General features: G+C 39.9%; 1 protein-coding gene across 1 annotated transcript; it reads left to right on the forward strand.

Annotated features, from left to right (window-relative positions):
- The first annotated feature begins 11,292 nt into the window (after nucleotides 1-11,292).
- On the forward strand, nucleotides 11,293-83,501 carry TRPC6 (transient receptor potential cation channel subfamily C member 6). Its single transcript, XM_070943986.1, has 12 exons — nucleotides 11,293-11,435; nucleotides 51,670-52,444; nucleotides 56,570-56,749; nucleotides 58,483-58,647; nucleotides 63,962-64,178; nucleotides 69,467-69,682; nucleotides 70,804-71,068; nucleotides 73,670-73,865; nucleotides 75,275-75,478; nucleotides 77,796-77,879; nucleotides 79,771-79,846; nucleotides 83,350-83,501. Exons 1-12 carry the CDS (start codon nucleotides 11,293-11,295, stop codon nucleotides 83,499-83,501), a joined length of 2,673 nt encoding a protein of 890 aa, XP_070800087.1.
- Nucleotides 83,502-144,179: the final 60,678 nt, after the last annotated feature.

The following is a 144,179-nucleotide window of genomic DNA, read 5'->3' on the forward strand; positions in this document are numbered from 1 at the left end:
TTGAGAGTTCCTAGGCTGTAAGTCTTGAGATACTTCAACAGTCATGATAAGGCCTAATTCTCAGTAATGGCTGAGGAGTTCATGGCTTTCATAATTTCCACAGGCAGGTTGTGATTGATATGTGTCCCCATTTATCAGCATGACATACAATGGACTAACACTCAGGACAGTCTTCCATAGATGGGGGGGGATCAGAAATTACTCTTTTGTTACGGACAGATTGCTATCAAACTACTGTTGCCTTTCTCCCTGAGGAATCTGGGGTATTTGGGGGTGGCTAAAATTGCCTCTGGATTTATTGGAACTTTAGTTTGACACAATATTCTAACCTTAATCCTTCAGTCAAGAACTTGGTGAAGGCTTGAAATGACCAGCTGTTTAGTATTTAAGCATTCTCTAAGATTGTAGAAGTCCCTAGATTTTTGGGGAGATGCAGACAATTAAATGGACAGGCAGACAGAGTGCAGGCGATAGTAACTCACAAATGAATATGAATGAGCCACGTAACTGTCAGTGACATATAAATGGCAAAACAAACAAACAAAATAAACTTAAGAGTGCATTTAAATGACAGGAAGTCTATGGGGCAGGGGTCAGCAATCTGTGGCTCTGGAGCCGCATGTGGCTCTTTCACCCCTCTGCTGCGGCTCCGTCACTCAAAATATGCATCACAACCGCCAATGTGCGACACCCACCAGCACACCATTTATTGAACTTTTCAACCCCTGGTAGGCCAACCATGGATAAATCCAAGAAAAGAAGTTTCAGAAGAAAACAGAATGTTTAATTCAACTACATATGCTAGTTTTGTGGCCACTCAAGAAATAGTCAGGTACAGGAAGGGTTTTGTGGCTCCCGGTGTTTTCTTTTCTGTGGGAAATGGGTCCAAATGGCTCTTTGAGTGTTTAAGGTTGCAGACCCGTGCTATGGGGGAAGGAAAAGCCTTTCTTCTCCATAGTACAGAATATTATTTAATGGAACTTTCTGGGTGGTGTTAAATGCTGACAACGCTTATAAATGTTGTTGGTTTCCTTGTAACTTTGGCAGTATACTGTGAGGTGTATTAATTAATTTTATTATATATTTTTCAACTAAATTGGCTCATAATTGTGGGGAGATTGAAGTAAACATAAGAGGGAAGAGGTCAATCCTTTGGTTTGTCCAATTTTATTGGATCAATTTATGCTTAATTAACTTGAACATGTAGATGGGATGCTTAGATGAGCCCAAGGTTGACTCACCCTTCCATCCTTTCAAGGTCAGTAAAACGAGGACCCAGATTGTTGGGGGAATAGAATAACAGAGTTGGAAGGGACATTGGAGGTCTTCTAGTCCAATCCCCTGCTTAGGCAGGAAACCCTACACCACTTCAGACAAATGATTATCCAACTTCTTAAAAATTTCCAATGTTGGAGCATTCACAACTTCTGGAGACAAGTTGTTCCACTGATTAATTGTTCTAACTGTCAGGAAATTTCTCCTTAGTTCTAAGTTGCTTCTCTCCTTGATTAGTTTCCACCCATTGCTTCTTGTCCTGCCCTCAGGTGCTTTGGAGAATAGCTTGACTCCCTCTTCTTTGTGGCAGCCCCTGAGATATTGGAACACTGCTATCATGTCTCCCCTAGTCCTTCTTTTCATTAAACTAGACATACCCAGTTCCTGCAACTGTTCTTCATATGTTTTAGCCTCCAGTCCCCTTATCATCTTTGTGGCTCTTCTCTGCACTCTTTCTAGAGTCTCCACATCTTTTTTACATCGTGGCAACCAAAACTGAACGCAGTATTACCAAGGCAATATATGCCGACTCTGTAAAACTGCTTAGAGAGGGCTGTAAAGCACTGTGAAGCGACATATAAGTCCAAGTGCTATTGCTATTTGTTAGAACCTGTCTTGGTTAGTACTGTGCAGAGAGAGATTTGCTGAAGGAGATATTAAGTTTTATTAGTAATATCTCTCCTACATGGAGACTGATGCAGCCTGCTTGAAGAATCATGGTACCCCGCCCACCCACCCCCCATTGATTCCTGCCTCTCTGTTGAGAACTATAGACTAGTCTCTACTTCAAAGGACTGTGAGAACATAGTCTAATAATATCCCGCAGATCCTCCGATTCAGAGGAAATTGGGCTGTTCTGAGTTGTTCTATACAAGAGCACATTTTAAGATGCTTTTGTTCTTATGGTTTCTTTTAATCCCAAATCTTCATACCAAGCAATTACACACACACACACACACACACGCACACGGCATCATCTTTGCTGACCCTCTAAAAGACATGCTGCCAAACTCAAAATCATATTGAGGAACTAATAATGACTAATAATTCTAATGACCAAATGAGCAATAGTAACCATTAATTTATAAAAAACAGCAAATTGTTTTCTCAGACAGAAAGAATACCAAATTAACACAGGAGAAATAAAGAATGGGGAAAGAATAGGAGCTTTTCTTCAACAATTTACAAAGGGGGAAAAAACTTGCTGAATTAAATGTACCTTAGAGAACTTAGTGCAGTACAGAATGATTTTTGATTATGTCAGTGTAGAAATGAGAGAGAGAAAGAGAGAGAGAGAGAGAAATAAGATAGATAATATAGAGATAGACGATAGATGTGTGTGTGTGTGTGTGTGAGGGAGAGAGATTGAGATGATAGATATAGAAACAGATGAGAGAGAGGGGGGAGCAGTGGTGGGTTGCTACCGGTTCGCCCTGGATTGGGCGAACTGTAGCGGCAGCGACGGGAGGCCCGGTAGCTACAGGTTTTGAAACCCATTACTGGGGGGGAGGTGATAGAAAGATAGGTAGAGATAGATAGATGATAGAGGTAAAGGTAAAGGTTCCCCTTGCACATATGTGCTAGTCGTTCCGACTCTAGGGGGTGGTGCTCATCTCTGTTTCAAAGCCGAAGAGCCAGCGCTGTCCGAAGACGTCTCCATGGTCATGTGGCCTGCATGACTAAACGCCAAAGGTGCACAGAACACTGTTAACTTCCCACCAAAGGTGGTCCCTATTTTTCTACTTGCATTTTTTACATGCTTTCGAACTGCTAGGTTGGCAGAAGCTGGGACAAGTAACGGGAGCTCACCCCATTACGCGGCACTAGGGATTCGAACCGCTGAATTGCTGATCTTTCAATCGATAAGCTCAGCATCTTAGCCACTGAGCCACCATGTCCCTAATAGATGATAGATGATAGAGATAGATAAATACAGTGACAGACAGGTATAGGGATTGAGAGATGATAGACATTGAATTATATTTAAAGAGTAAACAGCAGCTGGTAATATTGCCAGACAGAAGTGCCAGCAGTCAAGAGAGGATATAGACATTTGTTGCTCTCTCTGGTATTTTGAAAAGCATTTTCCCACTCTCCCAAAAAACTTCTGCTTGATCTATTCCGTAATTACTCTTTATATTAAAATAAATAAATAAACCAATACTCATTGCACTCACACAGTAAGGATCATTCCCTGTTTAGTAATACTATTTTAGCAATCTTCACCAATGTTGTGCCCTCTATATCTGTTGAGATTTAAAAAAAACCAAACAGAATTCCCCACTGTTATGGTCAACAGCTAAGCTAATTTATGGTCCTCCAACATCTAGACAACACCAAATTAGGGAATCTGTGTAACAATTCCACACCAAACTTTGAGTTTGACAGATCTTGGACCATGAATTGTAGTTTAATCCAGAGTTGGAGTTACAATAGTAACAATAGGCAGCAATTTTTTAAAAAAGCATATATCCATGGAAATATATTACTAAATAAAGGAAATACCCTTATATTAAAAATCCAAAAGTGATTCATGCAATGATGATGTCATTTTGTATTTATGTAAGATGTTGGAGGTTTTGAAACACATGTACAAGTTCAATATAAATAGAGGCTTTGCAGTAACAGTACATAATCATAGCTGTTAGTTATCACAACATGCATCAATAGCTTGGGCAGAGGTGATCTTACAGAAAGACTATTAGGAGGAAGTACAGACCAAGCCAAAAAAAAAAAAAAAGTACAAGCTTCTTCAAGATTTATTTATAAAAAGGGTTTTAAAATGTTAATCTTTAGTAGAAGGTCATGTTGACAAAAAGAACTTCTCTGAAGAAGATTCTGAAGGACTTGAATAAACTACTTCCCACCTTATTCTGTTGCTAACCTACTTAGTCATCTTCTTCATCTCTCTCTTGAAAAACATCCATCACAGATTCTGTTGTCACCAGCCTTGACTTTCACATGTTTGTATGTAGGTGCAGGTACAAATCTAAAGAATAGATATGAACTTTATCTTGAATTTTCTTCCTTTTTCCAGAAGAAGAAAAGTTCATTTGCAATAACATTAATCAAATTGAATAGATTTTTCTCCTGGGGAGAAACTTAGAATCTCAATATAATATGAATCTGTATGTCTTTTTCTGTATGTATATACTGTATAAGCTGTTGATTGAAGTTGTTTTTATTTTCTTTACTCAAGGTGAGGTTATAATGACATGGAATCTGATATTTTATATATAATCTCTAGGCTGAAGTAATTAAATAAAAACCTATTGAATTATTTTTGATAAATCAATTTGGTATGCACATTTTAAACAGTGAATGAAATCAGGAATTTGTGATCCTCATTTTTTTTTTTAAACAATAGAAAGATGTCTTAATGTTTCTTATAAAAACCTTAAATAGTTCTTAGACTACATCTTATTCAATGAAAAATAACACTTGGGACATTGCATTTATATAGAAAGGGAATGAATGAATTATTTTGTTACTGGAGATATGAAGTGGGAAGAAATCTTCATTGAAACTTCTTTGATGTCTTATGTTTACACATATCAATTTAATTTTGAAACCAGTTTTAGTATCTTCAGACATCTATATTATTTTGAACTGCTGTACACATCTATCACATGGAAATTGATGGCTGGACAATGAAAATAGATTCTCTGTGAGCTTCATATTTTTGCCAAACATTGAACATTGCAAAGATAAATTTATAGCTCAAAATACTCAATTAATTGAAGATCTTATGTTACTAGTGCTTTAAGAATGCTTGTAGAAATAGACTATATAAGGGCAATTGCAATAAAATATTTATTTATTTGTCATGTTTAAGAACTGCCCGTTTCCCTCACAGAGAATGGCCATCCTCTATTAAAAATATTATGTAAAACTATATTTATATCTTTAGCAATCTTTCTCTATCTTTACCTCTATATCCATATCTATATTTAGCATATAGTATATGTGTATGTTGTTTTGTGACTTTGTGTCTTTTTTCTGTTTCTTTTTTTCTGTTCTGCTCAATTAATAAGAGAAAAATTTACTAATTAAAAAAGCAGTTAACTTAGCATCTTATTTCTCAGCCACTGTCATGTAATGATAATAATAATAATAATAATAATAATAATAATAATAATAATAATAATAAAAAACATAAAGACTATTTCTCCAAAGTCAAAGAAAATCTTCACTTCATGTGCTTGGATTTCACTTCAATTAGATATTGCCCCCATGCAAAGGGCATCTTGCATCTGGCAATGCTATAAGGTTTAATACTGAACATTTGATTTAGAACATTTGAACTTTTCAATTTAGAAAGTCTTTATTATACATTTGCTCATTATACAATTTACGCATAATTTTTACACAGGATAATTAATGAAACTTCATGGTCATAGTCAAATTACAGTAAAACCTGTATCTAAATATCTCACTTTGCTTGCACTATTTAGAAGATTTGATAGTGCCTTGAAAAGTCAGCAAATATCACATTGATGATATTTCCACATTTTCACTGTAAAAAATATCATCATGTTTTATTTAGGGAGCTTGGAACAAGATACCATCTTCATCATACAACTTAGGCTGAATGAGGTTGCCATTTTCACTACAGTCCTTCTAATACTATTGCAATTTTCTTCTAAACGTCTGTATGTTAATTGTAGTATGCAACCTTCCAAGTCATAATTTCTTGTCATTGCAAATAAAAGTATAGAAAAATCAATATTTAAATTGCAATTAAGTATACTGTAAGATGCTTGCATATTTAATGTCCTATTTCTGAATACAAAGTACACATGTACATACATTCTAACAGATACAATGAGGAAATCTTGAGTATTATTCAGGGAAAACTAGCAAGTGACATTTCTTGATGGATATGATTCTTCTGAACATTCCATATTAATATAGCCTCAGCTTTTAATTGGTAACTGTATCTATTTTTAGTTCTCATGCCAGAAAAATGTTATTAACAATCTTCCCGTTTTCTTCAGAATACAGAATAATTTCTCATAATGACCAAATATTTATAAGTTATGATGATGAACATTGACTACATTCCAAAAGACTAACATGCAAAAAAGCTTGTAAGAATAATGTTCAAGTGTGTTTATACAAATCTAACTAATTATAACTGAAGCTACAGAAGCATATCATTTTAATAAACCAAGATCCTTCCAAAACAAAGTTATAAATAGTATTTACCTTACTAGATCTTACTGTCAAGATTGCAAGTAATGAATCCAACCAATCCAGCAACTCTGAGACTTTTAGCTTTCTCAAAGAACTGCTTTATTGAGTACATCATTTCAGCACAGTAGAAAAACAAAACCAGCTCTGGCTAATTCCCGCGCTTTCAGTATAATTAAAGAATAGACAGCTCCCTCCTTCCTTGTCACAGGTCACATTGTCCAATTAGGTGTTCTGGCGTCTTCTTGGTAACCTCTTCCAGTCTCTGGCCAGCACCTGTTGGGATGACCTTGGTTCCCACAATATAGTAAGTTGTTGATGTCTGGTGACTGGTCTGAATTCCAAGCTCCTCCCTCCCCCCCCCAAAGTGTGTCAAACTGAGAAACGGAGAAAATGGCTGTGACAAGCCCGATCCATTTAGAAGTTGACACTTACATTATGAATCTCAATGGAAAATTCAAATTCCATTCAAGAAATCAGATTTCACTAAACATCCTAGTAGCTCCAACCAGCCCCAACCTCAAAACCAGCGAGCGAACTAATGTGCTGAAGCTGACCAGGCTAAGGACTAGCCAGATGAACATCTGGTAGGCAGATTTCCCCCCCCTATTTTCCTCCCCAAAAACTAAGATGCATCTTAAACTCCGGTGCGTCTTATACTCCAAAAAATACGGTAATTTCCATTTTCTCAGCCATATTATGCCAATTATTTTTGCTGCCTTATGAACAGCCACATTTGAATACAAACAAATGGAACCTGGAACTAGATCTCTGCAATGGCTCAAACTGTGGACTAAAATGTTGGTCAGGATCCAAGAATTGGATCTCATAATAGTCCAGCTGCATCTCAAATCCTCCTTGCTCTCCACAACTTTCTTCCAACTGCATAAGGAGAGAAAAAAAATATGAAAATGAAACTGTTAATTGAAAAGGAGAATAAAAGTTTGATATTGTTTACAACAAAACATAGTAATAATGGATACATATAATGGATATTGTTTGCTACAATAATGGATTAGTAGTTGACTACAAACTGAGTATGAGTTAGTAGCGTGATGTTGCTACAAGAAAGGCATATGCAATTTTAGGTTGCATCCATAGTATAGTTCTGAGCACCATACTGTAAGAAGAATTCAGAGAAACTAGAATAGGTTTAGCAAAGTGTGACCTAGGAAGAAAGAAATCAAGTCCTATAAATGGAGATAGAAAGAACTAAGTAGGTAGTATTGAGAAGACTGAGCAGTATTATGATAGCCTTTTCCAAATACCAAAAAAGATGTCACACCAAAGGTCAAGGCCCTTTAACCATCATTCCAGAGGGCAGGATGTGAAATAATGGCTATGATAAGGCGGATTCCAATTAAACATTAGGAGAATACTTTCTAACACATCTAGCAGTGAACTCAATATTGAATTAAAATAATTGGGCTTCCATCACTGGATATGGTCAAATGGAGGTTAGAAAACCCTCTGTCTTTGATGCTATAACTTGGATTTTTGCACTGAACAAAGGACTTGGTGGCCTAGATCAAGGGTGTCAAACTCACATCGTCATGGCGTCATCATGTGACATATTGTGACTCCCCCCCCTTCACTAAACCGGTTGTGGGTGTGGCCAGCATGTGACGCATCCGGCCTGGTTTATTCTAACTCTATGAGTCTGATTATTATCATTATTTTTCTTGTAATTATGATATGTAATTATCATTCTTCCAATTGCATGGCTATCTTTTTCTGAACAATTGGTCTCACAATGTTTCAAGTGAACAGGTGTAGAAAGTTTGAGAAGTTCTGCCTTAGAACCTGGGTGCTTAGTTCTGCTGTGTTGGCAAATATAGTGGTAGTAGAAGTCACTTGTGGCAATGGAATTACATCTGCATGGAGAACAGCTTACAGCTGGTTACTCAAGGTTCTGTTTTGGGCCACAGCTCTTCAATATCTTCATAAATGATCTAGATGAGAGGATGGAAGGAGTGCTCATCAAATTTGGGGGACTTTCAATACTTTGGAGAATAAACTCAAGATTCAGACTCTAGCAGGATATACAACAACTAGGGAGAAATTTACAACTTTACCAAGAGCCTTGGTGGTGCAGCAGACTAAAGTGCTGTTAAGTAGCACCAGCTGCCTGCAATTACTGCAAGTTCAAATCTCACCAGGCTCAAGGTTGACTCAGCCTTCCATCCTTTCGAGGTAGGTAAAATGAGGACCCAGATTGTGGGGGCAATAAGCTGACTTTGTATAAAAAAGAACACGGCTGGGGGGGCGGGGAAGCCCTACTAAGCAGGTATATACAAAAGTATGAAGGCTATTGCTTAATGCATTGTAAGCTGCCCTGAGTCTCCGGAGAAGGGCGGCATATAAATCGAACCAATAAATAAATAAATAAATAAATAAATAAATACTCTGAACGGTGGGGAAATTAAAAGCAACATCACACATATACACAATACATATAGTCCTCGATTTACGACCACAATTGAGCCCAACTTTTTTGTTGCTAAGTGAGACATTTGTTAAGTGAGTTTTTCCCCATTCTACAACCTTTCTTGCTACAGTTTTTAAGTGAACCACTGCAGTTAATTTAGTAGCAAAGCTGTTAAATGAATCTGGCTTCCCAATGGACTTGCTTGTCACATGACCCTGGGAGACTGCAACCATCATAAATATGGGTCAGTTGCCAAGCCTCTGAATTTTGATCACGTGACCATGGGGATAATGCAATGGTTGTAAGTGTGAAAAACAGTCATAAGTCACTTTTTTCAGTGCTGTTGTAACTTTGGTCACTAAACAAACTTTGTAAGTCCAGGACTACCTGTACATTACAGTACCTACAGCTGCTAGAAATTATGCAGATACAATCAGTCACAATCACTCAAGGTAAAAAAAAACAAACAGAATGTTTGATTTGAAAGTTTAAATTCTGTTTCTTTTTCTTGCATCAGTATCACAGTATACAGTGCCTTGAAACGCAACTGCACTTTATACCAGTTTAGAAGTTCTAATTCTTTATTATAATACCCCAGTCAAAAGAATAGAAAATCCTTTTAACATTTTCAGAAAAGATTATATGAAATAATGGAATATAAAAATAAGGAAGACAACTATAAATGTGCAAAAATCTTTCTAAAAACCATTGCTTTTGGAACAGATCTGAGGATAGGGTCATTTTAATTCTTGTAAATTGCAGATACCTTTAAATGGAGAGCAGTACTGAACAAGAAGCAGAAATCATTATTTTTCTAGCCTCACCTAATGGCATCACGTTTAGCCTGAAACAGCTGGTCTCTTACAATAATATTTTTCTTCCATCTTATGGACATTTAGGATGTCCTGACCCTCTGCAAACTTTCCACGTTGCAAGGCTTTAAAATAATCGTGGAGCCAACTATGTTTGCACTTTGCAGGTAAAAGTATATCTGTGGGTGAGAAGTATTGCCAGAATAGACAATCGCCAGATGCTAATTGCAGAACACAACAAACAACCCCAATTCTAAAGAGTGCTGTATCCAGTCAAATGCCATTTCCAATTTGCCCATCTTCAGGAGATGGTAATAAATTTTCATTACAGAAGTTGTCCATTCTGTTCACAGTAACCAATCCCTGTTGCATCCCCTTTTCTTTTCAACCAAGCAACATGAAGATTTCCCTAAGCGTTGAATGCCAATGAAGCAGATTTCATCAAATGGCATTGCATAACTAGGTACCCAGCCCTGAGAGAACCTGCCTCCAGGGCAAATGAACCGAGGGAGGCAGGCGACAAGGTACTTCCTCTGAATTCTCCAGCCTTCGTTATTCAAAGCTTTTAAGAGATCGTTGGCAGCGTCGGATTGCGCTTGACTTTAGAAGGCTCGGTGGATGGCAAGAGCTTTTCATTCACAATGAAAAACCGAGCCAAAAAAGCAGCACGGGACTTGGCCGGCGAAGTTACACCTACTGAAGGATCGTCGTCAAACAAGTAGTAGGAAGACTTCGGAATCCCTTCATTCACGTGATCGCCCAAGATGATGTAAAGGATCCGAAGGGGCAGATGAAAAACGTGGGAAGGGCCGGACGGTTATTAAAGCCGAGGCTGGTTTATCCGGCGTTTTTCGCCACTGGATCTTGTGGCCCTCCCGCGCCCACGCTTTGCTTTCTGGCCGGCGGCGGTCGCGTAAACTTTTTAAGCCCCTCTTCCCCGCCTTTCCTTTCCTTTCCTTTTTTTTAAATTTCCCCTTGTTGCGGCTTTGCAAAAGCTGGTTGAGCCTCTCCGGGCACGGATGGCTTTCAGAGAGAGAGGGGATAGGGCTGGTTGACATAGTAACTCCGTCCTTTTTATTTTTTTTATTCCCCCCCCTCTCTCCCTCAGTGGCTATCCGGAGGCTCGGCGCGGCGGAGAAAACCGCCTGCTTGGACTGAGGTGGGGGCTGGAAAGCGACGACCCTGGCGAGGGAGAGATCTGCTGGGGCTCGCTCGCCCTTTGGTCTCCCCCTCCACGCAGAAACGACCATCTCCAGCCCTCTTTTTTAAAAATGGGGACGCTGCGCCACAGGTAGCCGGAGGAACAGAAGGCGAGCGCTTCGAGCCATTTTTTAAATAATAATAATAATAATATTGCTTTTAAACAACGCCGGCCGAGCGCGCGCGCGCGCGCGCGTCTCTCTTCTCTCTCTGGGCGGCGCGCGCGCCCCTATATTTTTATTTATTTAATTTTTTTGCGGGAAAGAGAGGAGGGGGGGTTTCCCCGAGGGTGCCCCTTTTGGGGACCGGGGCTGGGAGCCTCCTGAAGAAGAGGGTTGTTTTTTTTTTCTCGGGACCCCCCAACTTCTCCCCAGAGGAAGCGCCATGAGTCACAACCAGCTCTACGCGCCGCGGGGGAACGGCTCGCCGGTCGGCGGAGCCCCCAGGAACGACAGCCAGGACTATTTGCTGATGGATTCCGAAACGTGTGAGGAGAACTGCCTGGCGCCTTACGCTTACTACCCCATGTGAGTGGGTTTCCCGCTTTAAAAAAAAAACAAAAAAAGAGCCTCGCGGGGGGGGGGGGGCGTCGGCTGAGCTGGATCAGGTGTTGAGGGGACGGTTCGGGTTCAGGCTGTGTTGGCGCCACGTGCTTAACTTGCCTACTAAATTACCCCGTTTTCTACATTTCTACTTTTCCCACGACTCCTCGAAACGGCGTGGATTCACACTGCACACTAAACCCTGCCAACCAAGAACTAAACAAGCCTGTTGCACGAATGCAGCGGCTAGAGACCCAGCTGCCCGTGGGAACGCACTCACAATCACACATGCGTGTTGGCCACCCCAGCCCACGCTGCTAAAGCGTCACGGGGGAAAAAAAGCGAGGTGTGTGTGTGGGGAGAGCGCTGAGTGGGGTGCAATAATATAGGACCTGACTTGCTTTTCCTTCGCTCCTCAAAGTGGCTCTGACAACTGCATAGTGGGCAGAAGTGGCCGGTGAAGCTCATTTCCGAGAGGCACCTGTTGCATTTCCACCTCTCTTTTTTTAATTTAAAAAAAAAAAAAAGGCTTTGTCAGCAGTTGGAGAAATTGTAGAAAACTTCCAGGCGAGGAGGAGCGTTTGCTGCAAAGAAACACGGGGAATGCGAAAGGATGGGTTTATGATTGCTAACTGAACTGAACGTGTGGCAGAAAAATGTGTGGGTGGTAAAAAGGAGTTTGTGTGTGTGTTTGTGAATGTATATGTGTGCTGTCCAAGCCTTTTAAAGAGATTTGAAGGGCCCTGGTGGGATGCAGAATGCTCATTGGCCACCCCTTCCAATTTTCTTCTCTCTCCATCCCATCTCTGCATTTTTCTCTCTGTTATTATTGTTGTCCATTAAAGTCAATGGTGCAGGAAATAGGAGCATATGGGAAAACCCAAGAGAGTACTGAAATAACTCTTGCGATTATGTTTGGACTGATTAGTTTTATTGCCTGTCGAGGCATAAAAGGCTGAGGCATATTATGGATGGTCCTTCGGTGATAATCGCTCAGCAATAGGCCATGCGTAATGAGGCAGAGAAGTGGTCCTACTCTCCATAAAAATGTTTATTTGTGATAAGGATTGGTGGTGAAGGTGGCCTTTGGTGGCTTGTGGGGCAGAAGGGGCCCTTTGCACAGGGATGTGCAAATCTCTAAGGATGTGGAGAGAGTGGGGTCATCGTAGAATAAAAATTGCCAATCTCTTGTATTCATGGTACTAATGTGACATAATGCCTACCTCCCCATGGCAAGGATGAAATTAGAGCTGGACTTGGGGGCAAATAGAAAACCAGCGTGAACTGTTAACAGTTGCTGATGCCATCCGATATGACATTTTTCTCCTTAAGGCCCACTGTGCTTATTCTGAGGTAGGACATATCATCAACTAAATGCCACTGCAAATAAGAACATTAAATCCAGGCTCCAAAAGTATTGTAGCAAAAGACCAAATGATTTTGAAAATAAATAAAGGTGTTGATCAGCTTGCTTCTATTGCTGTAGTGATGGCAAAGCCACCCCACAATGCTGGAAGTTTGTTTTGATTATACTAATGTTAGGGCAGCATGGTTGATGTACCCATTTCTGCCCCTGTTGGCATACCTACGTTTTGGGTGAATCTGTTGTAAGATGCTTTATCTGTGATAGGCAATATTTGTTTGTGTGTCAGTGGAACAACAAGATGTGAAGTAGAAAAGTAAAGAACGTCTGTGCCTTAACTGTAGATCAGGGACATACTAAAGGTGAATGACCTGTTGGACAAAACCCGTGTTTATGTGCCTGCTGACAAAACTGCAGCATGTTGTTGACAGAGAATAAGTGCAACGTAGGGGACAAATACAAGACAAGAGATAGTATTTGTTGTCAGGAAATGACAGCCAGGGAAGCTGCAAGTGTTGATCTACATAGTATAATACCAAATCTCTTAACTTTTGCATCTTAAAAACAGTGCCATGGATATTATATGTGCAGTAATTTACCTCTTAATGGACATAGTTAAAGTAGAAAGGAAAAAGCATATATATATATATATACCCTGTTGGCCCCCAAGTAAGACATCCCCTGATAATAAACTCAATCGGGCTTTTGAGGTTATTTTGGGGTTCAAAAAATTATAAGACAGGGTCTTATTTTCAGGGAAACATCCTATCTATCCACAAGGATAGTTCCAGTGGTGGGATTCAGCCAGTTCGCACCACTTCGGGAGAACCGGTTGTTAACTTTCTGAGCAGTTTGGTGAACTGGTTGTTGGAAGAAATCATTAGGGCAGAGAACCGGTTGTTAAATTATTTGAATCCCACCACTGGATAGTCCCCCCCCATGCCATCACTCTGCTAAACAACTAATTCCCACAACACTGTCAAAGTATTTAGTAAGGCTGTATTACTGTTATTCTTATCTTTACTATTACCTATCTCCTTTTCTACTTATGACTATAACTTTGTTGCTTGTATCTTTATGATTTATATTGTTTTATTTAGTTTCCTAGTATGATTTATGCTGATTGCTTATTTAGTATCCTATGACTATCACTAAGTGTTGTAACTTATGATTTATGATGAATGTATTTTTATGATGACTATGATCATTATTTATCACTTACAGCTTTTATGTTCACTGAGAGCTTATGCACCAAAGACAAATTCCTTGTGTGTCCAATCACATTTGGCCAATAAAAAATGTGTCCAATCACATTTGGCCAATAAAAAATTCTATTCTATTCTATTCTATTCTATTCTATTCTATGCTATGCTATGCTATGCTATGCTATGCTATGCTATGCTATGCTATGCTATGCTATGCTGTTCCTATTCCTATTCCTATTCCTATTCCTATTCATTTAGACACCACTCATCACCATGTCCAACCTGGAAGATTTGGGGCAAGACCTGGAAGTATGGTATAGGATATGGCACAGGAGTGTCTTTCTGCTAACTTAATGCTGAAAAACCATTCTAATTATGCTACTAGAAGCATGCCTCCTTTCTGACTGAAGACATCATGTGACAGAAAATCTGGATCAGCATTGTTTTGATTCAAACTCATTCAAATGCCTTTCCCCACCTTAAAATGTCTTTCATCCAATACATCATCACATTTGCTGATCAGGATACAGAGATCCCTTTTTTTAGGTCAATATTAACAGCACTATTCACCGTCTTCCATTACTCTATATAGAGGTCCTCATTTAGTACCCACAATTAGTACCCACAACTCAGTCGTTAAGCAAAGCAGTTGCTAAGTGAAACCATGACTGTGCTTATCACCTTATTTCAGCTTCCCTTTCCTTTACAGACCTGCAAAGGTTATAAATACAAGGATTGGTTGTAAAGTTATTTTTTCATGACCTTTGTAACTGCAAATGGTGGCTAAACAAGGCAGCCACAAAACAAGGACTACACATACTTGCTACATTTTGATTTCCCAAATTATCCAAGATGAGGAAAAGAAAAATAAGGATGTGGAAGAAAGAGGAAGAGAGGATTCTTCTTGATACACAAGGATTCTCATGGAGCTCAGTTCTGGAAAAAAAATCTATAATGGGGCAAAATGAACTTGAGTGAAGAATGGCTAAAGTATATATTAAATGGATGCAAAGTTTGTTTAATTCTAAGGTGTCAGCATCTGGCCAACCTTGTCTAAACTCAGAAGCTAAACAGGTTTGGTGTTGGTTGGTAGAATAGGAACAGAACAGGAACAGGAATAGAATAGAATAGCTGGAAGGGACCTTGGAGGTCTTCTAGTCCAGCCCATGCTCAAGCAGGAGAACCTATACTATTTCAGATATCTGATTGTCCAGTCTCTTCTTAAAAACCTCCAGTGATGGAGTGCTCACGATTCCTGAAGGCATGCTATTCCACTGGTTAATTGTCCTCACTGTTAGGAAGTTTCTCTTTAATTCCAGGTTGTTTCACTCTTTGATTCGTTTCCAACCATTGTTTCTTATCCTGCCCTCCGGTGCTTTGGAGAATAATTTGACCCCCTCTTCTTTGTAGAGAATAGAAGGACTGCAAGCTACTGCAAATTTTGACATATTCCTTTCCTTTGTGGAAGTAACTATCTTGCCTACCATTATAAAGATGGCAGATAATGTAACAAAGTGATCATCCTTAATCTATATACTACTGTACTAAAATTCTTGTTGTCAGGTTCCGTAACTAGTGCAGCACAGGGCAATAATTTTTTGAACCAAGCTACCTCAAATGGACTTCCTTACAGTATGTGTCTAAAATCCGGGACATGACTCCTAGCAGAATGAAATTTGTGAAACCTGTAGCTGCTTCAGTGCTACTGGCTGCTGCTGCACTGCTGGGCTTCTCTTGTGGTTACATGGTCTTTATTTTCAATGTTCTGTGACAATTTCCCAGCCAGTCTTGAAATCCCTTCCTCCCTCCCACACTCAGCAGCAGCCATTTATCTGCCTGCCGGAAAGGAAAGAGAAGGGAGATTTCTGATGCCCCCTGCCAGATTCCCACAAGGAAATATAATGCTCTTGCTCCCACTGCTTTTTTGTTTGCCCTTGGTCGTTCTGTTTTTCTGTTTAAGGAAATATATCTCAAACTATGATCCAATGGGAACAGGGGTGTCAAACTCAAGGCCCAGGGGCCAGATCTGGCCTGTGGGGTGCTTAGATCTTGCCTGCAGGGCCGCCCTGGAAACAGCGAAGGACCGGCTCACGTTGCCTGTGCCAGTAAAAACAGAGCTTGTGGCTCTCCCAAGTTACATTTTCGCTGGCAGGGAGTTGCAGGAGGTCGTCGCAGCCGAAAATGGAGCTCAGGAGCCCATTTTCACTGGCAGAGCGCTTGGGCCACTACAGGCGCCTCCGACATGAATGACCATGCCTACCATGGCCACGCCCACCCAGCCCCACAAGGTCAAACACAATCCTGATGCGTCCCTCAATGAAATTGAGTTTGACACCCCTGTTTTAGAACATCTTTAAAATTGCTGAAAAACCCAGGTTCAGTCAGAAGTATTATAGCTTATAAATCTATTTATAATAATAGTTCACAATGAAGAACACCCAGTCAAAAGAAGGAAAAAAAGATTAACATAAACATTCAACAAAAATGTAGACTGGGAAAGTAGGAGGAAAATCTGGGAAATATATTTCTGGGAAAGGGTAACAAATGTGCATGGGAGGTAGCACCCTGTTGCTTGACTCCTTCTAATTATGGTCTGTGGGATGAGAAAGATGACATTTGTAGCATTAGTGAATCCATATTTTGTTATATTAATCACATATCTGGTTTACTGCATGTATTCAGTGTAAAAATAGTTATTGTGCATATTTGGAAATTAAACAACTAATACAGCCCAATTATAGTGAATTAACACTGCTTTCTTCAATGCTTCAATCAGAAATATAGGAAAGGAAGACATCCATACAGAAACAGGTTAAGATCTGTTTGCTATTGTTAAGTAAAGGAAATATTGTTTGTAAAACTAGAATCTGGGAATTTTAGGATTAAAAGGGACCAACGGCACCCCCAGCCTAGTGAAAAAATACAGATTAAAGCATTCCTGTCAGACAGGTTTCTCATTACTATTCATTACTTATAAAGTATTCATGATAGCTATTCATTACTTATAAAGGAGAATATTCTCCTTTATATTGAACATTATACTGACAGGGCAAGCCACTAGAACAGTGTTGGCGAACCTTTTTGGCACCGAGTTTCGAAACAGGAATCCGTGTGTGCGCCTGCGTGCCGGAAACTGGAAGAGCAGCCGCCCAGTGCGCATGCACGCCCTGGGAAAATTATCTTTTGGTTTCTGGCACACATGTGTGCGCGAAGACCAGTTGGCCGGTACACTTGCGCGCACCAGAAACTGGAAGATCATCTTCCTGGAGTGGGCATGTGCACCAGGCGGCTGCTCTTCCGGTTTCCGGTGCTCCCGCACATGTGAAAACCAGCTGACCGGCGTGCCGGAACATGGAACAGCAACAGGTGACTGTTCGCGTGTCCGGAGAGATGACTCTGTGTGCCACTTCCGGCACGGATGCCATAGGTTCGCCATCACTGCCTTAGAATATAAATTGACAGCAAACTGTATTCCTTACTACACTGATGATGTTACTTAGTTGGGTAATGAAATGTCTGCAAGAAAACAAGCAAGCTCAGAGTACCAAGGACCCCTTCATTACTTGATTACATCTAGTGTGGAACACCCATCACTACCTAGGTTATTGGTTCTACTATGGGACAACTCTTGTTAAGTTTGTTTTGGGCTGGAATCTGTCTTCTTGTCCTATATTCTAGAATCATAGAGAACAGGTCTGAACCTTCTGAATGACACACTATAATCAGTGGTGGGTTCCTCCTGGTTCAGTCTGGTTCGGCCGAGCCGGTAGCGGTGAAGATATGACGTCATCGAACCGGTTCTCCCCCCCACCCCCCCCACCCACGTTATTCTTATCTTTTATTTGGTCCCACCCCCAATCTATTGCTGCCTCCTGAGTCCCAGCTGATGACTAGAGGGACAAAAACTGTTTAAACTCTTGCCGCGGGGCTTCAAAGGGCCGTCCTACAGCTGATCAATGGTAAAAGCAAACAAATGAGTCGGGTCGTAAGTGCGAGGACCTTCCGGAAATGACTCTGACCAGCTAGCCACACCCACCTAGTCACATGACCTCCAAGCCACACCCACAAAATAAGCCATGCCCACAGAACCAGTAGTAAAAAAATTTAGAACCCACCTCTGACTATAATATATTTAAAGAATATTCCCATACTCCCCTGTCTTCTTGTTCTATACTCTACTCTCAAGGTCAATATATCCAACTCCATCAATATTTGTTTATACTTTTAATCCCCTAATTATCCTCAGTGCCCTTCCCCAAATCCAGTTTATCTGATTCCTTTTTAGATTGTAATGCCCCAGACTGGATATAATTTTTAAGAGGAGTCTGACCAAGAGAGAATAAAAGGCAATAATTATTCCTTGGGAATTGCAAACTATGCAGCCCAAAAATGCATTTGTCTTTTTTTAAATAGCCACATCACATGTTGAACCAAACTAAGATTGCAGTCATATTTCTGTAAGAGTTAAATCTGCAATATACTGATATGTATAAGAGTAAGGGTAAATGTACGCAATGGTAATGATTTTATCTTGGCTGTTCTTAGCACGCTCTCCAATTCAAATGTAAAAATTTAACAAAAATAAAATACAGATGGTTTTAATTATCTTACCATGGTAAAGTGAAACATGGTTTTGGCATTTTCACTTAATAAACTTTTACTCTGTGTCTAGCTTTCACTGTCTGCAGTACAAGGTGTGTGAAATGTTGACACTTAGTTTGGGATGTAGGTCACCATCATCTCAGTACTTTTCATGTAAAAACAAAATCTTGACACAGTATCTCACTTTTCTGTCTGTTTCACTGCTGAACTAGGTCTCTTCTGGGTTCTGAAGTATACCTCAATAAATATATTCTCTTCTAGTGGAACAGTACACTTAGATTTAATCTTTTACCAGTTCTGTTTGGGACTATTTTAAATGGGATTCCTAGCTTGAATAATTTTTAAAGTGGGTAACCCAGAAAAACAATTATTCAAAAAATACGAATTTTAGGAATAAAAATTGATTTTAAAATATTTTAGGATTTAGAGAAATTTAATGAAAGGATATACAACTTTTTTTTAAAGCTGAGAGATGCCTCTGGTTGTGCTTAAGAAGTAGTTTACAAAGTTGGTAGGACTAGTCAAGAAAAGTAACATCAATTCAAAAACTAATATTTAAATGTATTAAATTGATCAAATACATTAATATAATAATCCTTCATATAGTTATTAATTCTTCCCTCCAATCACATAAAAAAACTAAATTTGGTGGCAATTTGGAAGCTCACATGTACACACTTTTGAATTCTATGGACTTTCAATAAAACCAGAATAAACATCATGGCTTCCAATTTATCTTAATTTAATCACAGCATCTTGCATACAATAATCTTCCCTAGAGATCAAGAAATAATTATATTAGAAAGCATGACAAGAATCTAGAATAGTCGGAGATGGCTGTAGGAGACATGTTTTCTATCTCACTAATAGTCTAACTTTGTATTTTAACTTCTTAACGTGAGTCATTTTGTTGTTCACCTCCTCTGATTTATACAAGTTGAACTTGCCACAATATATTAATATAACCTGGCACAGTTTTGGAGTGCTGGTATGAGGAGGCTACAATGAAGATGAAGTTTAAGGTTATAAGAATAGATACTCAGAATAACAGCATTGGAAAAGGCCACTGAATCCAGTCCCCTGTTTATTACTGGATTTCAGATTGAATCATCGCATAGACATAGATATGTCTGGCCTCCATCTGTACACATCTCAGGATAACACAGCCCTTCTCACCCTCCAAAGAAATTATGAACAGTTGTTTAATTCTGTTAAATATTATGCAAATGTCAAAATGTTATATGCAAGACTCTTGCTTGGAGACCATCTGAAGAATAATTACCAATACCTATGGGTTTAAGAACACTGAAGAAATGATAATTTTACTGGTTCAGTTCATTTGAAAGTTCATTAGGTGGACCTTGGAAAAGATGGAAATAAATTAGAGAGGTTGGAATCAGATAGGAGACAAGATGAATGTCACTATGGTTGACTACCAACTTTCTCAATTTGGGCTCATTCTTGATGCATTGATTGCATTGCATTGCATTGGAACCCAACCGTATGTCATGTTAGCTGGAAGTGATGAGAATTATAACAGCTATCATAGTACACCGGGAGAGGGAATGGAAAAAGGGTTTTTTGAAATTGCTTTCTGCTTTTAGAATATTCTATGTAGAAAGTTTAGTTGGTGATTGGAAAGCTCTGCAAGCCCTAGGAAACATTTTCTATTTTTGCAAGTGTTTATACTAGATGACCTACTAGATGACTAGATAACCTACAAGATCCCTTCCAATTCTGTTATTCTGTTATTTCTGTTATACTGTTCATATCTCTTATTTCAAGTGCTCTTCAAAAAAGTTCTTGGTGGATTTAATTTATACTTTATTTTTTGTGTGTGTGAATAAATAGATGATAGATGAATAGATAGATGATAGATAGATGAAAATTAATAAAGTGTCCTCTGAGTTAAATTTGAGTCTTACAGATTTGTTTGTTTGTTTCACAATAATATGGATGTTGTTTGCCATTGACTCTTCTATTTTTTTTCAATTTCCCAGCATAATTTGTAATCTTGGGATCCTTCATGCCAGAACTAACCAGGTCCAACTCTTCTCTGCATTTGGGGTCAGCCAGATGTAGCAGGATACTATCACACTTCATGTCAAACTTTGCTCATATTTCCTCAAAAGCTCATTCGATATGCTTGCATAGAAAAACTAGTGGAAGAATTGTAGTGCAGTTATTGGCAGGCACTGTAGCTACTTAGTATTTAGTGCATCATACTAAGTTACTTAAACATGGTTTGATGCATAATCTGCTGTTGGTGGGGTTCACACGATGTAATAATAAGTCCAAACAAAAACATGTTTTTTATATGTTGTGTCAAATTAACCTTTTTTGACTTTTCTATCTTTTCTCTGGTAACAATAATAAAAACAATTGTGAAAGTCAATCAGTGTGAAAAAGGCAGTAATACGAATATGTAAAAATCACTGCTGCTCCACTGCTAATCATCATCATTATCAATAATAGCACATATTTTCTTTGACGGACAAGACATTTTTAGATGTGAATTCAGGTTCCTTGGTCCAAAGACAACATTCTAATCCTAAATCACACAGATAAAGCATCCTGGACTATAAAAATAAGGAAATATGATAGCATGTCTTTTTGGTTATGTACTTCAGATCCACTGATTTCTGTCTGAGCATGATGAAAGAATGCAGAGAAAATATTTAGTTTGGTTAATGTAACACACCCTGCCTTACACCCTACATGTTTTAGAAGACCTTCTAGAAGCTTCAAGAATACAACCTTCAAGAAGGTCCAAGAATACAATGACATGGACAGTTATGGAGATACCTACAGAGTTGGAGTGCTCTTGCTTTATTCTCTGTTGTAGCATCTGCCTTCTAGAATGAGTTTCCCTCAGATCCCATCCTTCTGGTGTCAGAATGGGATAACTTGCCGCAGCCAATTCACCATGCCCAGCTAACCATGGCCAACTTACTATGGCCAACTTGCTGCAGCCAACTCACCACAGGCCAACTCACCATAGGACAATTCAACAAATCGATTTAATTATTTAAAATAAAATTTAAAATTTATTTTAATTTTTGTCATTCACATTTTTCTTTGTCCCTCCTTTCTGCATTTTCTTTGCATCCTTTCTTTAATGATTCTAGTGGATTATTTCTTCAATATTAGTATAACTCTTGTCCCACAGTGAGTTGGCCATGGCAAATTGGCTGACCTAGTGGTTGGACACGGCTCTTTGTCCACATATTTGTTTAGGATATATATAATCTCCTCCAAGGAGTAAGTATATTTTGTTGCTGCCTTTTTTCTTTTTCTTTTGCCATTTTTATTCCTTGTTTTTTATTATTTTATTTACACTGGGCAGTGTACCAAATTTAATAAATAAACAAACAAACAAATAAAATAAGCATATGGATACTGTAATCAAACCATAGTAAAAGCAGAATATAAATGTATTGAATAAAAATAAATAATAGATGAAAGTGCAAATCATATATTAAAGCACATTGGATCACCATTGAGTCATTGCCTACCTGTTTGGTTGATTTCAGTGATAAAGATTGTAAAGTTGTAAAGATTTCTAGTTCAGGAATCTAATTCAGGAAGTCCAAAGTAAAATCTGGGATATTTTTAACAAAGAAGTAAGCAAGGCATTAGGACCCTACAAAGTTCTGTACTGGAAATTTAGAAGATAATCTTAAGGACAGAAACAGGATAGCAAAAGTGTGTGAAAAGAGTGGGGAAGGTTGAAATGGAGGAGGAGATACAATTAGTGCAGGTGAAATTCTGAAATGGAGAAAGTCAAAAAAAGTGAGACAAAGTGGGATGGAAAGAAAATAGATATGCTAGAAGTGGAAAATAAATCTTACATAGAATCGAAGCAATGTACTCAATAAATAAACCTAAGGAGGAGGAGGAAGAGGAGGAGGAGGAGGAGGAATGATTGTAACATTAAGCCAGCTGGTTTGAACATAATATTCCAGTACTCTGTAGACCTGGCAAGTAAGAATGTGAGAAAACAGAATGGAATACTTTTCTCCCTCAATAGATTGCCTGGTTGGTAGCTAGATTGATTATCAATCTTAATGAGCAACTGGTTACTGGTTGTTTACCTTGTTTACCATGAGATGCTTCTTTAATAGCTTAAAATCATGGTACAGCTTTAGTAAGGAGTGGCTTTAATATCTTTTTTAAAAAAAATATTTGTACCCACTGGGGAAATAGATAGTTAAGTTATTACTGTATATTAAATGATTGAGTTTAAATACCATGAATGAATTGTTCTACTAGTTATATTACTTACTGAGATGGTGATGTTAAATTTAATAACAGACCTACATACTCCTTTTCTGTACATTTAAGGGAATTAATGCCTTGAAATGAAATAATTACCATAATTTTTCAGGTAACCATTATCTATTATGTTAATTTGTTTGTGTGTTATTTACAAAGAAAAATATACACGTTTTTTTTTTGTATCTTTACCGATGATCATTATAGTAATGGTAATAAATATTTCTCATACTTACACATTACATTTCAACTGTATAAATCACCCATAAATTCTCCCCAGCATTTATGAACCTGTTATGAAGGTTTCTCATTCTTGTAATCTCATTGGTATGAGCTATATTATTATTCCCATTGTACAGCTGGGGACTGAGGCTTAAAGCCAATACCTTCTTCAAATTACCCAGAAATTCATGCAGCTGGAATCTCATTCATCCTATACACCATATGTAGTTTTGTATAGTATATGCCTAGCTATTAAACCTCTTTTCTCTTCTCCAATATCTTATGGAGGTATGAGAAGTATGTAATCTGTAGTCTGGGAAATCATGTTTTCCATACAGAAGATTAGAGATCCACTTTGCAATCTCTCTAGATGAAGTCAGCTGTCTTAATTCTCAGTGATTCTTCTTCTATTCTGGAAGACAGATCTTCGGGTAGCTTCCTGAATTGATCCCTCTCCCCCCAAATCTCACAACATTTCTTTTAGCAAGCTTTATTAGGATGAAAAACAATATTGCTATAATCTCTGCAGCAAGAGTACTTAATTTTCAACTTGGATCTCATATCTATTTTTGCACCCTTTTCTCACAGACTTATGGTGTTCAGCACCAAAGTATTTTTCATTCACTAATAATGGGGAAGTCTGCAATAGATTTTTGCATAGTACTGCCTAAGAAGCTCCTCCTGCAGTGGGCAATTTGGATCTAGACACACAGAGAGTTGTTTCATTAGAGTAGCTTCATATGGTATCTCCATAATTGATTTTTATTTATTTATTTTTGTCAGAGTGTGCACAGTGTGACTGCTAGTTTGAGATAACCCAGGAGCAAAATACAGTACACAGGTTTTTCAAACAGTGGTTTATCTACAGGTTATATACTGCCTTTATTATTTTTATATAAATAACTCAAGGCAGCGAACAGACATAATATTCCTTCCTACTCCACAACAACAGTCGTGTGAGATGAGTTGGTCTGAGAGAGAGTGACTGGCTTTCATGCCTAACATGGGATTGGAACTCATTGCCTCCTGGTTTTTAGCCTGATGTCTTAACCATTAGATCAAACTGGTTCTGCAACTTCAATTTGTGGCACTATTAGAGCAGAATTTTGGGACAGAAATCCAGGGTGGCACCTGTGGTCCACAGCATGCCAGTAACCAAGCAACCAGCAAAGACAGTTTCATTGCCATAAAAAGTTCTCTTACATTATTATATTTACAATTTAAAATGACCTTGCTGTACTTTTGAATCCAATAGATACATCCAGAGAAAAACGCTGTAGCAGTCTTTCCAGTTCTCCAAGATTCTTAACTACCATGAATTATCGTGTTCTGTCATTAGTAATACTATTATAGTTACACAGGGCTAATAGAAGATGGATATCATTTAGCAATAAGAATTGAAGGCATTTGAATATATTAAGTTATTCATTTTACTCTTTTGTAAAGAGTCATTTCATTCCTCAACATGGGGATTAAGCTGAAATCTCCATATATCATCCCAAGAGAAGGAACATAACCATACCCTAAAACAAATCTCAATTATAAATTCTAGCATAAGAAAATCAGTAGTAAGTGAAATGTGCTGCTATACTTGACTTTTGCAATTAACATGGCTAATTTGTACTTCTCTAAATAATACACTTTTAACTCTGAAACCCTAATGGATAAATGATTTCCAACAGAATTTGAGAAATGTTTCTATAGCGAAGTGTAACCATATTTTTGCACTGCTAATTTTTATTTCTTCATAATGTTTAAATAATGAATCAACTTCGAACAGAAAAAGCTATTTGTTTATTTAGAAAATATGTTCAATAATCTTTTCCGATGATATAGAGTGAATGGCTCATATCAGACCAGTCACTGGTTTGTTTTTTATTATTTGATACTTTAGTCTCAGGCTATAATAATGCACAATTCCAATTCATTTCAAAGTGGCTTGGACAACAGATTAAGATCTGCAAAGTTGTATCTGTTTTATTTTCATGAAGCAATCAATCAAAATCAAAACCAGTAATTTCCTCCCTCTAAAGACGCAACTTAGCAAAGAATTTTGGAAGCATAGGTGATGTTTTACTAAACTCGTTCTTCTGCCTTACTTTCCAGAATCACAAATTTCCATGCTTCTTCACCAATCCAAAGATATTTAATATATTGATCAATTTCATTATAAGCTTGCATTATTTACCTAGAAAATAATGTCTTTCTTATTTTCCATCACGCAATAATCTAGGGTTTTTCAGGCAATATACATTCGAACAGTGTCTAAATGGTTTACAATAAGAATTATGCAAAGCAGGTATTCCATATTAATTACAAAAATAAAAATCTTACGTCAGACAACATCTCCATCCCAGTTTGGCATCCTCCACATATGTATCTGGACTGAAGTTTTCAGAATTCTTACACTTTTATTATTCTACCAGAAAATACTGAAAGATACAGTATTTATATAGCTACAAGTTGGGAGAAGATTGGTTCCTTCCATCCATTCATCCATCCATCCATCCACCTGTCAGTCCTTCCATCTATCCATCCATTGTTTATACTTCATAAATCATGGTGCGCAAATCACAAGATCAAGATCATGCAGTAAACCAGTGTTTCCCAAACTTGACCCTTTGAAGATGTATGGACTTCAACTCCCAGAATTCCTCAACCAGGCATACTGGCTGAGGAATTCTGGGAGTTGAAGTCCATGCATCTTAAAATAGTCAAGTTTGGGAAACACTGCAGTAAACCAAGCAAGCCTCAGAGTAACTTACTATGATGTCTGGATCAGGCCATTGTCATTATTTCTTGTGATATATCTATTGTGATATTCTTCACACTTGTTTTGTAATTGTTTAAGTTGGCCCAGACCAAAAATCTGCCCCTAAGAGACAAGATAGGAGTCTTCCTCTTCTATTTAGTTCAGCATGAGGCATTTAGAATTATACCATGGTTACCATGGTTTTAATCATTATGCAGATCAGAAAATTTTGGCAGGTGAAATTTCTCAAGATTAGAAGCTGTGCCAGGTGAAATTTGACACAACTATTAAAGGCATTAATATGAGTTTTCTTGTTATGTTACAACTATTTTTTTCCTTTTATCATACAAATGGTCTTTATAAACTACCCATAATCAATTTACATGTTCTCTTTCTGAAATGGACTACATTCTGTTTTCACTATAAACCTCCACTAAAAAGACAGACAACTGTTAGTAATTTTTTAAAAGTATTGGGTCTGTTATTGTGTTATTCTGGAGTGGACTGTTAAATAAAGTTTTAGATATTTTTCCTAGTATGTGGTTCTTGGGTCTGGTGTAGCAGTTTCAATAAAGTGTTTTTTAATCATTCTTTTCTTTTGGAAACCATGGTGAATGACTTTGGGTAAAATGTATTTTTGTAGCATAATCCATATCTGGAGCCTTTGATTGAACAGTTTCCTAGAGACCATTTCAGGAAACATTTAAAACATTGTGGAAACTAATAGGGTTAGTTCTGTGAAAAAAAAATGCAAAACAAATTGACAGTGTCTAGAGAAAAATTACAACGGTACAATAGCAACAACAAAAAGAGAATTGAGTGTTTTTACTAATTGCAGGGCATGCTAATTTACAATGATCTGAGCAAATGTAAAACCTGAATGAAAAGACTCTTGGAATTGCTTTGGGTGCAAATATGTTAGAAAATTCCTGGCAAATAGATGGGGAAGAAATGGAGGTAGTGACAGACTTTATTTTCCTGGGCTCCAAGATCACTGCAGATGGGGACTGCAGCCAAGAAATTAAAAGACGCTTACTCCTGGGGAGGAAAGCTATGGCAAATCTAGACAGCATACTAAAAAGCAGAGACATCACCCTGGCAACAAAAGTGTGTACAGTCAAGGCTATGGTTTTCCCAGTTGCAATGTATGGCTGTGAAAGTTGGACCATAAGAAAGGCTGAGCGCCAAAGAATTGAGGCCTTTGAACTATGGTGCTGGAGAAGACTCCTACGAGTCCCTTGGACTGCAAGGCGATCAAACCGGTCCGTCCTAGGGGAGATCAACCCTGACTGCTCTTTAGAAGGCCAGATCCTGAAGATGAAACTCAAATACTTTGGCCACCTAATGAGAAGAAAGGATTCACTGGAGAAGAACCTAATGCAGGGAAAGATTGAAGGCAAAAGAAGAACGGGATGACAGAGAATAAGGTGGCTGGATGAGTCATTGAAGCAGTCGGCGTGAGCTTAAATGGACTCCAGAGAATGGTAGAGGACAGAAAGGCCTGGAGGAACGTTGTCCATGGGGTTGCAATGGGTCGGAGATGACTTTGCAACTAACAACAACACCACAACAATGGTAGAAAATATGTACAGTCACTTTATAGTACTTCCATATTAACATTATAGACTTCTGAGAAGATAACTACTATCCTCTAATTCTTAGAAAAGATGTTATTAGTATGTCTTTGTATGTATTTCTCAATTGTATCACTATATTGCAAATCTAATATACAATGAGAGCACATTTACAGAGTAGAAATGTAAAAACAAATTTATAATCTTTTATTGTGAAACGAATATTTATCCCATTAAATTAGTTTCTATGCTACTTGTAGAAACTTCTGCTTGGGTAGTTTGGAAAATTAGGCTCATATTTTATTATAATATGTGTATTAGAACCATATTACTTAACCTAATAATGTTCATTTTTGTCTCTACATTTGTAAACTTCTGGGTTTTTAAAAAATGCATTAACTACATTTGTCTGGCGACAGGAAAACAAGAAATAGTAGTTAATGAACTTTGTTTGTTTCCCATCATGGACAAAATTAAATCTAATAGTATTGTAGAAGAAGCCATTTGGTACACTGAGTTGGATCCCTGTTCAGTGCATGGATTCAAAATAAAGTTTGTCCAATATTTGCCTATTCAAACATTACTTTGACCCCAAGTCGGTGCCCTGAATTCTCAGACACTATGATTATTGATTAAATCAATAATGTATACATCAGTAATCAATAATCATTAAAATCACACAGGCTCGGAATTCTAAAATTCACTAAAACAAAGCAGTAACATGTTGGGGAAGGTGGTGAATTATTTTAGAAATCTTTCTCTTAATTTCTTTTATAAATTAATTAACTTATATGGGGAAAAAATCATATTGTTGTGGGTGATCTGATTTTTTAATGCAAACAACATGGAACAAATATATATAAAAAAATGATACACTATATTGGGTAAATTTGGAAAAATACACAAATGTTGGAAAGTGTCAGTACCTACAAAAATCAGAATAATGCCGGCAATGTTTTTCCCTGTGATATTTTATGGAAATGAAAGTTGAGATTTTAAGGAGAAAGATAGAAAAAGTATTGAACATTTTGGAAATTCGGTGTTGAAGAAGACTCCTCTTAAGCATATCAAAGGTAGCCAAGAAAGCATATAATTGGACCATGGAACAAATCAACGCAGAGCTGAGGCAGAAATGATGTGGCTCAAATATCGTACTTTGCACATTATGCAGAAATTCAATTCCACTAAGAAGTCCATAATTTCAGGAAGGCGGAAGGAAAGAAAAGGGAATAACTAGTAGAAAGGTGGGCAGAGTCAATTAAGTGGCACTAGGTGCACAATTGGAAGAGTATTGGCCTCACCACCGCCTTGAAAGAGGCAGTGGTGAGGCCTCTCCTCAAGAAGCCTTCCCTGGACCTGGCAATGTTGGTAAACTATCGTCCGGTCTCCAATCTTCGCTTTGTGGCGAAGGTTGTTGAGAACGTGGTTGCACAACAGTTCCCCCAGCACCTGGATGAAACAACGAATCTGGATCCGTTCCGGTCAGGCTTCAGGCCCAGGTACAACACAGAAACGGCATTGGTCGCGTTGGTAGATGATCTCTGGAGGGCTCAGGACAGGGGGTGCTCCTCTGTCCTGGTCCTGTTAGATCTCTCAGCGGCTTTTGATACCATGGAAGAGTTAGGGGTGGGAGGCACTGTGTTGCAGTGGTTCTCCTCCTTTCTCTCTGACCGGTCGCAGTCTGTGTTGGCAGGGGGGCAGAGGTCGACCCCGAGGCCCCTCATGCGGGGTGCCGCAAAGGTTGGTCCTCTCACCCCTCCTGTTCAACATTTATGTGAAGCCGCTGGGCGAGATCATCCGTGGTTTCGGGGTGAAGTACCACCAGTACGCTGATGACACCCAGCTGTACATCTCCACCCCAGACCACCCCAACAATGCCCTTGAAGTGATGTCCCGGTGCCTGGAGGCCGTGCGGATCTGGATGGGGAGGAATAGGCTCAGGCTCAACCCATCCAAGACCGAGTGGCTGTGGTTTCCGACATCCCGATATAGTCAGTTGGTGCCATCACTGACTATTGGGGGTGAATCATTGGCCCTCACGGAGAGGGTGCGCAACTTGGGCGTCCTGCTGGATTCACGGCTGTCTTTAGAAGAGCACTTGATGGCCATGACCGGGAGGATTTTTCATCAGGTTCGCCTGATCCGCCAGTTGCGTCCCTTTCTGGATCGGGACTCCTTACGCACGGTCACTCATGCCCTCATCACTTCCCGCCTGGACTATTGTAACGCTCTCTACATGGGGCTCCCCTTGAGGAGCACCCGGAGGCTCCAACTGGCGCAGAGTGCGGCCACGTGGGTGGTAATGGGAGCGACATGGCGTTCCCATGTAACACCCCTCCTGCGCGAGCTGCACTGGCTCCCGGTGGTCTTCCGGGTGCGCTTCAAGGTTTTGGTCACCACCTTTAAAGCGCTCCATGGCTTAGGACCTGGATACTTGCGGGACCGCCTACTACCACCAATAGCCTCCCACCGGCCGGTACGCTCTCATAGAGAGGGGCTCCTCCGGGTGCCGTCGGCCAAACAATGTCGACTGGCGGCCCCCGGGGGAGAGCCTTCTCTGTAGAGGCACCTACTATCTGGAACGAGCTCCCCCCAGAGATACGGAGGATCCCGGATCTGCGCACCTTCCGCCGCACTCTTAAGACCTTTTTATTCCACCAGGCGGGCCTGGCCTAACTTTCTCCCTCTTTTTAAATAATTTTTAATATTTTTTAATATTTTTGATATTCAAAGTTTAAATTTGTTTTAAATTGATTGGGGTTTTTTAATCTGTCTGGGCCAAACTATTTAATTTGATTTTATTTCTGATTTTTAAATTTTGTATGTATGTATTTTATTGTTGGCTTTTCACCGCCCTGAGTCCTTCAGGAGTAGGGTGGTATATAAATCAAATAAAAGTAAAAGTAAAAGTAAAGTAAAGTGTAAATTTGGGACAGATCCTCTGGGAGAAAATCTACCTGTGTTCTGACTAAGAGTCAACACTGATGATGGCACATAATCAATGAATCCGAGTTCATGGTGACTTAGGATCTTTTGGGCATTACTAGTGTCCTTTGTGTCAAGTAAATCTTATCTTTGTGACGGTGGTGTCACAAGTGAAAACATTTGAACAAGGTCATTGGAGAAATCATCTCTTTATTTCCCAGAGGAAAAGATTTTATTTAAGTTTGTTGCATGAAGAGAAGTATATTTCTGAAATTATAAATAGCAGTTCTCCCATTTCATCCGATGTTGGCCATATTTCAAGTCATGTTTCCAGCTCTGGATATTTTTTAATAATAATTCAGGCAATCTGGAGGAGTTTCAGACAAGAACAAGGAAGATGATTGGAGGATTAGAGGGTTAGAGGAAATTAAGTTCTGTGAAGAAAAGTAACAGGAACAGAGAATGTTTAGTTCTGAGACATGAAAACTGGATGACGGATTTGATAATCTGAAAGAATTGTTCCAGCAGGCATGTCGTAGATTAATGGATTTATGCTACAGAAGGCAGAGCCTCTGTCTCAGTATTAGGAAAAAATTCCTAGTGGTATTCAATAGTATAGTTGTTTAGCCAAACAGTTTAAGGCTAGACATCCATGTATTTGGGGTGCTTAATATGGTTTACTGCACTGAGCAAAGGATATACTCAATGGTCCAAAGCTTTAATTTTAACTCCAGATCTAATCAGAACAGAGTTAAAAAGTCCAGCAGGGAATCATACATTGATAGAACCAAATGGGCAATATATAACTGCATCATGCTTACTTAAATTACAAGTTTTTAAATAGGAATTTGCTGATGGGGTCAGTGGGCCTTTTGTCTTCCTCCTCCAGCCGAAAATCTCCTGCAGGAAGGCAGACTAACTAGTTTACATGATGCCGGCAATACTATAACAGTTCGGGAGCCAGACAGCTTCTCAACACTGGGTAGTCACCATGTTTAAAGTCCCTTGGATGGTAAACTTGGCAGCAGGGGAAACAAAATTTGACAGTTGTCCTGGGTCAATCATGGCAGAATGGCTGCTTAGCTCCCAGATGCTCATAGAGCTGCCAGAGTACGAGAGGAAGAGAGAGAACTGCAAAGTGATATGTGTGCATGAAGAAAAAGTATAAAATTATCCCACATTTATTAAACAAACCTACACACCTGCCCAAATCTTTACTGTGGTGTGGTTCACCTATAGTATTAAACTCTGATTTGTTTACTATTGACTTTATCTGATTAAGGATACCCTCTCATTATGGCTTTCTGCAAGCGCTTACCCTTTTAGATTATCGGTCATATATGAGAATTTTGAAAATAAGCTCTAATCACTCCCACAAAATGGTTGCCATTGTGTTTTGTTTTCATTTTTTCCAGCATTAAAAGTTAAAGGTTCCTCTCGCACATATGTGCTAGTCATTCCGACTCCAGGAAGATCCAGCATTAAAACTATATAAATAAATAAAATGTTACGCTTGGGAGCTTGTAAGTGTCAAGGAAAATGTTAAGGCTGAAATATCACCTTGGGTATTTTGATTAATCTCCCTCATCCGCCAATTGTAGTATGTGTGTCTGTATGTGTATGCATATATAACATACATTGCATGCTTAAGAGAAACAGCTTAGTGTAATGGTTAAGGCACCAGGTAAAAACCAGGAAAGTTCTAGTCTTGCCTTAGGCACAAATCTAATTGGATGACTTTGGGCCAATCCCTCTCTGTCAACTTTAGGAATGAAATTCAAGCAAAAACACTTCTGAAAATACTGCCAAGAAAACTGCAGGGACCAGTCATAGAGTTGCCAGAGTCAACGCTAATGCCTAAAGTAGTCTGATGCCAATAAAATAAAGGAGCAATTTCTTGTATACTTAATAAATACAGATATTTAATATTAAACTACAGCTATTACAGTATACATATGGTTTTTAAAAGATAGGAAGTGGTATTGGAGTCCTATTCCCCAAGCCAACTTTTGTACATTTTTCCCATTTTGACTCATGCAAAATGCAAAGCTATTCACCTGTTTTAACTCTACATTTGTGTCTGTTTGTCCTGATAAATCTTTTACCCCTTGCATATTTTTTACAAGTGTTTGAGCAGTTGTAAAATAGTCCAGAGTTGCAGTGCAGTCCATTTAATCCCACATCCTTTCATGTCTGATACAATCCAACTTTCTTTCTGGAGAGAAAATTTCCTTCTATGGCTATTACTTACTTCACTGGGTGTTAGCCAGTTTTCTCTGGTAACTCTGCTAGATCTTCTCTTGTTTGCCACACACACACAACATATTTTCTGCTGCTTTAAATGTATGCATCATTCTAATACGTATCTGTGATTCCATAAAATCAAAATAGATACAAATTTATATCAGGAAGAAGGGGAAAACAGAATTCTTGTGGTTTTTGTGCCTGTGCTTTACTAAGAAGCATGGGGGAATGCATGAAATGGAATCGAATGGCCCACAGCCAAGCATTTGACCAGTTACTTCAAAAGCTTTAGATTTGCTTGCTCTCAAGCTTTTTAAGTTACTGCCCGTTTTATCTTGTTCTTGTTTTCATCCTTCCAAGAGTCTTTATCTTTCCAAGAGTTTTCACCTTTCCTGCAGCAAACTATACATAACATTCAAAAGGATGAATGATAATAATTTTAAACAAAGGGAAGCAAAATTTATAACCAGGTAAAACAGGTTTGAAATGCAGTACATGGGAGATCTGGCACTAGGAAATAGTGAGGAATTCTGTCATCCCATAGTGTGTTATTAGCTTTCAACAGGATTAGGAGTCTGCCAAGAGCAAACCTTTAAGTCATCTTCTGCTAGTTAGAGTTTATGGAATGTATTAAAGAGAATCTGGAGGCACTTAGAAACAATTAGACGCTTGCTGTTTCTCCAAAACTCCCTATAATGACAGAGAAAACTTCCTTCCTTCCTTAGCCTTTGCCTAAGTATCTTTGCCAAGTCCTAAATGCAGAGTTTGTAATCCTGCCCTTTTCCTATGAGCTCGCTGGCAGGCTATTGAGCTGAATGTTCTGCTTATAAGATGTTTTCCTCTTTCCCTTTACCTGGTAACCACAAACCATTGTTTGACATTGCAGGCAAAATGGCAGCATTATGGTTTGTTAATAAGAGAAGAAATGCAAAAAGTCTGAACTTGCACATTTTCTTTTTCATTTGAACTATGAAAAGAAGGACTAGGGGAGACATGATAGCAGTGTTCCAATATCTCAGGGGTTGCCACAAAGAAGAGGGAGTCAAGCTATTCTCCAAAGCACCTGAGGGTAGGACAAGAAGCAAAGGTTGGAAACTAATCAAAGAGAGAAGCAACTTCCTGACAGGAAGGAGAAATTTCCTGACAGTTAGAATAATTAATCAGTGGAAAAACTTGCCTCCAGAAATTGTGAATGCTCCAACACTGGAAGTTTTTAAGAAGAGATTAGATAACCATTTGTCTGAAATGGTATATTGTTTCCTGTCTAAGCAAGGGGTTGGACTAGAAGACCTCCAAGGTACCTTCCAACTCCTATTCTGTTCTGTTCTGTTCTGTTCTGTTCTGTTCTGTTCTACCCTACCCTACCCTACCCTACCCTACCTACTGTACCCTACATAGCATGATCATTTCTAAACTTGGTTTGATATTGCATCAATCTCAGAGGAAATCAATAATATTAGCTTTTCAGCAGAAATCAGTGAATTATTGTACTATTCAACTAATATCTGAGATACACCAGAAAAATGTTTTCCCTCTTCCTCCCTCCCCAATCAGTTTATATATACATATTTAATAACTTTTGTTATAATGGTAAAGAATAATACAGACTAAAGAAAGAAAAGAGAACAGAAAAAAATAATAAAACATGCAAAGGAAAAAAGAAGGAACGAACAAAAAGAAGAAAGAGCAAAAATATAATACAGATGTGTGTGTGGGGTTTGACTTCCAAACTTCATCACAAGTGTAAACAAATTTAGTGACTCTTCACCCCGTCTAAGGTTACAAACATTTATCTCTTTATCCCATCTCTTATCTAAACAAATCCAAAAAATATCTATTTTTCAGTTCTGGTGTCAGCAGAAACCGATAAAAGGTTGCCAGCCAGAAGTAACAACATATCTTGTAATATATCTTGCATATAATGTATCTCTTGGGCTTTTCCACATCAAAGAAATGAAAGCATTACAGTAATTTGCAGTGATCTAATGCAAGTAATTACCCAACCTTCCTCTGTGTTTGCGATCAGCTAAATTTTTTACTAAAAGTACTAGATAATTGCTGAAATGTTACTGATGATGGGATATATAAATAAGGATATTAAGGAAGCTCACACTGCCTTTCACATTGTCTTTGGTGCCATACTGTATCTGTCAACATTTCTTTTTGGGCTTATTAATGTTTGAAAGAAAAGTTAGTAAAATCAAGGCTTTTAGCGGAGATTTTATCCCCATTCAGTTCTGCTATAGCTACATTGTGTAAATAATTTCATGCCTTTAATAATGTTTTCTCAGCTTTAAGTAAAAAAACATAAATGCCCATTTGTTTCAATGGATGACAACCACTAGGGAGCTTGTTAAGAGATACTTTTAACACATACACTATATGGCTGCTAATGGTCCAAATACAGAACCATTTCTGCTTCTTCGGCTGCTTTTGACTTCCTTTTCCATGAAGGAAACTTTATAATCACATACTTGTGGAATACAAGTTGAAACAGAGAGTCAAGATCACGTGAAGTGTTAATACCACTTTATAATGCCTTGGTAAGGCCACACTTGGAATATTGCATTCAGTTTTGGTCGCCACAATGTAAAAAAGATGTTGAGACTCCAAAAAGAGTGCAGAGAAGAGCAACATAGATGATTAGGGGACTGGAGGCTAAAACATGAAGAACAGTTGCAGGAACTGGGTATGTCTAGTTTAATGAAAAGAAGGACTAGGGGAGACATGATAACAGTGTTCTAATATCTGAGGGGCTGCCACAAAGAAGAGGGAGTCAAACTATTCTTCAAAGCACCTGAGGGTAGAACAAGAAGCAATGGGTGGAAACTAATTAAGTAACTTAGAACTAAGGAGAAATTTCCTGACAGTTAAAACAATTAAGCAGTGGAACAACTTGCCTCCAGAAGTTGTGAATGCTCCAACATTGGAAGTTTTTAAGAAGATGTTGGATAACCATTTGTCTGAAGTGGTGTAGGGTTTCCTGCCTGGACAGGGGGTTGGACTAGAAGACCTCCAAGGTCCCTTCCAACTCTGTTATTCTATTTCTATTTCTAAATAAACAGCGGTTTTTGACCTACAGTGTCTAATAGGACTTTCAATTTCAGTTAGCATAAAGTGAAATGCACTCACCACTCTACACGGGAATAATCTGCATTCTGACATCATTTGGGGAAGGGAAAGGGAAAAAAAATTCCAGTTTACTGTTATTGAAGTATTGCACATTTTTAAACTTGGCACCCATTTTGTGCTAAGAAACTGTTCAAATGTTTAGGCTCTGATTTTAGATTATTTATTGATTTAAAAGATTTAATGAGTGGTTGCAGTGGTTAGAGTGCAGTATTGCAGGCTACTTCTGCTGCCTGCCGGCTGCTTGCAATTTGGCAGTTCAAATCTCACCAGGCTCAAGGTTGACTCAGCCTTCCATCCTTGTCGTTTGAAGCCATTATTAGCTGTGGTGGCGCAGTGGTTAGAGTGAAGTACTGCAGGCTACCTGCTGCTTGCCGGCTGCCTGCAATTTGACTGTTGAAATCTCGCCAGGCTTATGCACGTTGTTATTCTTGGATACTTCATCCCATCCATCAAATTGATTCCTTCATGATGCACAATACAGTAGGGATCACTTGGTGTCCTATGTCCTATCTCTATTCCTCTGTAGATACATAAGTGGAATAAACCCAGGACTCAGATTGTTGGGGGAAATATGCAAATGCAATATGCAAATATGATTACATAGTAAGCCGCCCAGAGAGTGCTATGGGGCAGTATATAAGCCTAAATGCTATTGCTGTTGTTAAACTGGAATAACAAACCCTTCTCCCTTTGGGTCTCTCCATTCTAATTACTCATACTGTAGTGTATCCATATAGATATGGATGTTCATAATGTAGATTGTAAATATTAAGGCCTTTATTATTTTTACCTGGTAATTATTTATGTCTCTTTCTCCTTGTTTTGCACTAACAACTGTTGCAGTGTCTGCATAGTCACATGATCAAAATTCAGGAACTTGACAATTGGCATGATTGGCGATCGTTGCAGGGTTCTGTGGTCATATGATCACCATTTGTGACCTTCCCAGCTGGTTTCTGACAAGCAAAATCAGTGGGGAAAGCCAGATTCACTCACTGTTCTGGCCCAGCTACAGACCTCAAAGAACGCAGCACACACAAAGTCCATACAAACCTTAGTTTACTAATTAAGGACTACTAATGAGTTTTCTTAGTAGTTATTTGAACATAAGTACAGTTTAAATCAGTCTTTTCTGAACAAGGTCTGTTAATTTAACTTCATTAACAGCTGACAAGAATCCAAAGAATAATAACTCAATTCTGAAGCATAGTATTTCAGATAACCGTAATCTTACTGTGGTTGGCAGAATGCCCAGAAGCAATTTGCAGGAAAACTGACAAGAAAGGAGCAAGAGCCGATCAGACATTTCTGGAATCAAGACACAAAGGAATATGAACGAAGTTGTTTCCTGCAAATTGCCTCAGTCGTCGTCCTTCCTTAAATAGGCTAGGGGAGTGGCCAATTAGCCCCAAGCCTTACTCTCAAGGAGACCTCCTCCTGAGGAGCCACTCCTGCCTTTTGGCAGCTCTGTACACTCTTGCATCAAGAAGAGGCTCCTCCTCTTCTTCCTCTTCACTTATGGGAGCTTCTGGAGGTTCTGAAGGCCCTGGCTGAATCCCCGCCTCTGGCACCACATCTTCTCCAGCCTCCTCATTGTCTGACTCGAGTGTCAGCTGCACAGGCTGCTGGCGCAGCACCGCACCAGTCTCCTTGCTGTTGGAATCAGCTACTAGCTGCACAAGCCGCTGACGGGCCACAACACTTACCCACCATGTGATTCACTTAACCACAGTATTCACTTAACAATTGTGCAAAAAGGATCATAAATAGGGTGTGACTCACTTAGCAACTGCCTTGTTTAGCAATGGAAATTCTTGTCCCAATTGTCGTTGTATGTTGAGGACTATGCTTATAGATTAAGAGAAAATAGGTACCAACGAAACAGGAAGTTACTCTCAGTAATTTTCCAACAATTACCAATATATAAATTGTTAGGAAAATACTGTAGCTGATTTACCTATATTAGAAATGTCAGAAAGAGCCGCGAAAAATGACTTGTTTCCTTAAAATAACGTGTTAAAAGTTTTCAGAAATGTTAAACGCAGAACAATTGAAGAAGTTTAATTGTTTTCAGGCTAATGTTAGTAAATAAAAATAGCAAATGTGTTGAATCATAAATGTAAACTGGTGCTTCATGAATTCTAAGCAAACGGTGCAGGATGAAAAAGTTATGTAAGGTATAAAAAAACTGTGCAGCTGCAACCCACAGATGGTAACAAACCACAGTGTTAATATCAAAACCACAAGCCAAGGCAAGTGAACTACAATATGGCTTACATGACTAACTTGGTGGGATCATTTGGACAGCATATTTATGTATTTATTTATTATTAATTCAATTTGTATGCCGCCCCTTTCCGAAGACTCAAGGTGGCTCACAATGCATTTAAAATCATTATAAAAAACATTTAAAAATTAAAAACATTAAAAACATTAAAACTCATTTACACCATTCATGGCCGGATCTCGCTGGATCGCAAGAGTGAGATCAATGGCCCCAGGCCTGCTGGAAAAGCCAGGTCTTCACCGCTTTTCGGAAGGCCAATAGGGTGGGGATGGTCTGGACCTCAGGAGGTAACTGATCCCAGAGAGCTGGGGCAGCCACAGAGAAGGCCCTCCCCTGCGGGCCCACCAGCCGGCATTGTTTAGCTGACGGGACCCGGAGGAGACCAACTCTGTGGGATCTTACCGGTCATTGGGAGTTATGCGGTAGAAGGCGGTCTCGAAGATACCCTGGCCCTGAGCCATGTAGGGCTATAAAGGTAATAACCAACACCTTGAATTGTGATCGGAGACCAGTAGGGAGCCAGTGCAGCTCGCGGAGAATTGGTGTAATGTGGGTGTACCTAGGTGCACCCACGACAGCTCGCGCGGCTGCGTTCTGGACCAACTGTAGTCTCCGAACACTTTTCAAGGGTAGCCCCATGTAGAGCGTGTTGCAATAATCTAACCGTGAGGTGACAAGGGCATGAGTTGACTGTGAGGAGAGCCTCCCGATCCAATTAGGGTCGCAATTGGTGCACCAGGCGAACCTGTGCAAAGGTTCCCCTATCCATAGCTGTCAAATTTTGCTCTAATCTTAGCTATGAGTCTAGGAGGACACCCAAATTGCGAACCCGTTCTGAGGGGGACAATTTCTCCCCCCCCCCTCAGAACCAAGGATGGACAATCAACATAGTCTTTAGGAGGCAATATCCACAGCCTCCAGGCACCGGTCTTAATGTCAGTGTCTTAATGCTTATAGTGGATGAATTTAGCTACCATCTCATCTTACAATGAATAAGATTTTGAATTCTTGTATTAAATATTGAATATGTACAGTTAAATATTGTATTAGTCTACCCCATAAGTCTATTGATATTTGCTAGAGAATGTTTTAAAACAAAAATTAAAACAAGATACAAAGATTCCTATACCAAAATTCTGTTAGGATAGAATCAATAATGCTGTCCACACAGAATTGAGGCCATGTGCATTGCTTAAAAAAAGCATTGTGTGTTATCAGCAGGCAGCCAATAAGCCCTGTGGTGCTGAACATAATGAAATGCAGCTAGATAGGTATTTCTTCTGACATTATCCAAGTATTGGTTACCGTTCTCCAAGGATTGCCTTAGCTCTTAGCATCTTGCAATTATTGCATTGCTAATCCCACTGGCAGCAGGCATATGTTGATACACTTATCACCATCAGAATGCATTGTTCACCACTCCCTTAATTGGACTGCCGTCTTCTAGGAAGGAAGGATAAATACTCTATTCCTCTTCGATGGTCCTTCTTAAAGAGCTACTGACTGATGCTGAAGCGTTGTTTAAGAACATCTCTGCTTAAGAGGCCAACTCTCTAGTGACTGCTATTGGGGCTCTGCCTTCAGTTTCTAAACCTTGGATTATCTCTTCAAGTCTTCATACAGCAAATAACTAAACACCATCCATTCTGAGATGAAAGGTATGCTCTATTGTCCTAGCATTTCTGCTGAGATGTATCTCCCATGTAAAACAGGAATGACTCTTTAGGCTTTAAATTTTATCTGGATGGGCAGGTCTATAGGATGATGGTGTGAGGTGCATGGCTTATGTTCAGACGTCGTTCAGCACCTCTGGTTTAAAGATAGTCAAGAAAAGCTAAGCAAAGCCATAGAGAGGAGCTGCCAGTCCAAGCAGACAATATTAGGTTAGTTGAAGAAATGGTTCAATAGATTAATAGCTTTGTAGTTTGATTTCAAAAAACCAACTTACTTGGCTCAATCTTGAAAGCGAGAGTGAAACATCGCTAAGAGCGTAAAATTTTTTAGGGATTAATTGGAAAAAATGGGGCGGTATGACCAAATAGGGTGTTAATTACAGGTAATTAATGTGTGCATTTTTAAAACGTAGATTGTAAGAAAGTTATCCTGGAAGACTGAGTAGCAGCAGGATCAAATTATATCCCCTCATCCCTTTCCTGATGTTTCTTTATATCAGTGGATGTTATGAATCTCTGTGAGGTCTTGTTTGTGTGCTTTGGATTGTCAATGTTCACCTAAGCAAGTTGACATGCTTGATAACATATGCCTTTATTTTTGTACAATACAACCAACAGAGATTATTTTATTCTTTTAGGGAAGGTATCTTTTAGAAACGTCTGGCATAAAGCAAAATAACCACCTCTAGAAACCAAATAAGGAATTCTGCTCCTGCATTTCTTTGTTTTGTTAAAATAATGCCAAATCCTACCATGGAAGTCTCAGCAATGAAAAACCCTGTAGCACAATGGACTTTATGCGTTTGTGCCTTCTCTGAGTTCCATGTTGTGATCTGATTTATAGTAGATGATACAATATTTATTGTAAACATCAGGTTGGTGCTAAAGAAAATTTAATAGTTTTTTCTGTTCTAGGAGTGAAATCTTGGTGCAGCTGAAATCAGTGGCAAGTTGCTTGAGACACCATTATTATTTCTTGGCATAAATTGTTTGGGAAATAACAAAATTAACACTACAATCCTATGCATGTCTACCCAGAAGTAAGTCCTTCTTGTGGGTCCAATTTATTGGTTGTATACATAAATATATAGAATGATGCATCCAGATGAAGTTGGTAAGTTGGCAAGAAACAAATACTACAAGAAATGATTTCCATTTAATTCCTGGAGAGTTTTAAACAAATTGCTGATAATACTGCCTATAAAATAGGAAAAATAACATTTCTGTATTCCATGAACTGAATTTTTGGCTTTTTAATATAATTTCTCATGTTTGTTTATCATAGTTTACTGAACTTGCAATACTGGAATTTTGTTAAAAGAAAGAAAGAGAAAACCTTGTACTATGATAATGGACAGAATATGTTCCAGAACATGGAATATACAGTCCACAGGCAAAGATTCAGATTTCCCTTTTGCCCATGTTAGATGAGCCAACTAAAGATAAGGGTTTGAATAATATACTATCTAAGCATTGTTTTCCTTTAGCTTTAATAATATAGTCGTCTAAGTCTGATTATGTTCTACATTGTTCCCTTTCTTATGCTCCTCTGATTTAGAGAGGTGTCTTTCTGGGCCCCTTCCTAATATTATCTGTATATTCTGGACTTTAAAATGTTTTAACCCTTTTGCTTAGGCAATATCTTCTGTTAAAGTCATCTTCTTTATTCTACAAAGAACTATTGATACAGGTGGCAAATATAGATTCTTTTTTTTTTAAAAAAAAAGATAAACTCTTGGGAGGTCTTGCAACTGTTGTACAATTTCATTCAACTCACATGGGTTTTTAGGATTGTTATGTAAACGCTTGCTAAAGTTTAGACAGGAACGCCAAAATATGAGATTTAGTGATTTCCTAAGAGTTTGGCTATTTTATTCATTTTTTAATTGGTTAAAATTACATTCATTTTCACATAATATTTATGTCCATTTGGAAGGGAGCACACGTACAGCACTGCCTGTTGTTTATATATGGTTTGCGAACGTTCAGTGCTAATGCTTTATTTATTCATTTATTAGATTTTTATCCTGCCTCTATTATTTTTATAAATAACTCAAGGCAACAAACATACATAATGCTCTTTCCTCCTCATATTTTGCCCTACAACAACAATCCTGTGAAGTGAGAAAAAATGATTGGCACAAAACCACCCAGCCAACTTTCATGTCTAAGGTGGAACTAGAACTCACAGTCTCCTGGTTTATAGCCTGATACTTAAACTGGCTTTCCACATAAAGTTGTTGTGATCAATATAAAGAAAAAAGTTGGGAATTATTGTCTTAGGAGATCCCCATGTGTCCCCCACCCCCCACTCTGTATGCTGCTACAGTGAAAAAGTTGCTGATCTTTGGTCTGTTAAAGATTTATTAATTTACAAAGTTCATTTCCCAAAATTATAATGTTAATTTCCGGATCTGAGCATTGTTCAAAAACATTGTAATTTTTGTATCTGAAATCCCCAGGATTTTTGTTTAGTTGGGTACTACCACTCTCCTACACGTTTTGATATAACTTTAATTGGCAGCTCCATTTGAAAGAGTTTACAAATAAGCATTTCTGTTCATTTAGAACTGAACTCTAATGCACTTATAATTGTAGAATAAATGGGACTTTTCAGCAAAGTTCCTTATTTACAAAATAAATGTTTTTGAATAAGTCTATTAAATTGTAATGGAAAGTCCATTAGTATGACTTATGTTGTTTATTCCAAGAAAACAGTGGCATTATGTCATAATGCTCAGAAGCCATGATTGGATTAATGCAGTTGCTGAGAGCGATTCTTAAACATGGATTTGCTACATTTTTCGTAGTGTTGGTCCTGCTTGCAGGGTCCACTTCTTATGCACTGTAGTTGCCTGTTCACACAGCAAAGTCATCAAGGCATCATGTCATAAGGATTTATATTACAGCCAACTATATGCAGAACCTGACACTGATTGTGGCTGAATGGCTCAAGGACACCTAGATCAGGGGTCTCCAACCTTGGCAACTTTAAACCTGGTGGGCTGGCTGGGGAATTCTGGGAGTTGAAGTCCTCCAGGCTTAAAGTTGCCAAGGTTGGGGACCCCTGACCTAGCTGGTTTCTGTGCCTAATGAAGGACTACAGGTAGTTCTCTACTAATGACAAGTTGCTTAACAACCCTTGGAAATTGCAACAGGCTTGAAAAGTTACTTACGATCCCTCTTAAAGTAATGACTGCCACACAACCTCTGCAGTTACGTAATCATATTTCAAGTGCTTGTCAGCCAGCTTGATTTACAACTGGTTGCAGCATTGCTCAGTCAAAAGATCATGTTTTGTGATTTTTTTTGCCATTTCCTAGGAAAAAAACCCCCAACAACTAGCAAAAAGGGCCATTGGATAAGCCATATTTGGATTTACAACCACATGATTCACTTAACAAACTGTGATGACTTGATTAGCAATCATTGTAAAAATGGTCATAAAATTGAGTCTGGTCACATGATGACTGGATTTATGACCTCAATGACTTACAAACAAAATTCCAGGCTCAGTTGTGGTAATAGGTCAAGGATTATCTGTACAACAAGGGTCTCCCCAGTTGAAGTCCAGCATGTCAACCACTACACTAGAATGGTTTTCTTGCGCTCTGTCGGTAGCTTCAGTCCAAAACATGTCCTCCTCCTCAAGGATTGCTATTTTATCTGCGGGATAAAGTATGTGAAACTCCTGACATCATACTTAATTTTACATTCTGTATCTAAACTTCCATTCTTCAAGATTCTGATCTTAAATTTTGTTGCCCAAGTCACTTTCCTATCTTTGATTTCTCAGATCTGTTGCCACTTGGATTCCTGCTATTCTGCTTCTTCTGTTCACTCTTAAAAAATAAACTTAAATTTATTCTGTCCCCTAATAATACCAGTGTATTCAAAGTCATTATCACCTGGAATTGATAATCATTAAAAATTATTATGGTTGGTCCCACAGTCAGCCAGATGTTTAGATTGGATTTGGTATTTTTATCAGGCTATCGAGTCTTTCCCAAGGACCTGGGATAGGCAAATATGTTTGATGCACTTAGAGATATTGTTACAGGATGTAAGCTGTTCCCAGCAAAGCTGCCTTTTGCAATTGACCAATCGTCATTTTGTCAGTGCTGATGGTGTACAAGTGATGCTCCAGCTGTTTTGGGATTGCAGTTAAAATATTACCATTAGTACTGCTTTTGCTTTCGGTTGCCACAGTCATTTTATTTCTTTTGCCAGGCTTTGTACTTGTGGGGGTGATGATGATGGAGGTGGTGGTGATTTATCACTTTAAAGTGGCCGCTAGTCATTATCATCACTTTATTACCAAACTCCTAAATGCATTTGCACTGATTTCTTTTTGGCAGTGTGTTTCCTAAAAGACAAATGAAATAGGAAGGGCTGTTTGCATTTGTGAATGTGGTAAGATTCTTTGATAAACTCTAGCACTGCATTTTCCCTCCTGCCAAATTTAGAACCCACAATCAATATCAGGACTTGAATAATTGTAAGCTAAGTATCTCCTCAGATAAATATGCAGTGAAAAGAATTGGTTGGTTTTCCTTTCCACCATTGCAAATATTTTTTTAATATTTTTTTTTTTAAAAAAGAAAATGAGCAACAAAGTTTTTGGTAGGTTGTAAATAAAGATCACATTTTGCCTCTATTTTCCCCAAATAAACATTCATATATTTGGGGGAAGGAAGTGGCATTTACTCAGAAACAAAGACTATGGTAAGGAAGGGTTATGTCTACGGAGAAAAATCTCATTGTCTGAATTTTTTAACCATTAATATTCTGGATTACAAATTTATGCCGCTGTAATATGATTTATATGGGATAAAATAAAAATAAAATAAAATAAAAGACACCACACATCATTGTATGACCCAGACTTCAATTACTTCTATACGATATGTTGATGGCTACTAGCTTAAATGGATTTTGAAAACAACTAGACAAATACAGGAGACCAAGTCTAGGGATTAACTGTGGACAATTTTTTTTTTTTTAATTTTGATTTATATGCCGTCCTTCTCCGGAGACTCAGGGCGGCTTACAATGCGTTAAGCAATTTTGCTTTGTGAATTTTCTGGTTCCTGTACAAAAAAGAAGACTGTAGCAGACGGAATTTTGGCTTGATCTGGCTGAGATCTTCCTATTTTATAGAATGACCTTCTCCAATCTGGTGCCTTTCAAATATATTCTGCCAGCTAGAGAGGTAAAAAAAAAAAAATGGCACTCACACATTTTGTAAAGTGAAATTCAGCATAACTGGAATGCACTATAACAGAACTGACCAAAGTACAGTAACTGTAAACCTAGAATTCAATTTGGATACACCTTGCCTTGTTTTTTATACTGTTGATGCTGCTGCTCATAAAGTTTTAGAGTGTTCTGTCCCCGTCCCAAACGCACACACACCAACAGACGTCCAAGAGTTAAAAACCAAACCAGCCGACAAAATCCTTTTCCTTATGATAACAGAACTTGGCAGCAACCTAGTGGCGGCCTGCCAAGAGTTTATTACTCACGAAGGGAAGAGATAACTTCTCTCCGCTTCTGGTACATCAAAGTAAAATGTTCAATAATTACAAAGTCACTTAAATCCAAGTATAATTCAGCAAAGTCTATAGTAAAAGTCCGGCAATGCAGAATGGCGTGGAAGCTTTCAGCTTCGTTGGTCACAAGGCTTGACTGGCCACCACGCTCCCTTTTATACCCTGTGGGGTGTGGTCCAGTGACTCAGCCTAATCTCGGGCACGCCTTTTCTTCTGATGCGCGCGCTTATCCCTGCGACGCTGGCGTGGATCCAGCCAAGACTCATTACTCTCATCACTGTCCACCTGTGGCTGCGTGGATGTGCTTGGCCCTGGCCCTATCTCTTGCCCTTCGGCGGACACCAAAGGCATTGCCAAAGAGGAGGGTCTTGGAGAGGGAGGCCTTGCCAACTCCTCTCCTTCACTCTCGGAGTCCTCTCCTGCCGATGACACAGGCTCAGGTAACGGAGCCACAACATAGAGCACTGGACATAGCTGAATAGACTATTGGGGTTAGGTGTGTCTGCTTGCGTACAGGTAGTCCTTGTTTAGAGACTACAATTGGCACTGGCAACTCCATTGATAAGCACTGGGGTTTCTACACAACATATCATTTCCCATTTGGTGATTACGTGGATCACCATCGTTGTTATATTAGACTACAGTTTGCAAATTTTTTACTTTCATATTCTCCATGAACTCTGCTTATAACTTTCAATGTTCGCTAAATGAGGCAGTCAGTAAGCAAAGACTACCTGTATTAAAATGCATGCACCATTTCTAGGAAGCAAATTACATAGCAATTATAAACATTTGCACAGTGTCACGCACTCCCAGATAATGCTAAATTGGGAAGCTTTTAGAAAAAAAATGCAGAATATTTAAAACAGATTAAAATGGAACTGTATAGGACAGTGTTTCCCAAACTTGGCTATTTTAAGATGCATGGACTTCAATTCCCAGAATTCCCCAACCAGTATGCCTGGTTGAGGAATTCTGGGAGTTGAAGTCCATACATCTTCAAAGGGTCAAGTTTGGGAAACACTGGTATAGGAGAATGTTCACTTGAATCTGCGCTAGGACCACAATTTATTAAATGTTGTAACATGCTCAGGAGCTACGCGCAGGCATGAGAGAATCATGCTGTACCGCATATGCGAAAAACTAGATAAAGGTTGCAACAACTCATAGATAACTGCAACAATTCACTAGCAGCTAGGATTGTAGATCTTCCCAAATTTGGGCATTGCTTCCATGTATTACTTGTACTTACGTATGCATTACATGAGACATGCTGTAATATATTATTGGCTTAAGCTAACAAACCCCTCCTGCCTTTGTTTGTGTACAATAAAAGAGGCTCCCGGAGTCAGATCTGGGTCGTCTCATCCCGAGAAAACTCGTGTCCGAGTCTTTCCTCAATATTGACCTCATGGGCGGCCCGCGGAAAACTCACAATTAAAGCCTCTTTAAATAAGAAGCGCTAGTATACTTAGCCCTTTGTGACCACTACATAGCAATCCCTTTATAATTTAACAAAGTATAGGTATGTAATTGCAAATGGGAATCACATTTTGAAAATTTATTGCCCAGAATTTATTTATACACCTCATGTCTTTCAACATGTTTTAGAAACACATTCATTGTAAGAGAATCTCAGCTACTAATTTTGCTACTAAAAGAACATGCAGTTTATATTTCCAACAGATCTATGACATATCAGTCTTTCTCCAGTATGATTATAGACATATTGTGTGTTTTGAATTTTAGATCAAAAGGTTAATATATTTTATATCTGCAACTGTATAGAAGAAAGTGGGAAGCTTAAAAAAAAAGAGCCTGCAGATAGCCTATTTTATCACTGACATTTCAAACAGAGATAAATGGTTTCATTTGATACTACCTTGTATATTTTGCTATGTGGTGTCTGCTGGTTCACCAAGAGTGAAAAATAAAGAAAAATAAGCTCAGTGAAAATCTTTAAACAGATTCAGTGCAGAGCCAACTCTGCTTGGATGGGGAAAAAAATGAGTATTCTGTTGAAGCCCACACATCTTCATGTTGCCAAGTTTGAGAAACACTGGTATATACAGTACAATCTCCTGAATCACACATGCCTCAGATAGTTGCTAGAGAGTGATGGTATCAGAAGACAGTCCATATTTATGAGCTTCCTGAATGCTTCTAACCAGCCCAATGGGCTGAGCTGGGTTGGGCTGTGGGGTCCTGTTGCTTTGGGAGCTCACGGGCTGGGCTGGGTGCTTGCCCTCTGCTGCCTAGGGCTCTGGACAACCATCGCTGCCATCCGGGGGTCCTCCACGTGGCTTGAGAGGGATGGCTAGGCTCCTATGGAAGACAAGGATTTGGGGCTCTCCCTGGTCTCACCTTCCTCTGCTATAGACAATGGGTCCTCCCCAGTCCCGCCAGGGCTACCACAGGTGTCCCTGACATAGCTGGCCACGCCCACCCCTGCCACACCCACCCTGCCCATGCTCGCCATGCCCGCCTTCATCCCCCCCCCACAAACCTGATGCGGCCCTCAATGAAATCGAGTTTGACACCCCTGCTCTAAACTGTTCTCTCTCTCTCTTTGACATAGAATCTCCATAGACAGCTGGGATTACCGTATTTTCCCAAAAATAAGACCCTGTCTTATATTTTTTTGAACCGTGAAATAAGTGCTTGGCCTTATTATCATCCGTTCAAAAGCCCGATTGGGCTTATTATCAGGGGATGTCTTATTTGGGGGGAAACAGGGTAGATGGGATTGACTTTCCTTGTATTCTTAATTGATCAAATGTATCAATGTAGTATTATTAGTGTTAGTATTATTAATAGTAACTAATATTAATTAGTAATAATACTAATAATTAGTATTATCCTAGTATTCATGTCAGTTTTATTTCAGTCAAATGCTGATTACTCTCCTATTTTTGAAAAAGTTGTAATAAAGACCCATCAAATTAGAGTTATTTTCTCCAGCAAGACATACATTGTAACAAAACTGAATAAGCATGCCAGTTGCTCTATTTCCACATGGTTGCAATGTTTCCATGAAAACCCTTCCATGACTCTTCTCCCGGTTTTTGCATTCCATGTGAGTCATGTGCTTCGTTTGTTAAAATTTCACAAATTTGTCTGCTTCAGACAAATTCTCTTCATTTTCTTTGTAAGTCTGGATAGGAAGTAAATTTTCTTTTATGTGGGGACACAGGTGATTTAGACTGCCTTTTTGGCAGGAAGATGTCTGCAATTCTAACTTTCCAAGTTTTATTTCAAAGCAAGGTAATTCAGTTTTGGTCACCACACTATAAAAAAGATGTTGAGACTCTAGAAAAGGTGCAGAGGAGAGCAACCAGGATGATTAGGGGACTGGAGACTAAAACATATGAAGAACAGTTGCAGGAACTGGGCATGGCTAGTCTAGTGAAGAGAAGGACCAGGGGAGACATGATAGCAGGGTTCCAGTATTTGAGGTGCTGCCACAGAGAGGAGTGGATCAAGCTATTTTCTAAAGCACCTGAAGGCCAGACAAGGAATAACGGATGGAAACTGAACAAGGTGAGATTTAACCTGGAAATAAGGAGAAATTTTCTGACAGTGAGAACAATCAACCAATGGAACAGAAGTTGCCTTCGGAAGTTGTGGGAGCTTCATCACTGGAGGCTTTCAAGAAGAGATTGGACTGCCATTTGTCAGAAATGCTTGGGTGGGGGGTTGGACTAGATGACCTACAAGGTCCCTTCCAACTCTGTTAATTTGTTAAAATTTGACTCTAAAAAAATTCTTCAGATTTTTTTTTTTATTTGAAAAGATTGTCTTGCAAGTATACTTCACAGTGCATCTATTATAATATTTAAAAGTTCTGGGAAAGGGTAGTGAGCAAAGTAAATTGAAATTGAAGCTACTGCAGATAACATAAGCAAATCTTCATCAGCTGTAATTAACATTACTGTAATGATTACTAGGCAGTTTTTAAAATATAAAGTTTAAGCCAACCTTTATGAACCTTAATTTATGAGCAAAATGTCCCGATCTGACAGCCTTTTAAAAACTAAACAATTCAGAAAGATTTTTCAATTTTCATCTAAATCTCTGGTGCTAATCTGAGGTGATATTGGAGCTTCTAATATACCATTAGAGTTATATTTTTACAGTTCCAAGAAAATGCAGAGTTTTGAAAGTCACCAATTAGATATGGATCAGGTTTTGAAACAATTATCCTGTTGACCCTAAATACATTCTTTATATGTCTGGAAAAAATAATTTTCAAAGAAAAACGGTGTAATTGCAATCAGGTGAAGAGATAATTACAATGACATTGATTTAAGTGGAAATTAAATGCAAATGAGTACATAGGATGAATCAGTAGCAAAAATTACTTTCAGCAGTTTTCATTCTCTCTTCTTTAAGGTATTATTTTAGTTCTACTGCATGTAAAAAATATTCAAATGCAGGCAAATTCCTATAGGCGCTGATCTATTACTTAGATATTACCTTAGATCGGGGTGTCTAACTTGATTTCTTCGAGGGTCAGATCAGCATTGTAATTCTCTGGGGGGCGGTGAGGGGGAGATGGGGCGGATGCCTCCTGCAGCATTTTGCTGGCCAAAACGCAGTGTGGGGCCATGTGCAGCCCCCGTGGCTCATTTTCGGCCTGAACAGCCTCCTACAGCACTTTGCCAGCCAAAATGGGGCATGGTGGGGGGCATGTCCCATTTTGGCTGCCAGAGGCAGTGCGGGCCAGTCCTTTGCTATTGCCAGGCCGGCCCGCGGGCCAGATTTAAGCAGCCCTGGGTCGGATCCAGCCAACGGGCCTTCAGTTTGACACCGTCTTAGATGGATGCGTTTATTAGAACTTAAACAGACAGAATTCATTTTGGTTCCCTTGTTGCAAAATTGCTCTCGCTCTCAACAATTAAAATCTGATCAAGCTAGGCATTTAAATACGCATTTTGAGAAAACTTTGAGAAAAAAGGTAGGTAAAAATTTAAACACATAAATTGCATAAATACACAGCTTGAAAATAGACTAGTGTAAAAAGTATATGATACCAAGCCTGAAAACAGTGTGAAGATAATATGGACTAGAAATAAATCCAGTCGTTTTTAATTCAATACATAAACTTTTAAATCTTTTAATGCTGTTTGCACCCTTTTCTAAGCTTTGTGTGGTCCTTGGTGCTCTCTGAACTTGATCGGTTTCTATGTAGACATTTCATTATCCAACTAATTAATATCATCCTACCAGCAGACAAAGGCCAAACCATGGTGATCATGAACAGATCACAATATATACAAAAAGCCAAAGAATTACTGGAAGACTAGGGCCTGGTGGCTCAGCAGACTGATAGCATTGTGATTAATACCAGCTGTCTGCAATTACTGTAAGCGAATCTCACCAGGCTCAAGGTTGACTCAGCCTTCCATCCTTTCTAAGGTAGGTAAATTGAGGACCCAGTTTGTGGGGGCAATAAACTGACTTTGTATAAATATACAAAAGTATGAAGGCTATTGCTTAATGCATTGTAAGTTGCCCTGAGTCTCTGGAGAAGGGCGGCATATAAATCAAATAAAAAGAAAAGATAAAGGCTAGCACTAATGATGTTACTTGGTTGGGTATTGAAACATCTGCAAGAAATCAGCCAAGCTCAGAGACCGCCAACGATCCCACAGTTCAACCCTGAGCTACAAATACTCTTTTCCAAGCTTCTTCATCAATACTATTTGGAGGCCAACTTATAGTATAATGGGGAATATATGCCAAAAATTCATTAAAAGATAAAACTGGATAGTTTTACTGGATAAGATAGAAAACTGAGCATGGGGAAGACGAAAATTAAATTGGATTTAATTTTTAATATAACATTAAACAGGGTTAAACATAACTAATTCAATATTACTTTGACTAATACCACTCCCATGTATATAAACAATTATATTTCCTAACACATTAAACATTACAATATAGTAAAATATTTGGAGCGTTCTGCAGTCCACATTCAAGCGAACAGTGCAAGGATTACAGGATATGCATCTTTTTTCAAATATTAATTTTATTTGGTAGTCTATAGAGAAGTTGCGAGAGACCTAGCTGAAGATCTAGCTTAACATTGCATAGAGCCTGAAGTAAGATTCCACATTATAGTCTTCAAAATGTTGTGGAATTTTGAGGTGAGTTGAGGGGAAGATTGAAGAAGCTGGCTAACCTTGAGTCACTGATGGGAAGGAAGCAGCTGAAAAGAAATCAATGTATACCCAGTAGTTTGTGTGTGTGTGGGATTTAGTGTGACCAGATTCCTGTCTATAGGCGAGTAGCAATAAGCATACCACTTTGTTCAGCTCCTTGTGTCTCTCTCCTTGTTCCTTACACCTGACAAATGTATCCTTAAAAAAGGAAGGTGGCCAAAGCATTAATCCTCTCTTTCTTTTTAGTAGAGCTGCTGAGAACAGGCATGGCTTTCGCCAACAGACCGTAGTTAGAGAGAAAGGAAGGAGATCTGCCATTCGAGGCCCGGCATATATGTTTAATGATCATTCAACCAGCCTTTCTATTGAGGAAGAGCGTTTTCTGGAAGCAGCAGAATATGGCAATATCCCTGTAGTCCGTAAAATGCTGGAGGAATGCACATCGCTCAACGTGAACTGTGTGGATTACATGGGCCAGAATGCATTACAACTGGCTGTGGCAAATGAACACCTGGAAATCACGGAGCTGTTACTTAAGAAGGAAAACTTGTCACGGGTCGGAGATGCGCTACTCTTGGCCATTAGCAAAGGCTACATCCGAATCGTTGAAGCCATTCTGAATCATCCCGCATTTGCAGAAGGGAAGAGGCTGGCCACAAGCCCCAGTCAATCGGAGTTGCAACATGATGACTTTTACGCCTACGATGAGGACGGAACTCGCTTCTCCCATGACGTGACCCCCATTATCCTCGCCGCCCACTGCCATGAGTATGAAATTGTGCATATCCTGCTGAGGAAAGGAGCTCGGATTGAGAGGCCTCATGATTATTTCTGCAAATGCAGCGAATGCAACAAGAAGCAAAAGAATGACTCCTTCAGCCATTCTAGATCCAGGATCAATGCTTACAAAGGTCTGGCGAGTCCAGCTTATCTGTCTTTGTCCAGTGAGGACCCCGTTATGACTGCCTTAGAACTCAGCAATGAGTTGGCTGTGCTTGCTAACATCGAAAAAGAATTCAAGGTAAGATGTTAATCAATGGATAGGCATGAATTGTCATTACATAACCTCTTTTGGATCAGAGTAAATATCTTAAACTCCTTTCCATTACCATAAAAAACACATAAACCATAAAAAAGAGTTTAGCTCTAGCGGCAATAGCACTTAGATTTATATACCGCTTTACAGTACTTTACAGCCCTATCTAAGCAGTTTTATTATCCCCAACAATCTGGATCTTCATTTTACCCACCTGGGGAGGATGGAAGGCTGAGTCAACCATGAAGCAGCCTGCAGTATTGCACTCTAACCACTGCACCACCATGGCTCATTTTAAGAAAGTCTTAAAGTAGACTTCTTTTTTTTTTTTAAAAAAAATGATTTATATGCCGCCCTTCTCCGGAGACTCAGGGCGGCTTACAGTGCGTTAAGCAATAGCCTTCATACTTTTGTATATTTTATACAAAGTCAGCTTATTGCCCCCACAAACTGGGTCCTCAATTTACCTACCTTAGAAAGGATGGAAGGCTGAGGCCACCTTGAGCCTGGCAAGATTCGATCTTACTTTAATTGCAGACAGCTGGTGTTAAATTACAGTGCTTCTGTCTGTCGAGCTAAACCAGGCTCCTTTGAAGGTTTGACTCCCATATTTTGCATTCCAAGTTAGATGTCAAAAGAAATTCAGTCACATATATCAAGTCAGTTTGCAGAGTTAAAACTAATATAGGTACTAATTATTAATTATTAATATTTTCCTGGGGACATGATGGCTCAGCAGTTAAAGACACTAAACTTTTCAGCTAGAAAGCTGGCAACCCAGGTTTAAGATCCAAGTGCCGCGTGATGGGGCGAGCTCCCATTACTTGCTCCAGCTCCTGCCCACTTAAAACCATGCAAATGCAAGTAGATAAATAGGAACCATTTTCATGGGAAGGTAACAGGGTTCCATTGCCTTGGCATATAGTCGTTCTGGTCTTATGACTATGGAAATCATTTCAGACAACATTGGGTCTCTTGATTAAGAAACAGAGATGAGCAATGCCCCTAAAGTCAGACATGACTGGGCAGGGGAAATCTTTACCTTTTAAATATTTTTCCAAATTTGGAAGAGAATTTTTCTATCCAAAATAACAAAATGCATTAGACTACAGTAGGGTAAAATGTGCTAATGATCGTTATGTCTACATTTTAGATAACTTTCTAAAACTGCATCATATTTTTAAATAATTCATATTTAAACTTTGCAGGCCACCCTGATACTAGAGTTAAATAAACTTATAATTAATTAAGTAATGGATAATAGCAATAGCACTTAGACTTATATACCACTTTACAGTGCTTTATAGCCCTTTCTAAGCAGTTTACAGAGTCAGCATCTTGTCCCCAACAATCTGGCTCCTCATTTTACTGACCTCAAAAGTATGGAAGCTGAGTCAACCTTAAGCCTGGCGAGATTTTAACTGCCAAATTGCAGGCAGCCGGCAGGCAGCAGAAGTAGCCTGCAGTACTTCACTCTAACCACTGCACCACCACAGCTAATAATGGCTTCAAATGACAAAAAAGTACAGTTGATCTTTTTTTTTAGTCATGCAAGTAATAAGACACTGGTATTATTACAGTTGTCTCTGTGGCTAGTAATAATTTTTAAATTTTACGTTAAATGAGTGAAAGAAATCAGAGGTCTCTGAATTCCGTTTATTGATTTTATCATAGAATTTGAACTTCCTCTTCTTCTAATTCTTAGAGAAACTTGCAGGCAAGGGAGGGTTTTTGGAATGGCGAATTTTTTTTAGTCTATTTAGGACAATCTCTCATTATTGCTATCCCATAAATTAAAATGTATTGAATTAAAACCCATCTGCCTTTTGCATTAAACAGTTGAACCATAATTTAAGGAAAAACAACTGTACTTTATTCACAAAACAGAAGATCAAAAGAAAAGCATGTTTATTTTATTTATTTATTTATTTATTTATTATTTTAATTTGATTTATATGCCGCCCTTCTCCGGAGACTCAGGGCAGCTTACAATGCGTTAAGCAATAGCCTTCATAATTTTGTATATTTATACAAAGTCAGCTTATTGCCCCCACAAACTGGGTCCTCAATTTACCTACCTTAGAAAGGATGGAAGGCTGAGTCAACCTTGAACCTGGTGAGATTCGAACTTAGAGTAATTGCAGACAGCTGGTGTTAATCACAATGCTATCAGTCTGCTGAGCCACCAGGCCCGTTTAAAGTAGCTTGCAGTGTTTTTTTTTCCCTGCAAACTAAAACTTGAAAATGGCACTGCAATAAAATCTGGGTCTGTTGATCAGAGTGACCTTTTCTACTCTCTGGGCAGGAGAGAGAAAGCCAGAAGTGCAAAACCATATTGCTATGTTGGGTTTCCTATTATATATCACTCATAATTTATTTTCTTAACAGGTTTGTAATTGGTCATAAATTCCAGGGTTTCTGTTCCTTGATCGTTCATTACCTGATCATTCAGTTATGCATTAGTTGTATTATTATTTTTAATTAGATTCCATCTCCCTTACACAAGTAGTAGCATCACCAAATTTTTTGTAAGATTTGCAAAAGCCTTCCGTTCCTTCCTCTTTGTTTTCAGAAAATCAGTAGAGTTGGTCAGTGGTGGGATTCAAATTTTTTTACTACCACTTCTGTGGGGGTGGCATGGCTTGGTGGGCATGGCAGGGGAAGGAAACTGTAAAATCTCCATTCCCACCCCACTCCAGGGGAAGGTTACTGCAAAATCCCCATTTCCTCCCAATAGCTGGGACTTAGGAGGCAGAGAGTAGTTTGGGGCGCGGCCAGTCAGAGGTAGTATTTACCGGTTCTCCGAACTACTCAAAATTTCCGCTACCGGTTCTCCAGAACTGGTCAGAACCTGCTGAATACCACCTCTGGAGTTGGTTATGTCATCAGGGTTGCTGTGACTATCCCTGTGGATGATGAATTGCCTTATTATAATTAGACAATTGATTCCTGGTTTTTATCGTTAATGATTTTATTTTTAACATTTTGATTACTCATCTCTCTGATTTGATTCATAGACACGAGGAGTTATGCAGCACTTAGTAGAACAGATCAACCTATAAGTCCTGCAAATATTTATCTACTTTTTTTTTTTTAATTTGATTTATATGCCGCCCTTCTCCGGAGACTCAGGGCGGCTTACAATGCATTAAGCAATAGCCTTCATACTTTTGTATATTTATACAAAGTCAGCTTATTGCCCCCACAATCTGGGTCCTCATTTAACCTACCTTAGAAAGGATGGAAGGCTGAGTCAACCTTGAGCCTTGGAGAGATTCGAACCAGCAGTAAATTGCAGGCAGCTGTGTTAATAACAGGGTGCGTAGACCACTGTACCATCAAGGCTCTACTTATTAAACACATCCACCTAATCCTTTTTTGATGTAGTCAGAATTGCTCAATTTCTCTTTTAATGACCCATAATCCCTTGCGGAGTGGAGTCTGAGCAACTGAATGGAGCTGAGTGATTACTGGCCGGATGCCCTTCCTGTCGCCAATGTGGAGTTATATTCAGCAGATATATTCTCATCGTGCCCATAGAGAGAAATATCTGCCTCTACCTAGGATTAAACTCACAGCCTCCTGATTGTGGTGCGAGAGCTCCACCTCTAGGCCACCGCACCACTCAGGAATCTAAATTACTAATGGTCAAGGTAAATTGGCAGTAGATAAGAGTCAAAGGAATTCAGGGTGGGTTGGACTTATATTTCTTGTGGGTATGAAGGGACTTGGGACTGATGACATGTCCACTGATGAAACATGTCATCAGTCTCGAGTCCCTTCACTCATCCCAGTCATCTACAAAGGCTGACCTATGGTTCCTAAGAATTGCATTGCTATTTAACATTGCATGCCAAACACTCCACTCCATTATCTCACAGTTATCTCTAATTTCTTGGAAGTTAATGTTCCATTATTCACTGGTATAACATTCCCTAATCTACACCCATTGGGGAGCAGAAAATTCCACAGCTAGGCCCAAAGTAGAACACATTCTGTAGTAGAGCCTTCCTACTTCCAATGACCTACTAAGAGAGTTCTTCCGTACTCGTGTGTTACTGGGAATGGGAGAGACTGTTTATTTACTCATCAACTTCTTTTCCTTCAAAGAACGATTACAAAAAATTATCAATGCAGTGCAAGGACTTTGTGGTTGGACTTCTTGATTTGTGCAGAAACACAGAAGAAGTGGAAGCTATCCTCAACGGAGATGTTGAACTGAACCACGGGGAGCATGGACGTCCAAGCTTGAGCCGCTTAAAACGGGCTATAAAATATGAAGTCAAAAAAGTGAGTTCTGAGATTAACTGAGGGGTTTTCAGTTAAGCTCCTCACAATTATTCAATACTGTTAGCATGGAACACGGGCGCGCGATCCTGTTGTGAACTGGTAGTAAAGGTAAGTAGATCCCACCCCTGCTGCATACCATCTTTTTCAGAGTATAAGACACACTTCCCCGCCCCCAAAAGAAGGTGAAAATGTTGGTGCGTCTTATACACCGAATACAGCCATTTTTGGCCTCCCGAAGCCCTGCCCAGCTCGTCCCATTTTTGTGAAAAACAGGCCCATTTTTTGCAAAAACAGGGTGCGCAGAGGGTTTGGGAGGCCTGCTGAGTGCTAATGGGGGCCGAGGAGGGCAAAAACACCCCTGTTTTTGCGAAAAAATGGGCTCATTTTTGTGAAAAACGGGGCGTGCAGAGGGTTTGGGAGGCCTGCAGACTGCTCCTGGCAGCCAGGGAGGGCAAAAACCTTTTTTTTTTCTTACCTCTTCGAAATTTTGGTGCGTCTTATATTCCGAAAAATATGGTAGTTCAACCCTGAGTTATGGATATTCTCTTCTGGTGGGACTGTCAGTTATACTCAGCCTCACAGCTATCAAGATCAGCTGCTAAAATTCAGGATAAATGTACCCAGATGGTACATATATTGTTGTAATGTATATATTAGTGTTTTAAATCTCCAGTATGTTTAACAATATCTATTAACACCTATAAATTCCAAAACAAGCAAATTAAATCTCTCTTAAATTTTTTTTAAAAATCTCCCTGCAGCCTCATAATGATTGAACAATTGAGGTCCAACTTCATGTAAGCAGAGAAAAGAGAATTAAAGCTCTTTACTAGCTATAGTTATACTAGCTCAGGGGTCAGCAACCTGTGGCTCTGGAGCCGCATGTGGCTCTTTCACCCCTCTGCTGTGGCTCCGTCACTCAAAATATGCATCACAGCCGCCAATGCGCGACACCCACTGGCATATGATTTATTGAACTTTTCAACCCCTGGTAGGCCAACCATAGATAATCCAAGAAAATAAAAGTTTCAGAAGAAAACAGAACATTTAATTCAACTACATTTGCTAGTTTTGTGGCCACTCAAAAAATTAGTCAGGCACAGGAAGGGTTTTGTGGCTCCCGGTGTTTTCTTTTCTGTGGGAAACAGGTCCAAATGGCTGTTTGAGCATTTAAGGTTGCAGACCCCTGTACTAGTTATAGAGATGGTGTTCAAATATGGCTATTAAAATATCCAAAAATGCATTTTTCATTTTCAATACCAATTGCTTTTATACTTTTTTCAATGAGAAGTTGTAATATCATAAAAGGGAATGGTTCCTGCCATCAGACTCATGTTGCAAAAATCCCAAAGATATTATTAAAGTTAAATCTGAGCAGGATACAGTAAAATATACCATTGACTTGACTCAGTCTAAGCACATTTTATGCTCTTATTTGTAGTAGTAGTCGCCTGGGGACATTTGTTGGTAGGAAAATCTTTTTAAAAGCAATATTGCTGAAAATTAAATTCAGGGTTTCTTCTGATTAAGTAATCAAAATTCTCTACTTTAGAAAGACATAAGGCACATAGAGAGACTTCCCCCCACTTTAAGTTTCATGTTTCCTTTGCGACTATGGTGTGAAGATTATTTAGATATTTTTCTGTTTTAATATTGGTTTAGCATCCTACTTTTGAGGTGAGTGGCAGACTATGGCTAACGCTTCTTTGTGTTTCCTTTTTTTTCTCTGGCAGTTTGTTGCACATCCAAACTGCCAGCAGCAACTTCTCTCAATCTGGTACGAGAATCTGTCGGGTTTACGACAACAGACCATGGCGGTGAAGTTTTTAGTGGTTCTTGCTGTAGCTGTTGGATTGCCATTCCTTTCAATGGCTTATTGGATTGCTCCGTGTAGTAAGGTATGAGTTGGTGCTCAGATAGGCCTGACTTTTTAATAACTCTGGGGCTTGGTTTGCATGTGGGAAAGAATAGATGATGTAATGGGATGTGTGAATGGCCTTGGGGATGAAGGCAAGAGATTCTGCCTAGGAAACTACCAGAGAAGAGAAGCAGGAGTCCTTAGTGCAGTGATGGCTAACCTTTCCTGGACCGAATGCCCAAAGTGCGTCCAAACCCCCCAAATGCAATGTGAGTGTGCCCCCCGTGCATATGCCCCACCCCTGCACCACCCCGCATGCACGCCACCCTGTGCATTTGTGTGCACCCCCCCACGTCCTGCCCCCCGTGCATGCACAGGCTCTCCCCATGCCTTGCCCCCTGCACATGTGCAGCAGAGACCCAAAGATCAACTGGCTGGCGGGAGGCACGTGCGCATGCATGGCAGAATGGGGTGACGGCTTGCATGCCCACAGAGAGGGCACTGTGTGCCACCTCTGGCACGCATGCCATAGGTTTGCGATCATGGCCCTAGTGTCTCAACAGCCAGAGAAAGAATCTTAGCAAGGATTTGTCTTAATGGATTAGACAATTAAAAGTAGCAACGAGAAGTTTGTATTTTAAGACTTGTAAGGTTCTATTAATATAGTCTTACAATAAAGTAGAACTAGCTCATCTAGTTAATTTTCCTGTCTGATTTACCTTAGACTGTTGACCGATATAAACACAGAGGTAGTTTTTTGAACCGGTATCAGTTGCAATAAAATGAATCACTTACACACCAAAACTGGCAGACTGTAAGTTCTAGCAAAATGATTTCAAGGAAAAACAAACAAACAAGAAAGTCCAGGTTCCTTTTTTGGAAAAACACCTTTGAGTTTGCATTCTTCCATTGTGATCAGAAGATTGCAGCAATCCACTTCCAAAATTAAAATGTTTCAAATCTTAAACATTTTACTCAAGCCTACTTTAAACCATGAGCTGGTCATACTTCAGCACATTAAATACATGTCAGCAAAAGGACTTAACTTATAGGCACTCATTTTGATTGGAAGTAAGTAAGTGTTGAAGGACAATCTCTTTTAGATTGCTTAATATCAAACAGATATGTCATTTATATAATGACTGCAGGCAAATTTGCTCCTGCAGTGTATCACAGTTGTGCTTAAACTAAAGCTACAGAAGAGCAGGTGGTCAATATGATTAAATTTTGATTGGTCTTTATGATAAAATGCAGATTATTAGGCGCAAGGTTTCAGCCCAAGATTTTCTCTGTGCAATCCCTGTGCTTTGCTACTAGACTGCTTCCATGTGTAGGTTCCAAATGAATAAAAATGAATGACATTTCCTATGCTGATAAAGCTTGTCAGGATAGAGGGAGAAGAAAGAGTTATTTGTCAAACTACTAATGATTATCAAATGAGTGAACAGATGTAGACTATAAAAAAACAAGCTTTGGCATAAAAACTGGTCCCTGCAGTTTTCTTGGCAAGATCTCAGAAGTGGTCTGGACTCTGGAGGAATGTTCCAGGCTCCTGGTTTCCAGCCTGGTGCCTTAACAATTACCACACTTTCTGTCTGTCTCTCTCTCTGCCTGTGGCTGTGTGTTTCTTATTTAAAAACAAAACCCTTATTTTAATATAAATATTGTGGTTGCTGAAGTATAGCGTCTTATCTGGACAGAATCATTCACAGCTTTATTTAGATGATTGAATAATATTTAAACCTGGAATACATTTCTGCCATCAATTATCCCTTCTATGAATTATCAATTATCCCTTCTATTCCTCTCTTATGTATTGATCAGAAGACATATACGCTTAATCCAATCTTTCATGTATTTGAACTGCTTGAAGGAATAGGTTTTCAGCATTTTCCTAATTAATAAAGTCCCAGCAGAATTTAAAACATATAAAGAAAGTGTTGTCGGTTGTGTCTGTCTTTGACCATGGGATTTCAGCTCAGTCATGGACGGGATTATCACAACTGAATTTCCCATTGTAATAGAATAGAATTCTTTTTGGCCTAGTGTGATTGGACACACAAGGAATTTGTCTTTGATACAGATGCTCTCAGCGTACATAAAGAAAAATAAAATACATTCATCAAGAATCATAAGATACAACACTTAGTGATAGTCATAGGTTACTAATAAGCAATCAAATCGTACTTGGAAACAAATAAAACAATATAAACTGTAAAGATACAACCAACATGGTTATAGTCATAAGTGGGAAGAGATAGGTACCAGGAAGGATGAGAAGAATAATAGTAATACAGTCTTAGTAAATAATGTGACAGTGTTGTGGGAATTAGTTGTGGGATTTGAGAATGGAGATTTACTACAGTGGGTCAAAAATATGTGTCCATGGGTCAGTTTCCTTTCTAAATTTGCCTCATAAAACATGCATATTCAGAATTTTTCCTTTATGAAGCACTAAGGGGTATTTCTGGGTTTTTGCAGTGTGAGTTACACTGGGAAAATCTTGTAGAATGGAAAGAGTTAATTTCTAACTAACTGCATATACCAATGTGAGGTTCGCTCTCCCTGATTTCATGTTGTCATCTGTTTATGCAAAGTAGTTTTATTTCCTTGACCCCCCACCCATGAAGGATATATAGGGGCAACATATTCACTGTCTACTTCAGGAATGTGATGATCACATATATCTCTGAAAAAAACATGACACAGAAAATGTAATTAAGCTGCCAACAAGCCTCTCTTGGTTGTTTTAAATCATGATGCATCTGGGTGTGTTAGATTATAATTCCCATAATAATCCCAGTTAAACAATTTCTCTCCACCCAACCCAAAATATCAAAAAAAAAAATATTATATAGTGATATTTACTACAGGTGATGCAAATTAATCCTTCTCTAGTTATTCTGCCATTACCTTGTTTTACTTTGATAATTTTTTCCATATTGATGTTTCATTCCCCTGCTTTACTTTTTCTTTCAGATTTATACAGATTTAAATACAGATACACAATCAATTTCAAAAGAATACAGCCAAGCTTTTTATAAAGTGCATTTTAATCATCAAAGTCTTTAACTGTCCTTTTGGAAGCTTTAACAAAAACTTTGTCTAGGTCATTAATAAGAGTGATTAGGAACGGTGGTGGCCATCTGGCAACGGAAGACAGCTGCTTATTTTTCAGAAGAAAGGCAAAACCTATTTTAGGCAGCCCTCTGAGCAAACATAAAACTTACAAAATGCAGTGAGTCTTGCTTTGGAATAAATGCACAGTGTTGCGTGACTTGTGACTTAGCATTATACATTAGTTCCACACACTGCTTACATCCATCCATGAAGGGATATACATGAGCAACATGTTCACTGTGTACTTACAAAATGTGATGATGACCTACATCTCTGAAAGAATGTGTATCAATGTCCGAGACCGCACGCCATTCAGCGCCCTTAAATAGGCAAGCTACGCCTCTCCCCTACGCATGCCTCAACCTGGTGCTTGTCATGCGCTCTGGCCCAGCTGATTGTCGGCCGTAAATTGGACTCCCCGGTCAGATATTATCCTTCTTGATACCCCGTGTAGCCAGTAGATCAGGATCAGGAACAATTTGACCAGCTTGCGAGCTGAGGGTAAGCCTGGACAGGTGATGAAGTGGGCCTGCTTAGAAAAAAAAAGTCTATTACTGTCCAGATCACCATGCTCCCGTGGCTCTCTGGGAGGTCCACAATAAAATCCATAGTGATGTCCTCCCATGGCCTAACGGGGTTGGCAATTGGCTGCAGCAGGCTCAGCGGTTTCCCTGGCCTGGTTTTCATAGCAGCACAGGTTGGGCAGCTTTTTACATAGGCCTCAATGTCCTTCTTCATCCATGGCCATCAGAACTGCCTATTGGCCAGGTGTAGCATCTTCAGGAAACAGAAGTGACCAGCTTGTTTGAAATCATGGCAGGGTGGCAGCACATTTAGGGTGCTATAATCCTCTCTTGGTTGTTTTAGATCATGATCCATCTAGGTGTACAATTACAGTACAGTACAGTTACAGTACAATTCCTATAATCCCAATTAAACAACTTCTCTCCATCCAATTCCATGGCTATGGGGATTGGTAGATGATGGAAATTGTAATCTAGGCATATACAAAAAGTATCAAGTAATAGTTGACAATGGTCCTTCAACCCTTATTATCACCTTTAAAGCGCTCCATGGCTTAGGACCTGGGTACCTACGAGACCGTCTTTTGCCACCAATAGCCTCCCACCAACCAGTTCGTTCTCACAGGGAGGGACTACTCAGGGTACCGTCAGTCAAATTATGTTGACTGGCGACTCCCAGGGGGAGGGCCTTCTCTGTGAGGGCTCCAACCCTTTGGAATGAACTACCCCCGGTGATACGGAATATCCCTGATCTCCGTGCTTTCCGCTGTGACCTCAAGACCCTGATGTTCCAACAGGCGGGGCTAAACATATGAACATGTGAATGATTTTTTAAATGTGATCTAATTCTGGGTTTTATTTAATTGACCAAACTAAGTAATAATTTTAATTAGCAATTTTATGATGTTTGTGTGTCTATATTTTTCTTGACTGTACACCGCCTTGAGTCCTACGGGAGAAAGGCGGTATAGAAATATAATAAATAAATAAATAAATAAATAAATAAATAAATAAATAAATAAATAAACCCTCCAAATCCAGGTAGTCCTTGATTTACAATGGTTTCAGGGGAGGTCATCACTTACCTTCGCTACCGGTTCACATGCGCAGAGTGTCAAAAACGTGGATAAATGGGATTACATCCAGACAGGTGGGTGGAGCCTCCTGCAGCCACTGCTACCAGTTCGCCCGAACCAGATAGAACCGGCTGAATACCACCACTGAGTATTACAACAGCATTTGGAAAAAGTGACTTATGACTATTTTTCATACTTACGACCATTGCAACATTCCCCATGGTCACATGCTCAAAATTCAAAGGGTTGGCAACTGATTCATACTTAAGACGGTTGCACTGTCCCAGGGTCATGTGATCCCCTTTTGTGACCTTCTGACAAACAGAAGTGAATGGGGGAACCAGATTCACCGAACAACTATGTTACTAACTTAACAACTACAGTGATCCACTTCACAGCTGTGGCAAGAAAGGTCATAAAGTGGAGCAAAGCTCACTTAACAAATGTCTCATTTAGCGACAGTAATGTTGGGCTCAATTGTGGTCGTAAGTCGAGGACTATGCTAAAATATGGTCTCTGGCTATATTACATGTGGCTTAGCTCATAATTTTAATTGTTGCGTTCACTCATTTCTGTTACCTTTTCCAGTTTCCTCTAATCTGAAATAAATTTTATTTTTTTACTTGTTTTGCAGTTGGGTAGAGTCATGCGTGGACCCTTTATGAAATTTGTGGCACATGCAGCCTCTTTCACCATTTTCCTTGGGCTCCTGGTCATGAATGCAGCAGACAGATTTGATGGCATCAAACTGAAGCCCAATGAAACCGTGACAGATAGTGCAAAACAGCTGTTTCGAATGAAGACATCTTGCTTCTCCTGGATGGAAATGCTGATTATCTCATGGGTAATAGGTAAAAATATTCCTCCAAGTTCTGTTTTGCAACCATAGCAGAGGTTACAGATGTTTAAAGATGCTTTACAGGTAGTCCTCGGTTAACCATGGTAATTGGGATCAGAATTTCCATTGCTAAGTGAAATTTACAATTGCAATTGTAAAACAAGAAAGTCCAGTTGCCTTCTGAAAAAGCACCATTAGGACAACCATGACCTGGATGGCTGAGAATCTCTACGGACTTTTAGCTATACAATTTGTGATGAACACCTTTTGAATGGTGTGGGAGTAGGAATGGATTTCCAGAGGAAAAAATTGCAGACTACAGGGACCAGGAGCACTACTCAGGTGACCCTGAGGATACAGATAAACCTCCAAGTGCTTCAACGACCTTCTAAAAGTAATTTACCAGCTGTCTGCAAGGAATATAAATCCTTCCATTCCCTACTATCCTGTCAGAGCTGAAGAAGCTTCTTGGATGAGAAATGAAATGTCTTCAAAAGAAAAAACTAGAAAGTCCAGTTGCCTCCAGAAAAAGCACTTTGGGGATTAAAAGTGCAATGCAATGGCAGTTCTGGCAGTCCCCGGTTACCGTGGTTAAGCAAGTGTGGGTTGTTAAATGAGGACCTCATGTGATCACGACTTTCTTCGAGGTTCCCCATTAATTTTGCTTGTGGGAAGCCGGCACGGAAGGTCACAAATCATAATTAGCTTTGACAATCAGAATTCCAGGCCAAGTATCCTGGTCATTTTATGACTGTTTGAGTTACTGTGCCAGCCAGAATTTTGAGGACTGGTCATAACTATCATTCATTCAGCACAATCACAAGTTTGAATGGTTGCTGCAGTATCGCAACATTGAAATACAAACTAAAGGAATTTACAATTACGTATTAAAGTCCCAAACCAGGAAAAAGACCAAGCATAGAATGCTTTGCTTAGTCATACCATTTTCGGAGTCAGATTCATTAGAACAGGACCAATTAAACTGATCTCAGTGTCCATATGTTATATATTCATCCCTGATAATACATTTCATAGTCGCATTAAAAAATAGCTTGCAGCTGACATGTTATTAATTCCATTGCAATTTACATTTCACAATCTTAGGAAGAAGAATTCAAGCTTTAATGTACTTCCTGACCATCTGCTTGTTGTATTTTAGCTGTATGCTGTGAAAAACAAGGTCAAACCTTATCATGAAAGCACTACAGAACTCTTAGTCTGTAGAATTAACAATATACATCATTTGAAAAAGACATTATTTCATTTCTGGCTGTAGTATCTATGTAAATATAGATATTTTGTAGCAATGTTTTAAAAAAGAATTTGTAGGTTGACATGACATTTGTAAGCATATGAAACATTGTTAAGGAATTCTAGAAAAAAAGTTATATGTAGCAGGAGAGAGAGTCAGCTTGATAAAACCTGGTATTCCAGATAATTAAATATGATTCTTGAGAAGTGAATATAGAATAGAATAGAATAGAATAGAATAGAATAGAATAGAATAGAATAGAATAGAATAGAATAGAATAGAATAGAACAGAACAGAACAGAACAGAACAGAACAGAACAGAACAGAACAGAACAGAATAGAATAGAATAGAATAGAATAGAATAACAGAGTTGGAAGGGATCTTGGAGGTCTTCTAGTCCAACCCCATGCTTAGGCAGGAAACCCTAACCACTTCAGATAGATGGTTATCCAACATCTTCTTAAAAACTTCCATTGCTGGAGCATTTACAAAAAGAGGCAAGTTGTCCACTGATTAATTGTTCTAACTGTCAGGAAATTTCTCCTTAGTTCTAGGTTGCTTCTCTCCTTGATTAGTTTCCACCCATTGCTTCTTGTCCTGCCCTCAGGTGCTTTGGAGAATAGCTTGACTCCCCCTTCTTTGTGGCAGCCCCTTAGATTTTGGAACACTGCTATCATGTCACCCCTAGTCCTTCTTTTTATTAAACTAGACATATCCAGTTCCTGCAAAAGTTCTTCATATGTTTTAGCCTCCACCTTTGTTGCTCTTCTCTGCACTCTTTCCACATATAATCATATTAAATATTAACAAATATTAAATGTAATGAAAGTAAATAAATTAAGAACTAAGAGGTAAATGAATGAGTGGGATTCCATGAAATTGTTTCATTTATTTCATAATTAATATTTTTTCATACATAAAAAAGAGGAACATGCCCGCTTTTATCCTAAAATGCTCAAATGTGGCATAAGCAAAGTTATTAATTAAAGGACCGCTGTTTTATCATCCTCTGTATGACTACGAAAAATGATGTAGCTGCTTTAAGGAGTTTGACTTTCACACAACAGCCTGAAAAAAGTAGAGTTGCTTGAACTAACAGCAGAAAAGTACTCTGCTTGTTTGAGGTTTAAGGATTTCTTCTGAATCATTTTCAAAGCATACATTAACCCATGAAATGACAAGTCTGTTATACAGTAATATATGCTCATTGAAAATGCCAGCTTAAACTCAAGGTACCAAATAACAGCTGTACTTTAATGCTTCCCAGTGCAGAAAAAGCTGAGACATGGCTTGTTCTTCATCCGTTTCTTTCCCTTTTGACAATTCCTTTGTTTGCAGCAAATCATAATGGTTCTACAAGGAACGCAGTTCAAAGCAATTCTACTTTAGATTAAATATTCAGGTCAAATAAATCTCAGCTGTGCTGAAAAGGGAAAGTTTGTAACTTTTGTAATAAAATAGAACTGACATCCAGGTCTTGATCTATTCAAGTCTGTTCTTTGTCTCACACATTTCCCTCCCTTCCTCCCCCCCCCACTTCCTTACATTACAACTCAACTAATTGGGCTGTTCTCAATCGATCCTAAGAAAAAATGTTTATGGGTTCTGCAAAAACAACTGTACCTCCTTGCTTGCTAAAGCATTTTTGTTTAGCTTATTTTGGAGGGAGATGGATCACAGCATTAGAAAGTATTAGGAAGCCACACCATAAGGGCGTAGAACAAAATAGGTCAGAATAGGTAAATAATTGGTGAAGGAACACCTGGCAGCTGTTTTGAATGAATCCCAGAGGGCTAAGGAACTGGTGGACGTGATCTTAGAACCTTTGACTGTTTTGTCAAATACAATTGGAAGCAGGGGTGAAATCCAGCAGATTCTGACAGGTTCTGGAGAACCGGTAGTGGAAATTTTGAGTAGTTTGGAGAACCGGCAAATACCACTTCTGGCTGGCACAGAGTAGGGTGGGATTGGAGATTTTGCAGTATCCTTCCCCTGCCATGCCCACCAAGCCACGCCCACCAAGCCACACCACACCCAGCAAACCACGCCCACAGAACCAGTAGTAAAATAATTTGGATTTCACCACTGGTTGGAAATATTGGATGATTGGTGAAGAATGAATATTTTTTTCTTATCTTCAAAATAGGCAAAGTGGACTCAGGAAGCTCTAGGCTGATCAATCTCATACCACTACCTGACAAAATCCTAGAAAAAGATAATCAAGCAGTACAGACACTTAGAATGAAATAAGGATATTGCTAGAAGCCAGTATAGGTTTTTTAAAAATATAAAGCTTGCTATACTGAATTTACTGCTTTTGGGGGGTGGGTGGGGTTTTTTTCATTTTTTGCTGGAGGAGAACACTAATACTTCAAAAGACAGACACAAGACTTAAAAGAATCTTGATAGAATTAACCATTGGGCCCTTTACACCAAAATTCAAATCGGTCATGAAAAAAATGTAATGTTCAGGACTTATGTAGGAAAAACTTGATGCACAGGTGACAAAATAGATGACATTTGTCTCAGGAATGGTACCTGTGAGAAGGTTATAAGTAACCTGGTAGAACATAGGCTAAGCATGAGCCAGAATTGTGCTGCAGTTGTCAAAAGAATTAATGCAGTCTTGGGTTTTCCCCTAGGTGCTTTTCCAAAAGGCGATTAGACTTTCTTGGTTTTTTCCCTTGAAAATGTTTAGCTTGCCATCCAAGAAGCTCCTTCAGTTCATTGAAGTTCAGTTCACTGAATTGAAGAAGCTTCTTGAATGAAATAGGAAATGTTTTCATGGAGGGGGAAAAAAAAACAAAAATATCCAGTTGCCTTTTGGAAAAGCAGCTTTGGGACAAACGTGACCTGGATGATTGAGAATCTCGGTAGCAGTCTTGAGTTGCATCAACAGAGGTAGAATGGTGACATAAGGGGAAATAATAGTTCTGCTCTATGCTGGTCAGATTAACCCTGGGTCCAGTTCTGATCACTACAATTCTAGCAAGATCTGGAACTTAAGGAACTGGAAAGGATGCAGAGAAAAACCAATTAACATGGTGATGGTTCTATGGAAAGTGATGAAGAACTTAGATATGTTTGACCTAAAGAAGAGAAGGTTAAGGAGAGAGATAACAAGAGCTTTCAAATCCTTGAAGGTCTGTAACAGAGTGCAGGTATTTATTCTGCATAACTCTCAGAGATTAACTAGGTGTGGAGACTTTACAGAGGGAGAACCAGACCTGAAATAAGAAAAAAAATTCTGACTGTGAGAACCATAGACACGCCTCACTTAATGACCATTAGATGACCATTCAAAGTCACGACAGCATTGAACATATGGTACTTATGCTCAGTCCTCAAAGTTATGGCCATTACAGGGTCCCCACGGTTGTGTGATCAACAAGATAGACACAGACTTCAGAGGATAATTAGAACTGCAGAAAAAACAATGGCTACCATCAGAACAACTAGACACAAGAACAGTTTTTTCTCCGAACGCCATCATTCTGCTAAACAAATAATTCCCTCAACATTCTCAAACTATTCACTAAGTCTGCACTACTATTAATCTTCTCATCGTTCCTGTCACCCATCTCCTCCCACTTATGACTGTATGACTGTAACTTTGTTGCTTGTATCCTGCTTATTTGTACCCTATGGCTATCATTAAGTGTTGTACCTTATGATTCTTGATGAATGTATCTTTTCTTTTATGTACACTGAGAGCATATGCACCAAGACAAATTCCTTGTGTGTCCAATCACACTTGGCCAATAAAGAATTCTGTTCTGTTCTGTACTATTCTATTCTATTCTATTCTATTCTATTCTATTCTATTCTATTCTATTCTATTCTATTCTATTCTATTCTATTCTATTCTATTCTGGCGCTTGGCAGCCAGTCTGCACTTACAAGTACAGATTATGCTTCAGCTAACTCTCCCCTGTCCACCCCCATCTCTGTTCTTTTGACTGTTGTGTACCATGTTCAGAGTCTTTTGGAGGTAAGGAGAGGCACGAAGTCTAAAGCTAATGTCCTGTTTTCTTCTTTCTTCTTTTAGGTATGATATGGGCTGAATGCAAAGAAATTTGGTCCCAAGGTCCCAAGGAATATCTGTTTGAGTTGTGGAATATGCTAGATTTTGGTATGTTGGCTATTTTTGCAGCCTCATTCATTGCCAGGTTCATGGCCTTCTGGCATGCTTCTAGAGCCCAGAATATTGTTGATGCTAATACAACTGCAATATTGGATCCCAGGATAAAGTACTACACTTTGGGTGAGCAGCTCAGATTTATACTATAGAGCTAAACTAACGTTTTAATTCCTTTCAAATATGAATTTATATTATTCAGAACTGAAATATACCGTATATACTTATATATAAGTCCATCCAAAAATAAGCCTCAATTTTTTTTAACCAGACTTGACTTATCTTAGAAATGAAACAGAATAACAGCAGATAAACGTGCCCTTTTGCTTCTAAAGTAAAAGAGGTTTTACTGAATGGCCATGAAAGTAAATTAAATGCTATAAAGTAAATATCAGCAAGACGTTATAAACAAGCCATCTCCAGATAATATACGGCAGTTTTTAAAATATTTTTTAAAAAATATGACACCTTCTGGATCTGATGAGACAGCGACTCTCAAAATTCTAGCTTTCTTGTCCTTCACTGGCTGGGAGTTGCAAAAAAGTTGCAACCCCAACTTATAATAAAAAGCAGCAGGATATAAAAGGTTGATTTAACTCATTTTATGAGATGCCATAATTTATTCACCAAGTTTATCAGCCATAATCTGCGAGAAAAGTGACGTGTTCATTGCAAACCTGAATGTAAACAGTATTGAAGTCAAAGAGAAACACTTCTGAAGATTGTTGCTTGAACTCAGTTCCAGAACAAAGGAAGATCCTCTCATTTCCTCAGTTGTCTTATTTCATACAAGGTTAAATGATACCTAGGCTACAGGTAGTAATACAGTGGTCATAAGTGTGAAAAATTGTCGTATGTTTCAGTGCTGTTGTAACTTCAAACAGTCACTAAATGAATGTAAATTGAGGACTAGCTGTACTGTGGTTGACCTAATGTTTTGAGCAGGCATGTAGGACAGTGGTGGGTTTCAAATTTTACTACCGTTTCTGTGGGCATGGCTTGGCGGGCGTGGCATGGCTTGGCAGGTGTGGCTTGGTGGGTGTGGCAGGGGAAGGATACTGCAAAATTCCCATTTCTTTCTGATCAGCTGAGACTTGGTAAGCAGAGAATAGATGGGGGCGGGGCCAGTCAGAATTTTTACTACCGGTTCTCCAGAACTGGTCAGAACCTGCTGAAACCCACCTCTGATGTAGGAGGACCAAAGCTCAACATATTAAACTAAAATTCTTCTATTTCTTTCTTTTTAGCAAGAATAGACTGGGATCCATCTGACCCTCAAATCATATCCGAAGGCTTGTATGCAATTGCTGTGGTTTTAAGTTTCTCACGCATCGCCTATATTTTGCCAGCCAACGAAAGCTTTGGACCCTTGCAGATATCACTTGGTAGAACTGTGAAAGACATATTCAAGTTCATGGTCATATTTATCATGGTTTTTGTGGCCTTCATGATAGGAATGTTTAATCTCTATTCCTATTACTTGGGAGCAAAGCAGAATGAAGCATTTACTACGTAAGTTAATCCTTGTGGAATCTGTGAATGATTGTATTGGAAGGCACTCAACTGGATTAAGTCTTTTTGATTTTGTAACATTCTTAGTGTGAGCAGAATGTATTTGATTCCCTTGTCATAGTTAGCTATGGTTGCTGACCCTGAAACATTTCTCTGCTGTACCGTTTTTATGCTGTTAATATCGATGCCTTCAGATCTGTGAAATCGGATTAGGTGAACATTTTCATGAATGAGGAAGGATCACTGCTTTTAATCAGTGTGATTTTTTTTCATACTACTGTATCTTGTTGGATTGCCATAAAATGGATTGATAAGATTATTAGAGAAAGCGGAACTATGATGCCTGTACATTTTCCTAAGAAGAGATATTAAGCAGAAAAAAATTTATGAAATACATTTCATATTCTTTACTCTGTAAAAATTCAATATTCTAATGCAGATGTGTTGGCGTGCATTTAGTTAATTTATTCATTTATTTATTTGTATCCTGCCTTTATTATTTTTACAAACAGTCCAAAATGGTGAACATATCCAGCACATCTTCCTCCAAGGACTATCTCTATACAGAGAATCTTAAAATCCTAAATCCAACATTGTGCATTATGAAATAAACTGTATCAAAATTCATACTGTAAATTGTTGCAGTTTGGAATTTTAATCAATTCTCCACCTGTGCCTCCAACTATATTTTGGATTTATTTACACTCATTCCCAGATGTATTGTTTTCCTTTCGTTATCCAACATTTTATGCTGACTAACAAACTTCAGTTCTAATTGCTCTATTTTGTTTCTCTTTATATTCTTTCTGTCCCATTTTGGTGTTATTGAAGCATTAGTTTTTTCCCCAATCCAGTACTGATTTTTTTGTGTTTGTGGATAGTATTGTTGTGGTTTCATCAGGAACAACATTCAAAAAAATTGAGATTGCTGTTATTATGTAAAAGGATATTAAGAAAATGTCCAAATCAGATCATGCCAGAACATGCCCATTTCTTTCAAATATGCTAAGAAAATGTAAACATGTAGAAAAAAGGAAGGCAATTATATTTAAAAGAAGAAAAAAAGAGCGGTATATTAGACGACTAGAAACATTTCTACTTTTGACTTGCCAAAATAATTGCATTTTTCCTTTTTTTTCTAGCAACATCTGATCATGTCTCACTTAAACTTTTAAAACGATTGATGTTTATGTTATTATATTTTTTTTATTGTTGTGGTCCACCCAAAACAATTGAGGCCTAGAAGTTCAATATATTATCAAATGAAAGAAACAAAGTGTTAAAAAGTTATACTATTTATGTAGTTGCTTACCAAGCACATCTAAATTCTATTAAAGTAACCGAAATATCTTTACAATCCCCAAGACATATCACAACTTTTGAGCATCGCTAATGTTTGGAAATTGAAAGTTGAAATGCCCATTTGACATGCCCAATTCATTGAGACATTTGTGTGTATTCACAAAGAAGAGTCAAAAAATGCAAGATGATAGGTATGATGTCACACCACCTTTGGATGTTAGTATGGCGTTGATACAGGTGGAAACGGGTGGGTTTTAGATTGTGACAATGCACCTTCATCTTCCAATTTTTGATATACAGGTAGTCCCTGACTTACAACAGTTCATTTAGTGACCATTTGAAGTTACAATGGGATTGAAAAAAGTGATTTATGACCATTTTTCACACTTATGACCACTGCAGCATTCTCATGGTCATGTAATCAAAATTCAGACGCTTTGCACTTGGCTCATATTTATGATGGTTGCAGTGTCCAGAGGTCATGTGATCGCCTTTTGTAATCTTCTGACAAGCAAAGTTAGCGAGTTTCGCTTAATCATGTTACAACTGCAGCAGAGGTGGGTTTCAGCAGGTTCTGACCGGTTCTGGAGAACCGGTAGTGGAAATTTTGAGTAGTTCAGAGAACCGGTAGTAAATATACTGACTAGCCCCGCCCCCATCTATTTTCTGCCTCCCAAGTCCCAGCTGATTGGGAGAAAATGGGGATTTTGCAATATCCCTCCCCTGCCATGCCCACCAAGCCACACCCACCAAGCTACACACACAGAACCGGTAGTAAACATTTTTGAAACCCACCACTGAACTGGATGACATTGGGCCTATCAGGGGACTGGGAGTTCTAGTCCAGTGGTGGGTTGCTCCCGGTTCAGTCCGGTTCTATAGAACCGGTAGTAAAACCGGCAGGAGGCTCCGCCCACCCATCACAACGTCATCATGGGTGATCTGCGCATGCGCAGAAGCACACGCAGTCCCATTGCGAACTGGTAGTAAAGGTAAGTAGAATCCACCCCTGAACTGCAGTGATTCACTTAACAAATGTAACAAAAAAAGTTGTAAAATGGAGCAAAACTCACTTAATAACTGTCTCACTTAGCAACAGAAATTTTGGGCTTATTTGTGCTCATAAGTCGAGGACTACCTGTACAAATATACAACACGTATCCTGCAAATACCATCCATGACATAATATATTTTCAAGTACTATTAATTAAAGATAGGCAAATTGCTGCTAATGCAGTTCAATTTTTCTAGATCTTTTGCAAGATTTGTTCATGCTTCTATTTATTCTTTTTTTTTCAGAGTGGAAGAAAGCTTCAAGACTTTGTTCTGGGCAATATTTGGACTTTCTGAAGTAAAATCTGTGGTCATAAATTATAACCACAAATTTATTGAAAATATTGGCTATGTCCTTTATGGTGTTTATAATGTCACCATGGTTATTGTTTTGTTGAACATGCTTATCGCAATGATCAATAGTTCCTTCCAGGAAATTGAGGTAATATTCTGATTAAACTGATATGGGCTTTCCTCAGAGACATGAAAATGTTGTATATATTCTTAATTAGGAACTACAGCCATGCTAATAAACAAACACAGGAAATATTGTAGCATAGAAGCAGTCTTTGAGCTAGTAGAGCTTTTCTTTAAAATTATTACTGTTCATTAAAATTATATTTATGGGTCTGCTGATAGTTAAATATGAGTATTCAGCAATAAAACTCTATATTTGCATCAGTCTTCTGTTTTGGCCAAGGCCGGTTCTGGAAGATTGTCATGAGAGCTTCCTGAATGCTTTTGGGTGTTACTTCCTGGGGACAGAATTATGTTCTGGCCAAATCCAGCAAGACTATTCTGATACTTTTATACCTAGTTTTAGACACTGTAATTTAAGAAAGATGTTGACAGGCTAGAACAGGTCCAGAAGAAGAGAAAAGAGATGTGCATAGCCTGCATGCTAAGGCCCGTGAAGAAAAGTTGAAGGGTGTTAGCTTGGGGAAGAGGCTATTAAAAATGATGTATTACTCACCTTCTGAAGCTATAGCTACAGTAGATAGTTCTCTGCCATTTTGGAACATAAGACATAAAAGAGCAGGAAAAAATAAAAAAGGATTTTGACTAAATGCCAGAAAGAATCACCTGACAAAATAAGCTAATATACTGGAAAAAAGAGAAGTATTTTCTGCACTAAGGAAACCAGTTTTTATTTCTTAGCACCGAGCAAAGAAGTTTTGTTTGAATCGCTCAATCAGTGTGCTAATTTTTTAACATCTTGCTGCTCAGAAATTTGCATTCAGGTTGCTGCTTTTATTTTTACTGTTTTAGTGTTGTGCTTTTTAATAATTGTAGTTAATTGTATATTTAATGTATTTGCATTTCATGTGTTTATTTAACAATATTTATAGCCAGCTCCAAAACCTAATATAGATCACCCTGACAAAATGTAGATTTTGAAGAATGGCATCTGTCTATTTCTTTTTACAATCCTGTAACCCCTTGCATTGGGGTGGAGTCGGGGCGACTGAATGGAGTTAAACGTTTACTGGCCAGATTCCCTTCCTGACACCTACATGCAGTTCGCAGCAGATATTTTCTCTTTGAGCCCAGAAAGAGAAATATCTGCCACTGCCTAGAATTGAAATCTCAACCTCCTGAATATGAGATGAGCATCTTAAGATCTAGGTCACTGCACTGCTCGTACATATATTAAAAAGTGTGTGTGTGTGTGTGTGTGTGTGAGACTGAGTGTGAGTGTGTGTGAGAGAAAGAGAGAGACACACACAGACAGAGAGAGAGAGTGCATTTGTAGGAATTTAGACAAATTTGCAGCTCTAAACAAGTGTATATTCTCTTTTGTGTACCACTGTTTCAGGTAACCACTGACTGACTGTTTTCTCTGCCTTTCAGGATGATGCCGATGTAGAATGGAAGTTTGCCAGAGCAAAACTCTGGTTTTCTTATTTTGAGGAAGGCCGAACTCTTCCTGTCCCTTTCAACCTGGTGCCCAGCCCCAAATCTCTGCTGTACTTTTCCCTCAGAATAAAGACGTGGATTTTTAAACTACTGTTTTGCCACGAGAAAAGTTTCCAGGAGGATGCTGAGATGAATCAGGTAACCAGCTGCCACATACTAGAATTGTATATTTTTCATAGTTTGAGTTGAAGGAGGAAATAGGTGCTATTTCTACACCATTCAACACAATGGCTGCCTCAGGAGGTGAGCTTTCAGCAAGTAAAATCAGCAGCTATTACACTGCTACCCTACAGTTTCAGGAAATGAGGCAGCATACTTAGCATTGTTTAAAGCCAGCTTTTAGACTATTAGACAATTGGAAAGTGTACCGACTTTGTGCATCCTGCCACCACGTGTTCATAGACTGTAATGCAATGTAATTTCACTTGGACCTTTTAAAATTTAACAGCCAGTCTTGGGTAACTGGGTAAACAACCAGTAATAATATTTCATTATTACACTGAAACAATTGAATGCAACTGCCTCATGAAATCTGCCTTCTGCTTTTTATGTCTTACTTTCAGAGGACTGAGAATTATTTCCGACTTTCTTTTAGTGGTAGTTTTGAGCATTATTGTAGGAAGTCCCTGCTCTTGCTGGCAGCCCTGATCTTTCCATCACTTTGAATTAGAAAGCTCTCCCCATGGATGAAGTTCCCTTATTATGACTTCTTAACGGAAGCATGAGAAATCAGGAGAACTGTAGATTGCCGAAGAGATGATTTTATGTGAAAAATAGGAATTGGTGCATATCTTGTTGACTTTAGAACTAAACAGCTGTAAATGCTCCAGTCTTCTTTTCTGAAACAAATCTTAGAAAGGAAATTCTCTTTCACGAGAGAGAGTTAGAAATGAAAAATAGAGGATAGTTTTTCTGCATAACACTAAAAATAACTGTTCCTATAAACAATTTGCTTAGAGAGAGTGTTAGTGAGAAGATTCTCATATTCCAGAACATGAAAGATTCCTGTGAGATTTTGCTTCCTGAAAACTGCTCTTCCAAGAACTGAATTTCTAAAGAAAAAACATCATACTTGATGCATCTGGATGAAAAACACATGTTTTAGATGGAATTTGGTAATTAGGTGGTAGTTGGAGGAGAAAATGAAGGCAATGTTAGTTAAAATCCTTGGTCTATTCTTCAGAATCTACATGTATCAGGATGTATGTATGCAAGTAGAATTAAGCTAATTGAGAGAATTTATAAATGGATATCCAAAGGGACAAATCACATTTATTAAGGAATACTCCAATTTGCATGTTAAGCTTTCTATCCTTAAAATGAAGAAAATAAGGAGAAATCAAGCTATTTTTTCTTAAGAATATCAATTTTCCGCTTAGGGGGATGCAAAGGAAAAAGAGGAATGAAGAAGGAGATGCTTATTTTTTTTTCTCTTCTAAAGCTCTTACGGATTAATAAATAAAATGATCAATATTTTGGAGCTCATGTCTAATAGTTATTATGTTTGATATGATAGGTTGCTCTTCCTTTATCATGTCTGTAGCTAAAGCTTCAGTCATTTGGGGAAATAAAGTACTCCAGCAAATATAAAATGTGATTAGTTTTTGAAAATACTTTGATCCATGTGAACATTTGATTAGATTAACAGAGTTGGAAAGGACCTTGTAGGTCATCTAGTCGAAGCCCCTGCCCAAGCGGGAGACCCTGCACCATTTCTGATAAATGGCAGTCTAATCTCTTCTTGAAAGCCTCCACTGATGAAGCTCCCATAACGTCCGAAGGCAAGCTGTTCCATTGGCTGATTTTTCTCACTGTCAGAACATTTCTCCTTATTTCCAGGTTGAATATATCCTTAATCAGTTCCCATCCGTTATTCCTTGTCTGGTCTTCAGGTCCTTGGAAAATAGCTTGACCCCTTCCTCTCTGGCCTCAAATATTGGAACACTGCTATCATGTGTCCCCTGGTCCTTTTCTTCACTGGACTAGCCATGCCCAGTTCCTGCAACCATTCATCGTATGTTTTAGCCTCTAGTCCCCTAATCATCCTGGTTGCTCTTCTCTGCACTTTTTCTAGAGTCTCAACATCCTTTTTATAGTGTGGTGACCAAAACTGGATGCCGTATTCTAGGTGTGGTCTTACATTTAGTGAAGCAGAGAGCCTGGATCCTCAAAATCTACCATCAAGTTTCTAGATAAAAAGATAATACAGAAGACTGGATACAAAAGGCCATGAAATGAGAGAAAATAAATTGGAGTGACATATCTATACAGAACCCAGTTGTTAGTTGGTGACAATTAATAAAATTGTACCACTAAATAAAAACATTCACCTATTTTTCTTTGGCTTATATTTGGGGGTTCCTTGCTTATCTTCTTTGAAATATCCAGCAGGTAGAAAAAAGGAAAAAAAAATTGGAATTATCTAAGAAAACTTCTCATTATTTCTTATTTTCAGATGGAGCATAATAAGCTACCAAATATAAGAAGTACAGATGACATCGACTTAAACAGCTCAAATAATTCACAAAGAAAGTACCAGGTAAGTGTCAAATTTGCATCTTATGCTTAACTAGATCAGTTAAAGACATAATTGTGGCATCTGCAGAAGAAGTTAGCCAAGTTTAACCTGGGTTATATTTTTTGTGAATTAATTTGTCATATAGGGCTACCAGATCTGGACTGTAAAATTTAGGATGGCTTTTATATAAAAGCAAAGTGCTAGATTTTTTAAAAAACTATACCTTTATTTTTACAACCCAGGTCTCATAACTCAACCTGTTTGGTTGGTTATGGTTTGTTGTATTTTGCAGATCTGAAAGAAATGGGTTAATTCAGTAAATTACAAATCTAGTGGGAATCCAGCCAATTGGAACCATCCAGGAAATTCAATAGACAGAATTCTGCAGAATTTTAGTACAAGGTGTAAGACATATTCAGTCTTACATGAAGAAGTCACCAAGTGACTTGTGAGAAGACTCAACTGTGAAAAATGCCATACAGGAATCCTTCCCTCAGGAATTGCCATGATTCAATAGAATAGAAGAATAGAGTTGGAAAGGGACCTTAGAGGTCTTCTAGTCCAACCCTCTGCTCAGGCAGGAAACCCTATACCACTTCAGACAAATGATTATCCAATTTCTTCTTTAAAACTTTCAGCGTTGGAGCATTCACAACCTCTGGAGGCAAGTTGTTCCACTGATTAATTGTTCTAACTATTGAATCACAACAGTTGAATCACAATAGTGCATGAATTAATAAAAAGTCTCCACTAGGCCATTGAGTCCAATTCCCTGTTCTCTTCAAAAAATTTAAATTAAACCATTTGAGACAGATGGCCTTCTAACTCTCCATTTCAATGCATCCAGTGAAAAGATCTCACCAGCTTTTTGAAAAAACTGGTTCTACAGGCTGTTCTTATTGTTCAGAAGTTTTTCCTAGCTTTCAAGGTGGAATCTCTCTCTCATTGATTTCCATTATTCCATGCCTTTTCCTTTGGGGTAATAGCCAATTTATCTTGGCCTTCCGAGTAAATCTCTTAATGGATTGTTCTGAATATGGATCTCCTGCATCAGTTTGGGTCAATGGAAAAATATAGGGAAATTGTTGTTAGTTGCGAAGTCATTTTCAACCCATCGCGACCCCATGGACAATGTTCCTCCAGGCCTTCCTGTCCTCTACCATCCTCTGGAGTCCATTTAAGTTCACGCCTACTGCTTCAGGGACTCCATCCAGCCACCTCGTTCTCGGTCATCCCCTTCTTCTTTTGCTCTCAATCTTTCCCAGCATTAGGCTCTTCTCCAGTGAGTCCTTCCTTCTCATTAGGTGCCAAATTATTTTGAGTTTCATTTTCAGGATCTGGCCTTCTAAAGAGCAGTCAGGGTTGACCTCTTCTAGGACTGACCGGTTTGATTGCCTTTGCAGTCCAAGGGACTCGCAGGAGTCTTCTCCAGCACCAGAGTTCAAAGGCCTCAATTCTTTGGCACTCAGCCTTTCTTACGGTCTTGTTATGGAAATTGTTATGGAAATAAGGGAAATTGGTATGAAGCAGTAAATTCTACTATGTTCAGTGGGGTTTCTGAGTTAATATACTTAATATACTTCATGGGTCCCCAACCCCTGAGCTGTGGATCAGCATCGGGGCGGCATGTCAGAAACTGGGCCATGCAAACAAGCAAAGCCCCATCCTCAGGATGCAGGCAGCATGCGAAACTACGATCCTTCCGGTCCTCTCTCCATGGAACCAGTCCTTGGTGCCCAAAAGGTTGGGAGCTGCTAATATACATGACACGGCGATATTTGTATAAGCATCAGTTTGGTCATAGCAAGGCTCTGAATAGTTCCGGGAGGGCAAGCCAAGCGTTAGTCAGCTTGTAGAATTAGGATCCTTTCATCAAAGCTGAAATAATTTTTTTTATGCTTCTCTTTTCTAGAAGATCATGAAACGTCTTATTAAACGTTATGTACTGAAAGCTCAAGTAGACAGAGAAAGTGATGAAGTCAATGAAGGTAAGATTGTAGAATGGCTATAATTCTAATATTAGATAAGAAAGATTTCTTGTTTGTTTGTATCATCAAGACTTTAGTTGTATCTTTGCTGCCAAACATGTATTTTTAATCCATGGTCTGTACTAGCCTTGTGCAATTCTAGAAGTGTCTCCTCAAAATCATGCTGTCAAAGATTCATTAGCAAATTGATGAATAACAGAAGCAAGAGTTTTCAGGTCATGGCTGTAGAAAGCAGAAAATGTAAGAGGTGAATGGGATCTTGGAGATTTATCTCAACCAGGGGTGAAATGTAAAATGTGTTACTACCGGTTCTGTGGACGTGGCTTGGTGGGGAGGGTAATGTGACGGTGGGCGTGGCCAACTTTTTTTTTTTTTAACTTTTCAAAGCATTTTTTCTAATGCTTTGAAAAGCCTCTCTGACTATCAGGCAACTCAGCTGGGATCATCAGAGACTTTTCAAAGCACTTTTTTTACCACCTCTTCGGCCAAGAGGTTGCAGAAAAAAATGCTTTGAAAAGCCTCTGAGGATCCCAGCTGAGCCGCACGATCATCAGAGGCTTTTTTTTTTCTTTTAAAAGCATTTTTTCATCAGAAGAGGTTGTAGAAAAAATGCTTTGAAAAGTAAAAAAAAAAAAAAAAAAAGCCTCTCATGATCGTGTGACTCAGCTGAGCATGGGGCGGGGGGCTTTTTGCTACCGGTTCTCTGAACCACCCGCCGCCATTGTTACCGGATTGGGTGATCCGGTCCGAACCGGGAGCATTTCACCTCTGATCCCAACCTAATTGCCCAATGCAGGAATCCATTATTACAGCAAAGTGTAGTACATCGAGTCTTGGGTGGGCTTAATACACCTATAAATATAGGTAGTCCTTGGTTTATGACCACAATTGAGGCCAAAATTTCTGTTGCCAAGTGAAACATTTAACTGACTTTGGTCTCAGTTTATGAGCTTTCTTGCCACAGTTGTTAAGTGAATCAGTACAGTTGTTAAGTTAGTAACAGAGTTGTTAAGTCAATTTGGCTTCCCCATTGACTTTGTCAGTCAGAAGGTCGCAAAAGATGATTACATGACCCCCAGGACACTGCAACCATCATAAATATGAATCAGTTGCTAAGCATCTGAATTTTGATCACATGACCATGGGGATGCTTCAATCATCATAAGTATCAAAAATGGTCATAAGTCATTTTTTCCAGTGCCATTGTAATTTCAAACAGTCACTAAATGAACTGTTGTAAGTTGAAGACAACCTGTATAACTTTTCCTCCAACACACAAACATACATAAAAATCCCCAAATCAAAATAATTCCCATTTATCACAAATACTATCTTTTTTTTCTTGGGGACACTAAAAAAAATAGTGGTATATTACTGATATATCTGGTATATAATAGCAATAGAACTTAGACTTGTATACCACTTCATGGTGCTTTATAACCCTCTCTAAGCGGTTTACAGAGTCAGCCTCTTGCCCCCAACAATCTGGGTCCTTATTTTACTGACCTTGGAAGGATGGAAGGCTGAGTCAACCTTGAGCCTGGTGAGATTCGAAGTGCCAAATTGCAGGCAGCCAGCAGTCAGCAGAAGTAGCCTGCAGTACTGCACTCTAACCACTGCGCCACCATGGCTATTACTATTGCTATATGTTCTGCAGGCAATGCCACTAGTGATCTCATTACAGAGGAGCAGTAAACTTTGACTCGGGAGGGCAGTACTTTTATATATCTATTTATTTTTCCTCCTGGATGTGTGCAATGGATCCAGAAAGTTGACCTCAGCAATTTGTAACAGGATACAGAGTCTCAATCGGCAAGTCATAATTCGAGCTCTGGTAGATGTGGATAGAACAGCATTTCCGCCCTTGACTGAGAAACTAAAGAAAGGAGCAGATCTCCGATGTAAAAAAAAAAATGTTGAAAGTTTCCAGCAGACTTGATTTTTCAAAAGGAATGACATGTTGAGCAGCCAGTCTGTCCTAAGGCCTTAAATTGTGCTTTGATGTCAGAGGCAAGGCAAGACAAGATAAGATAAGGCCAGTTAGCATCTTCTCTGAAATGGGTTTCCCAATTTAATCTTTCCCTGAATTTTGAGGCTAAGATTTGAAAGGCAGAATGAGGTTGCACTCTTTGGATGAAAAGCAGGGCACGACACAAACCAGCAAAGAAAGGCTCACCCTTTTTCTTGTGCAATATAGGTAGTCCTCAATTTACCACCAGAACTGAGAGCAGAATATCCATTGCTCAGCAAAATGGTTGTTGAGCGAGTCATGCCTAATTTTATAAATTTTTTTGCCACAATTGTTAAGTAAATCACTGCAGTTCAGAGGTGGGTTTCAACAGGTTCTGATCAATTCTGGAGAACCGGTAGTGGAAATTTTGAGTAGTTCGGAGAACCGGTAGTAAAAATTCTGACTGGTCCCACCCCCATCTATTCTCTGCCTCCCAAGTCCCAGCTGATCAGGAGGAAATGGGGATTTTGCAGTAACCTTCCCCTGGATTGGGGTGGGAATGGAGATTTTGCAATATCCTTCCCCTGGAGTGGGGTGGGAATGGAGATTTTGCAGTATCCTTCCCCTGCCATGCCCACCAAGCCACACCACACCCACCAAGCCACACTCACAGAGCTGGTAGTAAAAAAATTTGAATTTCACCACTGCATTGAGGTCATGGTTGTCCCAAAGGTGCTTTTTCAAGAGGCAACTGGACTTTCTGGTTTTTCTTTGAAGACGTTTCGTTTCTTGGATAAGAAGCTTCTTGGACAACTTTGGGAAGAAGAAGGATCCTAATATCAATATAGCTGATGTTTATCAAATACTATCAAATAGCAGAAGCTATTCAAAATAGTGGCAGAATTAGCTCTGCTTCCAGAGCCAACGTTAAACCTTATTTCTCTTCCTGATAAAGATTCTATATTTCGGGGGGGGGGGGAATTAACCCACCTCTTTTGAAAAACAGATTTGTTGTTGTTGTTGTTGATAATCATCATCAGCAGCAGCAGCAAGAAAAAATCACAAAGTACCGGGACTTGCAAATTGAAGTTGAGCGACTGTGGAAAAAGAAATTGTGTGTTGTCCCGATTGTAACTGGAGCCCTTGGAGCAATACCCAAAGGGCTACCCCGCTATTTAGAAATTCTAAATTTACCGGACTTCAACATTTTGACTGTACAAAAAACCACCTTACTCGGAACAGCTTACATCCTCCGACGATACCTTAACAGTTCCTAGGTCCTTGGTTAGGACTCGAGCTGCTGAGCTATTAACCAGCCTCAAAGGCTGTAAATCTCACTAAAGATTAAATAATAATAATAATAATAATAATAATAATAATAATAATAATAATGATGATGATGATGATGATGATGATGATGATGATGATGATGATGATGCTGCTGCAAAGGTTTCATTACTTTCATTATTGGTGTTTTATTTATTAGCTTCCTTCTGGAAACAGGTTCTTGGTTTCTATATTCCTAAGCCTTTTGATCTTTTCTCTTTTACAGGTGAGCTGAAAGAAATTAAACAGGACATCTCAAGCCTTCGATATGAGCTCCTTGAAGAAAAATCACAAAACACAGAAGACCTGGCAGAACTTATCAGAAAACTTGGAGAGAAACTGCGTATTGAACCAAAGCAGGAACAAAGCAGCAGATAACAAGAACTTCTTTCTCAAAAGGAAAAGAAGCAAAAATCCTCCAAGCTGGCAGACCCAATGAAAGCCATATCAGTGTTTACCTCCCTTTGTTCTCCTTCTGACTTAATTGACACTTTTACAGCAGACATCAAAAGCAGACACATCTTGAATGGACCTTTTTATTATTATTTGTTACAGGGTGGAAAACAGCATTTGACTGAGTTGTTCAATTCCATGCACCAAAGGAGAAAGAGAGAAGAAGAAGAAAAAGAACTTTTCAAAAATAATCTTAAAATTAAAAAAAGACATAAAACACAATCTCGTAAACTATATGACTTTAACTGCTGGATTCTGTTAAAATCAAGTTCTTTTTCACATATACAATATGTTCAAACACGCATACCTTATATCTTAACGTGTATCTGTAATCATAGTCCATTAAAATAAAGCGAGGTTGCAATAAATTAGCTAGGAACAGAGTTCCAGTCTTAAAAAGAAAAGAACTGAACCTCCTTTAACTAAAAAGATTATATTCTTAATTAACCAAAGAGATGAATTTCATTGTCAGTATAAAGGCTTAGGGTGGATGAAAGATAAGTTCAAAAGAATACATCTGGAAATTGTTGTGTAACTCTAGAACCGTTATGGCAAACCTATGGCACACGGAGCCATATTGGTGGGCACGTGAGCGTTGCCCTAGCTCAGCTCCGGCGCGCACATCTGATTTTTGGGCCTTCTGGGCCCACCGGAAGTCAGCAAGTGGGCCATTTCCGGCCTCTGGAGGACTTCCGGGGGGTGGGGTGGGGTGGGGAAGGCTGTTTTCGCCCTCCCCAGGCTCCAAGAAAGCCTCTGGAGTCTGGGGAGGGCATAAAACAGATTTACCGGGCCCACCATGCATGCCAAAAGTGGGGGGTTTGTGGGGGGGTTGCGCGTACATGTGTGGGGGTGGGGCGCACTGAATTATGGGTATAGGCACACATGCACATGGCCCCTCCGCACTCCCTCTGCTTTTGGCACACGATGGCAAAAAGGTTAGCCATCACTGCTCTAGAACTACCGTAATACAACACCACAGGTATCACTATACTACAGTGACTCCTCAATTTATAACCATAATTGAGCCTGGAATTACAGTCATAAGTCGAGATGGTCATTAAGTGCATCATCACATGATTGTCCCTGCTGATTTTATGACCTTTTTTACAGTGGTTGTTAAGTGAATGTGATGGTCGCAAAGCAAATGCTACGGTTGTTAAGCCAACATTGTGCTTGTTAACGGAGTACTGTGGTTCTGAAGCAAATCTTTTCTTTGCAGTGGTTGCTTTGTGGTGGGAACTAGAAGCAAACACCAGTTTGTGGCCAAAAAATGTCATAAATCTCAATCACATAACAGCAGGATACTGCAAACAGCCATAAATGCGGTCAGGTTGCCAAGTACCCAAAGCATGCAAGGAAGGAGGAAGTTTGAGTACAAGTCATGAGTACCTTTTAGGGCAGCGGACTCCAAACTTTGGGGCACCAGGGACCAGTTCCATCGAGAGAGGTTTTACTGATGACCGGAGGGGCCGTGATTTCACTTGCTGTCTATATCCTGTGGATGGGGCTTTGTTTGCGCGGACCGGTTTCTGGCATGCCACGGACTGCTGTCGGTCCATGGACTGGGGGTTGGGGACCTCTGTTTTAGGGAGTCTATCATAACTTCAAATGGCTGCTAAGCAACCTGTCAGTCGAGGACTACCTGTATTGTAATATAATTTTTGTAAGGAATTTAAACAATAGTATTTTAACTGTCTTGGCCTAACGAAAATGTCTCAGGAGACCTAGCTCTCCTCTTAGGAAATTATCATATGCAGCATTTTTTGAAGAATGGACTAAACCACTGGTTCTGTATTGTTTTTTTCACCACGGACCCCCCCTTTAAATACCTTTTGTGGCCACGTACCAGGTCCACAGACCCGCCCCAAAGACTCAAGATTTAAATCATAACATTTCCAGTCTTTGCAGACCTGTGACGACATCACGGCCCCCCAGGAGTCCACGGACCAGAGGTTGAGAATCACTAGGCTAAACCATATCGTGTAGAATTACAATAACCATCTCACACACACACACAAATTATATTACCAAGTTACAAAAAGCTGAATAAGATGGTATCAACAGTATATGTATAAATTATGGTAGGATTATATTTATACGTTTATTTTAAAATGTATGGAGCTGTTTGCATGATGTGATAAGCCAGATTTATTCATTATCAGGAAACACACATTTCTCTCGGGGGGCTTCAGCATACAATTAAATGAAAGTGAAGAAATGACTTTCCAGGTATAAAACTTAAGGTTTATTCTGTCACATAAATGCAGTATAGAAGCCATAAACAGCTAAGAATGATTGGGAAATACATAGTTGATTCCATTTGAAGATAGATGGACTTCAACTCCCAGAATTTCCCAGCCAACTATGCTGGGTCCACACATTTTCCAATGGCCAAGATTGAGAAACTACTGAAAACCCTAAAATTACTGTTTTTCAAGTGAAGGAGAAGTTTATATGTGAGTGTTTATACATCTGCCTCACTCTCCACTGGCTTTTAAATAGCTAGTCTGTCGTCATTACTATCTTGCAGTGCTCCCACCCCCACTACCCGTTTTTGCTCCTAGGAGGCTGCAAAGAGGCCTACTAGTCCAAAATGGGGTGCGGGGGGAGGCACATTTCCCCCCCATGGCCTGTTTTGCTCCCAGGGGGGTGCAGGAGGCCAAGTATTGCCTGTCACACCCCCTGGCCATGCCCACCACGGCCACACCCAGCCAACCTGTCATTGTGACACCTCTCCTGCGTGAGCTGCACTGGCTCCCGGTGGTCTTCCGGGTGCGCTTCAAGGTTTTGGTCACCACCTTTAGAGCGCTCCATGGCTTAGGACCTGGTTATTTACGGGACCGCCTACTACCACAAACAGCCTCCCACCGGCCGGTACACTCTCATAGAGAAGGGCTCCTCCAGGTGCTGTCAGCCAAGCAGTGTCGACTGGCGACCCCCAGGGGGAGGGCCTTCTCTGTGGGGGCACCCACTATCTGGAACGAGCTCCCCCCAGAGATACGGAGGATCCCGGATCTGCGCACTTTCCGCTGTGCTCTTAAGACCCTCCTATTCCCGCAAGCCGGCCTGGCCTAATTTTCTCCCCTTTTTAAAAATTTTTAAATTGGAATTTTAATTTGTTTTAAATTATTGGGATTTTTAATTGTCTTGGGCTAAATTATTTAATTTGGTTTTAATTATGTTTCTAACTTTTGTATTTATGTATAATTTATTTTGTGCCTGTTCACCGCCCTGAGTCCTTCGGGAGTAGGGCGGTATATAAATTTAATAAAACATAAACATAAACAAACATTAGGGCAGAGAACCAGTTGTTAAATTATTTGAATCCCACTACTGGTTAAATATCCCCATTCTCTCTACTAATTCTAATCTGTGGTATTAAAACTAAACAGATGAAATACACGCACCAGAAATAAACTCTATTCACTTAAATTTCTGTCGGAATGAGATTGCAACCATACACAAAACAGCTTGAGAAACAGGTAGGAAAACCTGACAAGAGAAAACTGATTAAAAGTCCCTCTGTTCTAAATCCTTGGCATAGGTTTTGATCCCCAGCATCTCCACCAGCTGTTTTCTATCTCTGAGTCATCCTCTTCGACTCTCATTCAGAGTAAGCAAGGGATAGTTTATTTAGCTATATATTTTAAGCACTGACCTTTTGCAAAGAGATTTCCTTACAGCGTTCTGAATGCATTTAGCCCTGTGATGTATCTTAATGGTGGGGCAAAGCTGGTGGGAGCGAAGACCTTGGCAGCCCCCCCCCCCCCGCTCCCTGAATTGATACCATTTTAAATAGCCCAATGTTGTGTTGAAGTGCTGTGTTATCTCTTTGTTGACCCGTGTTTGAACATTTATATTTCAGGAACATAGGGCCAACAATATCTCTGCAGAGCATGTGGTGCGTGGTATGTTTCCCATAAAGAAGAAGCCAAGGACCTTGACTAAGAGGTTAAGTTGAACAATGCAAGTATATTTTGCCACAAGTATTTATAAAAAGGAATAGTGAATTAGACATTCTCCTACCAACACTCGATCAGCAGACTGTTACTAATAGGGAGACAATCTGTTAAGCTAAAGCTATATAAAGGTAAAGGTTCCCGTTGCATATATGTGCTAGTCGTTCCCGACTCTAGGGGGCGATGCTCATCTTCATTTCAAAGCCGAAGAGCCAGCGCTGTCCGAAGACGTCTCCATGGTCATATGGCCGGCATGACTAAACGCCAAAGGTGCACGGAACGCTGTTACCTTCCCACAAAAGGTGGTCCCTATTTTTCTACTTGCGTTTTTTACGTGCTTTCGAACTGCTAGGTTGGCAGAAACTGGGACAAGTAACGGGAGCTCACCCCGTTACTAGGGGCACTAGGGACTCGAACCGCTGAACTGATGACCTTTCGATTGACAAACTCAGCATCTTAGCCACTGAGCCACCGTGTCCCAAAGCTACATAGTCACCCCAAAACTATATTAAAAAATACAGATATTCCTCCACTTACGACCACAATGGAGCCTAAAATTTCTGTTGCTAAGTGAGACATTTGTTAAGTGACTTTGCCCCCATTTTACAATCTTTCTTGACACCGTTGCTAAGTGAATCACTGCAGTTTTTAAGTTAATAACCTGGTTCTTAAGTGAGTCTGGTTTCTTCATTGATTTTGCTTGTCAAAAGGTTACAAAAGGTGATCATTTGACCCCGGGACACTGCAACCGTCATAAATATGAATCAGTTGCCAAGTGCCAGAATTTTGATTGCATGACCCTGGGGATGCTGCAACGGTGTGAAAAATGGTCATAAGTCACTTTTTTCAGGGCCATTTGAATGGTCCCTAAATGAGCTGTTGTTAGTTGAGGACTACCTGTACTTGAGGTGACCAGAGGTGGGATTCAGTTGCCTTCCCTACCGGTTCGCAAATGTGAGCGCTCGCTTCGTTCACACGTGCCACCTCTATGCATGCGCACGGCCTTCCCCGCATGCTCTTTGCTCGCATATTACATCCGGGCGGGTGAGCAGAGCCTCCCACAGTTGCCACTACTGATTCGCCCGAACCGGACAGAACTGGCTGAATTCTACTTCTGCCGGTAACCAAGATCAATAGAGATCTTCAGGTTTCAGTACTGAACTGGAGGGATCCTGCAACAAGAAGAAAGAAAATAGAGAAAGGAATGAAATTTAGGTGGGTATTTATACCTTCTTGGCTCTGAGGAATTGATTGGCCATGTCTTTGTTGACTCTTATTGGCCATATAGATAGATTTTCACCATGGGGATCTGTCCCTGACTAGGTCCTTCAGCTCTTCCTTCATGCATTAATTGCTGTTATGAGTCCATTCGCCTTGTTGCTGGTTGCCCTCTTCCTCTCTCTCCTTCCACCTTTCCCAGCATTACAGTCTTTCCCAGTTTATTCAATTAAACATGGTTAGATATGTGATGGCTGTGCCAGAAGAGTTACACATGTGATGCAGAGAATACCCAACAGGCAAGCTAATACATTTCCAATGTGACTGGGATGAATCTGTGTCTCTGGCACTCTTTGTTAAGTAAATAGGGGAAGAAGAGGTGATTAAAAGCTTAAAGATTGGTTTAAAAAATTACTAAACTGACTCCTGGAAGGACCTCTGATTGTATGATGAAGGTTGAAGGTAGAATTATGTTAGAAACATAATTTCCTATCCATTAGTTCATGCAACCCTCATGATTTTCTCAGCACTCTGCAAACAAAGGACCTTAGAAGGGGAAAGGAATACATTTTCTGGCCTATAGCCCAGAGCTTTGTTAGGGGGTGCTATTTTACATTAGGTTGCTGAGAATACACATTTTAAGTTACAAGTGAGGCTACTGGCAATTAGCTTAGAGGCTTTATCTTTGCAGTGGGCACGTTAGGTTACAATGGAGCTCGGCTCAGCAGGGAATCAAAAGTTGAGTTAGGTACGCTCTGTGTATGCTCTAATCCTTTCAACACAACCACTCTTTCCACACCTTGCCTCATCACACAGAGTTGATTTTGTGTGTGTGTGTGTGTGTATATGTGTGTGTGTTTGTGGGGAACTGGAATAATGCTTCCTAGTAATATTGCTTTCCCTTAAACCAGTTTTAATACATAAAAGTTAAAAGATAGTCTCAAACGAAAAGGGTTTGGATCACAGGATGTGTTGTAAAAAAATGCAATTGAAGCTCCATCTCTTTTATTTATTTGTTCGTTTATCGACCACCCACCTCGTACACCGAACAAATCTGGGTGGAGACTTGATCTTGACTTTTTTTTTTTTACTTTGCTTGCCAACAAAGCCCAAATCAGCTTCTGAGCCCAACTCAACACCACCTGTCCAGGTTCCTTGTAGGTGCTACAAAAATGGTTTGCTACCCACTTACCTCTTTGGCAGTGGTGAAATCCCAACCAGTTTGCTACCGGTTCGCTGGCTGTGCATGCACAGCATGTGCCAAAAGGAGCCTTGGAAAGGTAAGTAGAAGCGAGGGGGGAGGATCAGCTGTGGCGCATGATTTAGCTTCGCTAGAAAGCAGGATTTCCTGCTTTCTAGCAAAGCTAAACTGCGCTACACAGCTGATCCTCACCCCCACTGTTTTATTTACCTTCCCAAGCCTCCTTTTGGTGCGTGCTGCGCTCATGCGCATGTGCAGTACATGCCAAAAAGAGGCTTGGGAAGGTAAGTAGAACAGCAAAGGGGGAAATCAGTTGTGGTGCGTGATTTAGCTTTGCTAGAAAGCAGAATTTCCTGCTTTCTAGCAAAGCTAAACCCCGCTGCATAGCTGATCATCAGAAACCGGTAGCTTTTTTAAACTACCGGTTCGCCTGAACCGGTAGCATTTTAAACTGCCGGTTGAACTGAACTGGAGCAAACTGGTAGCATTTCATCCCTGCTCTTTGGGGTGATGGTTTTCTCAGCTTTTTAGTCTTGCACCAGTTACTGGGTGAATGATGAATATGCCTTGCGATACATTTGCAGACATATGGTGCAGTTTTACACTTTCTCATAGTAATTGAGCTTCTTCTTATTTACCCTTCATGGTCAGTGAATGTCCCATCAAAACAATCTCAGATGCAGAAAAGGACAACAAAATGGTCTCCCCAGGAAGGGAGCAGGGTCACTGGTTCTTGGATGAGAAGATGTTTTCCAATTCAGATGGTCGGATAAGACCTGGCATCTCTACATAGGGATGGAAAACTCCTCCATGAAATGAGGATCCAACTCATAATAGCCTAAATGTACCACAATCTGACTCAATGTAAGGCATTCCCTGCAGAGAAACAACACCAGGTTTATGGAATGAAATAAAGATTATGGAATAGCAAAATGCTGTCCAAAATTGGTGCCTCAAAATAACAATCAACAAGAGCTGAGGTGGTGCAGTGGTTAGAATGCAGTACTGTAGGCTACTTCTGCTGCCTGCTGGCTGCCTGCAAGTTGGCAGTTCGAATCTCATCAGGCCCAAGGTTGACTCCGCTTTCTGTCCTTCCGAGTTGGGTAAAATGAGGACCCAGATTGTTGGGGGCAATAGGCTGACTCTGTAAACTGCTTAGAGAGGGCTGCAAAACACTGAAACGGTATATAAGTCTAAGTGATAAGTGCTTTCTTTGAATCACATTAACTTTTTTCCCCCCATGAAACCGGTCTATCAAGGCAACTTGATCTGGGTCTGGACGGAGCATACTGCTTCCACTTTTGCCTTTGAGCCCCAATCCAGGAGCCTTTGCAGGCATTCACTTTCACGACAAACTATTTTTGTGTTGAATTTGTGTTTACCGACAAAGAAATAAAGGGAGACTAGTATCTAGTAGCCCGGGTTCGAATCCCAGAAGGGCATGGCTAGCTGATGAGAGCTAAATAGCTTGAAATAGATCTATACTAGTTTCCCTTTATTTCTTTGTCGGTAAACATAAATTCAACCCATTAACTTCTGTTGACCTTGTAGACATATCCATGTAGTTTTCTCGACTACTGTGGCCTTCTTCCTGAATGCTTTTAGATTTCCAATCTCAACCTTCAGCCCTAGGGATTTCTGTTGGTCTTCCACGGAAAGTATCCTGGTTAATACTTCCAAGTATTAACCAGGTCTGAGCCAGTTTTATTCTACAACATCAGTCCAAGTCAGTTAGGTGCTGGTAGATTATCAAAAATAGCCTTCAAAAGGGGGCAGGTAGCCAACTTGGTAAACCACCTGCTAATTTAAAATACAACAGTGTCCCGGCAAATGGCATTTAACTAGTCTAAGTCTTAATGAATCCTTTCAAAAAGTTCTTTTTTTCCTTGCTTTTGTCAACTCTTCTGACTCTTTGCTGTCAATTCAGAACACAGTCGCATATTTTTAACTCACCTCTACATCTCGTGGTTTATGCAAAATTCTGAACTCCATCTGGGAGACACAAAGCAGAAGCTCTGATGTGTTTACCTGGACAGGTTCGATAAGCCTGGCTTGCTACAAAGGAAAGGGGAGGGGTCCAAAATCTGATGAAGGGCTTAAGTCCCTCAGTTGGAGAGTGCAAAAGGAGAATGGAGCACCCATTTGTCTCTGATAGCACTGCAAGGAAGGAGAAGATGGCTCTTACACAGGGTTACCAGAGATAACAGTCAAAGGAGGACATGGAAAACTGGAAAAAGAGAACAGATGGGGTGAAAAAGAGGACACATGGTTAATTTTATTGGCATCTGCAGCAAAATTCACAATGAAAATCTACAATACACACACACACACACACACACACACACACACACTCACACACACACACACACGTGTTTCCCTGAAAATAAGAATGGGTCTTATTTTATTTTGGGCCCCAAAATAAGCACTAGGGCTTATTTTTGGGGGATGTCTTATTTTTTTCCATGTATGGGAGGCCCACTTCTTCTGCTTGGTCATGGTGGGGCAGGAGGCCATTTTCTGTGCTAGTGTTGCTGCCGTGAGGCAAGGGGTGGTGGAACTGCCTCATGCACCCCACACGGGCTTACCTCAGGGTCCCCGCAGCCAGGCCATCCACACTCCGACACCTGCCTTGCCTCGTAAAGGTGGCACCAACATGCTGCTTGGCCTCCTGCTTCATTGCGGACCACAACCAAGCAAAAGATGTGGGTCGATGGCCATGTGGGCTATTGCATATGGCTGCTGGTGCTGGCACCATGAGGCAGGTGTTGTGGCATCGATGGCCTTGCTGCGAAGGCCCTGAGGTAAGCCCCATGGACTCATGGCTATGGCACGGCAAGCAACCAGAGGGAATGGACAGGTGGCCTGCTGCGCAGTCTCTTAAGTAGGGCTTATTTTGGGGTTAGGGCTTACATTAGGTACACATGTAAAAACATGCTAGGGCTTATTTTTGGGATAGGTCTTATTTTGGGGAAAACAGGGTCTATATACAGTATATACTTAGCCTTATATGTATATGAAATTACTGTCAGGCTCAAAACCAAGAATTACGTTATGTTGATTCTTCTATAAAATCACAGTGCTGAAATGGATCTTGGAGGTCTTCTGGTCCAGGCCTCTGCCCAAGACAGGAGAACTTATATTATTGCAGACAAATGACTATCCATTTTTTTTTAATTGAAAACTTCCAGGGATGGAACAACCCAGGGGTGAAATCCAGCAGGTTCTGACAGGTTCTGGAGAACCGGTAGCGGAAATTTTGTGCAGTTCGGAGAACCAGCAAATACCACCTATAGCTGGCCTCAGAGAGGGGTGGGAATAGAGATTTTGCAATTTCCTTCTCCCAGGAGTGGGGAGAGAATGGGGATTTTGCAATATCCTTCCCCTGGAGTGGGGTGGGACTGCAGATTTTGCAGTATCCTTCCCCTGGAGTAGGCTGGGAATGGAGATTTTGCAGTATCCTTCCCCTGGAGAAGGCTGGGAATGGAGATTTTGCAGTATCCTTCCCTTGCCATGCCCACCACGCCACACCACGCCCACCATGCCATGCCCACAGAACCGGTAGTAAAAAAAATTGGATTTCACCACTGGAACAACTACAACTCCAGGAGTCAAGCTGTTCCATTGATTAATAGCTCTCACTGTTGGGAAATTTCCAGGTAAGCTCTCTCTCTAAGCTTTCACCAGTTGCTTCTTGTTCTGCCCTTAAGTGCTTTGGAGAATAAGTCAACTCCTTCTTCTCTGTCATCTTCCAAGCTGAATTCTTTATTGTTTTCACTCTTCAGACAAAACCTTGTCAGACGGAGGACTCTATTTATCTGCATCTACAATATACTCTGTGAACTGCTACGGACGGGCTGTCTTTACTCTCTTTCTCTGACACATAATATCTGGACTGAGTTATCTGACTAAGTATCTGACTGAAAAGGGGCTGGATTGAAGCTTATTACTGAAATCAGATGAGGAATCTGGATGAAGAAGAAAAAAAAGAAGTACACCTTTTATATAGTGACAACGCCTAAGCATTGGAATGAGTAGAGTTATGAAAACGGTACATAATTAAAATTCACAATTTAAAAAAGACATTCAAAAAAGCTGGATATTTGATTTTAAGACCATGCCTGCCTGCCAGAGGACACCAAGATAAAAAGCAGGGCATGTAATTACTAGCAATATCTAATAATTTTACTCTTACAGGAACTCCAAGCTTGTAAATAAAAAATTGAACTCTTTCACTATCAGCTCATCCCTGTGAAGTACCTCTATCATGCCAAACAAGATCTTCAGATTATTAAAAACTCAATAATCATCTATTACGGATTTTATATATATAAAGTTTATTGTCATTGTATGTATATACACAGTATATCCATACAACGAAATCCACATAACACCCAGAGACTAAGCCCAACACACATGACAATTCCCAGACACACCCCCACCCACCAAAATTCCCCACCCCTAAACCACCCAAACATCCACACAACAGACCAAATAATACTGTCCAACAGCTCACTGATGGTGGCCCTTTAGTTCATTGTTGAGTGCAATTATAGCTCTGGGATAAAAACTATTCAGAAGACGTGTAGTCCAAGTTTTAATTGTTCTGTATCTTCTGCCAGAAGGCAACAGTCCAAAAAGATGGGAAGCAGGATGGGAAGAGTCTCTGAGAATGTTATGCAACTTCCTCAAACAGCGAGATGCGAAAATGTCATCCAGGGCTGGTAGCTGGAGTCCGATGATATTCTGGGCAGTTTGAATGATTCTCTGTAGAGCTTTTTTGTCCGCTACAGAACTGCTACATGCCATGCAAGAATGCCGTATGTCTCTCTCAATGGTGCTGCGATAGTAGGACAGAAGTAGATGCTGAGATAGATTTATCTTCCTGAGCATTCTCAGAAAGTACAGCCTCTTCTGTGTCTTCTTCACAAGCATGTCAGCATTCATAATCCATGAGAGGTCCTCCGAGATATAAATGCCCAGAAATTTAAAACTACCAACTCTCTCCACCTCCTCACCATTTATGTACAGTGGTCAATGTACATCTCTCTTCCTCCTGAAGTCAATTATAAGTTCTTTAGTTTTTTGGGTGTTAAGTATAAGATTATTTTCTATTGTAGCCAAATCAGTTTTTTTTCAGTACTAGTGAAAAGATACTGCATTTCTCTTGGGGTATTTTAGCTACTGGAATAATATCAGGGTCACATACAAGTAGTCCTTGACTTACAACTGGTCGCGTAGCAACCCTTTTGACCCCCTCCTTTTAAAAAAGTCATAAAATTGATTCAATCATATGACAAACTTTTTACAATCATGATTGCAATTCAATATTCTTGTTTGAATGTTACAATAGAAAGAAATTAACCAGAAGCACCACAAGGGGGCAATCTGTCCATTCTCTTATTTCAAAGAAAGTTCTGTTTTAATACCATTTCCTTCCTGAAATAGTTTCAAGCCTATGAGGTCTTGTAATGGCCAGTACAGCTCTTGTTTGCATAAACTAAGTAACTTTGCACAGGCTGTGGTTCCTAGTTTGCAGTAGAAGCAGCTATTTAGAAATCAAACAAGAGCATAAGAAACTAAGCAATTCGCATCTAACGTAGCCATGAAGCCATGAAGCTTCCCAGAAGATGGCCTTCAGAGCAGTGGTGAAATTCAATTTTTTTTACTACGGGTTCTGTGGGCGTGGCTTGGTGGGCATGCTGTGGCTTGGTGGGCGTGGCATGGCATGGCGGGCGTAGCAGGGGAAGGATAATGCAAAATCTCCATTCCCACCCAGGGGTAAAATCTAAAATTTTTCCCTACCTGCTCTGTGGGCGTGGCTTAATTGGTGGGCATGGCTTGGTGGTCAGGTGACCGGGTGGGCATGGCCAATAATAATAAATAATAAGAATAATAAACAAAGTACACAAAACAATAAGAGTTGGTACCAAAAATCAACTTTCACACTTTACACACACACACAACACAACACAACACAACACAACACAACTGACTCACACACAATGTAAAAGCAGCTGCACTTCACCCAAAATGGCCCCTGCAACAAGCAGGAACCTCACACATCCACAAAAAGCTCAAAAACCAACTTTCACACTTTTTCCACATTTCCAAAATGCCACATACAGCTTTGTGAGATTTTGTGTGTTTGTGTAGTTAGAATGAAACACTACAGAAACACACCAAATTATAAGCTGCACAAATATTTTATTTTATTTTATTATTTTATTTTATTTATATTTTTAGATAAAAGCAGCTAAATTTAAAACTTCCTTAACTTTAAATTGTTGTTTAAAAAAATAAAATAAAACTCCTAAAAAAACCCCCCAATTAACTATTTTTTTTAAAGCTTCTCCCCCCAAAAAAACCTGTTACTTACCCAATTGAAGGCACAAAGCAGGCAGATTGAGTTGCTCACCGATTGGATTGATTGCAGGCAGGCAGATTCAGCTGCTAGCTGATGTAATGGATTGCAGCAGCCTAAGCAAGGGAGGAAAAGTGAGCTAGCCTGAAAGAAGCAGCAAGTGGCCAAGCAGGCAAGTGGGTGACCGGGCAATTGTGGGGGCATGGGCGGTGGGGCGGGGCCGGGTAGGGATTTTTGCTACCAGTTCTCCAAACTACCCTCCTCCATCCTAACAGATCGGCCGATCTGGTCCAAACCGGGAGCATTTCACCCCTGTTTCCCCCTCCCCCCCGCCTCCAGGGGAAGGATACTGCAAAATCTGCATTCCCTCCCCACTCTGAGGCCAGCCAGAGGTGGTATTTGCCAGTTCTCCTAACTACTCAAAATTTCCGCTACCGGTTCTCCAGAACCTGTCAGAACCTGCTGGATTTCACTCCTGCTTCAGAGGCATTCCCACTGCCATCAAGGCAAATAGCCATTGATTCCCATGACTTCCATGAATGGGTCTAACTCTAAAATATATGAAATAATATTTTATTTCATTAGCACATTTCTATATCCTTTCCCACATAATCACATCTCAGATTACTTTGCAATGGAAAGTGTTTTATTAAAGAATAAAAACAATGCATGCAAACAATTAAAAAAAACATGGAAAGCCAGGGAGAAGAAGATGAAATCAAACTAAACCAAACCATTTAAGCAATAGCCTTATACTGGAAAGATTTAGGCAAAGATAAATCTTTTTCAAGCACCAACAAGATATAATGATAGGTTCCTCAAAGAAGAACTTTTCAAATGGAAGATGTTATCAACTGGGAAACGTTGCTTTTGAGGTAACTTCTGACACCTGTTAAACTTGGCACCTGCAGCTGAACCATTTCTTATTGGCCTTAAAAACTAAAAGAAACTCCCCGCAATTAATTAACTCCAGCTGTGCACCTGCGTTATTTTGTAAACTTGAAGTTGAAAGCTCTCCATTTAATGGGCTAATGGTGGAGAGCATTGTCTGTTAAAAGCAGAATGTCTGTTAAATTCATATAGGATTTTATGCCTGGGTAAAATCAGTATTTTATCTTTGGATGCAATTTTCCCAAGGTGTAAAAATGGTAATTGAGATTTTTTTCATCAGCATATTTTATATATTTTACAAATGCAAAATGGGATGTGACTTTGTGCAGTTTTGCCCGTGTCAAACAACAGGCAGGACTTTATCTCAAAGGTGCTTTTTCAAGGGGCAACTGGACTGTCTGGGGTTGTTGTTTTTTCCCATTGAAAACGTTTTGCTTCTCATCCAAGAAGCTTCTTCAGCTCTGACTGGATGGTGGGGAGTGGAAGTTTCTTGGATGAGAAGCAAAACGTTTAACAGATTAACAGAGTTGGAAGGGATCTTATAGGTCATCTAATCCAACCCCTGCTCAAGCAGGAGACCCTACATCATTTCTGACAAATGGCAGTCCAATCTCTTCTTGAAAGTCTCCAGTGATGAAGCTCCCACAACTTCCGAAGGCAACTGCTGTTCCACTGGTTGATTGTTCTCACTGTCAGAAAGTTCCTCCTCATTTCTAGGTTGAATCTCTCCTTGGTCACTTTCCATCCATTATTCCTTGCCACATACCATTTTTGGAGTGGTGCAGTGGCCTAGAGGTGGAGCTCTCGCCTCACAATCAGGAAGCTGTGAGTTCAATCCTAGGTAGAGGCAGATATTTCTCTCTCTGGGCACAATGAAAATATATCTGCTGAACAAATCTCCGTATTGGCGTCAGGAAAGGCATCCAACCAGTAAACACTCAGCTTCAGTTGCCCAGACTCCACCCCACAAGCGATTATGGGGTCATTAAACAATGATGATGATGATCATTATCATTGTTCATTATCATATCATTATGAGTATATGAGAAATGGAGATGAGTGTTCTTGCTGGCCACAAATTAAATATGAGCCAGAAGTGTGATACAGCTGCTAAAGACAAATGCTATCTTGGAATGAATTAATAGGACCATAAGGTCCAGATCACAGAAAAGTAACAATTTCATTCTACCTTGTCTTGCTCAAGATGAAGTCCTGGATCCACTATTGAGAACCACTGTTTTTAACGGAACGTGACAAACAAGAGTAAATTCAGAGGAGAGCAATTCAAATGGTGAAGGGTCTTGAAAACAAAGCCTATGAAGAATAATTTGAAAATCTGGATATGCAGAAAAGACAGATATAAGACAGATATAAGAGCAGAGTTCAAATAACAAAGAGTCATCACAACGAAAGAGGAATGGACTTATTCTCTAATGCTCTAGAGGGCAGGAATAAAACCATAAACCTGTATACTGCACGAGTCAAGAAAAGGGCTGTGAAAATATTTACAGACCCCTTGCATCCTGGACATAAATTGTTTCAACTTCTACCCTCAAAATGACACTATAGGGCATCACACACCAAAACAACTAGACACAAGGGAAGTTTTTTCCCCGAATGCCATCACTCTGCTTAACAACTAATTCCCACAATACTGTCAAATAATTTACTAAGACTCTATTACTATTCTTCTTCTCTTCCTTACTAGTATCTCTTCCCACTTATTTCTATAACCACGTTGCTTGTATCTTTCAATTTATATTGTTTTTATTTGTTTCCTAGTACGATTTGATAGCTTATTAGTAACCTTGACTATCACTAAGTGTTGTATCTTTTTATTCTTGGTGAATGTATTTTATTCTCCTTATGTACACTGAGAGCATATACACCTAAGACAACTTCCTTGTGTGTCCAATCACACTTGGCCAATAAAGAATTCTATTCTATTCTATTCTATTCTATTCTATTCTATTCTATTCTATTCTATTCTATTCTATTCTATTCTAAACAGAGGATTTTTTTTCTAATTCAATATACAAAGTGCATTTAAACTACGAAATGAGCAAAGCAGCTAAAAAGAGTGCTTAACATCGTTATAAAACTACATTTCCCAGAATTCTTAGGGGGACAGAGATCTATCAAACCAGTATAAAAGTACCCTTGCAAAAACAGAGTCCTAAAACTACAAACATCTGCTAACAGAGGTTTATTTCCTAAGTAAATATACACAGACGGAATAACAAACCAGTCCATCTACTGCTTTATATTGCCCCTGATCTGGGTTTCTTCCCCCTGTTTTATATACAAGTATGATTCATTCAAAGTTAAACATGTTTAAACATAATATATTTCATTAGGCAATTTTATTACAACACAGCTTCTATTTCCCTCAACGTAATCACATTTTCCCTAACATGATACAGTGGAAAATTTTGCAAACAAATAGGGGTATGCTTCCAATCTATATGAAAAACTGCCTAGGGACATATTTTAAAACATAGGTAATATGATCTGATTGACCTAACTCAAGCCAAAGATGAAGCAGCTGGTATTTTAGAGTGGGTGTTTTTATACAGCTCAATTTTGAAAGAGTGATAAAATTATAATGTGCCATAAAATGTGTGTCCTTTGATATATTGCTCAGCTGACATATAGGAACAGGTAAAACCCCTTTTAAATGCAGAAAATAAAGGCGAACATCCGTTGTCTCTTCTTCTTCTGCACCACATAATATTTTCTTTCCTATAATTGGTTTTATGCTGCAATTTCCAATGAAACTAAAAATGTCTATACGTTCTAAATTGATACTATTACCCTATTTCCCCCAAAATGAGACATCCTCTGCAGGGATGGGTTCTAAATTTTTTTACTGCTGGTTCTGTGGGCGTGGCTTATTTTGTGGGTGTGGTTTGATGGTCATGTGACAATTCTTTAGGATTTAGCATAGGTACTGGTCTACCAGGCTTTTAACTGCTTGCAGAGCCATACTGTTCGTTTGTTTTTGGAGCGCACCAGTCTACCCATTTGTTTTTGGAGCGTTCCGGGCTACCGATTTGTTTTTGGAGCGCACTGGTCTATCACCACACTGCCTTTTACCGCTGATCAGCTGTAGGGTGGCCCTTTGAAGTGCTGCAGCAAGAGTTTAAACAGTTTTTTTTTCTTCTAGCCAATCAGCTGGGACTCAGGAAGCAGCTAATAGATTGGGGCGGGGCCAGGCAGCGGTGGTATTTATCGGTTCTCCGAACTACTCAAAATTTCCACTACCAGTTCGCAAGAACCAGGGAGAACCGGTAGCAACCCACCACTGATCCCCTGATAATAAGCCCAATTGGGCTTTTGAGCGCATGGCAATAAGGCCAAACGCTTATTCCAGGGTTCAAAAAAAATATAAGACAGAGTCTCATTTTCGGGGAAACACGGTAGGTGTTTAGTGGAAAATCATATCACATCTGTCAGTGAGCAGAGTTAGCCAGCATTCTAACCATTGTGTCACCACTGCTCCTCCCAATACCCAGGTAGTCCTTGACTTACAACAGTTCATTTAGTGACCATTCAAAGTTACAACAGGATTGATAAAAGTGAGTTACGACTGTTTTTCACACTAATGAACGCTGCGGGATCCCCATGGTCATGTGATTAAAATTCAGACACTTGGCAACTGACATGTATTTATGACGGTTGCAGTTCCTGTGGTCATGTGATCACTTTTTGCAAAGCAAAGCAAAGTCACTGGGGGAGCCAGATTCACTTAACAGCTATGTTACTAAATTGACAACTGCAGCGATTTACAATAGCTGTAGCAAGAAAGGTCACAAAATGGTGCAAAACTCACTTAACAACTGTCTTGCTTAATTGTGGTCGTAAGTCAAGGACTGCTTGAGTTTTGGTAGCCAAAGCTGAGCTGAAAGATTCTGAATGTTGGAGGATTACACTAGGAGTAGCGATGATTATAAAGGGAGCAAACAAACGTGAGGATGGATTTAGACTTTCTCTGTTTTCCTGAGGGTAATTGGGTTTTTTTTTTCTTCTTCATTTAGTTTTGTTTGGGGTTTGAGGGCTTCCATTATAATTGTGTGTCCCATGGTAGAAACTGTTTCACAGTTCTCTGCCCTAATGACCAGCTGGGTGGGCGTGGCCATGGTGGGTGTGGCCAGGAGGTGTGACAAGCAGTACTCGGCCTCCTGCACCCCCTGGGAGCAAAAACGGGCTGCGGTGGGGAAGACATGCCACCCCCCCCCGTGCCCCATTTTGGGCCTAGTACATCTCTCTGCAGTCTTCTTGGGGCAAAAATGGGCCATGGGGGGGGCTCCACACTCCCCTGCACCCCATTTTGGGCCTAGGAGGCCTCCCTGAACCCTCCTGGGAGCAAAAATGGGCCTTGTGGGGAGGCCACGCCACACACCCTGCTTTCTGGGAGCCAAAATGAGGCATGTGGGGACTCCTGGAAGGGGCGGGGCCACCCAGCAATTTAACTACCAGTTCACCTGAACCAGCCCAAACCGGCTGAATCCCACCACTGTCTGTAAGAGATGGCTCCATAGAACACAGAAGACATGAGTTTGAGAGCATCTGTGGACTCTTGGGTTTGATCTAATCTTTCAGTGGTGGAAAAACTGAGCAGATGTATCAGCCTTCCTAGGTAGATGAGACTGAAATCATAACTAGATGAACTAATTCTACTTTACTGCAAGGTTACCTTAACAGAATTTGGTAGGTCTGATAGTATAAATCAACCACTGTCTCTTTTACTGCTTGATAAGTTAGGAAGGTTCTTTTCTGAGTTTCTTTCTCTGCCTGTTATGCAGCTGTGGGCTACACCTTCTCTTATCTGATTTTTCCCTAGATTGTATCTCTTTCCCCACACCCACTGAGGCCATTGCCACATACCATTAAAAGGTGTTTCGATGTATTGTCACTAAATGTTTGAATTTGTTATAATAATGAAATTGTTGCAATATTTTTCAGGATCAGACTCAATAATGATAATAAGAGTTAGAGGCTTAAATATATTTCTCTTTAATTATAACAGGCATTCTATATTCACTGAATATTCACAGATAGAAGCGAGGAAAATGGTGAAGGTGGCTCCTTATATACACAAGGGGTGGAGTCAAAGATGGGAGTGGTGAATTATGAATACATTAGGAACCAAAGAATAAGTTAACCCCCGATGTCCCATATATACATTATTTACACAATAGGGAATAAGGCATTTACATCTCACAAATCCCCCTCTAAATGCCGGTTCGCTATACAACACCAATTACATTCAGATTCAGGACAATATAAGACATATAATTTTGATGTTAAATATTTGTGCTGTTTTGAAGGTAAAGGCTTCGTCAATATGTCGGCTAATTGTTCAGAGGTATCACAATGCACTGCTTTGATAAATCCATCTTGAGACAATTGTCTCACATGCTTAAATTTTATATCTATATGCCTGGACCTTTGTCCAATGGCATCGGATCTGGATATTTCAATGGCTGCTTTATTATCTTCATGCATAACAAAAGGCAAAGCAGGTTTTTTCCAAACATCTGAAATCAAGTCATTAAACCATACAAGGTTATTTGCAGCTTTGGACAAACAAACATATTCCGCTTCTGTGGTCGAAGTGGCTACCAGTTCTTGTTTACCAGTGTACCAGTAAACTGGACAGTCATTTAATAGAAAAATATAACCAGAAGTGCTTTTTCTGCATGATATATCTCCAGCCCAATCCGCATCAGCGTAACATGTAAGTTTTGGTTCTTTATTATTACTAGGTTCTAATACTAAGCAAAAGTCTAATGTACTTTTCAGATATCTTAGAATTCTTTTGACTGCTTCCCAATGATACAATGTAGGTTTGCTAACATATCTTGACAATAAGTTGAGTGGTAATGCAATATCTGGTCTGGTCCAATTAGATATATAAAGAAGTGAACCTATGACTGATCTATAAAATGTATTATCCTTGAATTCAGGGGAAGATTCATCAGTGTTTCTAAGGAAATCAGTTTGCATAGGAGTGTCACAGGGTTTGGCATTGTTTAAATTGCATTTGTTGAGAAGTTCAATGATTTTATCTTTCTGAGTAAGTTTGAATCCCCTTCTAGTTTTGTTAATTTGTACACCAAGGTATTTGTTTACTTTACCTAGAGATTTCAACGAGAAATGTTCGTTTAGCTTGTTTACAAAGGTTTCTCTTCTCTCCTTGTGTTTTCCTATATATAAAATATCATCTACATAAATTAATACAAATTCAATGTGATCATCACTCTTTTTTACAAAGAAACAGTTATCAGCAGTGGTAGCGTTGAAATCCATGGTCTTAAGCACTTTTACCAAGCAATCGTACCATCTTTTGCCAGATTGCTTTAATCCGTATAGACTCTTGTTCAATAGCCAAATTTCATTCTTATTAGTGTATTGACTGTGTGGTGCTCTTACATATATTTCCTTATCTAGCTTTGCGTGTAAATACGCAGTCTGTATGTCATATTGAAATACATCAAGGTTGAGTGCAGATGCCACTACTAGAGCTGTTTTAACACTCTCTGTTCTTACTGTGGGGGAGTACGTGTCAGTATAGTCCTCCGGATATTTTTGTGCATAACCTTGTGCAACCAATCTAGCTTTGTATAGAGTATTGCCTCCTTCTAGATTCTTAATTTTATAAATCCACCTGGTACCTATAATTGTTTTATCTTTAGGTGCAATCGCAGGTGTAAACACATTTAATCCTTGCAAACTTTCCATCTCTTTTTTCATAGCTAGTTCCCACTTTTCCTTTTCTTCACGAGGGAGTTTTAATACTTCCTCATATGTATTAGGTGTCATTTGTTCACCATCCATATGCATTATGTAATCTCTGTATTTATTTGGTATTTGATTTCTATTGTTTCTAATAGCTCTTTCAGGTTTGCTATGGTAATCATGCAAATATCTTGCTTCTTTTTTGGTTAATGTATCTGTCTTTATTTTGTGCTGACTATTTGTCCAAGTTTTGGTTTTGTTTTTATTTTTGTTGATATTTTGATTTTCTATTGTCCCTTCCTCACAAGATTTTGTATCTTTGCATTTATTTGGAAATATTTCATTAAGATGTAATTTAGACCAATTGGCCTGTTCATGGAACACAGCTGTTCTGGAAACTATAAATTTGTTATTATTATCAATGAATCTGTACCCTTTGGTGCCAGTTTCATATCCCATAAATCTTAATCTTCTGGATACGTTTTCTCCCTTTCTCCTCAACTGCTTAGGTATGTGTACGTCTGCAGTGACTCCAAATATGTGCATGTGTGCTAATTTAGGTTTCCTATTATACATCACCTCATATGGTGTTTTATTCACAATACTGGACCAGGTTCTGTTTTGAGTGTAATTTGAATAATGTAAGGCTTCTGACCAAAATTGTTTGCCTAAACCAGCATCCTCTAATGTGCACCTAATCATGGTTTGTAGTGTGGAATTCTTTCTCTCTGCAATCCCGTTTTGGAACGCAGAAAATGGACTAGATGTGAAATGTAGCATTCCTCTATCCTTTAACCATTGGGAGAATTCTTTAGACATGAATTCACATCCCCTATCTGTCATAATTTGTTTTATTCTGATATTATGTTGTGTTTCTATGCGTTTGTAGAATTCCTTAAATTTCTGAAAGGTTTCATCCTTGTGTTTCAATGTGTAAACAAAACCATAGCGACTGTAATCGTCTACTATTGTTAGGAAGTAACGTTTTCTATAAGTGATTGATGGAGTTAATGGACCAACTAAGTCCATATGTACTAAGTCAAAAATTTTGTTAGTTGATCTGTTGGATTTTTTTGGTCTGGGACTAGTTTTTAGTTTAGTGGATTTACATACTGAGCATTCCAAATAATTTTCACAATTTTTTATTTTGACACCTTCTGCGTGTTCAGTCATTTTTTGTACTACAGGAAAACTTGCATGTCCTAACTTCCTATGCAAGATGTGAGCACACTCATCATGAATTGGTTTACCTATTCTTGGTTTCTTCTCATTGTGTGTATTTGCGTGATCATGAGATATTTTACATTCATCATTGTCACTGTTACTAACATTTTCATCATCTGCCTCAATACAATCTTCCATATTTGAATCAATGTTATGTAACCATCTTTCTTTTGTTATTAGATAGGGTAGGCCTCCTTTAATCATCACAGTGCCTACATTTGTTTTGTCCTTCTCTAAAGTTGCTTTCCCCTTTGAGAAAACTATATTGATGTTAGAATCTTTGCTTAGTTTTATAGCACTTAGTATGTTATGAGGTATTTCTGGAATTAACAATACCCCCTCTATTTTTCCTAGGCCAGGCAAGGTCACATTTCCTCTGCCTAATACTTGAACCTTTTCTTGATTAGCTACCTTTATTACAAATTTATCTTCTGTAAATGAAGACAATATATTTTTGTTATTAGTGGTGTGGTTGGTTGCCCCAGAATCAATAAGCCAATTATTGTTCTCATTTTGTTGTGTTTTAGTGCTGTCTTGTTTATTTAGTCCATTCAGTGAACCAGATTTTCTCTCTTTTGAATTTTCTCTACCCCCTCTACTTTCTCTGTAATTTGGTGGGCTTCTATATTTATGTCTATCTGTGGAAGACTGTCTATAATTGTATTTGCTCCTATACTCTGACCTATGTCTCTCCTTTGAGATTTTGGGACAGTCTCTTCTATTGTGTTCCCTGGACCCACAATTATGGCATTTAAAAGCTTCATTGTATTTTTCTTGGAAAGCTACCTTCCTAAAAGATTTGTGTTCTGTGTGATTGCTGGAACGATTTTTTCTTGAATTGTCTTCTTCTATCAATTTGTTAGATAGACTTTCTATGGATAAATATCCTAGATTGATGGTGTCTAAGTGTGACATAAAACTATCCCATGATGAATCAAGTGAATTGATAATAACACTTTTCATTGTTTGATCTGAAATCACTTCCCCCCTCAAATGCAGCTCAGCTCTTATTTTGTTTAGAGATATCAAATGCTCACTTATGGAAACCCCTGGTTTTACTCTGGAAGAAAAGAAATCCTTAGACATTCTTGTAGTGGTAGCTACACTATCGCTGTGAAACAGATTAAACATGCATTGAATTATTTCTGACACAGTTAGGTTTGGTTTGATGCTATGATACATTGCAGGAGACACGCTAGATATTATTAAGAAAAATGCTCTATGATGTAAACAATCTATTTTTAAAGTCCAAGGTCTTCTTGGAGGACTAGTGATAAAGAATAGTAAATTTTCTTTCATAAAGACAACCTGGAGCTGTTGATACCATTCTTGCAAATTAATGCCATCAACTCTAAGTTTTGGGAAGTCACTGGGTAAGTTTCCCACATTATTTTGTCCATTACTTACAACCTGAGGTAGTCCGTGGTCTCGCAAGTGCAGGAAATTGCAAAACGGCATGGGGATGCTCGCAACGAGTCTGCGCGGTTCTCTGGCCAGTTCAAGTCTTTCCGGACCGTCTACGTAGTTTCGCACATGCGCGTTGCTCATTTCTTCTTTGGCGTCGTCGTGGAAGGTTCTCTCCATTGCAGCTCGCTCGCTCCGCTCCTCTTCAGACGAGTCGGTTTCTGGCTCGGTTTTAGGAGTCTTGATGGCGGCGACTGCTCTTCTCTTTCTTTTGTGTGCGTTGGTACTTGATCCGGTCTGCGGTGTAGGGCGGAATCGACATGGCTCTCTGGGCTCGGGCGTCGTCGCTCTCGAAGTCAGGATGGGAGCGTGCAGGTCTTGAGGTATCGGCTTGTTCTCTAGCTTCTTCGTTGTCGCTTTGGAAATTTTTAATTTTGGCCCAAATGCAGCAAGAAGCGTCTTCATTGCTGACTTTACTTGGGATTTCGTCAAGTCGTCTTCGCTTTCTGATTCTGGTTCTTCTGAAGAGTTTGAATCTTCCTTTTCACTTTCGTTGTCTGATAACGTTTTTCGCGCCAGAAATTTTGAACTGAGCATTTTGATTGGCTCTGCTTCGCTCACTTTGGAGGTTTGTTGAAACCAAGATGGCTGCCATTCAAAATTTCGCGCGGGATCACATCTTTTCTTTTTCATAACGACTTTCTCTGTAGTCATATCACTCACAGTTTTTTGGTCTTTGGGTTTCTCTTTAGCGATGTTTTTCTCTCTCGCTGCTCCGCTGTTTTTCAGCATTTCTTGGAGATTCGCGATGAGGCTTTCATCATTCTTCTGGCTTTTTAATAGTTTTAATATCTCTGACCTGAGTTCGTTATTTTCTATTTCGATTTCCTCCTGGTCATTATTTTCATTTATTAGTTCTTCTTCTTCAGTGGTGTATTCTTCGGATTCTCTCGAAATCGCGTTTGTGGATTCGTTGATTATTTCTTGTTCAGTTTCTATTTCTTTGCTGTAGGCCCTGGTGTTGGGCCTATCTTTCTTAGACATTTTTAAGTATTTATTGAGTCAATTAACCATCCTCTGCTACCAGCTTGTTGCAATATTTTTCAGGATCAGACTCAATAATGATAATAAGAGTTAGAGGCTTAAATATATTTCTCTTTAATTATAACAGGCATTCTATATTCACTGAATATTCACAGATAGAAGCGAGGAAAATGGTGAAGGTGGCTCCTTATATACACAAGGGGTGGAGTCAAAGATGGGAGTGGTGAATTATGAATACATTAGGAACCAAAGAATAAGTTAACCCCCGATGTCCCATATATACATTATTTACACAATAGGGAATAAGGCATTTACATCTCACAGAAATGTTGCAGGCTAAGCAAAGAATCTATTTAAAAGCCATTCCGCTACCTCTTTCCACTCACCATTGGAACTCCTAGATGTCTCATGAAGAACAGTTGGGAACTAATTAGATGCAAGCAGTCCTTGACTTAAAACTATCTGTTTACTGGTTTACCCCATTGACTTTGCTCGTCGGAATCCAGCTGGGAAGATTTCAAATAGTCATCTGTCATAAGCACATGTCAGTGGTCAAGCATCCAAATTTTGATCAGGTGACCAATGGCTGTGGGGATGCTGCAGCAGCCATGTTAAAAATGGCCATAAGTCACTTTTTTCAGTGCCATTGTAACTTCGAACAGTCACAGTTACAAATTGTTGTAAATTGAATACTACCTGTATACAGATACTTTTTTTCTACTAGAGTGAAGAATGTTAATTATACTGTGAGGTTCATATGTTAACTGAGGTTTATGACATGTAATATATTTGTGTGCCTTGTCCTAAGACAGGTACTGTATTTTGTTCCCATTTTGAAGAACAAAACAAAACAAGATAATTTGTAGCTGTTGTATTCCATTCCATTTCTTTTCTGAAATGAATTATATTTAAACATGTTTTATGTAATGTTTACTAAATTTTTTCTAGTTTTTAGAAATAGTGTCAACTTGTGAAGTTTTCCTGACCTGGTCCTGAGTTGCCATAGGCAGGGGGATAGGAAATTGCACCTTGCAGTTGCACCTAGGAATTCACACCTCAGTCAAAACAAAACACCTCCTAGCTGCCCGAAGTCAAGGCTATCTCCATGTAGACCCACAACGGCCGGAGGGAGTGACTTCTTCGACCCGTGAAATTGCTTAGTTGGCGAATGTGACTGGTGATACTCTTTAGAGAGAGGGGGCAACAGAGTCAGAGGCAAGGCACGAACTGGGTGAAGTCAGAGTTGGCTCCACTTAGTTCGTGCCGACATGGCATTCCTAATAAACAACAACGTTCCAACAACAACAACAACAACATTTTCGTGCTAAATGGCTTGGGGCTCCTGCTTTTATTAGGGCATCAGTCGTAACCCTGAAAAATAGATTTTTAATTTCTAGAAATATATATCCAAAACAATATATGAGGACAATGTTTTTTAACCTACAATATGTATTATGTCTCTTGCCTGCTGTGTATTCTGCTTCTGTTGGGTAATAACCATCAAAGAATGAATATGTTGTTTATTTAGGGATCACCTGGAGATTGACTGCATAGCAAATACAATTTCAAAACAAGATTGTAAGCTTGAAGTGAAATGGGCTGATATCATTTAGAAATTCACCACTTTCCACTTCAACGAGTTTTGAAAATGGGAATTGGCTTCTTGCAAATTTCTTGATCTTATCTACAATTTTTTTCTTTTTGACTGATAGTATCTCTCTGGCTTCGAACCATATAACAGAAGGATTGCTAGGTAACATTTGTCTATTTGATGATGAAACAAAGGTGTGTAATAGATTTGATATTCCTGGGGATGTTTCTAACATGGAAAATGATTTGGCCTGGCTGGAAAACTGGTCAAAAATGTGGAGACTGCAATTCAGTGTTAGTGTTAGACAACAAAAGAGAAGGTGTGCTCATAACAGATGACTGTAAAAATGATAAACGCTGTGGCTAGGCAGCTGTGAAGGCAGAACAAAACTCTGGGATGCATCACAAGAGGGATCACCACCAGGAAAAAAGAGGTCCTAATAATGCTATATAGGGCTTTAATCAGACCCCATTGGAGTACAGGTAGTCCCTGGGTTACGAGCGCTCCCTTAGCGAACGATTGAAATTATGCGGTAAGCGCCCCCTAGTGTTTACAAACAAGTCCCAAAATTGCGACTGTTGCAGCACCACGGAAGTTGTTCGCCCTTACGAATGACCGCAGAGGCTCTGCAACATTCACCCTGCCTATTTATACACACACTTCTGGGTCTTCACAGGCACTCTGCCTGTGGACACTCACTTACTTTCAGAAGGAGGTCTGAAATGGTGCGTGCGGCCCTCCACGCCTCCTTTCCTGCCACCAAACTGCTTGAGGAAGGCTTCGGCGATGAGAAAGGAGGCACCGAAGGCCACGTATCCACTCCAGGCCTCCTTTTTTCATCACCAGAGGTCTCATCAAGCCCTTTGTTGATGGGAAAGGAGGAAGCAGACAAAGAAATAGGCTGGAGAGGAGACAGATCTTCATCAAGTAAGTGACACGCCCTGGCAGGATAACTTGATAATGCACCACGGAATGTGGGGGGAGGTTGGACCTGGCCCTTTTGCATTTGTGCAATGATTCCAAGCTAGTTCCATGTTTGACCTCCCCCGGAAGGCTGAGTGCTCCTGAAAAATTATTATTCTGAAAAATATTTTCCTCTCATAAGAAACCATTTGTCTTGAAATGGTATAGAGCAGAGGTGTCAAACTTGATTTCATTGAGGGCCGCATCAGGGTTGTGTTTGACCTTGGGGGGCGGCAGGTGGGTATGGCCAGCCAGGGTGGGCATGGCCAACTTGATGTCACTCATGTCGGGGGGCACCTGTGGCGACCCAAGTGCTCTGCCAGAGGAAACGGATCTCAGGAGGGCTCTCCATTTTCACTGGCAGAGGCATCGTGGGACGGATCTAAGCACCCTATGGCTTGATCCGGCCCGTGGGCCTTGAGTTTGACACCCCTGGTATTGAGTTTCCTGCTTTAACCGGTGGATGGACTCCAAAGTACCTTCCAACTCTTGCCAAAGTAGCCAGAAAATGCCACACACTTGTTTAAACATTCATAAAGAGATGCAACTTACCTGAATTATCATTTTATGCAATGAAACTTAAATATGATTTTTTTTTTCATTTTAAAGCATAGGAAAGAGAATCTGTTCTTTACTTTTTCGGCTGTATCCATTAGACTTTTAAGTCTGATCATTTTTCCTCCCACTCCAATATGGACTCTAGCCAGTGTGTCGAAATACTTGATTGGGCCAGTGTTTTGTGTCATGTTCTTTCAAGTCATTATAACTCATCAAGGAAAAAAAAATCTTGTGTAAACCATTGCAGTTTATTTGTTAGATTGTTTATTAGGTATATAGAGGATTTAGAAATCAAGTACTATTCCTTTAGATAATCAGAACAGATGGACAGATGGATGAGTAGATAAAAGCACTGGGAATGAAAGAATCATGCAAGTTCTTGGAATTCATTTAGACCAGGAACACCCTTGTATACAAGGGTGTACAGAAGGTGGTGTGATGGAACTGGTGAGAGTCAGTTGTTGAATTTTCAGGAATTTTGCCAGCCAGTTGAGAACAAAGCTGAACCACTAAGCTGATCAGCTGTTTGGCAGCTCACTGCATGGCACGGCAGAGACAACAGAGCTGGCAGAGCCAATTATATGTTTGTTAGCAGACCACTCCTTGTAGAGTATCTCTACAGTAGTCCTCAACTTACAACAGTTCATTTAGTGACTGTTGAAATTAGAGCGGCATTGGAAAAATGGACTCTTTTTTCACACTAACGACCACTGCAATCCTCCTCATGGTCACATGATCAACATTCAGATCAGTGGTGGGTTTCAAAATTCTTTACTACCGGTTCTATGGGTGTGGCTTGGTGGGCGTGGCTTGGTGGGTGTGGCAGGGGAAGGATACTGTAAAAATCTCCATTCCCTCCCCAATCCAGGGGAAGGTTACTGCAAAATCCCCATTTCCTCCCGATCAGCTGGGACTTGGGAGGCAGAGAATAGATGGGGGCGGGGCCAGTCAGAGTTTTTATTACCGGTTCTCCAAGCTACTTAAAATTTCCGCTACCGGTTCTCCAGAACTGGTCAGAACCTGCTGAAACCCACCTTTGATTCAGATGCATGGCAACCAACTCATATTGATGACGGTTGCAGTGTCCCAGGGTCATGTGATCATCTTGCATTGGCTGACTAGCAATAAAGGGAACTTTTAAGAACTCCCCTTCCTCAAAAGAAGGCAGAAACAGCAGCCGCTACTCTGATAATAATTTCTATTGTTTTAAAATTAGAATGTATGTTTCTATTTTTATTTAAGTGGCTGGCCTTGAGTTGTTATGGTCAGAAAGGCAAGATGCTTTCTGTAAATCAAAATAAAATTCTGACCCTGGAAGGTGTTTGCAACGAATTAATCTTCAGAGGCTGGGGCAGCAAAATTTCAAAAAGCAGGTGCATGATACCATTTGTTTGCAAAGCGACTGTTACAGCTACCAATCCATTTCCATAAAACTGAGAATATAGAGCAGAATATTGTTTGAAGTACGGGACATGGTGGCTCAGTGGCTAAGGTGCTGAGCTTGTCAATCGAAAGGTTGGCAGTTCAGCGGTTCGAATCCCTAGTGCCGCGTAATGGGGTGAACTCCCGTTACTTGTCCCAGCTTCTGCCAACCTACAGTTGGCAACCTACAGTTCAAAAGCATGTAAAAAATGCAAGTAAAAAAATAGGGACCACTTTTGGTGGGAAGGTAACAGCATTCCATGCACCTTTGGCGTTGACTCATGCCAGCCATATGACAACAGAGACATCTTCGGACAGCGCTGGCTCTTCGGCTTTGAAACGGAGATGAACACTGCCCCCTAGAGTCAGGAATGACTAGCACAAATATGCGAGGGGAGCCTTTACCTTTAATATAAATATAAATATATTTAATTTTTTTAATTATTTTTATTTGTTGAAATTATTTTCCACCTATCTCCCCATGAGGCTACTCTAAGCAGCTTACAATAAAAACAAGGAAGAGGAATGAAAGGCGTGTAAACAGAACAGAAGTAAAATAATAGAGCAATATATTGACATATTGATATAATTTGTCTATTAATCTGAGAAGATGAATCACACTTGCAACTAATATTCAGTAGTACAAAGCCTGACAATCTTCCTGTCTGCAGCAAATGTTGCAAGGCCAAAACGTTGACATGCCTGTAGGCATGCAGTGATGTCGTTATGCAATACTTCCTCATGCAAGTACATAAGTTGTGGCATTTGACTTATGATCTCACAATGCCCATTTTGTTCTTGCCCCTTCCTGCCCTCCCTGCAGATGCCTTAGACTTCAGGAGAGCAGATTGGCTCCCAGAAGGATGTTCCTCCAGCTCCAGATTTATCATACTATATAGAGCACTTCACGATGCTATGAAAGGACAAGAACAATAGCAACAATGGTGCATTGGAATATCTGCAAGAAATACTATTTGCCTTGAAGCCATTTCATTTTCATTTTATTTTCATTTTATTAAATTTGTATACCGCCCTACTCCCGAAGGACTCAGGGCGGTGAACAGGCACAAAATAAAACACATAAATACAAAAGTTAAGACATGATTAAAACCCAATTAAATAATTTTTGCCTGAGACAATTTAAAACCCCCAATAATTTAAAATGAATTAAAATTTGAGTTTAAAAATTTAGAAGAAGGGGAAAAAATTAGGCCAGGCTGGCCTGCTGGAATAGGAGTGTCTTCAAAGCACGGCGGAAAGTGCGCAGATCCGGGATCCTCCGTATCTCCGGGGGGAGCTCGTTCCAGATAGTAGGTGCCCCCACAGAGAAGGCCCTCCCCCTAGGGGCCGCCAGTCGACATTGTTTGGCTGACGGCACCTGGAGGAGCCCCTCTCTATGAGAGCGTACCGGCCGGTGGGAGGCTGTTTGTGGTAGTAGGCGGTCCCGTAAGTAGCCGGGTCCTAAGCCATGGAGCACTCTAAAGGTGGTAACCAAAACCTTGAAGCGCACCCGGAAGACCACCGGGAACCAGTGCAGCTCGCGCAGGAGAGGTGTCACACGGGAGCACCATGTTGCTCCCATAACCACCCACGCAGCCGCACTCTGCGCCAGTTGGAGCCTCCGGGTGCTCCTCAAGGGGAGCCCCATGTAGAGAGCGTTACAATAGTCCTGGCGGGAGGTAACGAGGGCATGAGTGACTGTGTGTAGGGAGTCCCGATCCAAAAAGAGACGCAACTGGCGAATCAGGCGAACCTGATGAAAAATCCTCCCAGTCACAGCTGTCAAGTGCTCTTCTAAAGACAGCCGTGAGTCCAGGAGGATGCCCAAGTTGCGAGCCCTCTCCGTGGGGGCCAGCGATTCACCCCCAATAGTCAGCAATGGCGTCAACTGACTATATCGAGACATTGGAAACCACAGCCACTCGGTCTTGGATGGGTTGAGCCTGAGCCTGTTCCTCCCCATCCAGATCCGCACGGCCTCCAGACACCAAGACATCACTTCAAGGGCATCGTTGGGGTGGTCCGGGGTGGAGATGTACAGCTGGGTGTCATCAGCGTACTGGTGGTACTTCACCCCAAAACCACGGATGATCTCACCCAGCGGCTTTACATAAATGTTGAACAAAAGGGGCGAGAGGACCGATCCTTGTGGCACCCCACATATGAGGGGCCTCGGGGTCGACCTCTGCCCCCCTGCCAACACAGACTGCAACCGACCGGAGAGAAAGGAGGAGAACCACCGTAGTACAGTGCCTCCCACCCCTAACTCTTCCAACCGGTGCAGCATGATACCATGGTCGATGGTATCAAAAGCCGCTGAGAGATCTAACAGGACCAGGACAGAGGAGCACCCCCTGTCCCGAGCCCTCCAGAGATCATCAACCAATGCGACCAATGCCGTTTCCGTGCAGCCAGAAGTGGTGGAACCACAAAATAGGCAAAGGAATAAAAAATGAAGACGCTAAAGGGGTCTGAGACTTTAGGATTCAAACACACAAGCACCAGCTACATAGCAGCCCACACTTAACAACTGTCGATAAGAAAGACAAACAAAGTGGACTGACAGTGCCTGGAAGCATCAGAATAGAAAAAAAAAGAAATGTAGAAGATAACAAAATACAAAGACTTGCAAATAGAAGTAGAACAACTGTGGTAAAAGAAAGCAAAGATAATACTGATAATAAGAGTTGCTTTGGGTACAATCCCAAAATAACTGGAACACCACTTAAGTATTATTGGCATTGACAAAATCACCATTGGTCAATTGCAAAAGGTAGCTTTACTTGGAACAGCTTACATCTTGCAATAATAGCTTTAACACCATCAGACTTCAAATTCCTGTTACAGGTCCTTGGGAAAGATTTGATAGGTAGATAAAAATGCCAAATCCAGATTAAACATCTGGCTGATTGTACGACCAACCATAATAATAAATTACATTTATATACCACCCAACTCCCAGCAGCTCTGGGCAGTTTACAATTGTTAAAAACATTCCAAAATAAAGAACAATTTAGAACAAGGGTGTCAAACTCGATTTCATTGAGGGCTGCATCATGGTTGTGTTTGACCTCGGGGGGCTGTGGTGGGCGTGGCCAGGGTGGGCGTGGCCAACTCAACATCACTCATCTCGGGGGCGCCTTTGGTGGCTCGAGTGCTCTGCCAGTGAAAATGGGCTCCTGCACTCCGTTTCTGCCGGCAACCACCTCCTGCAGCCATCTGCCAGTGAAAATGTAGCCGGGGGGGGCACACATAGCCCCCATGAGCTCTGTTTTCAGCTGCAATGGCTTACTGCAACCGTCTGCCAGTGAAAACATTTTTGCTGGCAGAGGCACCTTGGGCCAGTCCTTTGCTGTTTCCAGGGCGGGCCTATGGGCCAGATTTAAGCACCCCGGACCCAGGATCTGGACCCTGGGCCTTGAATTTGATTTAGACAATTTAGAAACTAGCAAAAACAGCACAAGACATAAGAACAATTATGGCAAAGTAAACAAATCCAGCAGTGGCGGGATGCAACTGGTTTAACAACTGGTTCAATGAGCACACGCTTTGCTCATGCATGCACCTAACATACTTGCGTGCAGCATTCAAAATACAGCAATTTGAAGCTCAGCTGCTTATCTTCTAAGGCAGCCCTGGTAAGTAGAACAGTGGGGCGCGGAAATCAGCTGTGCCACGTGAATCAGCTGAGCCAGAAAAAAGCTAATAAAGGACAGGATAGGGAGGGGGCAGGTGGGTGGAGCCAGCTGATCATTGGAACTATTGGTTCGCCCAAACTGCTCTGAACCGGCTGAATACCATCTATGAAATTCAGAGGGTAACAAAAAGGAAAAAAGGTGTGTCCTTCATTCTCACCAAAGGCCTGGGTGATGATCCAGGGCTTTGGGCCCTTTGAAGTGAGAGCCATTCAATTTCGAGGGAATTCATTCCAGAGGGCAAGACTTTGCAGAGTATTGATAGATGTCATTGCTTCGCTGAAGGAACCTAGAGCTCTTTTGAGCGATGTCATTTATGACAAATCTTCCCTTGTGGAATTAATTGCCACAGATGGTATCCAGATGACATCGTGCTTGCAAGAAAGGATTTAGGTAGTGATGAACATTAGATTTAATACCTTGGGCTTCAGCTTCATGCTCTTTCATTTTGGAAGCCTCTGAACTGAATGCTGATGAAACATTTTCTTTCTTGGCCCTTTTTCAATTTTGATTTTTTTCCCTTCAAAACTAATATATAAATAAGCTGAAACCACTGGATCGTATAAAGATAAAAGATTGGAGTAGGTTTCTCCAGTCTAGCAAAATCCTGCATCTGTTGGGGTCATGTACAAGAAACTATAAAATGTTGTATTCAGTAAAATCAGAACCATTTTTCTGGCACCCTTTTTCCCCCTGTTGAACTCTTGAATTAGGACAAAACAAAGGATAGAAACCAGGAGGTTGATTCTGAAGTCAAACCTATATATTTTTATGATGTTAAAGAGCAAATTCTATGATGCAATGCTTTCTGGAATATTTGCTGAGAGTATTGCAACCTTAAACTTCCAATTCCATCCTTTCAGTTGCAAAAGTAATTATACATACCATTCCTCTGTCTCTCGGTGCATAACCTTTAATAGTCAGTTGTAACGTTATCTGAACAAGAATATGATTTTTTCTCACATATTATTATGTCCAATGATTCATTCTCTAGTCAGAGCTGGGGCAAAATCCCATTTCTGTCTTCGTTTTGCCTATACACTTTTGGGAGCTTTGCTTTATTTTGAAAAATCCCTTTTTTAAAATTTATGTATTTGGCAAACCTCTTTGCTTCAGAAGTATGAATTGTCCAACTTCAGAAAAGATTATAAAAATGTACTGCTGACTTCTAAGGAAAGATCCTGGAACTTGGGAAAGAAGATATGTTTTGTTAGTTAAGACTTGTATACGTATTTGGAAATATTTCATGTTCACAAGATAATAAATCATCAAGATGAAAATCTCTGATAAAACATTTCCTTCAACCCTACTATGAAATATAGTCACTGCTGCAGAAACAGAAAATAGTAGTCCAGCATAGCTATCTATTACATCTTTGGCTTCTCAAACAGACATAAAACAATCTGTGATTCTAAAAGGAGAGAATATATGTAGCTCAGGGTTGAACTGTGGAGGCCTTAGTGCTCTCTGAGCCTGGTTGTTTTCCAGAAGAAACTTAAAAAACAAACAAACAAGTAGATAAAACTGTTAAAAAAAACATTCTGTTAACTTGAGTAAAAAATCCACCAAGTCCAGCATTCTAGAAAGTTCACAAGTTTGACGAGAAAGATTTTGGCCACTTGTATCACTGCTCTCCAATAGCTTGTGGTATAGGCTTATTCAGAGGTGGATTTCAGCAGGTTCTGACCGGTTCTGGCGAACTGGTAGAGGAAATTTTAAGTAGCTTGGAGAACCGGTAATAAAAATTCTGATTGGCCCCGCCCCCATCTATTCTCTGCCTCCCGAGTTCCATCTGATCGGGAGGAAATGCGGATTTTGCAGTATCCTTCCCCTGGAGTGGGGTGGGAATGGAGATTTTACAGTATCCTTCCCCTGCCATGCCCACCAAGCCATGCCCACCAAGCTATGCCATGCCACGCCCACCAAGCCACACCCAAGAACCAGTAGTAAAAAGTTTTGAAACCCACCACTGGGCTTATTGCAGGACAAGAAGTTGAAAAAATTTATAGAACATAGAAAATAGAGCTGGAAAGGACCTCAGAGGTCTTCTAGTCCAATTCCCTGCTCAAAGCAGGAGATCTTATACTATCCCGGTCAAATGGTGGTCTGGTCTATTTTGGAAAACCTTCCGTGATGGAGCACCCACAACTCTATTCTATTGTTCTCACTTGTCAGAAATTTCTCTCTATTTTGAGGTTCGATCTCTCTTTAACAAGCTTACATCCATTACTTCTTGTCCTGCCCTCAGGTGCTTTGGAGAATAAGTTAATCCCCTCTTCTTTGTGACAGTCCTTCAAGTACCGGGAAGACAGCTATCATGTCCCCTCTAAGCCTTATCTTCAATAGTTTAGATTAGGAGTGTCAAACTTGATTTCATTGAGGGTCGCATCAATGTTGTGTTTGAGCTTGGGGAGGTGGGGTGGACATGGCCAGGGTGGGTATGGCCAGCTTGATGTCACTTGTGTCGGGGGTGGCCCGAGCACTCTGCCAACATAAATGGGTTCCCGACAGTGGTGGGTTTCTACCGGTTCGCCCCGGTTCGGGCGAACCAGTAGTGGCGGTCGTGAGAGGCTCCACCCACCTGCCCGGATGTCATCACGGATGCTCTGCGCATGCACAGAAGCACCATGCACAAGCGAAGCAAGCGCACGCACGGGTGCACTCCCGGTTCTGAACCAGTAGCGAAGGTAAGAGGAAGCCACTACTGGTTCCCGAGCTCTGTTTCCAGCTGCGACGGCCTCCTGCAACCCTCTGCCAGTGAAAACGGAGCTTGGCAGGGCTGCACGCGATCTTCCCAAGCTCTGTTTTCACTGGCAGGCACCGTAGGCTGGTCCTTCACTGTTTTCCAGGGTGGCCCTCTGGGCCAGATGTAAACACCACGGGCCTTGAGTTTGACACCCCTGATCTAGACATATCTAGTTCCCTCAACCATTCATATGATTTAACCTCCAGACCCTTGATTATCTTTGTTGCTGTTCTATACACAATTTCTCAGCATCTTATTGTATCATGGTCTCCTGATAGCCTAATTCTTCATGTATTTGTCCAATCTCTCTTTAAAATATCTAAATGAGCAGCCATTGACATATCTGATGGCAGAGAATTCCACAATTTGCCCTACGTAAAGTGTTTTCTTCTATCAGTCTTCAATTGCTCTGCATTTAGTTGATTCCAAGTTTTAATATTGTGAGATAGGAGAAAGCTTTCCTTCAGCTATATTTTCCATATTATACATGATGCTTTAGACATCTACTTTTTTCTCCCTGTTTTCAAGATTTAAAAAAATCTTAAACACCCCATTTTTTCCCCTCTAGCTTTCATCTGTAACCTCCTAATTGTTTGTCAATGCTACAATATCTTTTTGAGGGTAAATCTCCAGCCACATAAAAATCATTCCAAATATTGTCTCACCATAAATTTATATAAGGATATTTTCTGTAATGGCAGTTTTATTTTTAGTTCTATTCCTGTTGACGGTGAACTTCCAGTCTGTCACTAAATAATAAAATTAAAATGGCAATAAATCAGAACATAGACAAAAACACAGGTTAGCAAATTACGAAACCAATAAAATATAGACGAGCCATGCTGTACAAATAAAAAAACTAGCACATTCTACTTTGCGTAGTCTACCGTTACCGCACATGATTTTTTAACATTTCATTTCTTGCAGGTTCTGTCTTTGCAATCATCTGTGACAGATAAGGAGAAGGAAATGAAGAAAGTTAAGATTGAAAACAAGTAGAAAAGGACTACAAAGAGGAGAAGATAATCCCATTTGGAATACTGTGTCCAGTTCTGGAGACCTCACTTCAAAAGGATATTGATAAAATTGAGTTAATCCGGAGACAGGCAACAAAAATAGTGCAAGGTCTGAGGCAGTGGTAGAATTCAAATGTTTTTACTACTGGTTTTGTGGGCGTGACTTAGTGGGCGTGATGTGGCTTGATGGTATTTGCCGGTTCTCCAAACTACTCAAAATTTCTGCTACCGGTTCTCCAGAACCTGTCAGAACCTGCTGAATTTCACCCATGGTCTGAGGGATATAACAGATCAGGAGAGATTGGAGGAACTGAATATATACAACCTGGAGGACAGAAGGGAAAAGGAATCTGACATGATCTAAATCTTTAAAACTTTTAAGGGTGTGAATGCGGTTCTAGAAGGCAGCATTTTCAATGTTAAGGAAATCAGTAATTGAGCTTAAACATGCTCGGGATAAACACCTGTCTATTGTTTGACAAAAATAAAAGAAAGGAAGGAAGGAAGGAAGGAAGGAAGGAAGGAAGGAAGGAAGGAAGGAAGGAAGAAAGAAAGAAAGAAAGAAAGAAAGAAAGAAAGAAAGAAAGAAAGAAAGAAAGAAAGAAAGAAAGAAAGACCTGAAAACAAACTCAAAAGGCAGGTCTGCTGGAACACAGGTCTTTTTCGGCTGTAAGTTTTCTATGTTTCTATAATACATAATGAGAAATACCCAACAAAATTCCAACAATGCCCGGTTAGCATGTTCATTTGGATTCCCCTAGCTTCCCATGTGGAAGCCTTTGATTCATACTGGGCAAACATTTCTGTGTGGAGGACAATGACCATAAGGGTTTTCCCACCATCTTCCACAGGGCATCCTTCATGGGATAATTCATCATCACGGTGATTTAGTCAGCCCTGGATTAATCATCAAGCAAAATAAACACCAAGGGAAGGGATCACCACAGAATTCCCTACTCAGCTCTCATGCTCTTAAACCATTCAACTTTAGTTGAATTTTTGGTAATCGTTTCTATCTGCTGCACTGTTAAAAAAAAAAGACACTTGCATAGTGAGTGACTAAGGTTTGAAAAATAGGTCTGAAGGTTTCATCGGAGTTCACCTTTGTTTCCATCTCATAGTGTGAGAGTTTCTCTCGCTTCTGTTGAGGGGTACTACTGTTGTGCTGTGCTTAAGACATCAGTTAGGCTTAATGCAGCCCTATCTACAGAGGAATTATTGAGTCTGTCACCTGCACCTCTATAACTGTCTGGTTTGGCTCTGCAACCCGAGACAGACAAAGACTTCAGAGGATAATTAGAACTGCAGAAAAAACAATTGCTACCAACCTGCCTTCCACTGAGGATCTGTATACTGCACGAGTCAAAAAGAGAGCTGTGAAAATATCTACAGACCCCTCACATCTTGGACATAAATTGTTTCAACTCCTACCCTCAAAACGACACTATAGGGCTCTGCACACCAGAACAACTAGACACAAGGGAAGTTTTTTCCCGAATGCCATCACTCTGCTTAACAATTAATTCCCACAACACTGTCAAATAATTTACTAAGACTGTATTACTATTCTTCTTTTCTTCCTTACTAGTATCTATCTCTTCCCACTTATTTCTATAACCATGTTGCTTGTATCTTTCAATTTATATTGTTTTTATTTGTTTCCTAGTATGATTTGATAGCTTATTAGTAACCTTGACTATCACTAAGTGTTGCATCTTTTTATTCTTGGTGAATGTATTTTATTCTCCTTATGTACACTGAGAGCATATACACCTAAGAAAACTTCCTTGTGTGTCCAATCACACTTGGCCAAAAAAGAATTCTATTCTATTCTATTCTATTCTATTCTATTCTATTCTATTCTATTCTATTCTATTCTATTCTATTCTATTCTATTCTATTCTATTCTCAAGTACAAGGACAGAGAGCTAAGATATGGAAGGCACAGCTGTTGATTATGCTGTTTACCGTTTCCTCAAGTATCAGGCCGCCCAAATTCTAGTCAGAAGATCATCTGCATCATCAGGGAACATTCCTTCATGAATCTGGATTTTCATTTGATTGCTATTGCACAAGAAAATTATTGCTCACAGGTGTCAACCTCACCATCCTCGGGGGGGGGAATGTGTTTTTTGAGTGATTGCTTTCCCTAATGTTTAAGCAAAAATTAATAGTCACCATGAACAAACATGAATCCTTTATTGGGTTCATAAAATTTGTCTGTGAAACTCAGAAATAAGATACAGATGAGTTTCTGGAAAGCATGGGAGGTGTGCCTCCTGGCAGCATTGCCTCTAATATCATTTTCTGGCTATGGGAAATTTTAATCTCTAGATCTGTCACTGTATTAAATGTCTCATGTTAAGAATGCCAGATGTTCAAGCTGGTTTTAGAAAAGGCCAAAGAACAAGAGTCGCGATGGCTGATAGAATTAGTTAAAGGAAAGTCGTTTGGATGGAGAAATTCAGAAATACAGAGCATTGGACAGCTGATGGAAGTCCATGAATTTTGAAAAAACAGGATATAAAAAGTATTGATGCTTTAGTACTTTGGAGTTGGGCAAGATCCCTGAGAATACCACAGACAGCCAAGGAAACCAACAAATGATCATAGAACAAATCAATCCAGAGTTTTTGTTTCACGTAGAAATGAACAGCCTCCAATTATCAGACTGTGGAATCCTTACATGAAGACCTAGTTCTCTTAAGTCCATAATGCTGGGAAAAATAAAAGGAAAGAACAAATAACCAGAACAAGATACATGGACTTGATTACAGCCGGGATGGTTGCACCTTTGGAAGTCTAGAAAGGGCTAAGTTGGAAGCAATTAAAATAGCCAAGAGAAGCTCAACATTGGGTCAGAAAGCGTGCAAATAGAGTAGAGTAGAGTAGAGTAGAGTAGAGTAGAGTAGAGTAGAATAGAATAGAATAGAATAGAATAGAATAGAATAGAATAGAATCCTTTATTGGCCAAATGTACTACAGGAGCCTTGGTAGTACAGTGGTTTAAAGCACCCTGTTATTAAGACCAGCTGCCTGTAATTACTGCAGGTTCGAATCTCGCCAGGCTCAAGGTTGATTCAGCCTTCCATCCTTTCTAAGGTAGGTAAATTGAGGACCCAGTTGTGGGGGCAATAAGCTGACTTTGTATAAATATACAAAAGGATGAAGGCTATTGCTTAGCACATTGTAAGCCGCCCTGAGTCTTCAGAGAAGGGTGGCATATAAATCAAATTTAAAAAAAAAAAAGTGTGATTGGACACACAAGAAATTTGTGTTTGGTGTATATGCTCTCATTGTACATAAAGGAAAAATAAAATATGTTCATCAAGAATCATAAGATACAACACTTAGTGATAGTCATAGGATATTAATAATTAATCAAATCATACTAGAAACCAAAAAATAATTTGTAAAGATACAGGCAACATGGATATAGCCATAAGTGGGAAGAGATAGGTATTAGTAGGGATGAGAAGAAGAATAGTAATACAGTCTTAGTAGTTAATTTGACAGTGTTGTGGGAATTAGTTGTTAAGCAGAGTGATGGCATTCGGGGAAAAACTGTCCTTGTGTCTAATTGTTCTGGTCTGCAGTGCTCTATAGCATCATTTTGAGGGTAGAAGTTGAAACAATTTATCTCCAGGATGTGAGGGGTCTGTAGATATTTTCACAGCCCTCTTTTTGACTCATGCAGTATACAGGTCCTCAATGGAAGGCAGGTTGGTAGCAATTGTTTTTTTCTGCAGTTCTAATTATCCACTGAAGTCTGTGTCTGTCTTGTTCGGTTGCAGAACCAAACCAGACAGTTATAGAGGTGCAGATGACAGACTCAATAATTCCTCTGTAGAATGACCAGATGACTGCAAGGAATTTAAATCCTTCCATCTTCCACCATTCATTCAGAATTGAAGAAGCTTCTTGGATGAGAAGTGAAACATCTTCAAGAAAAAACAAAGTCCAGTTGCCTTTCGAAAAAGCATCTTTGGGACAAACATGACCTGAATGACAGAATCTCCATAAACATTTACCTGCAATTTAGTTTGCTTGCTTCACTTTAAACCTTCAACTGTGACCTAACCAAAGGCCAGTTGAAGTTCAGCAACATCTGGAGTGCTACAGAGTGCTACATTAATCCCTGATTAATCAAAGTCTGAGGATAAAGTAGAAAATCCAAAAAAAAAAATTGAATTTTTTTCCCCCGCACTCATTTCCTCACCCAGTCAAAATGCAAAGGCCAGTTTGGTTGACTTCTGTATATAGAAATCCATGGGGTGAAGGGACGGTGACTTTCCCAGGCAGCAAACTATCTTGGGTCTCATGGAAAGTTTTCCCAACCTTTCATTCCTGACAATAAATTATATAAGCAGAAGCAAAAAAATAAATAAAATCTTGGGAAATGCATATTATGTATGTGCAATCCATTGGAAGCTGGAAACAAAGTGAGGCAAAGTCAGGTTACCATTTTCTGGGCAAGTTTATATTCTTGGATGTCCTCTTTGTATTTTAAACCATGCCAAATCTCTTTTAGGGTTGATGTGATATTGATTATGTCTTCTTTGTCTCAAAAAGATGAAAAACTAAGCCATTGAGTTTTGGCTTGTCTGAATTTCTGAAGGAGTTTAAGAAAAAATTCTTGAATACAGCTCATTCGCCTGGAACTCACACTGTATATCGGACATTAAGATGATTGAGCGGGTTCAGAGGTATTCTCGAGAAGAGTACTCCACTCCTCTACTCACAATAGAATTCCCTATGCCACCAGGCTTGAAATTTTGGGCTTGGACAATCTGGAACTGCACTGCCTGCGGTCCAATCTAAGCATAGTACATAAAATTGTCTGCTACAATGTCTTGCCTGTCAATGACTTCTTCAGCTTCAACCACAATAATACACGGGCAAACAATAGATACAAACACGATTGCAGAAAATACGACTTCAGCAACAGAGTGGTCATTGCCTGGAATGCTCCACCCGACTCCATTGTTACAGCCTCAAACCGTCACAGCTTCATAGGGCCTAGCTATCTTTGAGACCGCCTACTGCCACCGACGACCTCCCACCGACCCGTGCGCTCCCACAGAGAGGGCCTCCTCGGGGTGCCATCAGCCAAACAATGTAGGGGCACCTACCCTCTGGAATCAGTTGCCCCCTGAGATAAGGAGAATCCATGACCTCAGTGCCTTCCGCCGTGCCCTTAAAACTTTCTTTTTTCAACAAGCCGGGCTGGCTTAATTTCTTTTTAAGGGTTTTTTTAAATTGTTCTGTTTTGCTTATCGTTTTAATTAATGGGGCCAAATTTATATATATTTTTAAATGTGTTTTAATATTTGTATCTGATGTTTTTATCTGGCTGTTCACCGCCCTGAGTCCTCAGGGAGAAGGGCGGTATACAAATTCAAAAAAAAAAAACAAAAAAAAAACTGAAACTGTCTACCGTGGACCTCACCCAGTGGTGGGTTTCAAAATTGTTTACTACCGGTTCTGTGGGTGTGGCTTAGTGGGCATGGCAGGGAAAGGATACTGTAAAATCTCCATTCCCACCGCACTCCAGGGGAAGGATACTGTAAAATCTCCATTTCCTCCCAATCAGCTGGGACCTGGAAGGCAGAGAATAGATGCGGGTGGGGCCAGTCAGAATTTTTACTACTGATTCTCCGAACTACTCAAAATTTCCACTACCAGTTCTCCAGAACTGGTCAGAACCTGCTGAAACCCACCTCTGACCTCATCCCATTCCTAAGAGGTCCGTAAAGGGGGCATGCATAAGCGCACCAGCGTGCCTACCAATCCCTGTCTTACTGTCCCCATTTATCTGTATTTACTTCTTCTGTTCATGTTTATGTTCATACCTATACTTGTTATCTTGTACATGTTTGACAAGCAAATAAAATAAATAAATAAATAAATAAATAAATAAATAAATAAATAAATAGATAGTGTCCACTTTACAGCAACAATTTTCTCTTTAGAATAACGACAATCATTCATAACACCAGCAATATTTTTTCCAGAAGTGAAGGCTGTTAATTTGATATCTATGCATTAATTTATAAAACAAACTTCTTTCATTAAGAATTTATAAGGAAAGCAGTTTTCAGCTGGCCCATGAATGGTGATTTCGAAAGGAAAAATGTGGAACAGCATGTCCTACAAGTTTATTGCTCTAATGGATAAATTAGTAATAAAATCAGGTGCATTTGCGCCATATTATAAATAACTATTGTAAATGACTTTTTACCCTTCACAGAAAAACATCTGCGGTTTTTTTATGGATAAACAATGTAAGTGGGACCCTCTCTTTCAACTTTTAATTAGTGTCTTGAGACAAAATCCTTGATGTTGCCTTTCTTTTCTCAGGCGTGCATGACGTAGATTTTCTTAGAATAACGATAATATGTAGTAGAAGCATAGGATCCTTTCCCTGGGCCAACAGAAACATAAATTATTTTGCGAAACTTCAGCTCTCTTGGATTTTAGGAAATTTAGAGAAAGGATATCTGATGTTATTTATTTAAAATACTACATGCCAAGATCATTTGGATTTTTTTCTTTTTTACAGCCCTGTAATCCCTTTATTTGGAGTGGAGTCGGGAGGACTGAGTAGAGCTGAGTGTTTACTGGCTGGATGCCCTTCCTAATGCCTACATGGAGTTCACAGCAGATATTTCTCTTTGTGCCCTGATAAACATCTGCTGCTGCCTAGAATTGAACTCTCAACCTTCTGATTGGGAGGTGAGCATCTTCACCTCTAGGCCACCGCACTGCTCATCGAGATAATTTGGAAAAATATGAATTAAAGTAATAGAGACTAAATAGGCAATAATAAAGCAGAACTTTTCAAGCTGTTATACTAAATAAAGAACATTTTTAAACGTTTCCAAATTATGTTTAAAAGCATACAAGTTAACTGCTGTTGAAAAGGGAATGCTTCAGTGGTGGGTTGCTCCTGGTTCGGCCCGGTTCCGCCAAGCCGGTAGCGGTGACGATATGACGTCACCGAACTGGTTCTGTTCCCCCGCCCCCCCGCCCCCCCCCCACCCTCCACGTTATTCTTGCCTTTTATTTGGCCCCACCCCCAATCTATTGCTGCCTCCTGAGTCCCAGCTGATGGCTAGAGGGAAGAAAACTGTTTAAACTTGCCACGGGACTTCAAAGGGCCGCCCTACAGCTGATCAATGTTAAAAGAAAACAAATGAGTAGACCGGTGCCTGCAAAAATAAATGGGTAGACCAGTGCCTGCAAAAATAAATGGGTAGATCGGTACAGCTCTGCAACCAGTTAAAAGCCTGGTAGACCAGTACCTCTGCTAAATCCTAAATAATTGTCACATGACCATCAAGCCACGCCCACAAAATAAGCCATTCCCATAGAACCGGTAGTAAAAAAATTTAGAACCCACCCCTGGAATGCTTGTCTCTGTCACAAAATAGACATTAGATAAAGACCTATCTGCATTCAGTGTTGAGTGATCACTTAAAATGTTGGGGTGTAGGATTATTGTAAATGTAACATTAGCCTTCAATCTCTTACAACACATGCATAGTGTGAGTCTGTGTTTATGCATGGGTGTTTTTGTCTTACACAGCTAAACTTCACTATTCACTTTAGTAAAATATAAAGGAAAAACCCCAATCTTATTCATCTACCAATGGTCTGTAGTGATTCTCAGTCATCCAGGTCATGGTTGTCCCAAAGGTGCTTTTTTCAAGGGGCAACTGGACTTTCTTGGGTTTTTTTGAAGACGTTTCGCTTTTCATCCAAGAAGCTTCTTCAGCTCTGACTGGATGGTGGGGAATGGAAGGATTTATATTCCTTGCAGACAGCTGGTCATTTGCATCCTTTCTGAGGGTCATTGAAGCACCTGGATGTTTATCTGTGTCCTCAGGGTCACATGAGTAGTGCTATATACATACATACATACATACATACATACATACATACATACATACATACATACAGGTAGTCCTCAACTTATGACCACAGTGGAGCCCAACATTTCTGTTCCTAAGTGAGACATTTTTAAGTGAGTTTTGTCCCATTTTACAACCTTTCTTGCCACAGTTGATATTGGAACATTCCTAACAGTCCAATGTCCTAGCCAGAGGACTTCTCCAAGTCTAAGCCCCACCCCTGAATGGCATAGAGGGAGAGTAGAATAGAATAACAGAGTTGGAAGGGACCTTGGAGGTCTTCTAGTCTAACCCCCTGCTTAGGCAGGAAACCCTACACCACTTCAGACAAATGGTTATCCAATCTCTTCTTTAAAACTTCCAGTGTTGGAGCATTCACAACTTCTGGAGGCAAGTTGTTCCACTGATTAATTGTTCTGTCAGGAAATTTCTCCTTAGTTCTAAGTTGCTTCTCTCCTTGATTAGTTTCCACCCATTGCTTCTTGTCCAACCCTCAGGTGTTGTGTAGAATAGCTTGACTCCCTCTTCTTTGTGGCAGCCCCTGAGATATTTATTAAGTTGTTAAGATAGTCACCTGGTTGTTAAATGAATCTGGCTTCCCCATTGACTTTACTTGCCAGAAGGTTGCAAAAGGTGATCACATGACCCTGGGACACTGCAACCGTCATAAATATGAGTCATGTCATATATTATGTGAACTTAGCAATTATGGTTTAGTCAACAAATAATGGTTGAACCAAACATAGCTTAGTCGAATGTATGATTGCAGCCTGAATTTTACACACCTCAACAGAAACACTCATCCTTAAAGTTCAAAGATGTATATATCTGGGAATACGTCCCACTGAATCCAGAAGGACTATTAATGGAATAGATATACTCTGTAGATGGGTAGACTGGGGAATTGGGAGTTGAAATCCACGTATCTTAAAAAATATCTTGAAAAAAATTTGGGGCAAGATTTAAAAATGGCTGAATGAAATAACAGGGCAGAAGATAGAAAAAAAGCCAGAACTGTTTCTCCTGGGTATTCTGGAAAGGAAAATGCAGAAAAGTATACAATATATCATATTACACATACTAACTGGCACCCCTCCAGATCAAATCATAATTAAAAAAATATACGAATGTGAAGAGATGGACAGATTATCTATGGAAATGAAGGAGAGGGAGGACACGGAGTACTATTTAATATGGAATAAATGGTATTCCCGGCTGGAGAGTAAACATAAAACTTAAGGGATGTTTTTGTTATGAGATCGAACTGTAAATAGAAATCAAGATAATTTAAATAAAGATGTAAGTTTAAGACAGAGATATTCAGAACTAGAATTTGTGTAAAGAGGTTAAATAGGTTAAAGATACCAATGCAGAAAAGTTGTTATTAGTATTGAAATTTTGATGTGTTTGTTTTTGGTTGTTTATATTTTTTGTGGGGGGGGTGGTTGTGTGTGTTTTTCTTGCTTTTTGTGTGTATTATGTTTCTTTTTGTACTGTGTATTTTAATCTTTGGAAATTTAATAAATATTTTTTTAAAAAAAAATATATCTTGAAAAATACTGTTAGTCTAAGAGAGGAAGTTACTCTTCTTTTATGCCAAGAAATTAATATTCCTTTGCCCAGCTAGGTGGCAGCATCTGAACATTCTTGGCTGATCTTTAAAAAGCTAAACCGGTTTTAGTATTGTTGGAAGAAGAAATGTCCACCTGGGTTCAGTTCCAAGTGGGGAGAAAGACACTGGAAACATGGAGGCTATTTGGAAAGATGGTTTAATGGTGGACAGGACCACATGGTTGCAGGTCCTGGGCAAAATGAGCACATGGGAGAGAGAGAGAGGGAGGGAGGGAGGGAGGGAGAGAGATTTATACCCTCTCTTGGGCCCCGCCTTGGAGCTTCCTGTTCCTGTGTAAGGAATGTACTTTGATTGGTTGTCAGACTCCCATGGGGCCAGCAGGGGTAACTTTGTAGGTTGTCTTGAGTCCTAGGCTTGGTTGAATCTTGCTGAGTGATGCAATCTCCCCAGGTTTCCATGTGGTGAGTTCTGTTGCTAGATGGGTAGATGGCTAATCCTATCATGTCCTGAGGGCCATGTCTTAATCCCATCACCCTGGAGCTGAAGCAGGGTAGGGGCAGGAAGCTGCAGGGAGCTGCTTTGGTTTTAAAACATGTTTCTCCTTTTCTCATCCAGGGAAATATAATATTCTATAATATTCTTCTAGGAAAGGGAAAGTGGGACTTCCTACAGGATGTTAGTGCTTCAATGGGAGACAACATAATGCTGCTTAAATGTCTGATAAAGCCTAGAAAGTAGTGATTTGAGATGTCACTTAACTATGGCAATACTAACATCTTGATTTACGTAGGAAAAACCCTGGCTAGAACAGTAATGCACATATAGACCTACGAAAAAAAAGAACAATATATATATACATACATATATATATATGTTTGTGTGTGTATGTGTGTGTATATATATATATATATATATATATATATATATATATATATACACATACACATACACATACACACACACACACACACACACACACACACACACACACACACACACACACACATATATATATATATATATATATATATATATATATATATATATATATATGTATGTATGTATATATATATATGCCATAATAAAAAAAGATTCTAGTGAATATATCTCCAGATATGTCCTGGTTGAAGTGCTTCAGCAAAGAGCAAAGGTAACTCGAAATGCTGTAGCAAAACATAAAAATGTTGTGTGTGAGTTTAAAAAAAAAAAAAGAACAACTTGTGTGGGTGTGTCTACCAGCGTAACCCTGAAGTTATCAGTTTAAATACGACAATCAGGAAGTCACACTCTTGAAACATAAATGTCATCGCAGTTGGGCCAATCATTGCTACTGGCACCAACAAGGTCAGCAAATAAGGCAGAAAGGATGATTTCTCAAGGCCACCAAGAAACGAAAACAGGTTGTTTGTCACGGACTGTAAAGCTAGTGCAACTTGAATTGCTGAAGATCAAGGCAATCCATGCTAGAGACACCAACATGCAGAAGTGAGCGTCTGCATTTAAATATTTAAACATACAAGGGGAGGCGCTTAGAGAGATTGCAAATACGTACCAAGCCTGTCCATTCCTCTCATTCTTCGTCATAGTTATGGAGCAAGCAGGCAGAGAGAGATAAATGCTCTTGCCTCTTTCGTAATATGAGAGGATCGTTGAATAAAGATGATTGGCAGAAGAACTCACATAGAAAGAAGACAACCATGAATAGTTAGCACACTCGATCCATTAGAAGAAGTCCTGCCTAGCCATATACTGTACAACTAACATGATGGTTTGCCACTTTTTGAGCCATTTTAGATCTCTTGTTATTAAGAAATACAGAAAGCAAAGTCCTCATGATATAAACAGTGACATCTTAGAAACATTAGTTCACACAGTATGCATTTTCCCATGTTTTTGAAATTAGGGTGAATCGAATCAAATCGAATCGAATCGAATCGAATAGAATAGAATAGAATAGAATAGAATAGAATAGAATAGAATAGAATAGAATAGAATAACAGAATTGGAAGGGACCTTGGAGGTCTTCTAGTCCAACCCCCTGCTTAGACAGGAAACCCTACACCACTTCAGACAAATGGTTATCCAATCTCTTCTTAAAAACTTCCAGTGTTGGAGCATTTACAACTTCTTGGGGCAAGTTGTTCCACTGCTTAAATGTTTTAACTGTCAGGAAATTTCTCCTTAGTTCTAAGTTGCTTCTCTCCTTGATTAGTTTCTACCCATTGCTTCTTCTCCTACCCTCAGGTGCTTTGGAGAATAGCTTGACTTCCTCTCAGGGGTGAAATGCTACTGGTTCGCTGAACTGGTAGTAAAAAATGTAAAAAAAAAGTTCCGACGATCAACTAAGCGACATGTGATCGTTGGAATTATTTTTTTTTTTTACTTTTTAAGCATTTTTTTACTACCGGTTCAGGAGAATAGGTAGTAAAAAATGCTTTTAAAAAGTAAAAAAAGAACCTCCGACGATCACAGGTGTGTTGTGAAATCGTGTCTGTCCCATCGTGACCCCATGAACAACATTCCTCCAGGCCTTTCTGTCCTCTATCATCCTCTGGAGTCCATTTAAGCTCATGCCGACTGCTTCGGTGACTCTATCCAGCCACCTCATTCTCTGTCGTCCCCTTCTTCTTTTGCCCTCAATCGTTTCCAGCTTTAGGCTCTTCTCCAGTGAGTCCTTCCTTCTCATTAGGTGACCAAAGTATTTGACTTTCATCTTCAGGATCTGGCCTTCTAAAGAGCAGTCAGGGTTGATCTCCTCTAGGACTGACTGGTTTGATGGTCTTGCCGTCCAAGGGACTCGCAGGAGTCTTCTCCAGCACCAGAGTTCAAAGGCCTCAATTCTTTGGTGCTCAGCCTTCCTTATGGTCCAACTTTCCCAGCCATACATTGCAACTGGGAACACCATAGCCTTGACTATACGCACTTTTGTTGGCAGGGTGATGTCTCTGCTTTTTAGTATGCTGTCTAGATTTGCCATAGCTTTCCTCCCCAGGAAAAAGCGTCTTTTAATTTCTTGGCTGCAGTCTCCATCTGCAGTGATCTTGGAGCCCAGGAAAATAAAATCTGTCACCACCTCCATTTCTTCCCCATCTATTTGCCAGGAATTGAGAGGGATGGCCCTTGACTTACAACAATTAATTTAATGACTGTTCAAAGTTATAATGGCACCGAAAAAAAGTGACTTAATGACCGTTGCAGCATCCCCATAGTCACATGGTCAAAATTCAGAAGTTTGGCAACTGGTTCATATTTATGACGGCTGCAGTGTCCTGGGGGGTCATGTGATTCCCCATTTGTGACCTTTTGAAGGTCACAATGCAAGCAAAGTCAATGGGGAAGTCAGATTCACTTAACAACTGTGCTATTAATTTAACAACTGCAGTGACTCACTTAAATACAGTGGCAAGAAAGGGCGTAAAATGGGGCAGAACTCACTTAACAAATGTCTCACTTAGCAACGTAAATTTTGGACTCAATTGTGATCAAACATTTGCACCTGTAATTACTCCGTGGGCAACATGATAGAGCTCTTTGAAATCACTTATATAGAGAGTTGTGAACATTACTGGCCCACCAGTATGAACGGTTATTGATTCTCATCCTCCATATCAGGGATGAAATACAGCAGGTTCTGACAGGTTCTGGAGAACTGGTAGTGGAAATTTTGAGTATCACCTCTGGCTGGCCCCAGAGTGGGGTGGGAATGGAGATTTTGCAATATCCTTCCCCTGAAGTGGGGTGGTAATGGAGATTTTGCAGTATCCTTCCCCTGCCATGCCCACCAAGCCACACCCACCAAGTCACACCATGCCCACCAAGCCACACCCACAGAACCAGTAGTAAAAAATTTTGGATTTCACCACTGCTCCATACCTTTCTTCTTCAGAGAGGCTCAGGGAACAAAGTCAAATGCTCAATGAATTGAATATAAATGGAGGAAACATCCTGGAGAAGCAAGGACTTTCCCACTATCTTCCTTACTTTCTAATCATTGTCATTTTCTGAATGAGTGAAAGCAAATTTTACCTCCAATCTGCTACTTTTTCTCAATCCTGCTTTTGAAAGAAGCTCTTCCTAATAGTTACTCATTGTTGACAATTTTGACACGCAAACCAAGGTCAGCATTCTCAGGTGTTCTTCCGTTGCCTTCCTGAGAAAGGGTTGAATCACTGGCATAACACCTGAGGATGCTGACCTTTGTTTCCATGACAGAATTGTCAACAATCTGGAGGATTTTCAGCCACTGTTTATCCCCCTGATCCCTTTGTTTTTGTTTTGCAACTTTTGCTTTTTGTTTTTAGTTCCCAAGGTGAACCCTATTCTTTTCCTTTATTACTTGCCAAGTTGATGTTTTCCATGCTTAGTTTTGATCTTCCCTACTTCCTCTGGTCATACTTTGTGTGACCTGCCTTGTGGATTGTTCTTTAATGCTATACAATTGTTGAAATGTTCAACCATTTCTGAATAAATCACTCCTGGATCCCCATGCTCACTTTCTTTCACTATTACTCATCATCGGAGTTGGGAGGTTGGAAATATTTACAGATTACAGATTAACAGAGTTGGAAGGGACCTTGTAGGTCATCTGGTCCAACCCTCTGCTCAAGCAGGAGACCCTACACCATGTCTGACAAATGGCAGTCCAATCTTTTCTTGAAAATGATGAAGCGATGAAATGATGAAAGTGATGAAGCTCCCACAACTTCCAAAGGCAACTTCTGTTCCATTGATTGATTGCTCTTACTGTCAGAAAGTTCCTCCTCATTTCTAGGTTGAATCTCTCCTTGGTCAGTTTCCATCCATTATTCCTTGTCTGGCCTTCAGGTGCTTTGGAAAATAGCTTGACCCTCTCCTCTCTGTGGCAGCCCTTCAAATATTGGAACACTGCTGTCATGTCTGTTCTGGTCCTTCTCTTCACTAGACTAGCCATGCCCAGTTCCTGTAACCATTCTTCATATGCTTTAGTCTCCAATCCCCTATGTCAAGTTTCCGAAAGATGCCTGGTTGCTCTTCTCTGCACTTTTTCTAGAGTCTCAACATCTTTTTTTATAGTGTGGTGACCAAAACTGGATGCAGTACTCTAGGTGTGGTCTTACTAAGGCTTGACAGAGTGGTATTAGTATCTCACTTGATCTTGATTGTCTCCCTCTGTTAATGCAATTTAGGACTGCATTAGTTTTTTGGGCTGTCACTGCACTCTGCTCAAGCAGCAGACCCTATACCATTTCAACCAAATGGAAGTCCAGTCTCTTCTTAAAAACCTCCAATGATGGAGCATCCACAACCTCTGAAGGCAAGCTGTTCAACTGATTGATTGTTCTCACTGTCAGGAAATTTCTCCTTAGTTCTAGTTTGCTTCTCTCCTCGATTAGTTTCCATCCATTGTTTCTTGTTTTGCCTTCTGGTGCTTTGGAAAATAAGTTGACCATGTCTTCTTTGTGGCAGCCTCTGAAATATTGGAAGACTGCTATCATGTCGCCCCTAGTCCATCTTTTCACTAGACTAGGCATACCCAATTCCTGCAACCGTTCTTCATATGTTTTAGCCTCCAATCCCCTAATCATCTTAATTGCTGTTCTTTGCACCCTTTCCAGAGTCTCAACAAGTGGTGGGTTGCCCCCGGTTTGGACCGGTAGTAAAACCGGCAGGAGGCTCCGCCCACCGACCCCGACGTCATCAGGAAGCTTCTGCGCATGTGCAGAAGCGTGCGCACATGGCCCTGTTGTGAACTGGTAGTAAAGGTAAGTAGACCCCACCCCTGGTCTCAACGTCTTTTTTATATTATGGTGACCAAAACTAGATGCAGTATTCCAAGTGTGGTCTTACCAAGGCCTTACAAAGTGGTATAAACACTTCACATGATTTTGATTCTATCCCTCTGTTCATGCAGCCTAGGATTGCATTGGCTTTTTTGGCAGCTGCAGCATACTGCTGGCTCATATTTAAGTGATTGCCTACTAGAACTCCAAGATACCCCTCACATTAATGCTATTCATGTTTCACTCCTTCCTTTCTTATCCAAAATTCTTGAAGATTTGCCTTCTCATAATCTGCTGCTTGTCTAACCAACAATGATCCTGCTGAGAGGGTACTTTCTTAAATACTGAATGCATTCTGGAGACCAAGCCCCAGTACCTTTTCTCATTAATACTGCTACATCTGTCTGCAAAAGTTGATACTCTTGATCCCCAAATACTAATGATCAGACCACAGTCCCTGGACATCAGTAGCAATGATTTACTCTGGTTTTAATCATCTCTCTGGCAAAATTCTTTTTCTTTTTTTTCTTTTTTTAATTTTAAAAAACAAACTTTATTAGATTTAAAAAAAATAAAATTGTATAAAACATTCACAACCTTAAAATACAATCAACAATATCAACAAACAACAAACTAAGTATATATAATGTATATAAGTACACATATATACAAAAAATTATTTTCCTTTTTTCCCCTTAATGACAGTGTATAATTATTACTTTTAATTTGTTACTAAATTTTGACTTTACCTTCTTTTCCATTGGTTTATCCACTCATACTAACTGTCCCATATCTTAAAATACTGTGAGTCTTCCTTATCTTTCAATTTCAACATTAGTCTATCCATTTCTGCACATGTGTAAATTTTTTGAATTATTTGCTGCTCCGTTGGCAATTGATCTGTTTTCCAGACTTGTGCTAGGACTAACCTAGCCGCCATGATTATATGTAATAGGTATTTTTTTTCCTTTCTAATGTTTTGTTTAAGCATTCCTAACAAAAAAATTTCTGGTTCTAACTCAATATCCTCCGCAATTATTTCTGATATCCAAATTTTTATTTTTATCCAATATTTCTTAATTTTTGGGCAAAGCCACCAGACGTGAAAGACTCAATGACTTTAGACTTTTTCAATGACTTTAGAATTAGTTTGTTTACGGGTATATTACCTTTCAGTGACTGTCTCTCAAGATTTTTTTTTTCTTTGTAAATCTTTTCTATTCATTTTTTGATTATTTGATTTTACTATTTGGTTTTAAATGCTATATTTATACCAGTGAGACCCAGGTTGATACCATTTTTCCTGAGATAAATGAGAATGTATTGTTCTCTCTACCAGTATGTCTTTTAGACAGTCATATCGTGTTTGCCTAAAAATAAGACAGGGTCTTATATTATTTTTTGCTCCAAAAGATCCATTAGGGCTTATTTTCTGGTTAGGTCTTATTTGGGGGAAAATAAAATACTAATTGCATCCATCTGGCTGATGATCTTAACTGGGGCTTATTTTTGGGGGTAGGAATTATATTACGAGCATCCTGAAAAATCATGCTAGGGCTTATTTTTTGGTTGGGTCTTATTTTCAGGGAAACAGGGTAGATGACTGCACATCAGTTAAAACTGAATAGATAAGATTGAGATCTTGATATTTCAGTCAAATTTTCCTTTCCATTAGCTCTCCTCCCCTTCTCCTTCTGGACTGTGAGCTGCCTCTAGTGTCAGTGGCCAGGAATCTGTGGAGCATGGGTGTCAAACTCGATCACATCACATAACGTATCATGCTGTATTGTGACATTTTTTGCCTTTGTGGAGCTGGGGTCAGTGGTGGGATTCAAGTAATTTAATAACCGGTTCTCTGCCCTAATGACTTCTTCCAACAACCAGTTCACCAAACTGCTCAGAAAGTTAACAACTGGTTCTTCCGAAGGGGTGCAAACTGGCTGAATCCCACCACTGACTGGGGTGGGTGTGGCCTGTGCATGACGCATCCGGGCGATGGGCCACCAGTTTGACAGGCCTGCTTTGGAATGTTGTTGGATGCTGCACTCTGTCTTTAGCTTTTTATCATAACAATAGGATATTGTTATCTTAACAATATCGTAACAATAAGATATGTTATCTTCATTGATTATGTTAGGATATGGTTTGAGCCTAACAAATTGTCCAGGCAATATATGTGTTCTGTGACTTTAATATGAAAATGTATTATGTGACTTTAAAGTTTTCCTGCTGATTCATTGTAATGCTGAGTCATGCTGTAATTAGTTGTGAACGTATTTAAGAAAGGTACTGTGACGTATTCAGTTGATGATAAGCTACCATAGCGTGTGGAGTTGATAACCATTGTGCTATCATCATTTGATGGATCTGCTACCATCGTGGTTTGTGAACCAGAGTGAGTTTGTTATTCTAACCAACTACTGTTTGTGTGGTAAGAAGAGTTCTTGTATCGCTGGACTGATTTAACTGGCAAAAACTTGGACTGATTTAAAGACTATGCGATTGTTTTTTTCACTATAAAGTAAACTTTTGATAAACCAGTTTGCACATCTCTTATTCATTGCTCTCAGCAACGTTTCTCTGTGCTCTACACTCTACTGGTTGGTAACACAACAACAATATCCTTAACAGATTAGCCTTTGAACGGGGCAGTGCCTATCTATTATCACTGTGCATTTATTATGTCAGGCCCAATAGACTATTACAACAGTCTATCAGTAGGTCTTCTCTTGACTTCCCTTTATCCATTGAACCTGGTACAAAAAAATATACAGTTGGTGTTATACTGGACCTCCTTATTTTTTCCCCCTATTTATCTTTCTCCCATAGTAACTTATAACAGCTCATTATTAGGGCTAGAGAACAACTTAAGCTTTTGGGCGTTAATGTTTAAGGCCCTGCAATTAGGCACTTCCCATAGCCTCTCCCAACTCCTGTTTTGGCACGATCCTGTTTATGGAACACAATGGGCTCCTTTCCATATTGCTCCATCCTGTTTACATCCATTTCAGGAAGTGGATCCAGAAATTATGGTTTTCTCTTCATTTCCTACTCTAGTCCCACAAGTCTTTGGGTTCATTAAAGAAAGATTTGGTATTTAATAATGTATGTAATTATAGAGTCTGATTATTGGAAGTGGTTGTGAGTAGACGTTGAGACTAGCAGACAATAAAATTAGATTGTAAGGCTAATGTGTTGTAAAATCTTATTAATAAAGTCAGATAGCAAAGTGTCAAATTATTGATGTAGAATTTTATACTTGTTTATATATTATTGGTGATTGTAAGTATATCATGATGTATATATGCTGATATATATTGGGTTTGGATTATAGTCATTAACTGAGGCGAGGATGTCAACGTAACATCGGTTTATTTCAGGCAACAGCAAAACATTAGAACACTGAACTGTCAGTCTATCTGACAGCTCGCCTTTTTATACTTGGTAAACAGAACAGCATTAACCAATCAGGAAATGAGTAACCTCCTGTACTTAGCATAACCCCGTCCCAACCAATCAGGTGCAGGCATTTCCATCGCTATGGTAACGCGCCGACACAACACTTCAATCAGTGATTTACAGCAGTGGTCCCCAACCTTTTTATTGCCGCGGACCAATCAGCCTTTGATAATTTTACCGTGGCCCGCTGAGCGCGCGCAGGGGTGGGGGCTTTGGGCCACACGTGCGTACCTGCGCGGGGCTCTCTTCCCTGGAGCCTTTGCGCACGGCCCAGGAGCTTTTGCGCACGGCCCAGGAGCTTTTGCGCACGGCCCAGGAGCCTTTGCGCTGCAGCATTCATGTCCCCCGGCCGCTGCGCGGCCCGGTGCCAGGTACTCCACGGCCCGGCACCAGTCCGCGGACCGGGGGTTGGGGACCACTGATTTACAGCAGTGGTGGGATTCAAATAATTTAACAACTGGTTCTCTGCCCTAATAACCTGCTGGGTGGGCGTGGCCATGGTGGGCATGGCCAGGGGGTTTGACAGGCAGCACTCAGCCTCCTGCATCCCGCTGGGAGCAAAAACGGGCCACAGGGGGAGGGGATGCGCTGCCCACCTCGCACCCCATTTTGGGCCTAGTAGGCCTCCCTGCAGCCTCCTGGGAGCAAAAATGGGCTGTGGGGGGGTGTGCCGCACCCCCCTGCACCCCGTTTTGGGCCTAGAAGACCTCCATACAGCCTCCTGGGAGTGAAAATGGGATGCATGGGAACTCCTGGAAGGGGCGGGGGGAAGGGGGGGCAGACAGCAATTTAACTACTGGTTGGCCCGAACCGGCCCGAACCGGCTGAATCCCACCACTGATCTCTGGTTAGTCCTCGAGTTATGACCATAATTGAGCCCAAAACAACCAAGACAGTTGTTAAATGAGTTTTATCCCATTTTATGACCTTTCTTGCCACAGTTAGGTGAATCATTGCAGTTGTTAAGTTCGTAACTCAGTTGTTAAGTGAATCTGGCTTCCCCATTGACTTTGCTTGTCAGAAGGTTTCAAAGATGGTGACTGTAACCCTTATGAATATGCACTACTACTTGCCAAGTATCCAAATTTTGATCATGTGACTGTGGGAATATTGCAATGATCATCAGTGTCACTCTTTTCTGTGGCATTGTAACTTCAAATTGTCACTAAACGAATGGTTGTAAGCAGGGGTGGGTTCTACTTACCTTTACTACCGGTTCGAAAAGAGATCACCTCTGTTCTGAAGGGATTAAAGTATGAAGGAAGGCCCAGCAGATATGGGATGTCTAGTGGAAACATTGTTATTTGGAGCACCAGGTGTAGTGGGTTATTGACCTGGTGTAACAATCTTATTTTTTCCCCATTTTATTTATGGTGCTGTGAGCCACTCAGGGTTCTATACAAGATAGGCAGGCGTATAAGTCTGGATAAATAAATGAATAAAGCACATATACATATACATTAAAATAGGGGTGGGATAAAAAAACATCAGTTTTGAGGTCCCTTTTTCTGCTTTTTGCGCATACTAACGTTTAAAGGAGTTTTACAGATCAACATTTGTTTTACCCCTAAAAATACACTGCTGACGACAACGTGCATCCAGACCAGTGGTGAAATCCAATTTTTTTTACTACCGGTTCTGTGGGCATGGCTTGGTGGACGTGGTGTGGCTTGGTGGGCGTGGCAGGGGAAGGATACTGCAAAATCCCCATTCCCTCCCCACTCCAGGAGAAGGATACTGCAAAATCTCCATTCCAACCCTACCCCTGGGGGAAGGATATTGCAAAATCCCCATTCCCTCCCCACTCCTGGGGGAAGGATATTGCAAAATCTCCATTCCCACCCTACTCTGGGGCCAGCCAGAGGTGGTATTTGCTCAAAATTTCCGCTACTGGTTCTCTAGTACCTGTCAGAACCTGCTGGATTTCACCCCTGATCTAGACCTCACCTGATTTTGATGTGCAGTCACTGATGTGCTTGCAAAGATCGGCATGGCCTTCAGGTCATAGAATAGATGTGCTTTTGCAGAATTGTTACTAGTGGGTTGTTGACACAGTGTATAATCTTTTTTTTTTCCCTCCATTTTATTTATCGTGCTGTGAGCCACTCAGGGCTGCATACAAGACAGGCTGGCATATAAATCTGGATAAATAAATGAATAAAGCACATCTACATATACATTAAAACAGGAGTGGGATTAAAAACACAGATACCGACATCAGTGTTGTGGCCCTTTGTTTCTGTTTTTTTGTATGTTCTAACCTTTAAGGGAGTTTACAGAGCAAAACTTGTTTTACCCCCAAAAATTCTCTGCCGTCCAGAATGACTTTGTGTAAAAAAGAACGCCGCTTAGGGGGGACCCCAAAAGCCCTACTAAGCAGGTATATACAAAAGTATGAAGGCTATTGCTTAACGTATTGTAAGCCGCCCTGAGTCTCCAGAGAAGGGCGGCATATAAATCGAACCAATAAATAAATAAATACATATGCTGGCAAAGATTGGTGCAGCCTTCAAGTCATAGAATATATGAGCTCTTGCAGATTTACTATTATTTCTACCGATAAGAAGATCAGAAGTGTCCATGCAGAATGGTTAACCAAGGAAACAACAGCAGCCACAATGGTGTGATTGAAGCTGTGTCTATTTATTATGCACATTACACTTTTCTGTTCACATCCTAACTCTGGAAGGGGTGTCTCCAACATCTGAACAAAGAAAAAAACCCACCATCCTTAATTTTTAATGAATATCTTAATTACACTAGTTCTTTCCCTGAACTCCAAGACAGACATAGTAAATATACAGAAGAGTTAACGTCTGCAGCAAAGGGGCAATGTGACATGTTGGAGCTGAATGATGCCAGAACAAACAAATATTGAATAAACACACACAGCACATCAAGATGGGCAGGTATGGAAATACACCAGTTTGTTCTGACCGTCTTTTAATTAGATAGCCTTCCTGGAAATTTTGATCCATGGAAAAAAAAAATCTGGGAAGGGTAGAAGTTATAGATAGGTGGAGGTAAGTGAGTCGCTAGAAAAGGCTACCTGGAGCTAATCATTCATATACAGTATTATATAATAAAAATTAAGAGATTTACAAAGTCAGTGCAAGATATAAACATCCCCAGGACAAAGACAGAGAAAAATGCAAAGAATGGTTTAACAGAGATTTTCTAGGTCAGCAACCAGATATACTGGGAAAACTCATCATCAAAGGGTGACTACCAGTGTAATTTTTCTAATATTATTTTGCTGCATTTAAAATTTAGAATTAAAAGGAGTGTGAATGATTTAATGCAGTCTTGGATTAAAAGATCCAAGCGTAAAGCTGGCTAAAAATGATGGGAACAGGAATCTGGCCCAAAAGGGAAGATTAATCTGAAGAAAACTTCTATGTTCCATTTGTGGAACAAGGCGGAAGAAAGGAGGCCAGGCAGAGAAACAGTTCAGTGATGAAATGTAAAATTTGTTACTACCAGTTCTGTGGGCGTGGCTTGGTGGTGGTGGGGTTTAATATGACTGAGTGGGCGTGGCCAACCTTTTTTTTAAAAAACTTTTAAAACCATTTTTTCTACAACCTCTTCGGCTGAAGAGGTTGTAAAAAAAATGCTTTTAAAGCCTCTGACGATCTCAGCTGACTTGCCTGATTGGCAGAGGCTTTCTTTTTTTAAAAAAAGCCTCTGATGATCCCAGCTGACTTGCCTGATCCGCAGAGGCTTTCTTTTTTTAAAAAAAGCCTCTGACAATCCCAGCTGACTTGCCTGATCGGCAGAGGCGTTTTTTCCCTTTAAAAACATTTTTTCTATAACCTCTTCCACCAAAGAGATTGTAGAAAAAATGCTTTTAAAAGCCTCTGATGATCCCAGCTGAGCCGTGCAATCATCAGAGGCTTTTTTTTTTTTACTTTTAAAAGTATTTTTTCGGCCAAAGAGGTTGTAGAAAAAATGCTTTTAAAAATTAAAAAAAATGCCTCTGATGATTACGTGGCTCAGCTGGGCAATGGGGGGGGGCAGGGATTTTTGCTACCGGTTTTTGGTTTTCTCTGAACCACCCGCCTCCATCGCTACTGGATCAGGTGATCCGGTCCGAACCGGGAGCATTTCATCCCTGGTTCAAACTGTTTATTGAGCTAACCGTGACTCGCTCTGTTTGCTTATGGCTTGGCTAGAGCGAGCGCCATTCTGAGGCACTGACAGCTCTTTTATACTCAGCTGTCAGTGTGCAGGCCAATTGGCAGGTCCTGATTTCCCACCGGCATCTTGCCGGCAATTGGACCAATCAGCGGCTCTTGTTTCCTTGCATAAGGAACGTCCATACACAACATTCTATTATTATTTTAGGTAGCAGGGAGAAAAAGATAGGTGCCATTTGGCACACGCTTTCCATCACGCTCCTTATGTGAGCAAGAACCAGAATTCCAGGCATTGAAAGTCATGCTCAGAATTTGGAAGAAACCACCATGTTCAAATGGTAGTTTTGTTTTTTCTCTTCGGAAACTTAGACCATCTTTATGGTTTTTCCTAAACACAAAATAGTTGCCATGGTCGATGCAGAGAGTCGCATAGCTCTCATTTTGTAGAAATATTTCTCTTCCCTCTCCCCCCCATTTGCTCAATCCCCAGGGTGTTGTCTGTTCATGTTCAAACATAATGGAGTATATTATGCAACATCACAATTGCTACTACTATTTTTTTTATTATTTTTAAGAACTCTCTCTTACTGCGGGGCTGAGATGCATTTTTAAATCCCTAGCAGAAATGGAAACCTCTATTATAAGGGCAAAACAGAATACTGTCTTATTGGCCTAGAGCTAAAAAAAACACCCCTCTTTCTCAACTCTAAGAACTTCACAGTCTGTGGCCTTCAACTCAGGGGTGAAATCCAGAAGGTTCTGGAGAACTGGTAGCGGAAATTTTGAGTAGTTCGGAGAACTGGCAAATACCACCTCTGGCTGGCCCCAGAGTGGGGTGGGAATGGAGATTTTGTAATATCCTTCTCCTGTCACAGCCACCAAACCATACCCACCAAGCCATGCCCACCAAGCCACGCCCACCAAGCCACACTCACAGAACTGGTAGTAAAAAAAATGGATTTCATTACTGCTTCAACTCCCAGGCTATGCTGCTGTGGATTTCTAGGTTTTGCAGTCTTGTTGTTGTTCAGTTGCTAAGTCATGTCCAAGTCTTTGTGACCCCATGGACCATGTATCCCTGTCTTCCACTGTGTCCTGGAGCTTCCCCAAATTCATGTCCATTGCATAGATGACACTATCTAACCATGTCATCATCTGTTGTCCCCTTCTCCTTTTTGCCTTCCATATTTCCCAACATCAGGTTCTTCTCCAAGGAGTCCTCTCTTCTCATTAGGTGGCCAAAGTATTTTAGCTTCAGGTTCAGTATCTGTCCTTCCAAAGGACAGTCAGGGTTGGTTTCCTTTTAAGAGTCTACACACCTGAAAATTGCCACGGTTGGAAAGCGGTGGCATAGATTATGGATTAAGATATGAGTGAGTGGCCTCTCTTGTGATCTAGGGTTTCCTTTGGCTCCTATTGTGGAGACCTCACAGCACTCAGTTCTGCTAGCAAATTCCATTGGGAAAAATGCCAGCGTATGCTCAGACAGCTGTTTTCACAAAATGATCAAAATGGTGCATTGAACTTCTGCACAGCTTAACAAGCCAATTTTGCAGCTTCAAGCCTCTCCCTAAACCCGTGATGGTGAACCTATGGCACGCGTGCCACAGGTGGCACACGTAGCCATATCAGTAGGTACGCAAGCTCAGCTGGCAAACGGGCCGTTTTTAGCATCCAGAAGACCTCCAAGGGGGTGGGAAAGGCTGTTTTCACTCTCCCAGACTCCTAG

This window comes from Pituophis catenifer, unplaced genomic scaffold, assembly GCF_029215685.1.
Source record: "Pituophis catenifer annectens isolate HBS135680 unplaced genomic scaffold, rPitCat1.0.hap2 SCAF_4, whole genome shotgun sequence".
NCBI lineage: Eukaryota > Metazoa > Chordata > Lepidosauria > Squamata > Colubridae > Pituophis > Pituophis catenifer.

Bases quoted from the DNA above. Each gene is read 5' to 3' on its own strand.
- TRPC6 (XM_070943986.1), top strand. From the start codon at position 11,293: ATGAGTCACAACCAGCTCTACGCGCCGCGGGGGAACGGCTCGCCGGTC. The intron at 58,648-63,961 runs GTATGAGTTGGT...CTTGTTTTGCAG, and splicing joins GGATTGCTCCGTGTAGTAAG to TTGGGTAGAGTCATGCGTGG. The intron at 75,479-77,795 runs GTAACCAGCTGC...TCTTATTTTCAG, and splicing joins AGGATGCTGAGATGAATCAG to ATGGAGCATAATAAGCTACC.